Source organism: Pinus tabuliformis, chromosome 2_2, assembly GCF_031772625.1.
Source record: "Pinus tabuliformis cultivar Carrire ecotype Pingquan chromosome 2_2, CPIR1, whole genome shotgun sequence".
NCBI lineage: Eukaryota > Viridiplantae > Streptophyta > Pinopsida > Pinales > Pinaceae > Pinus > Pinus tabuliformis.
The window spans coordinates 379,550,098-379,694,276 of NC_142300.1; the positions used below are offsets into that span (position 1 = coordinate 379,550,098).

The window sequence follows — 144,179 nt, forward strand, 5'->3', positions numbered from 1 at the left end:
ATCCATCTTAATTATGGGTCTACCGTGCTCAGAGGGATAAATAGATTTCATCCCCCTAAGAGTGGTAGATGTGGAGTTAAGATGGATATAGGTTGGTTTTTTCTGATAATGAAGATATTAAATAGACTTAGGAAATTATGTTGTAAAAACATCTTAAGGTGAATGGTTAAAGCATAGACATGGGACAAGTATATTTGTATACTTCTGTTTTAAACTGAAACAAATCCAGAGCTAAAAGGAATGAATTGATTGCACTAGTCATCCTTCTATAACTTTCCAACATATGCTGGAGTGAACTGATTATAATTTGGGTAATTTTCCTAATTGCAAACAAGAGCATACTTGTGTATTGGCAGGGTGGTTACGAGGTCCCTAGAAGTGATGAATTTGAATTTTTATTGGTTTTATATATAGTATTAGGATTCTTCTCATGCTTTCTGTGAATGGCATGGGTGAATTTTATCCTACACCCACTAGGTTATCGATATGTAATTTCGGTAATTTTGACTTCAAAAGATATTTTAAATAAATGTAATGATTTCGTTTGTGTATTCAATAAACACAAGATTTTATAATTGAGTAAAATATTCGCCATCCCTAGTGAGAGATTCGCCAAAAAATTATATATACATATCATATTATTGATAAAATCGCCTTCCATTTTTCCTATATACCATGGAGATTCGCCCATTTATTATACATGTAAATTTGGGGGGGTTCTTAAAATTTTCCTTGTTCTAGAGTCCATGAAAATGCATCTTTCTTCAATAATGTTGTTAGAGGTGCTGCTATTTTCCAATAATTCTTAACGAACTTGCGATAATACCCTATCAACCTGAGAAATCCTCACAAATTCTTTATGGATGTGGGGATTTTCCATTCCCTAATGGCTTTAATTTTGCTAGGGTCTACCTTAACTCCTTCATGAGATACAATATGACCCAGATATTCCACCTCTTGTACTCCAAAGAAACATTTGGATCTTTTTGCATATAATTGTTTCTCCTCCAATAGTTGTAACACCCTCTCAACATGTTCAACATGATCCTTCCAAGACTTGTTGTAGATTAGGACATCATCAAAAAATACTAACACAAATTTTCTAAGGAAGGGTTTGAAAATGGAATTCATCAAACCTTGAAATGTAGATGGTGCATTGGTAAGGCCAAAAGGCATGACCAAAAATTCATAGTGACCCTCATGAGTTCTAAATGTTGTTTTCGAAATGTCTTCAGTCTTCATTCTGGTTTGATGATATCCTAAATGAAGATCCAACTTGGTGAAGTAAATTGATCCATGAAATTGATCCAATAATTCATCAATGATAGGAATGGGAAAATTATCTTTAATAGTGAGCTATTTGAGCTCCCTATAATCCGAACACATGCACCATGATCCATCCTTCTTGTGCACCAATACTACTAGAGCAGAGAAAGAACTTTGGCTAGGTTGAATTATACCAGCGTCTAGAATTTCTGCAACCATACGTTCAATTTCACTCTTTTGGGAATAGGGATATCTGTATGCCCTGATGTTTGGAGGAATACTTCCTGGAATCAAATGAATAGCATGATCGTGATTACGAATAGGAGGGAGACCTTTGGGAGTCTCAAATATCTTGGAATGATTGTCCAAGACATTTTTGGAGATCTAGAGAAATAGATGATTTCGATGTGGAAACATCTAGCAAACATAATTGTGCAATTACACCTTGTTGTTCCTTTTTTAGAAGCTTTGTCATACCGTTACAGTTGATTATCTTTCCCGGTTTCCTTGCAATGCCCCTTAATTCAATTTCCTTTCCTTCCGCATAAAATTTCATGAAAATTTCTTGAAAGTTAAAAGCTATTGTACCCAAGGATTGTATCCATTGAACTCCTAGTACAACATCAGCACCTCCCATTGGAATGGAAAGCATTGTGCTATTCAATACATATTCTCCCATGGATAGCTTGATATTATGGCACTTTCCAGAGAAATTTCTCATTCCTCCAATTGTAACCATCACTTGACACTCTGGTGATGGATATAGGAACAAATTCAATTCTTTTGCTATCTTACACTGAATAAAATTGTGGGTACTTCCTGAATCAATCAACACTATTACCTTTTTCTTCTTGATATGTTCTTCTATATTAATGATTTGAGGAGTGGTAATTCCAGCCAATGCATTACAAGATATGGTTGGATTCATTTCTTATTTATCTAGGATTTGTTCCTAGGGTATATCTTCTTCTTTTGACCTTTCTTGTTCCTTTTCTTCTTCCTCTTCACAATCTATGTAGAATATTTTCTTCTCATCACACTTATGACCTTTAGTGTATTTGCTATCACAACTGTAACAAAGCCCTTTTGCTCTTTTTTCTTCCAATTGTTGTGGTGTCAACCTTATAGGTTTTGGAAGTCTAGGGGCAACAACACTTCCATCTTTATAGTTGTGAGTGGTAGGCTTCCTGGTTACCATAATTTTTCTTTCCATTTTTCTTGCTAACTTGAATGCCTTCTCCAATGAATCAGGTTCCCAAAGGTGAACATCATGTTGGATATTCTCCTTTAAAGTCCCTATGAACACATCAATCCTATGGTCCTCTAGAATATTTTTTACCCTTATGTTCAATTTTTGGATCTCCTCAATGTGCTCCATCATTGGACCCCTTTGTTTGAGACTTATCAATTGGCTAAAAAAGGTGTTGCTTTTTGTATTTTCATAATGTGCTATCATTTATTCCGTAAAAATTGCCCAAGTGATAATTTGTTTATGAGAGCAAATCCTTTGATACCATACAAACTGATTTGGTTCCAAATATAAAGTTGCAATACATACCTTTTGTGTGTTTTGCACATTATTGAGATCGAAAAGTTGCTCCATCTGTAGTATCCATGTTGCGGGATCCTTGCCATCAAATTTCCTCATATCTATTTTTCGAATATGGTGGGTCTTTGATCCAACATTAGAGTCTATGAAATCATGATTAACATTTCTTTTGTTCTCATCATGAGTTTCCTTTACTACCCTTTCACCATTAATGACCATTTCTTGTAGCAACTTATTCAAATTTATCTTCAATTCTTCCATCTTATCATCCATGCCATCCATCTTAGTGTCCATGTCATTCATATTAGCTTCCATGCCATTGATCTTAGTTTCCACGCCATTCATCTTAGCTTCCAAACCCTTTATCTTCGATTCCATGCCATTTATCTTAGCTTCTGTTAGCTTTTGTGACAGTGACATTTGTTGCACTTGGTCTTGTAATTTTGATATATCATGTAGCATTTCTTCCTCTTCTTCACCAATCATGCTAGAGCTTTCAGGTTGTTTACTAGGTGTTTCCATTTTATTTCTTCGGGGCATCAATTATTGATAATAATTCTTCACTATTCCCTTTGAATTCCTTCAAACTAATTTTTCAAACCAAGCTTATGCAAATATTAAAAAAAATACACACCTTTTTTCACTTTGTAGGCACTCGATATTGAATATGATGTATCTCTGAAATTTCAGATCTTTCAATTCTAAAATTGTGACTTGCAGTAGCCCTTTATGTCCTCTTTCCAATTCCACCATTCTGATCGAATTTAGATTCTCCAAGAAAGAGTTATGCACAATCTCCCAAGATGACCTGATTATATACCTTTTCAGAAGAGCAACCTTGTATGAGGTTCCACATGTCACAGTTTTGACCTTTGGGTCTAAAAAATATATACAGGAAAATACATTCCATCCTCTTTCTATAACTTCTTATGAAATTGCAATCTGATGCTTAAAACAAAAGTTATGATGATTTTCCCAAGGTCACCTGTTTGGAATGTAATTCAGGAGTCTGTAAGAATACCAACTTCCTCAGATCATATCTCCACAAATATAGCACAAAAAGCTCTGAAATTTGGACCCAAGGTTCAACGCGATTTCCTATCAAATGGGTTTTATTGATTGTTTTTGAAATGTCACAGAAAAAGAGTTGTAGCGAAAATTCCACAATGACCTATTTGGAGCAGCGAAACCCTAGAATCCAAAGCTCTGATACCAAATGTTATGAAACCAGCTCAAAAAAAGATAGAAAAGACAGATCAACGCCTTAGAATTTAGCCTCTTTGAGGGGGCAACCTCCTTTACATTACATAAATGAAAAATTCTTGGATGATTCAAATGACAAAACCTCCTTTCTATATATAGGAGTCTAAGGAGTCACAATATAACCAAGCCGACCTAACAATAATAATAAAAAGGCACAAAAATAACAATAGAGGGATTCTATGGGGCACAGTAATAACAATATAGGGACAATAGGGGCACAATAATATTAATAAGGGATACAAATACAATAGTAATGGGGGCATCATTAGTATTATAGGGACCTAACATATTGGGTCATAGTAGAAGGAAGAGCCTCTGTAGCTGTGTGCGCAGAGGCCTAGTAGAGTCCGCAGCTGAGTGCGCGGACCCCTGCAGCTGAGTGCGCAGGGTGGTGTCGAGTCTGTAATCTTGATTGAAGAATAATAAAGAGAAGTTGATTCATATTTCTTTGTATCTACTTGTGCATTGCCTTCTTTACATTTATATTGTTTTATTTATCGCGCGCACTGATATGATTGCTGAATATGTTGTAATAATCATTAGTCTTACACAAATAAGTTAAGTAATTGGGTAATAATAGAATAAATAGCAAAGAACTTGGGTATTATATGGGTTGCACCCTGAGTAGGGCTACGTGGAAGCAACATCACAGGTTGCGAAGGAATAACAAGTGCGCACAGTGACGTGAGCGTAGGGTCAAAACGCGGACTGCCAAAATCTCATCAGACATCCCCAGGGTGCAGAAACCTAGTTCTAGCACCCTACCATACTACTTGAGGTGAGACCTCAGTCTGCGCTCAACAGACTGTTGCCAAAAGGGCTAGTAGTATCGGGATTTTCTTGGCTAAATCACCTTTGAACCTGGGTCAGGCCCATACAAGTCAACAAATGGTTCCATTGCCGGGACTAGGATATACATAATGGATGTCTAATGTCATGCCTCTAGAATCCAACAAAGAAAGAAATTGAAGAGTGGTTGGACAAGAATATTCACGAGTTTGCTGCATAGGAAAACAGAAATCCGCGAGTAGTTAAGGAACAGTGGTTGGAGTGCTATTTATATACGAAAATCCACGAAATTTTCTTTGCATCCTTTCCTTCTGAGCTCTATGAGTGGATTGCGAAGTTAGTAGACAACCAGGGAAGGTATAGGCTTGACAAACCAATAGTGTGGACTTCGGAATTAGTGCGCAGACTAGAAGCATCAGGAGATAAGATCGCACAAGCTGTGGACCATTGGCTTGACCGAATAATAAGAGGATTTACCACTAAGTTTGCGGTAGACACGACCGTCAGCTACAGTGAGGCAGAGAGACATTTCCTCAAGGGACCATGAGGTAAGTATATTAAATATTTGAACACTTGATTAAGATTCTATTGTGTGAAAAGCAAGTTATGCGAATAAATTAATGTTTGGAGCTATGCGAAGTGGGAAAATATATAGAAGAGGAGGTAGCGAAGAATTAGAAACCAGTCCCTTAATTTCACCTTCACGAGAGAGCGACGAAGAGCTCGCGAAGGTTTCTCTGAGAAGCGTGGTCAATTTGATAAGGCAACGAATTCTACGTTTACCACCTCCAACCACACCGCCACCTATCTCACCCTCCTCACCTCCATCTCCACCCACCCCACCTTCTCCACCACCATAGTTTAGTATGGCGAGTGCGATCAAACTATGATATTCAAAGGAGTGGAGAATGAAGATCCAGACCAATTTTGGTTCATGGTAAGAGCAATAGGGGAAGCACAAGGCGTCATGGATGACAATATTAAGAAGGCTACAATGGTGAGCATGCTGCAGGATCACACATTGACATGGTACATAAAGCATTCCAATGACCATCCAAACGAGGGAATCACAGAAATCCAGGTCGTGCTGAACAGGGAATTTAGCAGGCCAAAGTTAGAAACACAATCAATCTTTGGGTTTAAGGAGATCATGATGCTCCTGGGTGAAACACCTTGGGATCTAGACCAAAGGCTGAAAAGTACAATTCGCAAAGCCAATATGACTTTGACGGATGGACAACACCACGCATGGTTTGTAGCGTCACTTACACCGCACTTAAGGACGACACTGTCACAACAAAAGATTTATACCTAGGTCGCAGCTTTGGAGATGGAAATGATATCACATGAGACCCCTATACAAAATCCTAGGTTGGGAGTCCAACAAATCCATGTGCAACTATAGAATCTGTGTTTTGAAATGAAGAGTTTGAAACAGGACAAGACACCTCGGCTAGAGATGGACGAGGAGGTATGGTGCATAAAACGCAAAGGCCAAGGGCTTGGCAAGGACCACTGTCCAATGTCTGCAAATTACTTGGCAGGAGGAGGGCCGATGCTGTTAAGACCTGAGGTGCAGGCAGGACCAAGCACAACGCCTATATTGTGGTGCGCTATCTGTCAGATAGGAGGAAAACACACTATGGATAATTGTGATCTATTGCAGAAGTATACGCAGATGTCCTAGCAATTGTTTTGTAATTTCTGCGGGTCGGTAGGCCATGATGAAAACACCTACCAAAGCTAAAAACTAATAATGGATTGGACTCCTGCCTACAAGGTGCAGATTGAAACGCGAGCCCTCGACCCAAATGCAGGGATGGGGTGCACTGGATTTTAAGGGCGCGGTTGAGGTCGAGGCGGAATGGGACCAGGAAGGGGTTGCAGACAACTAATTTGTTACAACTGCAGAGGGCCAGGGCACTATGCCCGCAATTGTAGAAACCTGACAAGGAAATCATGTTTGTATTGTACTCAGTGTGGTCATCAGGCTGAAGCCCTTTGTTGATAGCGAGGATGTGCGAAAAAGGGGTACTCCAACCCCTTCCTACTCAGAATTTGTAGATGATGAGGTCTGAGCCACGCAAACAAGACCCAAATGTAAATATGATGCTCATGAGTGGTATGACCATGGGTGATGATAAAGGGAAGCAGCCAGAAGAAAGTGCGAGGGTTCGTAAGGCTCCTACAAAGGAACCCGAATTTTATTTAGAACATGTGAAGGAGACATTCATGGAAGCTAAGAAGAGCTTCACGGAGGCCTCCACTTCAGGTAGTAAGGATCAACTAGAACCAGGGATGTATCCTTTAATGCTCACCGTCTTTCTGGAGACATGCATGAAACTGTTGTGTGATAGAAAGGTAGTCAAAGGACTACATGAACTTATCACTAGGTGTGCAGGGTCAGGAGAACCGTGCGTGGTCTGGAAACTTGGAAAGCATGCATTGCGCATAGGAAGGGAAATGAGGTTGACTGTGCAAATCGGCGAGTATGAAATGGATCAGGTAATCTTGGATCTCGAATCGAACGTGAATGTACTACCAAAATAAACATGGGAATGCATGGGTATACGCACACTATAGTGGTCTCCTATCTAGTTACGAATGGTGAACCAACAGAATATTTTTCCCATGGGAAGATTGCAAGGGGTAATAGTAGATATTGAAGGTGCGAGCGCGCAAGCGGATTTTGAAGTGATAGAGATTTTCAATGACAGTAATCCCTATCCTGCACTACTAGGAATAGACTGAGCCATCGATATGAAAAAAATCATAAATCTGAAGAAGCGCAAAATTATCTTTAAGAAAAAGTCACTACGCGTAGTAGTACCGTTAGATCCAGCTGAAGGAGCGTGATACAATGAGCTGGTGCGCGATGATGATAGTGATGATGATCTTGATTGTATTTACAAGATAACTGCGCAGGAACAAGATTGGGTGAATCCGATTGTAGATGGAAGAATTTCGTGGGAATGCAAAAGCCCCTGCACTTCAAATTCAGACGAAGAAGTAGATTGATGGCAGAATCAGCTGCACGAAGTCACAATTCTTAATTGCAACATGATGGTTAGATCACTACGTTGCATGACAACCGAGGTAAGGGAGCTACTGACATATGATGGATTGACTGTAGTGGATGAATTTTTGAGCAAATTTGAAAGAGCAGTACCAAAACAGTAGTGATTTGATGCTCTGAAATGGGCACTTCATGCAACGCCCACACAATGGTGGGGTATGCATAAATAAAGTTTTGACGATTGACACAGATGCAGAAGGATGATGCGCCTACGCTTTGGGAATCCTCAGCCCAGAACGCAAGCCAGTCAACTAGGGTGGAACAAATTGCATGCCCACCTTTTCCGATGGGTATAAACGTATGTTGTACAGACCGCACAAGCACACACCACTCCCAGAATAGAGAATCGGAACAAACCACAGCCATAGGAAAGGCAACACGTGTTACCAATCATCCATGGAGAGTCATTCGATAGGGTGTGGGAAGTACTTGACAAGGTTCACCAGGCGAGGTGAATTGATTAGGACCTACGTGTACCAGCGGTTCGATGGGCCTATAAGACCTTGTGCAAACCCCTGAGCGCAGAAATGATTCCAAAGGTGCTGAACCGAGTAGAGACCGTAATTTCTGAAGAGAATACAAAAAGGAATCTGTAAGTAATGGCTCCTGCAGTTGTGATAGTGCGCGAAGACCAGGATGAAGAAATCACACAACTACATGAGGTCGAACATATAAGGATTCAGGAAGCCATTCGGCGAGGGAACCTTAAACTTCATGAAGTCAAAAAGGACTGGGTATGATTGAGGAGGAAAAACATTTTGATGGATGCTGAGATCAGGAGGTTGGAAAAGAGATCACGCAAGCATGTATCGTCGATAAACCAAGGATGACAAGGCTAGATACGGATGATCATACCACTGCATTAGAATATTGTCATCGAGAATTTATGACTCTGCTGCCCTGGCTACGACCGCACCTCACCAAACACAGTAACCAGGGGAGCACACAACATAAGGTAGAACGCGCGATGCCAGCTGTCGCAAGGGAAATTGAGGAGTTTCCACGGATTATAATGGAAGGTGAATTGAAGTCTCGCACAGGTGGTGTGACCACCTGACTTGCCATAGGGAGCACAGTCTCAGCACTCCAGGCAGTTGAAAGAGAGCACGAGACTATAAAAGAGTCTGTTTGGGAGCTGTAGGATAAGGGAGATGTGCACAGAATCAACATGTCACAAGGTTCGCACCTGTGCATGGGGGGCTGCACTGCCGCGAGGTAGGCTGGGAAGTGACCGTTAGTGACACTGTTCATGATGAGATGTCTGATTTAAGGCAAAAGGGAGTGGCCGGTGGACATTTAAGACATGAATTAAGGGCAAGATTTGGGAAAATTTGCCACCAAGAAAGCATTAATGGCCTAGAATTGGGGGAAATGTTAGAATTTGAATTCAAAAGGTGATATAAAACTCCAGGGGCTAGCCACAAGACAACACTTGTTCATTTGATATTTGAGCAGTTGATTAGAGCACAAAGTTTTGAGCGCCAAGCAAGATTTGAGCCCTGAAATTCGTGAATGACCACAGGTAGTTCAAACAGGATGGCGACTACCAGGAGAGGTGTGGGCTTCGTAGAAAGTATCACCGACGAAGCCGCACAGAACCCCATGGTGCAGAATGTTCCTGGAGATGCTGTGGATGCTCCAGAAATCCCGAAATCACCTCAGATTCCGAGGCCAAGAAGAGATAAGCAAGCAACGGGACCAGTCCACATGTCCCCGTGGAATCCACAATTCAGTAAGCTCTCAATGGAAGCAAAGCGCAAGGCTGTCACCATTGAGACCGATGAGGAGGAGGAGGACCTACAGGCTCTCGTCGATGAGATAGAGGAAGCAAAAGAAATGGAGGAGGACATCCAGCCTGTGCGCTTTGCAGTGAAATTTCCTGAGTACGTCCCTCCGCCGAAAGGGAAAACTAAGATACCAAAGGACCTAGAGGCCACTAAGAGTGCACTCCAGACCCCACTCCCCCCTAATGGAATTGTGTTTGAGGCTCACACCTGGGTCGCGTGCCCACAATGAAGTTTACAAATTGGGACCTTGCGAACATCGAGAAGTTCCCACATCTAGAAATGGAGAGCCTCATGAAGCAAAACATGGATGGGCCAGTCACAACATTACAACCATGAAAATGGTTGCGCGGTGTGGAGAAGGTCGGATTGCTTCATCTGCTATGGATTCCACACTTTCACCACGTGCTCATCACTATTTTCATCATCAGACATCTACTGTGCCTAGTGCATGATGGGTACCTATGGCTAGAGGAGCCTATTCCCATCATGGTGGATCTCATCCACCAAATTTCTTAGCTTCCCTGTAAGGGAAAGGACCCCGCGATGATAGCAGGAAAAAGTGGAAATTTAGCTCTCACGGAAGCGATGAAGAAGAAATACAAGCTCGAGAAGAAAAAGAGGGGTTACGTAATCAGTAGCATCAAAGATAAGGGGGCGCACATAGCCACCCAACTCCTAGCCAGGAAGGTAATGAGGAAATGCCACGGTGATGAAGTACCGGTGCTGATAGTTGCGCTGGTCAAAGAATGCACAGAGGGGGTCCAATTCAACTGGGCCTAGTTCCTCTACGAGGAATTCCTGACCAACTGCAAGGAAGCCCAAGAGCAAGGAAAGAATTTCCACTACGTGTGGTTGCTCTTGTCCATTTTTCTGGTAACAGGGGAACTACCCGAGGACAATCAGTTCCCTAGCATTGAACAAGACATACTAGAGGCCACAAAATATGTGTCACTATGGGCTGCCAAGGACGCAAAGTAGATTCTCAAGACAAAGATATTCTAGGTGCTCATGGAGGTGAGCGTCTGGATATGGATCAATAGGAGGCCGCACTTGTCCCCCACAATTTACAATAGTCTACGAAGCTTTGTAGAATTCAAGGTGGACATGCATAATGTTTACATCAAGGCATGTAAGGATCTAGCGTAGCAGTGGACCAAGCTCCCCTTCATCGCCATTGATGATGCGATTTTTTCAGTGTTAGGATCATGGCCTCCTGAGTGGTGCGCCTCGGATTTGGTGGAGCTAGATAGGACAACAACCCAGAGTAGAAAGAATGAGGTTGAAAAGAGGCATAATGAAAAAGTGGCACCAGAGGTAAGGGCAGTCCGCGAGGCAGCAAAGGAAACTGTAGAGCAGGCAAAGGTCATCGAAGTTGTAGTAGCAGCACAGACAACAGGGGCCACAACAATGCAGCAAGAGGAAGGCTAGGACTTGTCTACGGGACAGGAGGTAGAGGATGCAAACCTTGCAGAATAGGGTGCGGACCCTGACACAATGTCTACCCAACTAAAAAGGCCACGCGTCATAGAGAGATCGGGTCAACAGAAAAAGGTCAAGGCCTCCAAATTGACCTTTGACCTGATCACGTTAACATAAGGCAACCTATACGACATCGGTGACATGATTCGTGAGGTCACCGAGGAAGCGCTCTAGGAAGCCATGTCGGAGTAGTAGATTATATTGGGGGCCCTAAGGGCGCAACAGCAGGAACTTCAGGTGCGACCCCCACAGGAAGGAACAGCCACCTACGGTGCAACAGGTACATCAGCAGCAGAACAAATACTACATGCAAAGATGGCCAATACCATAGTGCTCTTGGAAAGAGTGCCAACAGTAGAGAAAGAGGATGACAAAGCCACGGTGGGCAGGATCAAGGGACTTGGCCTAAATTTGGCTTCCCTTCCACGAGACACACTGTACCAGCTACAGGATGGCATAACAACAAATCTCCATGTCAGGGAGGGCCATGCGATTCAGGTGATGAATGAGAAAAAGATCAACATCAAACAGCTAAGCCTACAACGTGAGGAACTGGTGTCACAAAAATAGTATATAGTACAGATAGTTGATGAAGCATGCGGGCGGTTCCCCTAGTTGTTCATCGCTGCAGACTTACCAACAAACATGCGGATCCACTATTTGGAAAGTGGAGTGCGAACCACATGCGAGGAAACAATGCAAGTGCAGCTGGAGCTGAATCTCTAGATTGATGAGCTGCAATTGAAAGCGCAACCTTCCACTCCTTCAGAAGTTAGAGAGCAATGCATTAGCACTATTCAAATAGGACTGGAAGAAATTGGACGGGCAGTGCAAGACTATACCGATATGTTGGACCAAGCCTTTGGCATCCTCACATCGTTGCAGGAGGATCCCAACATACATCGCCTAGAAACAGAGGAGCACGCGCTTCAGGAGCAGTATGATAATATAAGGGGAATTGCACAGACAGTCATCCTCACCCAACGGCTGGCAAAGATGTAGCAAGCAAGGGCACTAAAAGAGCAGGTGGATGCCGCAAGACAGAAAGAGGCACTTCTCAAAGTGTGCGTCCAACCATGGATTGATGAGGCCTTAACCATTACCGTAGATATCGAGGGAAAGCTCGCACAGATGCAGGGAATCTACGAGCTAAGGTAGGCAGCTGATCCTCACAAAGAAGCATTAGAAGAGCACATGCAACAGGTCCAACAAATTGTAGAACAGTGCGCTGCGGACCTCCGAGCAGTATGGGACCAGTTGGAGGGGCTCTGCGCCAAGATTGCCACACCAACAGAGTGACTCAAGATGAGTCACGATGATAGTGTTGGGGGCTTGTTGGGAATGGAATCCCTCCACAACATCTTTTAGGTCTCAAAGCCCAAATTTTGGTCAAATGTATTGTAAGACTCCGCGAATTGCGGGTGCGAAGCACAAAGTATAGGTTGAGTCATAGGGTTGTCCACGCTAAAGTATTGTAATGTAATGTAAAGTCATGTCAGCCTACCCATGGTCCACGGACGATGGGATTGTATAAATAGAGCGAGGCTCTAAGTTGTAAAGTGAGCGAATGGAAGAGAAGAAGATGAATGGTTGAAGCATAGAGCAAGAGTCTAAGTGTATTGGGTTGTAGTAGTAGGAAGAGGCTCTGTAGCTGTGTGCGCAGAGGTCTAGTGGAGTCTGCAACTGAGTGCGCAGGGCGGTGTTGAGTCTGTAATCATGATCGAATAATAATAAAGAGAAGTTGATTCCTATTTCTGTGTATCTGCTTGTGCATTGCCTTCTTTACATTTATATTGTTTTATTTATCGTGTGCACTGATATGATTGCTGAATATGCTGTAATAATCATTAGTCTTACACAAATAAGTTAAGTAATCGGGTAATAACAGATTAAATAGCAAGGAACTTGGGTATTATATGGGCTACGCCCCGAGTAGGGCTGTGTAGAAGCAGCATCACAGGTTGCAGAGGAATAACAAGTGTGCATAACGATGTGCATGCAGGCTCAAAACATGGACCACCAAAAGCTCATCATACATCCCCAGGGTGCGGAAACATGGTTCTAGCACCCTCCCATACTACTTTGGGTGAGACCTCAGTCCGCACTCCGGGTACTATTACCGAAAGGGCCAGTAGTATTGGGATTTGCTTGGCTAAATCACCTCTGAACCTGGGTTAGGCCCATACAAGCCAACAAACATCTATTTCAATTTTATTTCCTACTACAGTTATCGAACAATGATGGCAAGTCTAACTAATTTCTTTATCATCATGCTATACAAGGTTATATTTTAGCAAGATCTACCTTGCATGTACCAAGAAGAAAAGGCGATATTAGACATTGCAGATTAGTATGCCTCACCAGGTGGCACCTTCATTAGAGTGCTTACTGGAGATAATCCTATGCATGTCTTACCAAGGTATGTCGCTGACAAACTAATCATTCAAGAAGTATCATACCACCTCGCTATAGGGTTGTCAGCAACATTACATAGGAAGAAGAAAGAAGCGTGGCCCACTCTTCCTTTGAGGATCGTATTATATGAGATTAAGAACTTGAAAGATGCAGATGCCAATGCTAAGGACATAGTGAAATTTGAGTTCAACAGTAAGTACCTTAATCCCAATGATCCTCACAGTATTTGCATGGACCACTATACGAGAGTTTACTTTCTGTGGATCAGCGGGGCATTTCATTAACCAAAGGAGGATACTTGAAGGTATTTCTCTAATGCTTCTAGACTTAATGAGTAGGTTAGTACAGCAAGGACTTTGAAGGCTTCTCCACATACAATAGAAACTCTAGAAGCGACAACAACAACAGTAGAAGGCAACGATCTTATGTAGGACAAGGGAAGGACGAAGATTGCTAACAATCAAGAGGGAGAGAAAAGCCGAAAAATGAACGTAGATGCTATTATTATGAAGGAATCTTTGGTAGCAATAACAAAGAGAGAGAAAATGATGAAGAGAGAAGAGTAGAGGAAGAGAGAAAAGTATAGGTTGTAGGAGGAAAAACTAAAGCTACAGGAGATAGAGAAGAAGTTGAAGGATGAACAGGAGTTGAGGAGGAGAGAAAAATAAGAGAAGAATAAGAAGGAAGAAGAACAATGGAAAGGCACAATGATAGAGGAAACAACACTGATACAAGTTGAAGAACAATAACAACAAACAATAGAGAAGGAAGGTGAACAGATGCATGATCGAGAGCTTGCTCAATAGATTGAGAAATTGATTGAAGTGACAGAAATGGAGTTGGAACAAGAGTTGCAACATGAAGATGTCGACCTGATGCTGAGAGCACCAAAGGTCATCCCTCGGTCTCCACCACCTCCAACAACAGAGACAACCAAGAGAGAGAGTACATTTTGTTCTCCTTGACGATGATCCGATCATGGAAGTGTACAATCTATCATTCAATGAGCTATAGAAGAGGATTATACAAGAATTGGGGAGTCACTTTCTAGATGATCATGCATCTCCTCCATTCATCAAAGAAATGGTGATAGTGCCAGACACCAGGAAGCATCCAACTACCATTTTCAAAGTTATCTTGGTCTATGCACAAAAAAAAAGATCAAATGTTCAATATTTGATGGCCAAGAATGAGAAACGGGAAAATTACTTACAAGCTTCCAAGAAATAGGTAGAACAACTTTGAGTAACAACACCGAATGTAGTTTTTGAATTGGGGGAAATGAGAAAAACAATATTGGCTAAACTATCAGCACTTGGAGAAACTGTGCGAAAGGTCTATGACAAATTTGTCACCATGCATAAAGGAGTTGAATGTTTGAATGGCCAACAACAATGAAGCAAAGAGTTTGTTAAAGCTCTCAAAAACATACATGCCACCGTCGCCTATGTACAAGAGTGGAAAATGCGGTACAAAGGGGCCCCACTTGACTTAGTTAAGATGATGAAGCCACACTCAGAGCTAGAGAAAGTGAAGTTTTTAATGTTGATTCAAAAAAATGAGAAGATTGCCTCATTCATCAGTAGAACGCAGGCCTCATATGTGCGGTTGCACAATAGCTTTGGATGTCTTGGTGAGAACACACTAGATCCCATCAATTTATTCCCTCTTGCTAAACCCAAGAACCAAGTTCGGCACGAGATCAGTGTTATAGACATACTTGGGCAGTCCAACCCCAATCTTATATGTCAATAAACTAGGGCTCTTCAATCCATAAAAGTGTTGTTTCATACCCTAAAACATCATGGTAATCTGATTACATCATTCCCCAAAAGTTCCACCTAAAAAACCATCCCGAATTGGCCCAAACTGAACCATACTAACTGCTACACTAGCCAGGTGCGATGCATACTGAGTGGTACACTGCTCAGGTGAAATGCATATTGATTAAGCCTTTTTTAGGGTGCGATGGGCGAGGATGGACAAATGTCCGAGACAGTTTCCTAAGCGGATACTCATGGAATCTTCTAGAAACTTCTCTTATGACACTTGCCTCTCTGAATTCGCCTAGGGATGAGTAATAGATCCAAGAAATCTCCAAGTGGAACTAATTGTAAGACGTGGAATCAATTGTAACAAGTGGAATGACACTAATCAAAATCCTAGAGATGACTCACACCCTTGCACACATCCATAAATGGATCCCTCATCTAAGAGATCCAGAGGCTAGAATGTTGTGAATTGCAAGGAAGTGTTGATAGTTTGAGATAAGAGCATTGTATTGTTGGTGTGATCTTTCTATTTCATGAGGTGAAGAGGGATTTATGCTAGGAGAGTGATGCTGGATCAGACAACTGGGTTGTAATTCTCCCTTCTATTTTATAAAGTTATTCAAGTTTTCTTCCATATAATTGTGCACTTGTGAATGTTATTATTTGTGAATGCCATTGTATGTTCTTTATACATCTGATTCTGTAATTCTTATGATACAATAGATCAAGATGCTTTGATAGTTCTTTGCTACTGTGTTTTTACAAGTACTCTTCAAGCGGGATAAGTATGGAGAGGAGTTGCGAGCTCTGTTAAGGGGGAGAAATATCAAGAAAAGGATTAAGCGGAAGTTCCAAGCTGGTCCTCTCATCTTTCTCTTATCTATTGTGCATAGAAGAAATCATTGAATTACATTGAACTATTGTTTCTAGGGTAGCTTCCAAACCTAGAGGGCTAGTCAATCGAAAAGACAATAGTTTTCCCAAAAACAAAATGGCGACTCCACTGGGGATCGAATAGATGTTTGTTTGTTGTTGTTGTTTATTTTATAAACTATGGATAGAGCCTAAAGTCAATCAGGTAGCCTTTGAACTGATCTTGCTCTGCAATTACATAGTAGATGAATGTTGCTTCAGTCAATCTTTGGTTTAGTTTATGAATTAAGAATTTGACTTACAAGAATTCTAGATCCCATTTTGGTAGCCAAGTAACCTCTCAAGACATGCCTCTATATTTTTCTCTTTACTGTCCATCATAGCTCAACTTAACTCATTGAAAACAGCTGCAAATTTGTGCGAAAACCCACTTCAGTTGCTCTCCTTGGCCCATCGCACTGTCTATCACTATGAACCAGTATAAATCGCACTTTCTAAGTGTAGTAGGTGTGATGCATGACTGTTTCTGTGAAGCCCAGGTACGATGATTGACTGAACCTATTTCCATTCTAGAAATTTGGGGTTTTTGTCCTTGTTTTTAGTCTTGTTTAGTTGATTCACTTCTTATGAAGAGTGCCTCATTGCTGAAGCCCACTTGCATCACATAGATCAGTCTCCATTGATTAGGATTAGTAAATGGTTTTATGTATTTTTCCATCATTTACAATCCTTTGTCGAAAAGTTGCTTAAATTGATCTGTCGCTTTGGTAGAAAAGTGTCGTAACTGTCGTTTTGTGTCAAAAAGAGAAGTGTCGTTGAGCCTTCCTTCCATGAATAGTCGATTGAACTTTTCTTCAAGTATTTGGTTTGATTTTTCCTTATTCGAAGTGTCGAAAGAATTTTCTATTCGAAATTGAAAAGTGTCGTTTAGTCTTCCTATCTATTTTGAAAAGAAATTGTCAAAATGTCGCTTTGAGTAAAATATTTCAGATCTTTTCTACATTTGTTTTTCCTTTTTGGCATTTTTCAAATTAAGGGGAATGAAAAACAAATACATGAATTTGCATTTGCATTTAGTTTGTGTGTGAAAAATGATTTAGGAAAGTGCATTAATGTGTGATCTTTGCTCTTTGTTTGAAAGAATTGTAATCTTCTTTCCCTAGTAGTTAGGATTTTCATTGCTCAAAATAAACAATGATTTTTTATCATTGTGGATTGCATTTTAGGAATTTTAAATCAAAATCATGCGGTGAACCATTAAAAGGCAAACTTTAAACAAGATCAACTCTAAAATAAATCTCAGTGAACCTAACAATGCTTTGGAACCTAACGCAACACGTCTAGAAGTCTAGGCTAGAGACGTGTTCTGGCATCGTAAAAACTAGTAATTATCGTTTTCATTGAAGGTTGGGTGATTCCTCCTCCTTGATACGACAAGTGCTAGCACGGACTTGTGCTCCCCATACCGTCGAGCATATATTGGGAGACCATAATAGGCTTATATCCTTTATCCATAGGAAGCCGAGTCTGCCGCCCTATCGATCGCAATGCACTGAACATAGCATTCAGGAAGATTGACTGCCATACATAAGTCCTTGTAATTTCTCTTTAATTTATCACCAAGGTGTATATTACAGTTTTGCGATTGGTTTGGAAATCCCTCTCTTTAGATTTTCCAGAGTAGTCACTTTCATTCCTTTTCGACTCTTTAAAAGAAAAGGTCTATCTGAGCACTTGTCACTTCAATCTCATTAAAAATCAAAGGGGACTAGAGTCATCTTTAGCTTTTTATCGACTCTTAAAAAATGGAAAAGCAAAGTTGTGTCAAAGTGTCAATAAAATTAATTGAATTCAGAATAACATCATTTTCCCCTTAATTTTGAGTTGATCAAGTAATCTGCAATCGTGGAAGAAATTCAATCAAAACCCCGTCCTTCATGGAGACTAGAAAGTCAATTGTCTTTGACTCTAGAAACAAAGCCATTCTGGGCAAAATGGTCTCGTTTAACTGAGTCCAATGCATATGGCTTATTTGAAACTTTTGTTTCAACATCATCAAAGACTATAGTTACTTCGATCATTTCTGGTACATCTGCCTTTAGACAAGAAGTTCCGTAGTTACGAGAGGACATTAGAACTGATCCTAGTGTAACGGTAGACACTTCTATACCTAAAACAGCTCCATCTAGAGTTGATCTAGAGACTGAAGTTCACTTACCTGAACATCTGAAAGTTGAGTTCCAGAATTTAGAAGGTGTCACCCCTCCAATATCTGTCACTACAAAAGCTATACCTTCTTCGGCTCCAGAAATATTTTATGGACCTAACGGTCTACCTCTTGCACCTAGTCTAATTGCTATAGAGGAGATAGTAGAGGATCCTCCATCCAGTACCTCGTTACATTTTGGAACTAGGATTCATTTGTATCCTTCTGCTCCTGAGTTTGGTTCTTTTAATCATCCTTCATCGCAAGTCCCTGTCGAATTGCTAGGAAATCTTTTGGATAGACTAAACATGTCTGAGCAACCATCAACATCTAGGACTGTGTCATCTGATACAGCTATGGTAGAACTTCTTGCTGCCATTCCTACAATGTTTACTGGTATACCATCTGTTCCAACAGTTATCAAACACTAGCGGGAGTCCACTTAGAGGCCGCTTCGGCAACATGGTCTGCTCCTATTTATTCATCCAGAGTCACATCTGGTATTTATTATGTTGAAACCCAAAAAATTGATCTTGCATGTCAGTATCAATTTGGGCAAACTAGTCTTCAAAGACCAATATATCCTTTGAACACTGGACTACCGCCATATGGAGGGTAGTATGCTTTTTCATTGTTCCCTCCTGGGGAACAACCATATGAGAGTTTACAAAAAAATTCAGGTCAAACTGGAATTACATCCAGTGGTTGGGTACCAATACTACCACAACAACCAAGGGTTGTATATTCAATGCAATCGATCAAACCTGTGTCGAATATTCCCACTACACCTGCTATTGTGACTTTGTCGCAAGTAAAAGAAATGCCTATTGTGTCTCAACCTCAAGCCTCTCAGGTTGCAATACAACAGCCTCTTGTCTCTACGGCTCAATCACAACCTCAGGTTAGTATTTCCTTACCTAGAATGACTCAGGCTCAAACGGGTATTATCACCTCGCATCTTGGTCACTCTTCCAGTATTGGGCAACAGCAAATGGTCCAACAACCATGGCTGGTACAATAACAACAACCACAGTTCTAGCAAATAGAACCTCAGTTTGGGCTTGGTCAATACCAAACCTACCGAGGACCTCAGTAACAAGTCTTTATAAGTAATGGACAACCGCATTTTCAAAATGGTTATCAACAACCACACTATATTGGTTATGTCCAAAAACCTTATCAAAGTTACCAGCATCAGATACATTATGATGGTATGCAAAGACATACTGCTCAGGCGTTTCCATCTTATCCTAGGTATGCTTCACCTAACCTGAATCAACAGTTTCCTTTTGTAGCAACTCTAGAATTACTAGATTTGAACCGGCTGATGAATGATCCAATTGCAAACACCCCTTGGTGGCCAGTGATTCCTCATAAACTTCCCTTCGATATTCCTAAATTCAATGGAAATCTAGGAGAATATCCATCAAATCACGTAATGACTTTTCATTTGTGGTGCTCATCTAACACCCTGAATGATGATTTGATTAGACTTCGCCTTTTTTAGAGAATGCTAACTGGTCCGGCAGTGAAATGGTATATTGAATTGCCTAGATCTTCGTTTGACAATTTCAGCACCCTTGCCACTACTTTTCTAACCCACTTTCAATTACCCATTAGATATGAAATGGGAACGAAACTCCTTACCAACTTTAAATAGACCACGACCACTCACATATTTGATCATATTCATGAGTGGCCACATCATCGTCGAATGGTAAAGACGTATGTTCCTGATCAACTTTTAGCTGAGTGGTTTATTAAGTCCTTATTGCCATCTATCACTGAGGATGTGGCGAAAGGAGGAGTTGTCACTGAAGAGCAAGTCATTTCTTGTGCCGAATATTTAGACTTGATCTATACTCAGTCCGGCACACTCTACAACAAAATTCCTGATGCCCCAAGACCAAAATTTTCCATTCCACCTCCTCCTAAATCGAATAGGGACTCTCATGCCAGTGACGGCATGATCGGTGCCTCAAGCACACAAACTGCAAAGGCTTCATTTGGTAAAGCTCTTGCAGTTTCTAGTTAGAATGCAAATGAAAAACCTCTTGCCTCGGAGATTAATGCCATGGCATCTGACAAAGGCAAGAATCCAAAGCAACCAAGGGGCAAGAAGAAAGGGAAAAATAATAAGAAGAAACAGGAGAATCCAAATCCTGAAAAATATTCTGAGAACCCTATTGGGAAAAAGAAACCTCCTCCTCATTTTCCATGTTTGATATGTAACAAGGAGCATTATACAAGAGATTGTACACATTGAGCTGAGGTTAAGAAATTTTTAAAGACTTCAAATACCTCAGTGGTGTTGACTGATTCATTTCTGAACCCAGAAACTAATCTAGTTGCTATCGATCATGCTTCCACATCCAAAGTGCTTATGCTATCTGTCTCAAAACAACAAAATGATGCTATGATATCAACAAGGAATAAATATTATGGGAATCCATCATCATCAAACAGCCAGGCTATAGATCAACCTAGCAGTTTGATAATGACTTCACCAGAAGTTGTTCCATCCATTATTCCTGAATTAACTATAAAGTTGCCAAAAGGAGTAGTACATTAATCGACATTTAATCCTTGTGCTCGAGCTGCACAAAATTATAATATAGTGGAGGATCTGGCTCAATCGCCATCCGCTATGTCAACACTTGAAGTACTACAGAATTGCCCCTCCCAAAAGAAGGATTTGTTATCAGCAATAGGTGGGATTGATCTAGCAGATTCCAATCTTGTAGCCTTTAATCATAAAGGATATACACCTCAGTTACCGGCCCAACTCGCTTTCCTTATACAGTTAAAAGCCCTCAATAAAACTGTTCACCGAACAATCATTGATGAGGGGGAATCTACCTGTATTATGTCAATGAGTTGCTGGAAAACTCTAGGTTCACCACCCTTGTCACGATCATCAACGACATTAAAAGCATTCGACGGAAGAACATAAACGCCGTATGGGATTTTAAGTAACTTGCAAGTTGAACTGGGGGAAAAACAGTAGAAATTGAAGTCGAAGTTATGGATGGAAACCTTGATTACAATATCTTACTGGGAAGGCCTTGGATCTATACTATGGCTACCGTTGTGTCTACATATTTTAGAAAGATTGCATTTCCATTCTAAGGAGGAATCACAATCGTTGACCAGCTAACCTTTTTCCCAATAGTTCACAAGCTACTGGAATCATTCCATAGATCCATGGAAGTTCTCAATCACTTAAAAATATCGGAGTAGGTCTCTTGAAAGACCCATCCTTAATGGGTACTTTTGCCCCCCCGCCTCCATCTGGTCTTGTAGAAGTGGCCACAGTGGAAACCTGTCATATGATATCTTCTACCTCATCTAAGTTTAAGAAGAACTCCGAACATTCTGATAGTGCGGGTCACCACGAGGTATTGCCACCAAGCCCCATAGAATCTTTGTAGAAATCAATCTTCTAGGCCTGGGTGGCAAACCCGAATCAACATTCAACGAGTGTTTGGATAGATAGGTCTCTAGAGTATGGTACCTCTTCCAATCCTTGGTCTCGTATACATTCTATAGATGAAGGAATCATCTAGTCAATGATGATAGGAGAGACGCCGTGGGAAGATTGCCACCATCATTCCCACCTTCAAGATAACAATGAAGATTATTCAAGTGACCTTAATCATCCTTCAGTTTTTGATTTTTTATTAAATACTGTAAATACAGTGGATTCCAAGTGAAATCTGTCCAATATTGAAGAAACTATCACCATTAATATCTCGACCAAACCTAATGTTGTAGAGAATATTCATGTTGGAAAATCTTGTTCTCCATTAGAACTGGAAATTTACCGCGCTCTCTTTCGCGAATTCAGAGATGTCTTTGCATGGTCATATGAAGAAATGCTAGGCATTGACTTGATAATCATTGAACATGAAACCAAGATGTATCCAGATGTCAAACCAGTACGACAACGTCTTCGACCTGTCCATCCAAAGAAAGCCGCTGCCATTAAGGTAGAAGTTGAAAAAAATTTGCATGCTGGTTTCATTTACCCTGTTCCTCTCACTGATTGGGTATCGAATATTGTTCCTGTAATGAAAAAACAAGAAACAATAAGAGTGTGTGTCGATTATAGGGATGTAAATCAAGCGTGTCCAAAGGAAAACTATTCTACACCCTTCATCAACTAGATAATTGATGAATGTGCTGGATGCGAAATCTTTTCATTCATGGATGGATTTTCCGGATACAATCAAATCAATATCCACTCATAGGACCAGTCAAAGACTACATTTATATGTCCGTGGGGCACGTTCGCATATTGTAAATTACCTTTTGGTTTGAGGAACTCAGGGAAACTTTTTAGAGGACAATGAATTACGCCTCCCATGACATCAAACACATCGTTCAACCATATCTTGATGATCTACTGGCTCATTCATGAAGGTGTACTGATCATCCACATCATTTGAGAGCCATATTTCTACATTGCTGACACTACAAGATATGACTCAATCCGCACAAGTGTGTTTTTGTGTTGGTTCTAGTCGATTACTTGGTTTTGTAGTTTCTAAGGACAGAATTCGACTCGACCCTTTTAAGGTTCAGGCAATCCTCTACATGCCTCCACCTTCAAATTTGATTCAAATTCAGAAACTCCAAGGGAAAGCTAACTTTCTGAGGAGGTTCATTCCACATTATGTTGAACTCACTAAAGGTTATACGTGTCTTTTGAAAAATGAAGTACCCTTCCACTGGGATTAGGTTGTGCAAGCTTCCTTTGATGCTTTAAAAGATTCCCTGATAAAAGCATCATTAATGTACACTCTTGACTATCAAAAAGACTTTAACCTATATCTCGCCGCTGCAGATACAACCATCACCATGGTTTTAGTGCAAGGAGATAATGGAATTGAACATCCTATATATTATTTAAGTCGCAATATTAATGATATAGAAAGCAAGTACTCTTATGTTGAAAAGTTGGCTTTAGCATCCATTCAAGCGGTACAGATATTTCGGCACTATGTTCTCTTTTGCAAAACCACCATTGTGTTAGATTACAACCCTATGACCTACATTCTGTCGCGTCAATTACTAGGGGGGAAATATTCCAAATGGACAACCATTTCGCAAGAGTTTGATATGGAATTCACCAAATCCAAATCAAATAAATTTCTCATCTTTGTGGAGTTACTTTGTGACCTTCCCTCGTCATCCAACAATTTAACATATAAAGTATCAATCGTGGATGAGACTCTGTTTCTGATATTGTCAAGCGAATCCTGAAAGTTAAAGAGGCGCACCACGCCTTGACAATCCCGTCAGAAAGTAGATGTCCTCGACTATCAATGGAATAGATTTACCTCTGATCTGGAATACCTGGTCAATCAAGTCCCAAGCATCAAGAAAATACTGCAACAAACTAATCTGTTGCCTCATGCTGGATATACGGAAGAACTTCAACAAACCACAGTTTCTTAATGCAGTAATTGTGCCCTGGTCATGTAAAGAAATCATGTCCTCTTCTTCATGTTCGTGTTCACACCATGTGACAACCATCTTGATCCAACAAAAATCTAAAATGTAAACAAAAGATAAGTTAGGATCCAAATTTGAGCAAAAACAGGCAAAAATTTGATGAAAAATCACTGTGTAAAGATGCCCTTTTGTGCCCATCGCACCCTACCTTTGAGCAAGGTGGGATGCATACTGACTGGCCAGTTGGCAGCTCAATATGAATCGTACCTTTTGATACTAGCTAGGTGCGATGATTGGGGAACAAGATCTTCAAACCCCAAGGGCCCAGAAATGAGGAAAAACTTGCTCAGAATCAAGAAAAGATGGAATGAAAATGAAGAGCTCAGGGTTAGCTCCTACCTGGTCTTGACGAAATAGAGAATAGTCCATTGGATCTCCTGAAATCGTCTGGTGAAATTTGAGGGGGAAAACCACTCCAGAGCTCCAAAATCACAAATTTGAAAAGAAATGATGAAAGTGAAAGGTAAAATTACTTTTTATGTTTACTATTCATGTACTTCAAGTAAAATATTAGTTTTAATTCATTTTTCATACATATATATGTATTTCTAATCAATTTGATGGAGTGATTGAGCAAGTTGAACAACCAACAAAAAAACCTGATGTGCTAAATAGTGAATTGAACATCTTCGACCACTAATTCAAGCATAATTTTGTCATTTCAGGCTTGTGTAAAAATGCAATTGACATCGAGCATAGTTTCCCCATGATTCAAGATCGTTAAAAAATGAACCCACCTGGATTAATTAACCTTTGTGATTGCCACGCTATCAGCCTTTTGAGCCTTGGTTGTGTACCTCCCATCACCTCCATTATTTTGGTCGATCATACACTTCCACTTGGTTGTTTACCCTTTTTGAGTAATAGTTGCAATGAGTGGTCTTGTTAGCCAGCCTCTTCATAAAATTCACCATGTTTCGAGAAGTTCCAAGATTACCCGGACCAGTTGCTACCCCAGACACCACTCGTTCCTCAAAACGAGTCTCCTTTAAACCCTTTTCAGACTCGTTAAATATGAAAATATTATCGAGCAATTGGCCTTTCCATCTCGTTAAAGTATTTGGAAGTGCCATCCCTCTTGTACATTTTAATCTTTTTCAGACCCGAGGGATTATCTCATGAAAAAGTTTGAGTGCTTGTCTTTTTCAGCTCGTTAAAGTGATCAGAAAAGTCATCCCTTTTGTATTATTTTATCCTTTTTTAGACTTAAGGGATTATGCTACAAGAAATAACTGTTGGAGTTTCCTTTTCGTCCCTTTTCAAAGTCTCTAAACATGAAAAAGGACCGAGTTATCCTTGTCATTAAACTCGTTAAAACAATAGCGACAAACTTGTCCATTTTAGACAAGAGCGAGTTTCATTGTCGCTAAACTCATTAAAACATAGTGACAGGTTTTCTCGAAGGGAAAATTATAGAACAAGCATATGTTATCCTCCTCAAGCTCTCCAAAAATAAAGAGGTACTGGTCAGCACTGACTGAGGAAAAAGGGAAGCAAACTTGAAGAAATTTATGGTAGCAAGTTGCTCTTGAACATGACACTTTCACACCATCACCACGATTGAGTCGGGTTGGGTTATTTCGTTTACCAGTCATCTCACCATTGGTATTTAGCACCATCCATATTTTGGGGTTAACACTACCAATCCATCTTAGTGTTGCCAACATGTTCAAGAGAAGTCATTCAGTTGAGAAACCACAAACCCAGTTAATGCCTCATCCACTGCAATACCTTCAACCTTCATTTTTCATGATTGCCATTCCTGAACCTTGTGTCGTCAAATCCTTTTCATCTCCAGAAATCATTTTCTTCATTTCATGTCATAGAAGTGGGATAAATTAAGGCCCTCCTATGATGGGTCACTTCTTATCGACATCAACACATTATCCAAGAAGTTGACTTAGAAACAACCCTTTCAGTACTTTGAAGCTTGCATGCCTCAATGGCAAGTTTCTTACTTCCGGCGACAGGTTGACATCAATGGCCTTCAACCGAAAGATTTTGCATGGTGTTCGACATCGGATCATATATTCGCACCAAGTGAATTGTACTGTAGTACCTTGATGGTCATTATCATTATCAGTGATTCCTCTTGTGTCTGTTAACAACTCACATTATTGGCTGGTAATTAGGCAATGTCGTTCCATGTTCGACTTGAGAACATCTTTTCACATGGATCGACTGGTACAGCGGGCGAAGATTGAACGAGTTTTGAAGACCTTGGATCTAGTTTTATCCATCTGGGCTATGATATATTCAGGGATATACAGAATGATGACTCTACAACTAAAGAATCACCAGTCTGCATATGTAGACAAATATCTGTTCTATGTACATGAAATGAATTTATAAAGATGATCATGGGAATGCCCGCCTCAGCTAGATCATGAAAATTATGTATTGTATTGTATCTTATACAAGTCACCTTCCAGTTCGAAACCTCGGATCCTCATGATAAAGCATTTCACCCGACATCAAGATTTGCAACTTCATGCTTTAGGGGGCAACTGTTATAGACATATTTGGGCACTTCAAACCCAATCTTATATGTTGATAAACTAGGCTCTTCAACCCATAAAAGTGTTGTTTTATACCCTAAAAGATAATGGTCATCTGATTACATCATTCCCCAAAAGTTCCACTTGAAAAACCATCCAGAATTGGCCCAAACTGAACCATACTGACTGCTACACTGGCCAGGTGCGATGCATACTGAGTGGTACACTGCTCAGGTGCGATGCATACTGATTAGGCCTTCTATAGGGTGTGATGGGCGAGGATGGACAAATGTTAGAGACAATTTGCTAATGGATACTCATGGAATCTTCTAGAAACTTCTCTTATGACACTTGCCTCTCTAAATTTGCCCAAGGATGAGTAAGAGATCTAAGAAATCTCCAAGTGGAACCAATTGTAACAAGTGGAATCAATTGTAACAAGTGGAATGACACTAATCAAAACCCCAGCGATGACTCACACCCTTGCAAACATCTATAAATGGATCCCTCATCTAAGAGATACAAAGGCTAGAATGTTGTGAATTGCAAGGAAGTGTTGATAGGTTGAGATAAGAGCATTGTATTGTTGGTGTGATCTTGCTATTTCATGAGGTGAAGAGGGTTTGATGCTAGGAGAGTGATGCTGGATTAGACAACTGGGTTGTAATTCTCCCTTCTATTTAATAAAGTTCTTCAAGTTTTCTTCCATATAATTGTGCACTTGTGAATGTTATTATTTTTGAATGCCATTGTATGTTCATTATACATCTGATTCTATAATGCTTATGATACAATAGATCAATATGCTTTGATAGTTCTTTGATACTGTGTTTCTACAGGTACTCTTCAAGTAGGATAAGTACAGAGAGGAGTTGCGAGCTCTGTCAAGGGGGAGAAAGATCAAGCAAAGGATTAAGCATAAGTTCCAGGTTGGTCATCTCATCTTTCTCTTATCTATTGTGCATAGAAGAAATCGTTGAATTACTTTGAACTGTTGTTTCTAGGGTAGCTGTCAAACCTAGAGGGCTAGCAGATTGAAAAGATACTAGTTTTCCCAGAAACAATTGCTGAGTACTTGGAGAAGATAAGACAAGAAGCTACTAGAGAAGACTTGGAACTGGATGCACACAACATGCAGAAGTTCATTAAAGCTCCTATCAAGATCAACATAATGTTACTCATGCTTCAGAACAAGTTGGATATGAGTTCCAAGATGGTGTATCCAGATGCCATGGAGGTTAGGGTTCACTTCTAGAAAGACACTTTTAAGAAGTTTGGGGACACCATCACACAATACCAATTTTTGCACCGATATGTGACCGAGAAACAACAAGTGAAGGTTGTTAAGGTAGACTTTCCCCAAACTTCAGAATCATAGTGTTGTGTCTTGTTAAGATATCTCTACCCCATTTTTTCTTATATGGGTACATGTGGAAAATGTAATATTATTTGTAATTATGTTTTAAGTGAAATTCCAAGTGTCAATATTGGAATATGAAACTTCACCATGTAATGTAATGTTTCATTTAGTGAAGAAGTCAAGAGTGATGAGGGTAGTCCACAGGTCACAAAGCGGAGTTAAAGAGTCACCCCATCTTGTTATAAATAGAACCTCATAACTCATGTAACAAGATTTTGGCTAGGCTTAGGCTTAGAAAGAGCTTGGGAGTATTGTGAAGAGCCTTGGCTTTTCCATAGCATAGAGTGAGTATACTTCTTTTGAGGAGCAGGTCTTCTTGATTCTAATGTTCCACTATATGGGCTAGTGGTCGCCAATGGCATATGTATGGATGGAACTTTCACTTATAATAATAAAATCAGAGCCATCACACTTTCATGCATATGTTATTAATATTGTAGGATTATTCTTGTTGTAATTAAAATGTATGTTATTTAAATTACGCATATGCTTATGAACTATTTTGTATGCATTTCTATGAATCTTCTTGAATGTGTGTTGTTGGATTAACTCATCACTTTAAGTTATGGACTATTCCGCATCTTAGCTTGTGATTTCATTTCACTCTTGTGTTCCTTTCAAGTTGCATATTGTTATAGGCTTCCAAGGGGCACACTTCCTCTTCCCTTCGCGTGTTGGAACCTTCACGCATCACACTTTACTCTCCATAGGGTAACACAATTTCTCTTACCCAAAGTTATCATACTTTCCTCTTTGTGTTTCTGCAGCCAAAACATTACATTACCACCCACAGTTGGAAATCCTACTCCAAACGGTGTGAGGTCTAGTTGGGAGTTCATATCGGGGAGATCCCCTAAATGTTGGTGGGTCCACCACCGTCAAAACTACCTTAGCTACAATTGATGTTTCATCATTCACAACTGATGTTCCCTCAACCACAAATGTTATTTCCTCACACACAATTTTTGTTCCATCAGTCACAACTATTGTTTCCTGACTCACAGTTATTGTTCTGTTAGTCACAAATATTTTTTCCCAACTCACATTTATTGTTCCCTCAGTCACAAATATTGTTTCCTGACTCACATTTTTTCTTCCCTAAATCAAAGTTATTGTTTCCTGACTCACATTTTTTATTCCCTCAGTCACAACTATTGTTTCTTGACTCACAGTTGTTGTTCCCTCAGTCACAACTGATGTTTAATGACTCACAGTTGTTATTTCCTGACTCACAGTTGTTGTTCACTTAGTCACAATCGATGTTTCCTAACTGATAGTTGTTGTTCCCTTAATTACAATTGTTGTTACCTAAGTCATGGTCGCTTAGCCCATTTTCATGGTTTTGTTCATTTTATTGATTCGACACATGTAGGTATTTCTATTTTTTTTCTCCATGGTGAATGAGAAACACTTTTAGTGTTCTAGGTCCACTTCGTCATAATGATTTAATAGTCAATTTATCTTTGTTTATCTATAAACATGATATTATTTTTAAGGAATAACTATGCAAAGATGATTTCATCATGCCAACTTTCAACTTTCATAATTTGTCAAGTCCCTGATATTGAAAATTTTATGATGATTACCACAAAATTGTACTTAAATCTTTTCGTCACTCTCTTACGAACTGTTCCTCAACCCCAATACTAACAAATAAAATTATATTTATCAACATTCATTTTAAGGTTACTAGTTTTCTAGAAATAATATTAATCAAGTTAAAAATAGTTACTCCAAAACATTTTATGCCATCCCTAGCTCCTAAGGAGATGACCTACCACCTCATCTATTAAGTAATCTTTTGTTGATTAAAAATAAACATAGTTGAATTTTACACATAAATGATCAACTAGAGGATAGGAGGTACAATGACGAGCTAGCCTACTGTGATAATAGGTAATAATTAAGTGACATTACCAATACAAGTCACGAAGCGAGTGTATTGGCCTTCAGTTGTAAAACTAAAGGACAGGAGGTCTCATGACATGCCGGCTTATTCACTTTTTTTAGCTCCTATGAATGGAATTGTTATTAGTTGTTACCAAGCAAGAACAATGATCTTTAATAGACATCTAAGTAAATTGAAATTCTCTTGTAACTATGTTTTTATTTCTTATAGATGGGACACTGACATCTCAATGGGTTAAAAAGGAATCCATGTCGACACTATGGACGCCTGTTAGCAGAAGTTGCCATGCCTATGGTATATAAGTTAATTGAAAACTATGATCTACTTGGATACCTTTTTTTCTCAAAACTAATTGCCGATAAAGCCTATTGTTACATATATAAGGTTTGTTAGAACTCATGGTTCATGGGGTAATATTTAATCAGTTATTAGATGATGATGGTTATGGTTAATATCTATTAATTAGTTCTAAATATTCGCTCTACCTGTCAGGGATGAATCCTTAAGGATATTTGGTATTTGGCATTTTGTATCATATAATTTATCATTCCTTTATTCTACATGTTTAATATATTTTATCAAAGATATTTTCTTTTCCCAATCAATCATCATTTATTCATAGCTTAACAACACTACTATTATTTTGGGGTGGAATAAAGAGGCCTAATTCTTATTGTGAATGTTAAGTAATTGGTCAGATCTTGAGAAGAAAAGACTGAGATAACTAATTCATCCCATGTATCACCGTTTTTGTGCCCCTATCAACAAAAGCTAATGGGTATAGGGAATGCATCGTTTTTTCATCATTTTTACCCTATTTTATATTCCCTTTTTATCCATTATTATCCATGGCATTCATAATACGATTATGTCACTTTTATATATAACGAGGTAATTGAGGTGATGAATTACTGATTGAGGCTACTCATGAGATGTGTTATAGAAATCTTGGTGACAAAGCAACTAATCAGTTTTGGGGAAGGAAATCCTGCTACACTTTATGATTATTTTCTTTTAGCTTGCATGGATTCCACCTTCCATATCACTTTCAGCATCAACTCAACCTACATTAGCTTCAACACATATTAGTCCATCCATGTCATTTCATGCCTTCATGGAGGTAAACGTTGAGGTAAAATAGTATAAGTTTTTGATTTATTAAACATTTAGGAGAATGTCATGAAAAACTGTTGAGCATTATTCACTCATATTTTTCAATCATTATTTCCTCTTATTTACAACTTTTCATTTTTCAGAGACACAAAATATTTCAGTTTGAGGGAGTTTATTTCTCGTGACCATGTCATCAATCCTCTTTATCATCCATCAATATCCTTATGCATTCTCAAAACCTCCCATATTCCTTTTTGTTATACACCAAGCTAAAATTTCAATAGTGATTGTAGCAACCACCTTAGTTTGTTTTTTAGTGTAGCATGAGGACATGTTAATTCTCCAGTTTTGGGGAGGAGTTGCTATGCATGATGGATGTTTTCTCCTTTCTTCCTCATTTGAGGCATACAATTTCATTTTTATATAGTGCAAAAATTGATTTGCATATATCTTTAACACTATGAACTAGATTCTTGTGACTATTGGAAAGCAAAGAGGTATTATTAAAATATACAAACCTAGAAAATTTGAATCTAAACTAGTTTGTGAGACTCCATAAATAATGCATTGTTACCTATAGCCATTTTCCTTATATCTCAGGATCTCTGTATCAAATAGCTCTGATTTTCGAATTGGAGAAATGTGATTTTTTGGATTAGAGATAACTCTAGTTTTTTTATGTGTGCATTTTCCTACATGATTTCTTCTATTCATGCATTTCAATTTAATTAAGTTTTTGTTAAAAAAATAAATTCTAAACACCCATTCCGATTTATCAAATACAATAACATATTGATATATATGAAACATATTGCTACATTAATTTTTTTATGAGTTATATTATTGAAAGTTGGTATATTAATTTTCTTAATGATTATAAATAAATTTTTATTGGATGGTTTAAAATTGAAAATGTTAGTATATTTTAATTTTATGATGAATTTTTCATAAATAACTTCTTTGTTAATTACAATTTAGTAAAAGATAACATCAATTTTTGATCTAAATTCATATTTATAGTATATTTAGATTATCAAATTCTTTAAATATAATTTTAAATTTAATATATGATTTCTAAATGACAATTGATCAAAAGTGGAAAGATGAATGTGTGATGTTTTACTCTTGTACTCTTTGCATAGTAAAAAATATTTGAGACGTGGATCAAAGTATTTAAAACATTTTAAATAAAAGTTTAAAATTTAAATTCTAGTGTAATGTCTCTGTTTAAAAGGTTGGTCGTGAATCACTAGAACGAAGGAATTCATTTGCTTGGATTCATTCTTTCATTTCGGGCCGGTAAGTGAGATTGTGTATTTGGATTCAATTTTTCACTTCAAGCGAGAAACTGGTCATGATGTGATGGCCACTTCAAATATTATTTAGTGAAGTTCAAGGAAAATTTTATAGTAATATTAGGTTTTATTATAGATTTGATAGATTTTGTAATAGGTTTAGTGTTTATATTATGATTCATATCATTATCTTTCTTTGTAATAGGTTTAGTGTTTATATTATTATTCATATCATTACTTTTTTCAGAAGTTTTGTGTCCTCAATATTCTTGTTGTTAGAGCTCTTCGAAATATCTGACTCTGAGCACCTAGATGAAGAAAAGAGGCACTTGAATTCTAATTTTAGAAACTTAGGATACAAGGATCAAGATATTAAGAGGGCTATAAGAAGAGTAGAGGAAAGATGAGACCGCAACACCCTCACACTCATAGTGGTAAAGTCTATCAACCTTACATTCAGGGGTTACTAATAATATTGCTAGGGCTTTGGGTAAAAAGAATGTTTTCACTCATTTCTCAGCAAAGGGGACAACTATGCAAGGAATAAAAACTCTAAAGGATGAAATTGATCAACACCAGCTTAAGGGAGCCTACAAAATTGTTTGTTCTTGTGGATAAAGTTATAATGTAAAAACAAGATATTCATTGAAAAATATATTGAAAGAACAAAGAGATGACATTAAAAATGAAGGATCTCACACTTCAAAGCTTGTCAAACATGCCTCAAAAACTAAGCACCATATTTTCTTGGAGGATGCCAAAATCATTGCAAGGGAGGACCACTATCAAAAAAAAAATATCAGGGAGGAACTTCAAATAATGAAGCATTCACAAAATCTCAATAGGGATTGTGGCATTGAGATCAACAGGAGATGGCTTCCTCTAATAAGACGAGTTAGTTCTACCTACTCCTCTTAAATTCAACATTTCAGGTATAAGTCTCTAACCCTAACTTTATATTATTCTCTTATAATAATAATTAGTAATATTAAGATAAAATAATAATAATAATAATAATTTATAATAATAATTAATATTATAGTGATATGCGTTCTATTAATTAACTCGTTAATTTCAATATTCATTTCGTTAATTTAATATAAGATTAAAATTTTTAAAAAAGTTTTAGTAATATCACTTATAATTAAATATGTCTAATATTTAATATTAAAATTTAATAATATTAGTAATATTATTAAAATAAAATTTTAATAATATTAATTATATTATCATCTTAGGTTTATTTGTTTTTTATTCTATTCATATTAATAATAATTATATAACTAATACTAATATTATTAGGGTAAGATTGATATTTTAGGTTTTTAGCCAACCCTTGATGATTTTGTTTTCATTTTTTTTTTGTATATATTTATTCATATTCTCTGTGCTTCCACTTTTCTGTCAAGAATCGTCTTGATGATGGATCCACTTTGGGATTCAAAACATAGACAAACTATGAAAACTACAGTGGATAATCTGAATTCTTCTTCTATATTAAAGTAATTATAAACACTATTATTATAATATTATTAATATTGATAATATTAATATTAATTATTAGTAATACTAATAATATTAATGTTGATAAATATTTATCATTAACAAAAACATATTAATAAAGTGGTGCATATATGTAAAACCACGTCTTTTTCTACCTTTCATATGCCAATCAATATGTTGTAAAGAGGAAAATAACATGGATCGACATATTTTTTTTAGCAAAAAAAATATCTTCTTCATATTAAAAGAGAAGTTACATATTTCCAGGTTAGAGGATAAAGAGACCAACCAAAAGAAACCTATGAGAACAAAGCTAAAAGGACTTTGCAGAGAAAATACTAAGAGGCTACGCTTCATTCAACACAAGAAAATTTATCCTGCTGAAAGCCAAAACAATGAGAAAACAATAGAGGAATAGACATCGAGTAATCAGAGCTCAAAAGAGCCCTATTCTGAGATGGATCCATCAATCAGAAGAATGAAAAATATTCTCCCAGGAAAAAGGGAAACCCTTGTTTTAGAAAAAAAATACGCTTACACGTTCTTCTCTTGATAGACATGGAGAAATGAAATGTCATGGAAGGATGAACGAAGGATGGAAATATGATCCATCCAATGGAATAACAAAGGAACTTGGAGGTCGTTTTGCCCATATATCCACTCAATGATAGACAACGAATTACCAACCACGTTCAAGGAGTCAATAGCCAGCCATGCAACGCTCTGGAGTAACCTGCACAATGCCACTACCTCAGCCCGAAAACTTGAACCAAATTCACCATTAAAAAATAAATGATAATCCCCACTGGGGAAAATTTTAATGACTGCTCCACAACCATAGTCCCCAGCAGTAGAGGCTCCATAACAATAGCTAATTGGGAATAAAGACCCAAGGTCTTGAAACTGTACTAAGTGTCGAGAAGGTTTAGGGAACCAAGGGTCGATCTAAATAAAATAACTGACAACCTTGACGTTGGTGGAATGATAATCTGGAACCCGGTCTTCAAAGATGAAAGCATTCTTGGATCTCCATATTCCCCAAAATACATATAAGGGAAGAGAATGAAGAGGCAATGTCAGTAAGGCAAATACATTAAGCAGTCAAGAAAGGAGGACCAATCGCCTAAAAACCACATATTTAATAAATATTCCATGTGAAACCAAATGGCCTTCATAAAAGAGAATTCAATAAAAGTGTAGAATACATCTTCTGGAGTGAAGTGACAAAGATGGCACCAACCCGGACCTTGAAATCCCTTATTCATCAGATTCTCCCAAGTGAAAATCATGTTGTGAGAAGAACTTAATATTTAGAGACACATCCCATTTCCACATGGGAATAGTCAACTAATCAAAGTGTCCATGGGTGGAAGAAGCAACAATGTATATATAAAATTACTTGACAGTATTTTTTCCTCTAACTGTGTGTCCTCCCCAAACTAGGGCATCAAATATATCACTAAAATGAAAGTCATCCTCAACAAGTTAGGGCATGTATGTCTCCCACTAAGGATCAAATTCTATACTAAGTTCCAGTTCCCATGCATGAGGCCAAGAGAGAGAATCACATGCTTAAGGGAATTCATTTTTCATATCTGAAAACTGGTTGTAACCCAACTGGTGCAACGTTAAGATCATTTGAGGAGAAAGGATTTTCTCTCCACAAATATCATTGATAATATCTAATCCAATCATTATTTTTTTCCATTCCCAACTAGCCATCTTAGGTTACCACATAACCAACATTAAACCTTCATAAGGCTGCTCCAAGTCACTGATTTTCCACTCCAAGAGGGTGCACTGTAAGAAACCCATTCCTCCAAGCTCTGATAAAATAGGTATTTACCCTTCAGAATGGTACTCCATAAGCCTCAGACATTGAATACCCTACAAATATTATGAGAGAGGAGAGCCAAGTTAAAATGTTTAGTCTCTCTTATACCCCAGCCACCCAAATCAGTAGGACGAGAGAGGGGGGCCAACTTAGTGAGGTGGATTTTATTTCCTTTACTGTTTCTAGACCTGTTATATTGGTTGTAACACCATCCGAAATTTTGGATTGCACTTAAATTTCAGAGCCTTCCATGGTATTTCCATTTATGGTTGCAAATACTTCAAATCATTTCACAAGCTTTCTAAGAGTATTTTCATTCCTTTTGCTTGTTTGGTCAACTTTCCTCTTTTGGCATGTTTGACTATTTTACCATGCTTGCAGTTCTTTTCTGGTGATTTCGAGGGTTGGTCTTTGTGTATTCGATTTTTTATAGCAATTTAAACATATGTCGCACTCATACAAAAAGTTTTAATCACTATCACACAAGTTTCTTCATAGTCGTCCTAAGTCCATCCTAAGGGTTGCACTTGTCACTTTTGGTTCCAAGAAAATCTCATAAGGGGTAATGCTTTGCCTCATTGTTATGGTAGTCTATCTTTTCATGTTGTCAAAGTATGATAAATGTGCGATCACAAGTTCAAGTTGCTCACAAGTTCACTTTCCTCCCTACTTAGCCATTTCTCCAAAAATCCTTATGACTCGGAAAATCACTTTCATCAAACCCCAACTGAACTGTGAACTGTGTAGTCTCAGTGCTTAGTGATGCAACCTTACTACATGGAACTTTCCAATGCATAGTCATTGTCCCCCAGGCTAGTTGTACTTCACAATTCTAGAACTTAGCAACCTGCGTTCATCCCCAAAATTATGTAGTAACTTCTCCTAGCATGACCTAAACTTCACATTTTGTAAGACCAGTCATCAAGGTTATTCCATGCCTATTGGAACCACACAATGGATACTAGACCAAGTCTACCTTTCCTCCCAGAACTCGCAGAAGTGTCTTCCCAGTGTCCTCCCTTTGGCAGGACTCACTAATCTCAAGAAATATGCAAACCTGTCCTCCAAGGCCCCTCTTCTTCCTGGTTCTGTCTTGCCTTTGAAAACTATGTCGACCTGCCTCCTAGGGTCCCAAATCACATCAACCATTGACTATATCAACTTCTCAATCCTGTCTTTGAGTGGCTTCTATGAAATTCCTCCCGGCAGCGAGGACTGTGCTTAAGGTTCCTCAGCCAAACCTGAGCTGCACTCTAAACAGTCTCAGTGACCAACCCTCCCTATCATCTGGAACTATGCAATGTGCAGTTACTAGGCCCTCCTTCTTATCATGTCACATGTATCAGGCCCAATCCATGGATAGAAATGCTTCATCTTAGACTTGTGATTTTTCTGATTTGATATCATCCCGTCATGAGTGAATTGTAGGAACATGTACACCATTAGATCATGATTAGATGATGAAGAAGGATAAGAATTAGCAAACATGCTAGAAGACTCACTTATAATTGGGTGGACAAATAATCTTATCAAGAACAAGCAAAGGAAAAACATGCTTGCAACCACCTCTCGAAACCGAAGACCATTGAAGACCCCGCATCATCAAGCTATGTAGAGGAGAAGAGAAAGAACATCCAAGAAAACATCTATCGCTTAGCAACAACAACACCTTGACATTTCCACCTCATCAAGCTAATCCATGTCAGCAATGTCATGTGAAGTCGTGTCATGAGTTGTCAAAGGCCACATCATTATTATGAGCCATGTATATTGTAAATAAAATGTAATGTAAAGTGGAAGTACAATGGACACACATGAATATGAAGAGTCATGTTAGTTGAAAAGTGATAGGAAGTTGAATAGTCATGAGGGTAGTTAAAGAGTCTCAAGGTTCCAGCATCACCCCCTGGTTATATATACCCCATCATTGTATACAAAAAGGAATTTTCACCTTGACTCCTCCCACAAAGCATAGAGAGTTTCAATAATTTCTTTGAGGAGAAAGGAGTGGCTCCAATGTCCCACTATTGGGGTTAGTGATGGATGATGTAAATATGTGTCTTGGAATTTTTTCTTAATACATAAGCCTTTTTAGGCCAACACTTTTCCACTCACGATTTATGGATGCTTGTAAGACTATTCTGTGAGCATTTATATTTCCTGTTTGTTTCAAATGTACTAAGATAGTTGAATTATTTTAGTTTTTTTAGTGCTTATCTTGTTGGGAATGTGCTGTAATGGTTATCATAGTTATCTAATCCTTGTGGACTAATCTAGAGGATACTAGAAAAAGCTTTCCCCACTCATTGGTTATAACGACAATCACATCCATTGTTGACTATTTCGTTGGATGGTAAACAAATATTTCCATTTTATTTAGTTTTAATGACTTCCACATTCGTTGTGGAGTATTCCGCATGATATTGGATAGGTCTTCCCATTTCATGTGTGTCTCTTCCTCTATGGTACTATTACCTCTCACTTAGAGACTCACTTTTCTTCCCCCCTTTGCAGTAAGAGAACCTAGACACTTTTACATTGCACACTTACAAGGCACACTCACCTTTCTTTTCAAAGTTACCATTGCAACACTCGCTTATGCTAAAAGCTAGAGATGAGGTATTCTAAGTATTTGGCAACTGAGCCATCATACCGGATGAGACGCTTACACCAAATGGTGTGAGGTCTAATTGGGACCTCATATCGAGGTGATCCCTTGAATGTTGGTGGATCTAGCACCATCAACATTTATGGCACTAGAAGGAGGGCCGATAGTAGTTTATGGTTGATTGTCCCACCGACCCCATTCGTTATGCAAGTTAAAAAAGTCACCAAGGATGTGGTATCAGAAATTTGATAGATTTATATAGGGACTTGGCTTCACTATAAGCAAAGCATATCACTCTGTGTATTTTAAATTAATTGTTGACCATGTTATTTATCAGTCTTGTATGTGGATGATACGTTGTTGGTTGGAAATGATAAATAAATTATCCAGTATTTGAAGATCCAATAGTCCTCCAAATTCGACATGAAAGATCTTGGTGAGGGAAACTATATTTTGGCCATGGAAATTAAACAAGATCGGGGAAAGAGGAAGCTTTGGTTAAACCAGAGGAAGTATAACGAGACAATACTGTAGAGGTTTAATATGAAAAATATTAAACCGGTGAAGGTCCCTATTCCTCTAGGTGTAAAATTATCTGCTGAACAGTGTCCTAAGATACGAGAAGAGGAAGAGGACATGTACCATGTTCCATATGCAAGTGTAGTTGGTAGCCTGATGTATGCAATGGTCTATACTAGACCAGACATTGCACATGCAGTGGGAGTATTGAGCAGGTTTATGTTAAAATGAGAGAAGGATCATTCGACAAAATTGAAGTGGGTTTTTAGGTATTTTCGTGCCACTAGAGATTATGGTTTGTGCTACCAAGGAAGACTAGGATTGGAGAGAGTTTTGGACATCTGTGGCTTTGTTGATGTATAATGGGATGGAAATATGGATTAGAGAATATCTACAAGTGGGTATGTGTTTAACCTATTTGGACGTGTAGTCAGTTGGATGAGTAAGAGGCAGTCTGTAGTGGCACTTTCAACTACAGAGGTAGAATACATGGCAGCCACTCATGCAAGCAAGGAAACAGTTTGGTTACATAGATTGTGCTCAAGTATGGGTTTAGTACAACAAGCTATAAGGATATACTGTGACAGCCAAAGTGAAATTTTCTTGGCAAAGAACCCTACTTATCATTCAAATACAAAGAACATTGATGTTCAATATCACTTTGTGAGGGATATGGTTGAGGATAAAAAGGTGTTACTAGTAAAGGTTGACACTTCGAAGAATACTACAGATGCATTGACAATGTTTGTGAGCACTGAGAAGTTCTCTTGGTGTAGATAAAAAATGGACATTGCATGGCTAAATCAATTATTGAGCTCTCGTGTGGCCCCCTATGGAAAGAAAACAACAAGCGGGAGAAAGTTGGGTGTGGATTTCACACATGGTTTGGGCATGATGGTATTTTATCCATGGTATTTTGTAGATCGGATCAAGGGAACTATGGTTATGTTCTAATCTAGGGTTAATGGATTCTTTGACATGTATATATATATATATATATATATATATATATATATATATAACATTGGAAGGAATATAATGAAAAGTCAATCTGGTACTCCCAGTTTTGGTATCTAGGGGAAAATATTTAAATATATCTATTTATGTTTTATGCTCTTTCCATTGTTTATTTTCTAGTTTTTTAGAATTCGTATGCAGGTAATTTCTGTATGGGGTTAAAACCTACAATTTTCGCAGATTTTGTTGGCATAATTGTAAAAAATTTGGAATTCAGTTTGAGATTGTGGAAATTCATGGATTATTAAATATGGCATGTGTCAAGGGAGGGGTGGTAGAATGTTTTGTTGCATCACAAGCTTATTCACTACCTAATCATCATCCATGTGGAAGATCATGCCAACATGGCTTACTACAAAGATGTTCTGAAATATATATTTAGAAGCGGTCTACTATTTCTTATTTTTTTATTTCTAAAGGCATGGTACTATGACTAGGACACAAATCTTAGGGATTATAATGGTGTCTCGATGGGATAGTAGGATAAGAGATTAATTACTTTTTGTCTTTTTACTACTAAGAAAAGTTGAAGACATGTATAAAAAAACTTACTACTTTTATGATCTTTTTTATTTGTCTCATGGAGAATATATTTGTTGTATCTAGACATGAGAGTTTTGAAGATGTAAGGCTATATAATTCCAAGTGATACAAGTTAGAAAGGGTTGGATATTATGGTGAACTATTTCAGACATATTTTTGTTGTGATCTTTTATTAATGATAATGCTTAAATGTTGAAGTCATTCTAGATATCATTGTAGAGTACTTGTGGTATGATGCTTCAAATTTATTGCTTTCCTATGTATTTGTTATCCTTTTCATTTTCTTCTACAATTTTTTTATGGGTGTAATAAATGAGTCATATTAAAGTTCAACTTATATTACTCTAATTTGGCTGTGTTTAAATGTTTCAGTTGCAAATGAAATATGATACACCTTTTTTATTTGTGTGTTCCTCTTAATACTTGATCATGAATGTACAGTAACATATGTTGACCTCTTTTTGTCATAAGTGAATGAGTATCTCTTTATTTATCTCCCACTATACTACAATTTATTTTCTATTTCTAAGTATGTGCTGAAACATGCCTCTGTGCATGAGAATTATTGGTATATGAATAGGCATAACCAGATAGAAATTTTTTTATCACAAGTACCCATATCCCATAAACCTTCATCAATTTCCAACATATATTATAAACCCCTTCAGATATAGTCTCTTTGTGCTACACAGTCTAAGAATCTTTGGTTTTCTTGAGTGAGAGAGCCCCCTCCAGTTGGAAATGACCATTTTAAAGTCTAGAGTGGTTAGTGGTTACCTTTGTGGCCCTTTTCCTTTAGCCTAAAATGATTCATAGATTGTTAACACAGTCGCACCCTTGTCGAGGCCGAGAGTATAATTGTTTTCCTAGGAATTTGTTTCATTTTGAGAGTTATATCATAGGCTAAAATTTATATGGTCACCTTAACTGGTAGTGAAATTGGCTACATGCGAACCTGGATGAGAAAATTTGGCTTCTAGTAGGTATACTAGACAAAATCTTGATTCAAACCCCCTGTGGTTGTGAATGTTGGGTGTGGAGCCTGATTATCTTCTGTATTCAAAGGTATCGCCACATTGGACCACAGTTCAAAATGGGGTGCCAACGTCACCCGTAAAATATTCGTTGTACGGGGGCTATAGGGGGGGGGCGGCTACGACCTTTGGAGAGCCCCCCCCTAGCGGGGGGTTTCGGGGGTAGCGCCCCCAAAGGTAAGAATAGATGTAAACTTACCTTGTAAAAGTATAGTAATTTCTAGTCAATCTAGGCCATTCATTATGCAGATATTTGACGGTATAAGTTATGTTTAATTTAGGGTTTTTTTGCCCTAGAAGGCAACCCCTCACTATATATGAGGGAATTGTATTGCGTCTATGTAGATCTGTATTTTGAGTGAGAAAGAGAGAGGAGATTGAGAGAGAAGAGGGTGTTACAGTGGATCTGTTGTAGGTTGTATCTCTTCAGTTTGTTGGATAATATAAAAGGAAGGACTGGTTGTTTCTCTGTGGACGTAGCCCAAACTGGGTGAACCACGTATATCTGTGTCTCTCTTGTTTTATGCATTTTCTGTGTTTATATTTCTGCAATGTTTTATGTGTTCCATTGCTCCATAATATATAATTTACTAACAACTGGTATCAAAGCCGAAGGTCTTTTTTGGCTGACAAACTCACAGGAGAGAAGGATTCCTGGTTCGAGTGGGAGCAATGGTGGAAGATGGTAAGTTTAGGGTTGAGAAATTTAACGGCCAAAACTTCTCGCTGTGGAAGATGCAGATGGAAGATTATCTGTATCAGAAAGATCTGTACCTACCATTGGGCGGAAAAACAAAGATGCCAACAGGTATGAAAGATGAAGAATGGAACCTTCTCTATAGAAAGGCACTCGGAATAGTACGGTTGTGCCTCACAGTGTCAGTTTCCTTCAACATTTCGAAAGAAACAACGACAGAGGGTTTGATTAAGGCATTGGCGAAACAATATGAAAAAACGTCAGCCTCAAATAAGGTATTTCTTATGAATCGTTTATTTAATATGAAGATGTCGGAAGGTGGATCTGTTGTAGACCATTTAAATGATTTTAATACTGTTACAAGTCAGTTAAGTTCTGTAGGGGTAAACTTTGATGATGAAGTTAGAGCTCTATTATTCTTGTGCTCATTGCCAGAAAGTTGGAATGGTTTTGTAATGGCCATTAGTAACTTTGTTTCTGGATCTAGTACTTTAAAGTTTGATGATGTTGTCGGTGCTATCCTTAGTGAGGAAATGTGACGGAAAAGCTCCGGTGAGACATCAGGTAATGCTTTGAGTGCAGAGTCTAGGGGAAGAAAAATGGAAAGACGAAAGAGCTCAGGATATCACAGTAAATCAAGGAAAGGTAGATCCAAGTCTAGATCAGGGATAGTCTACTGGAAATGTGGAAAGAAAGGACACCTAAAGAAAGACTATATATATTGGAAGGGAAAAGAAGGAGACGCACAAGAAGAAAACAATCATGAAGCAAATGTGACAGGTGAGGTGTTACAAGATGCTTTGATTCTTTCTTTCGAAAATATTACTGATACCTGGGTGGTAGATTCAGGGGCCTCATTCCATGCCACACCTGATAAGAAATACTTTCGTGACTATGTTCAAGGAGATTTTGGACAAGTCTGTTTGGGTGATGATAAACCCTGTAAAATTGTTGGAATGGGTAAGGTTCTTGTAAAACAGTAGAATGGAAACCAATGGCTACTAAAGGAGGTAAGGCATGTTCTAGATCTGAAGAAAAAACTGATTTCAACAGGGCAGTTAGGCGGTGAAGGTTGTGTGACAACTTTCACAGATAAAGCTTGGAAGGTCACCAAAGGAGCCCTGGTAATAGAAAAAAGTGAAAAGGTTGGTACATTGTATTTATGAAATGGTATTTCTAACTCTGTTAATGTGTTAACTTCCAAAAGAGCAGGTGCAGCATTATGGCATCATAGGCTCGGACACATGAGTGAGAAGGGGATGAAGATCCTTCAATCAAGGAATTTGTTGCCAGGTTTGAAGAATGTTGATTTGGACTTCTGTGAGAATTTCATTTATGGAAAACAGAAGAGAGTCAGATTTCTCAGAGTTAGGAAAGAAAAGAAGAGTGAAAAATTAGAGCTTGTGCATACAGATGTATGGGGACCCGCTTAGGTATCATCTCTCAGTGGCTCTTGTTATTATGTTACTTTTATTGATGATGCAACTAGAAAAACTTGGATTTATTATATTAAGAATAAATCTGAGATACTTTCAAGAAATGGAAAGCTTTGGTTGAGATTGAGACATGAAAGAAATTGAAGTGTCTCAGATCAGACAATGGAGGTGAATATTGCAGCAACAAGTTTGATAGGTACTGTTCAGAGCATGAAATTCACAGAGAGAAGATAGTTCCAAGAAAACCACAAGAAAATGGTGTGTCAGAAAGGATGAATAGAACAATCATGGAGAGTGCAAGGTGCATGAGATTGCATGCAGGATTGCCTTTACAATTTTGGGCAGATGCTGTAGATATTGTTGTTTATCTAATAAATAAAGGGCATTCAAGTTCCTTGGATGGTGGTGTTCTAGAGGAAGCATGGACAAGTAAAAAGGTAAACTACTCTTTTTTAAAGCCTTTTGGTTGTGACGCCTTTGTCCATATTAATAAAGAAAATAGAACAAATCTTGAGGCAAAATCAAAGAAATGTATCTTTGTTGGATATGGTGTTAATGAATTTGGTTATCGCTTATATGATTATGAAAATCACAAAATCATCAGGAGAAGAGATGTAATACTCAATGAAAGGTCTTGTATAAGAATCAGTTGTAGGAAAAGAAACAGGAAAAAGAAAACAAGGAATACACAGTTCTTGATGAGATCACTAAAAAAGTAAAGGTGCCTGAAAATAATAATAATCAACAACCACAACAACAGCAACCACCACAACAACAACAGGCACCCTAAACACCTGAAAGTGGTGTTAGAAGATCTACCAGCATATGTAGACCCCCTGAACGATACTCTCCTTCATTATATTATTTATTGTTGACTGATTCTGGTGAACCCGAATGTTATGAAGAAGCAATGTAGGTTGAAAGTAGGAAGAAGTGGGAGCTAGCCATGGAAGAAGAGATGGACTCCTTAATGCATAACCAAACTTGAGACTTAGTTAGGTTGCCTACAGGTAAAACTACATTGCAGAATAAATGGGTTTACAGGCTGAAGGAAGAAGATGGAGGAAAACAGAGGTACAAAGCTAGACTTGTGGTGAAGGGGTTTGCACAGAAGAAAGGTATTGATTTTGATGAAATATTTTCTCTTATTGTTAAAATGACTTCAATAAGAACTATTCTAAGTCTAGTAGTAGTTGAAGATTCGTGTCTTGAGTAGTTAGATGTAAAGACAACCTTTCTCCATGGGGACTTGGAGGAAGAGATATATATGCAGCAGCCACAAGGATATGAGGTAAAAGGGAAGGAGAAACTAGTGTGCATGTTGAAGAAGAGCTTGTATGGCTTAAAACAGGCTCTAAGGCAGTGGTATCTAAAATTTGACAAGTTTATGTCTGAACAAGTTTATACTAGATGTCACTCTGATCATTTTGTTTATATAAAAAAGAAAAATGATGGCAGCCATATTATATTGTTATTGTATGTAGATGACATGCTTGTTGCAGGATCTAACATGTAGGAAATAAATGTGCTCAAAAGAAAACTGGCAAATTCATTTGCAATGAAGAATTTGGGAGCTGCAAAACAAATCCTTGGTATGAGAATAACTAGAGACAGGAAAACTCGCAAACTAACATTGTCTCAGAATGATTACATACAAAAAGTGTTGAAAAGATTCAATATGCACAATGCAAAACCAGTTAGTACACCTTTTGCTAGCCATTTTAAACTTAGTAAGGAAATGTGCCCAAAGACCCAAGAATACATGGATTATATGTCTAAAGTTCCATATGCATCAGTAGTTGGAAGCTTAATGTATGCAATGGTCTACACAAGGCCTGATATTGCACATGCAATGGGAGATGTAAGTAGGTACATGCACAATCCAGGAAAGGAACATTGGATGGCAGTGAAATAGATTCTCAGATATTTGAAAGGTACCAAAAATCAAGCACTATGCTTTGGTGGTTCAAAAATTTCTCTAAAGGGATATGCTGATGCAGATATGACAGGTGACAGAGATAATAGGATGATCATGATAGGATATGTATTTATTGTAGGTGGAACAACTGTCAGTTGGGTTTCAAAAATACAAAGTGTTGTTTCACTTTCAACAATAGAAGCAGAGTATGTTGCTGCTAAAGAGGCTAGTAAAGAAATGATTTGGTTACAAAGGTTTATGGGTGAATTGGGTAAGGAGCATGATATGGGCACATTATATAGTGATAGCCAAAGTTCCATTCATCTTACAAAGAACTCAACATTTCATTCTAGGACTAAACACATACATCTCAAGTACCATTTCATATTCAATCAGTGTTGGAAGATGGAGAGTTGAAGCTGGAAAAGATACACACTAGCCAGAATCCTACAGATATGCTAACAAAAGTTGTAACCAGGGAGAAACTGAGAATATGCTTAGTTTCAATTGGTCTTCAAGTATGATGAAGAAGATGAGAAACAACTAGGTCCAAAGAGGAGTCATTGTCCAGCAAATGAAGCAACAGTGGAGTTGCTATAATCAGCCTCCAAGTGGGAGATTGTTTGGTGTGGAGCCTGATTATCTTCTGTATTCAAAGGTATCACCACATTGGACCCCAGTTCGAAATGGGGCGGCAACGTCTCCTGTAAAATATTTGCTACAGGGGGGGTCCCGGGGGGGGGGGCTGCTATGACCTTTGGGGATCCCCCCCTAGCGGGGGGTCTCGGGGGCAGTGCCCCCAAAGCTAATAGATGTAAAATTGCCTTGTAAAAGTATAGTAATTTCTAGTCAATCTGGATCGTTCATTAGGCGGAGATGTGATGGTAGAAGTTATGTTTAATTTAGGGTTTTTTGCCCTAGAAGGAAACCCCTCACTATATATGAGGGAATTGTATCGCGTCTATGTAGATCTATATTCTGAGTGAGAAAGAGAGAGGAGATTGAGAGCGTAGAGGGTGCAACGGAACTGCTATAGGTTGTATCTCTTAAGTTTGTTGGATAATATAAAAGGAAGGACTGGTTGTTTCTCTATGGACGTAGCCCAAACTGGGTGAACCACGTATATCTATGTCTCTCTTGTTTTATGCATTTTCTGTGTTTATATTTCTACAATATTGTATGCATTTTCTGTGTTTATATTTCTACAATGAATGATCTTGAAAGACTACTTAGAGAGGAGAGATTTTTTTTGGAGAGTCAAGCAAGTAATATTCCTCTAAGGAGATCTTTGTCTTCACCATAAATTTCTTATGATCTTTCTTTATCCAGAACTAGATTTGAGTCTTGTATTCTTGAATATCTACTAGATCCATCTATTGTTAACACTTACATCTCAATTTCGGAAAAAGAGTTTAGTCAAAATATATTATATCACTTTAGTAAACTCAAAGGTCTAGTCAGTAAAGTGCAATGGGCTGATGAAAATATAGTCCTTTCTCAAAAAATAGTCCCTTCAGAAGCCATTTTAAATTTTAGTTCAGTTATTACATCATTTGTGGGGCCTACATCATCTGTTTCAGTGTCCATCCACCAAGTTATTCCATCATCTTTTGTTTCATATACACCATCAACAAGCCCCTCAACTACTCAGGAAGTAGTTATGGAAGCAAGATATGCTCCTCTGGTTCTACCTGCTCAATTGCATAATATACCTCTAAACTATGGTCAGAGACTTCCCCAATACAATGGTATAGGGGAGGTTACAAGTAAGAAATAGGTGGATAAGGTCAGTGATTCTATACATTTAGAGGAAGTGGACTATGAGGATTTTAAAGTCAGACTGTTTGCTCAAAGTTTTTCTAGTGATGTCAAAAAGAGGTTAAGGATTTTTCATCCCAGAGCTTTTTCCAACTATCAAGAGTTGGAGGGTTCTTTTCTTGCAAGGTGGGGCAAGAAAAATAATCTCTTACAATCTTGCTGATTATGATAATCTAAAAAGACATCCTAGTGAAACTGTCGAAGATTTTTCTATAAGATTCAATAAAGTATATAATTCCATTCTTGAATAAATAAAGTCTCCCCCTGGACTTACTTTAATTCATTATCCCGATGGTTTTGACCCTGAGATGGCCTATCATCTTAGGGAAAGAGATCGAGCAATGCTTGGAGATATGTAAAACAATGTAGTCAGTGTGAAACCCAATTTGTTGGCAAAGAAATCCAAGATGAGGACATAGAGAAGAGTCACCATAAAAGAGGAGCCTGTTTCTTCATCTGATGCGAAGTTGGACACTTTGGTAAAGACAATGGAAAATATGATGGAAAATATGGCGCTAACTGATTGAGCTAGTGTTAGAGAACCTTAGGTGGGTCCACAAATTCAAAATCGAAACTTTCAAATGTAGCCGCAAGTGCCAAACAAACCGAGATAGCAGAAGGGTCCAAATAAATCACAATAGCAAGTAAGACCACCTTTCAACAAAATTATGCTCAAGAACAAGATGAGGAGGGTGATGAATTACCGGGGGATAAAATTGTATTTTTTGATGATGGGGAACAAGATTTATATTTAACCAAATAATCTCAAGAACAAAAATAGTTCAAAAAGTTTGTAACAGAAGAGGAAGACTTTCTACTTGCACAATCCCAAAATGACATGTTGATGACCAAATCTGAGGAATACAGGAAAGGGTGCCAAAATTCCATTATGCAAGTTCAAACATAATATAATCTAAGAAACAAAAATGTGGGAAACAATGCAGGAATGAAGCAAGTAGTGATCAACAATACAGAAAAGAAAGTTGTGGCAACAAAGAAAGATGTGGCATTAAATAAAGATATGGTACTTAGTAAGGTTAATAAAGACATCCCAAGCACTAGTGGCCAAAAGAAAGAAGTTCCCATTACAATTTTGCAAAGGAGAGAGGATGTTGCTAAGGATAATATAGAAAAGAAGGATGTTGTTAATAAGGAAGCAGAGAAAACAACAAGTACTTTAAACCTCGAGGCTGAGCTTGCCAATCTAAATGTCTCCATTAGCCTTGGTGAATGGATAGAAACTAACCACTATAGAACTCAAATTATAAAGGTGATGAGGGTTGAAAAAACTGTTGATACTATCAACATAGTTGATGATCACCCATTTATTATTTTTGAGCCAAAAATTGATGATAAGGGGAAGGATGGGGATGTTTCGCCTTTCTATGTTAGCTTGAATATACATGATCAAATTTTACATAATGCTATGATGGATTCAAGGGCATCAAAAAATTTGATCCCAAAAGTGATTATGGAGATATTAGGGATTGACATAAATAGACCATACAAGGATTTGTACTCATTTAATTCCAACAGAGTAAAGTGCCTGGGATTGATCAAGGACATAGTAGTGTCATTGACTCATATTCCTTCCAAATTTATGTTAATGAAGATCGTGGTAGCAGATATACCTCCTAAGTTTGGAATTCTTCATTCTAGATTGTGGATGGTGAAGCTACATGGTGTGATGTAGACTGACATGTCTTACATCACTGTATGAGTTTTTGCTGGTCAGATAAGGAGGATTTACATAGAACCACTCATGCAATAAATGCTCAACATTAAAGAAAAGCTTTCAAATCATCCAATATATGTTGTTCATTCTGATTAGACTCTTTTGTTTTATTGAATTCAGGTTGTCCTCATCAAGAGGAGGAAAATTTAGAAATGGAGGAGGAGGAAAATTAAAAACACACTAGCAAATAGATTGAAGAAAAAGACAACAAAACATTGCATGAAAAATATAAAAATTGAGGGCTGAAATAAGTGAAAGAAATGAGAGAAAGTAGCGAATTTGGAACATGCATTTTGACGGGGAAACAAGAAGAGATGGTGCTGGTGCAAGTGTACGAATAGTCAGTGCAGAAGTTAGAAATACCAAGCTCTATTCATATAAATTAGTTTTTGATTGTACCAACAATGTTATGGTGTATGAAGTTCTCCTTTTGGGTTTGAGAACTTTTAAGAAATCAGGAGCTAGATGAATAAATGTCTATGGGGATTAAGAGTTGGTTGTCAAGCAAGTTAAAGGTGAGTATCAAATGAAACATCATCGTATGCAAGATTATCTAAATGGTGTCCTAGATTACTTGTAGAATTTTTCTAAATATGTTTTTCCTATTGTTCCTACAAGAGAGAGTGCAATTGTAGATGCATTGGCTTCATTGGCCTCAGATTTTGATATTTTTAGCAGTGTGAGAGGCAAGTACAAAGTGGAAGTGAAATACAAATCCATTGTCCTAGATAACATGCAGTATTGAGTGATTAGAGACTTCCACAGTGATTCATATCATTATAGATTTCTAGAAGGGCACTATGTGATATAAGTGTTCCGTCCAACCTTTCGGATGGGAAATCCATCCACCATCAGGGACCAAAGAGAACCTTGAGAGTAAGCGAGTGCTGGACCAAAGAGAACCTTGTTTAATCTCAAGGTTCTCTTTGGTGCCTGATGATGGATGGAGTTCCCATCCGAAACATTGGATGAATCAATTATATCACACAGTGCCCTTCCAGAAATCTATAACAACATGAAGTATTGGAAAGTTTTTGAAAATGACAAGTAGATGGAGATTTTCTTGTTAATGAAGGAGAAATTTTCTAATATGAGGTTAGAAAAGGGTGAAGGATGGGAAGATGTTGATCAGGAATACTTTATTAATCAGATAAAAGAAGATTTGGACAAGCAAGGGTTTAAATTGAAAGTGTTGCATCTTAATGATATTGTTATTCCAAGAGGGCTAGTACCTTTGGAAGAGTTGTTTGATCAAAATGATGTGGCCAAGAGGAAAAATTTGGTGCCTACTAGGGATGGAGTGGAAGAATGAAACATAGGCACAACAGATAACCCAAAGATGATAAAATTTTCCAAGACTTTGAGTCCGAAAATGAAGTATAAATATTTGGACCCATTGAGCAATTCTCAGATGTGTTTTCCTAGGGATATCAGGGCCTAAAAGTGTATGATAAAGACATCATCCAACACACAATATCGATCAAAGAGAATAAAAGGCCATTCAAACAAAATCCACAGAGAACAAACTCGGTTCTGCTGCTTTTGATTGAGAAGGAGGTAAGAAATTTGTTTGCTGCTGGAATTATAGTACCTCTCAAATTTTCGAACTTGTTACTAGTCAGAAAAAGGACAGGAGAAATCATACTATGCATGGATTTTAGAAAATTGAATAGGGTATCACTCAAGGATAACTGTCCACTATCAAAAATGGATCACATACTTCATAAAGTAGTGTGGGAAATGAGAATGTCATTACTGGATGGTTTTTCGAGGTATAACTAGATTTTGGTTCACCAGGGAGCCCAAGATAAGACTGCATTTACTACACCATGGGGGACTTTCAAATATGCCAAGATGTCATTTGGTCTGATGAATGTGGGGGCAACATTTCAATGAGCTATGAACATAGCTTTTGTGGAGGATAAGGATAAATTTTTAGTCATATATCTTGATGATATTACTGTCTATTCATAGTTAGATGAGGACCATTTGCAACACTTGAGGGCAATTTTCGAGAAGTGCAAAAAATATGGCATTTCATTATATCCCTGAAATCTTTGTTTGGACTGGAGGAAGGTAAGTTGTTAGGAAATATAATTTCAAAATACAACATTAAGATTGATCTAAGCAGAATATCAGGTATTCAAAAAATGGATATTCCTAGAAGTAAGAAGGAGATTCCATCTTTTATTGGGAGGATACATTTTTTAAGGAAGTTTATTCCCAATTTCACAGAAATGTTAAGGGAAATTATAGACATGTTAATTAAAGATAACGAAGTGAAATGGAATGAAGAAAGGAGAAAATATTTTGATGAAGCTAAATCTGCATTGCCCTGTGCTCCTACAATTGTCAGCTTGGATTATACACGTGAGTTTATCATATTTTCCTTTGCTTTAGAGCACAATATTATTGTTGTTTTAATGCAGAAAAATAAGCAAGGAGTGGAACAACCAATTTCATTTTTTAGCAAAACTCTCAGAGATGCTACACTTAAATATGATATTATGGAAAAACATGCTTTTGGTCTTGTGAAAGCTTTGAAATATTTTTAAATTTATGTTATGCATTCACATAGTGTTGCTTACGTACCAAGTGCCACAGTCAAAGATATTTTGACTCAGAATGATCTTTATGGAAGGAGGGGTAAGTGGATTTACTCCATACTTGAATATGAAATCGGAATTAAACCCACAAGGCTGATTAGAGGACAAGGGTTGGCTAGAATGATGGCTAAATCGAATTTACGTTCATTGCAAATTAATTTCTTGGTTGTCTTGGTGGATGAAGATGACTTGAGTACAACACAACAAGTTCCGAAGAATTTTGTTGCCTCCAAATGGTATGATGATATTCTCTATGTGTTACAGCATCTATAAGAACCTCTAGGTTTGCCTAAAACCAAAGCTCATTTTCGTAAGTTGAAAGTAGTAAAATTTTTCATTATAGATCAATTTTTATATTGCAAAGATTCTGGTGGAATATTGTTAAATTGTCTATTGGAAGATGAAGCTCAAAGGACAATGGAGTTTCACAAAGGGGATTGTGGTGGGAATTTGTTTAGGAATAACACAACAAATAAAATCCTAAGGGTTGGATTTTATTGGCCGAACCTGTTTGGTGATATGTATAAAAGGGTCACTGCCTATCGGGAATGTCAAATATTTGAAGGAAGAAAGAAATCTCTCCTGCTACCCTTGAAAGCCATATCAGTTGAATCACCATTTCAACGATGGGGACTTGATTTCATTCGTGAAATTTATCCCATTTCATCAGGAAAATTTAAATGGATATTGACGAGGAAAAATTATTTCACCAAGTGGACTAAGTTAGTTCCCAGTAGACAAGCTACAGACACAGTGATTATTTAGTTCTTGGAAGGTAATATTTTGTCCATATTTGGTTGCTTGCAAAAAATTATTACAGATAATTCCATTGCATTGACATCAAAGAAAATGATATATTTTTGTCATACATACAACATTATTTAAGGCCATGCCATAACCTATTACTCTTAGGGGAATGGCTTAGTTGAATCATCCAATAAAAGTATGATCGACATGATTAAGAAAATGTTGCAAGAGAACAAGAGAAGCTGGCATAAGAAATTGATACATGCACTGTGGGCAGATCGAGTGAGTACCAAAAAGTCAATAGGTATGTCACCATTTGAGTTATTTTATGGAACAGTTACATTTTTTCTTTCCTCACTGGGAGTTCCTGTCATGAAATTATTGCAGGAAGTTAGGGTAGAGCCTAATGATTTGCAGCGAAGAATTAGTAAAATGATTCAACTTCAGCAGTCAAGAGAAGAGGTGTTCGAGAATACACAACTGATACAAGACTAGATTAAAAGAATTTATGACAGAAGGACTAAAGAAGCTGATTTTCAAATGGGAGATTTAGTATTGAAGTGGGATGCTAGGAATGAAGATAAGGGAAAGCATGGGAAATTCAAAAATATGTGTAAATGTCATTTTAATATTGCCGCATTTTGGGGAAAAAATATATATCTGCCAGAATATTTGTTTGATGAGCCAGTTGTTGCAGGGTCTGTGAATGGCAGGTTGTTGAGACATTTTCTCGTCTGTTGTTAGAGTTTTTTCACCATCTCATTGTATATATCATTTAGTTTTGAATACTACAAGTGTGGGTAGTCGAGGTTGGTATTTGAAGCCCGAGGTGAAGGCCATAAGGTCTCAACATTTATGCTACCATATATAAGTCGGTTAGTTGAGTAGGTTCAATAAGTCAATAGTCATTTTTCAGTCTGTTAATCATATTTGCAGTTTTTTTTTAGTTTATTAGTTGACTCCATTTCCCAATGGTTTGGTTAGGTTGCTATTCTGTGTTTTTGTTCTTGGCACCTCACAGGGATGATGCCATCCCCATTGGAGACAATGTTAGGGTCTTAAGATTTTTGATGTCAAATGTATTTTCCTTATTCAATCATTTTTAGTTTTTGAGGAGTAGTTTAGTCTATGACCACTGCTATTTTCATAGTCCCAAAGGTCATTGTCTGACATTGTTGAGTTTATTTCGTCAAGTTTTCACTAAAATCATGAAAGACTCTCAGTCAATGGGAGTCACGGTCATTCTGTCAAGTTGAAAGGGGTTTTTTGTTAGTATCAATTGATCAGAACTCTCCAAAATGAATTTTTTTCAGTCAAGGTTGTTAGGTCCCTATACTACTAGTGCAATCCCTTAATGTTATTAGTGCAACCCCCTTATTGTATTATTGTGCCCATATAGTCCCCATGTTATTATTATTATGCCCCATAGAAGCCCACTATTGTTATTGTTTTTCCCCTACAATATTATTGTTATGTAGGCTCTGATTGTATTGGGACCCCTTAGACTCCTATATATAGAAAGGAGGTCTTGTCATTTGTATCATCCAATAATTGTTCATTTGTATAATGTAAATGAGGTTTCCCTCGAAGAGGCTGATTTCTAAGGCATTGATCTTTCTTCTCTATCTTTTTGTGAGCTGGTTTCATAACATTTGGTATGAGAGCTTTTGATTCTAGGGTTTCATTGCTCCAAATAGATCATCATGGAATTTTCACTCTAACGTTTTCGCTACAAAGTTTAAGAAGTTAAAAACAAAACTCATTTGAGCTGAAAGCATTCTAAACCTCGGGTCCAAACTTAAGATCCTGTCTCGCTATATGTTCGGGGATATCATCTGAGGAAGTTAGGGTTTTTGAAAGGTCCAAAATTCCATCTCAAACGGGTCATCGTGGAATTTTCAGTATAAATTGTTTTCTACGAAGGTTCAGACTTTGAAATTAAAACACATTTTAGTAGAAATGTTGTTGAAGCTTGGGTCCGAATATCAAATCTTTTATCGCTATTTTTTTGGTGATATGATCCAAGGAAGTTTAGGTTTTTGCATGCTCCTTAAGTACATCTGAAACAGGTGACCTTTGGAAACGCATCATAAATTTCTCTCTGTGTATCAAATTGCAATTTCATAAGAAGTTACAGAAAGAGGACAAACTGTAGTTTTTTGTGCATTGTTTTCAGGTCTGAAGGTTGAAACTGTGACACGTGGCACTTCATACAAGTTACCTCTACTGAAAAAGTGTATATAAAGGCATCTTGGGAGATTGGGCATAACATTTTGTTGGAAAATCCAATTTCAATCAGAGTGGTGGCGTTAGAAAGAGGACTCATGGAGCTACCACATGATGCAATTTCAGAACTTGGAGATCTGAAATTACAAAGTTACAATCATTTCAAGTTCGAGCTCCTAAAATCAAGAAAAAGTGATATGAGGAAGTTTGATGGCAAGGATCTGGTAAATTGGATACTACAGATGGAGCAATATTTTGATCTACATGATGTACAATTGTTACAAAAGGTACATATTGCATCTTTAAATTTAGAACCGAATCAATTTTTATGGTATAAAGGGCTTTGTTCTCGTAAACCACTTCTCACTTGGTCAATTTTCACAGAGCAAATGATAGCACATTATGAGGATACAAAGAGAACGCCTTCTTTAGCCAATTGGTAAATCTAAAAAAATGGTTTCAATGGAAGAGCACATTGAGGACTTCCAAAAATTGAATATAAGCGTAAATGATATTCCAGAGAAGCAAAGGATTGATGTCTTCATAGGGACTTTAAAGGATAACATTCAACATGAGGTTCGTCTTTGGGAACCTGATTCATTGGAGAAGGTATTCAGGTTGGCAAGAAAAATTGAAAGTGGATTATGGAAATAAGGAATCCTACCACTCACAACTATAAATATGGAAGTGTTTTTTCTCCTAGCCTGCCACAACCTACAAGGTTTACACCATAACAATTGGAAGAAAAAATAGAAAAAGGGCTTAGTTACATTTGTTATAGGAAATACACTAAATGTCATAAGTGTGCTAAGAAGAAATTATTTTACATAGGTTGTGAAGATGAGGAAGAAAAGGATCAAGAAACATCAAAAGAAGAGGATCTGCACTAGGAACCAACCCCAGAGAAAGAAGAAATGAATCTTACCATATCTTGTAAAGCATTGGAAAGAATTACCACTCCTAAAACACTCAAGATAGAAGGACATATCAAGAAGAAAAAGGTTCAAGAAGTGAAAGATCACATCAAGCATCAAGAAATGGATCAGACCATATCTTGTAATGCATTGGTAGGAATTACCACTCCTTAAACTCTCAATATAGAAGGACATGTCAAGAAGAAAAAGGTTCAAGCAGTGAAAAATCACATCGAGCATCAACAACAAGTTCTCCAACTTTTAAAGGATAACCCCACTTTGGAGAAGAATAGATTGAAACAACAAGCACATCAACATCACAGCGAAAGAAGTTTTGATGTAGGTGACTGGGTATTTCTACAACTACAACCGTACGAACAAATGTACCTTAAGCAAACTAAGAAGGATAGTAAAGTAGCACAAAATTATTATGGTCTGTACAAGGTGTTACAAAATATTGGTACTATGGAATACAAATTGGATCTTCTCGCATCTTCCCGAGTGCATCCAGTTTTCCATGTTTCATGCTTAAAGAAGGATATAGGTGAGAAGATCACAGTTCAAACAATATTGCCAAAACTTGACGAGCAAGGAAAAATAATATTGGAACCGAAAGCAGTCAAAAAAACAAGAAATCGACCGCTACGGAATCAATCAATTTTAGAGTATCTCATCAAGTGGAAGAACTTACCCACTGAAGATTCAACATGGGAGGATGATAATTTTATATAGAAGCATCCATAACTACTCAAAAGTTGAAGACAACACTTTTTTAAGGAGAGAGGCATGTTAGGTCCATATACTACTAGTGTAACCCCTTGTTATTATTAGTGCAACCCCCTTATTGTATTATTGTGCCCATAAAGTCCCCATGTTGTTATTATTATGCCCCATAGAAGCCCACTATTGTTATTGTTGTGCCCCTACAATATTATTTTAATGTAGGCTCTGATTGTATTGGGACCCCTTAGACTCCCATATACAGAAATCAGGACTTGTCATTTGTATCATGCAAGAATTGTTCATTTTTGTAATGTAAAGGAGGTTTCCCCCTCGAAGAGGCTAAGTTCTAAGGTGTTGATCTTTCTTTTCTATCTTTTTGTGAGCTGGTTTCAGAACAAAGGTTCTGTTGGTGATGAGGTTTTCTCATTAGAATGTTCCACCACCTATGATCTATATTTTTATCCCTTATTTCTGTCTACCCCATGATTCCCTATCCCATACCCTATTTCCCCATAACCCTTATTCTCATGCCATTGTACACTCATGCAAAATCTCCCTAATCTGAGCATAAAGAATCCCTACAGGATACCATAGATCAATTCTTAGCTGGAAGTTGATGAGAAATTGAGTTCATCCTCACTGTGGAAAATCTATTGCGCACAAGTGCTACCAAACCTAGTCGCTACACAACCGTTATGCAAGTTGGTATCAACCCCCAATGTTGCAAAAATACTCTGTTTTAGCCATCATTTTTCAGAGCCATTTTCGATCATATGGAGGTGAATTTTTGGAAAATGAAAGTGTTATTTCTTAAGGATGGAAAAAATAACAATAACCTCTTCCAACTTTTTCATAGGTGTCATGGATTAGGAGATTCAAATGCATCTTCAAAGCATATTTTTCGAACTCTGCAATTTTCCTATTTTAGTCATTGTATTGTATAGGATTGTCAAAGGATATGGGGAAGAATTTGAAGAACATGAGAGAGGTTTATCTCTAGGATAAGTGCATCTATAATAACCTCCTTCATTATTTACCCAAGTTCTACCATTTGGGAGATACAAGTGTCTTGTTGAGGCCTATTTTCACAGTTTTTGTTGGCACAATTATAAAAGAAAAAATGAATTCGGTTTGAGATTGTGGAAATTCATGGATTATTAAGATTTTCACATGTTAAGGGAGGGGTGGTAGAATTTTTTTCTGCATCACAAGCTTATTTACACCCTAATCATCAGCTAGGTGTAAGATCATGCCCACATGGCATACTGCAAAGATGTACAATACATATTTGGAAGCAGTCGGTTGTTTCGTATATTTTATTTCTAAAGGAATGGCTTTAATACTAGGACAAGAATCTTAGGGATTAGAATGTTGTCTCGATAGTGTCAGGCGGAAAGAGTCGATAGTGCGGACACAACCAACCTCCCTAGGAGCCTAAGACTCTCTAGTGACAAACAAGACAAATAAGAGCAATCCTTCTCTAAACATGCATTTACTATATAAGAAATCAAGTGTTTAGATCCTACCTGTAGTCCAACGCTGTTGTAGCAGTCCAGCTCCACTGATCCGGATGAGCTCCTCCTTCACTTTGAAACCTGCATCCACTAACAATCAAACGATTAAATAGCACTTGATAATCTCATAGAATAAAACATATTTAACACATAGACCAAGGAGTACATGAAACAACTCATAAATAACAAGTTATTGAGAAGAATGGACTCATTTGCATTAATAGGAAACAAAAGGAACAATTACAACCTAAGCCTTGGTGTTGTGCAAGTCCCTCCCAGGGTCCATCAAGAGTTCTCCTTTACTTTGACAAAGCTCACCCACTTCCAAATAGAATAAGCAAAGATGGCAATCTCTCCTCACAAGCTTCTAAATGGGAGTCCTAATTCCAGCAGCATCTACCCTTAGAAATGTTTAGCTTCCAACCTCCCCTCCTTCTGGCCCAATGCCTGTATTTATAGTGCTCAAGAGGAAGTTAATCAGGTCCACCATCAATGGGATAATCCCCTCTTTGGATGGGATAGCTCCCTTATTGATGGGATAAGTTCCTCTTTGGTAGGGGTACATGAACCATCTGGAGGCGCTCAATACACGTCGAACAACCTTCTAGAATGCTCTAGAAATGACCACAAGTAACTTTTTAAAGATGAAACTTGCGCATTTTGACCTTTACAGGGGGACACACCTGCCCCTTTACATACAGAGCGTCCAAGGACGCAGCTTTTGTGAACATTGGGTGCATACCCGCAGGTAAGGTTGAGAGAACCTGCGTACCCAAAGATAAATACATTTATAAAGACTTTCTCTCTTTTTGGAGTTTGACATGGACAGCAGAGGCATAAGACTTGCCTAAGAGGATAGCATGACTGTTGATAGAGCCATACTAACTGTAAATAGTCATGGTGACATTTTTTAGTGTAACAGATAGCATAGTAGGATAAGAGCTTAGTTAGTTTTTGTCTTTTTACTACTAAGAAAAGCTGAAGATATGTATAAAAAACATGCTACTTTTATGATCTTTTTTATCTATCTCATGGAGAATTTATTCATTGTATCTAGACATGGGATTTTTGAATACATGAGGCTATATACTGTTGAGTGGTACAAGTTAAAAATGGTTGAATATTACGGTGAACTATTTGAAACATATTTGTTCTATGATGATTTATTAATGATAATGCTTAAATGCTTAAGTTATTGCAGTTATCATTCCAAAGATACTTGTGGTATGATACTTCGAATTTTTTCCTTTCGTATTTATTTCTCATCCTTTTCATTTTCTTCTGCAGTCTTTTTATGGGTGTAATAAATCAGTCATATTAGAATTCAAATTACATTGCTCTAATTTGGTTTTGTTTAAATGTTTCAGTTGAAAATTAAATATGTTACACCTTTATTCTTTGTGTGTTCCTCTTAATACTTTATCATAAATGTACAATAATAGCTCTTGACTTGTTTCTATCACAATCGAATGAGCATCTCTTTGTTTATCTCCAACTATACTACACTTTATTGTCTATTTTGAAGTATGTGCCGAAACAGGCCTCTATGCATGAGATTGGTTGATATATGCATAGGCATCACAAGCTAGTAATTTTCCGATCACAAGTACACATATCCCATAAACCTTCATAAATTTCCAATAGATATTATAAACCCCTTCAGATCTGGTCTCTATGTGCTTCATAGTCTAAAAATATTTGGTTTTCCTGAGTGAGGTAACCCCCTTCAGTTGGAAAGGGCTAGCTTCCAGCCCATTGTAGTCAGTGGCTACCTTTGTGGCCCTTTTTATTAAGCCTAAAAGGATTCATAGAGTGCTAACATAATGGAAGCTTCTTCACTCTTAGATGTAGTGGTGCATAAAGAAATATTTTACGGTTTTCAAGAGAATCAAAAACTGTTTTTCGTCATTAACTAGATTCTACCTTATTCTCAAAGATATCTTAACAAAATTCATCTTGAACTATATTGTGCACTTAAGGGCTATATATTGAACAATCAATTAAAGAAATTATGTCTTTCGGTAGTTGAGGAATTATTTTACAAGAACACTTTACAATGTTGTCCCACTATCTTAAACAAAAGTAATGAATGCATCTTTCTCTAAGAGGGAGGTAGCTTTTGTATGTCTTGAATAACTGATTTTTCTACTACTTTCTCTATTTTGGAATAGATAGAATCATTTATTTTGAACATGCAGAGAATCCCCAAGCTTCCTCTACAAGGAATAAGCTAGTTTTGTGAACACAAGGATATGGGTTTGATAAGAATCTAACGGTATCAAAATCATCGCTTCCTTAAATTAGTTTATGGCTAAGAATTCGAAGAGGATTAGCGTTGTTTCTAGCTCAACCCCAGAAATTGGAAAGGAGTTCCAAAAACAATAGATGAGGTATAGGAAAAGGTAGTAAACTGGGTCATCAATCAATATTGTAAGGCATATTGAGCATGATGATGTACTGGACAACACACTTGTATCTCATAAAAAGATTGTACATGAAAGTGATTTGGTCATCAATTCCTCTTTAGATTTTTCTATTGTTAAATGTGACATTGACATGAAAAGGGTTAAATTTGGTGAGGAGAGTGCTTTTTTTGCTAATGATAATATTTTCTTGGGTCAAACAATAAAAAATCACATGAATTGTTTTCCTTTGATGAAAAAAATATTGGGATATCTAATGTTTCAAGTGACAGGGATCAACTATGCCTGGTGTAAGTAATGGTTAATAACAAAAGCTTGCTAGTAGATTAGGCGGGTGTTTTGTTTACATGTATTCATTTGAAAAGTATGGTCTAACATTTGTGAATTGGGTAAATAAAAAGGTGAACTCCTCCTCTTATAGATCCTAATTTGAATTTATTTATATTTATATCTAATTGACGCACCATATAGACACTCTTGCTTTGAGAGTTGGAAAGCATAAACATGAAGATCCTAAATTTTCTACACATTTAGGGTGTACATATATTAGGAGCAGGTTCTAAAGTAAGTGATATTGCATTTTCCACCACAAAATGTTACAAGAGTGTTACATATTTGACATGGTGTTACCTCTTTTAATGAGTATACTATCATTAGGTGGCGTAGAAAGAGAGGTTAAAATCCTCTTTATGTTCCTATAATGTAACATGTTGGAATAAGGTGGTAGTGAAAAGAAACTAACTTGTGAAAGAGGATTCACAAGGCATGATCTCAAATATGAGTAGTTTATGGATTTGGGGTTAGAAATCCATTGGATGGAGAAATAATTATTCAAATTTTGATGATAGACCTGGAATTCCTTTTTAATGGATCCCTAAATTATTTATGGGTGTAGAAAGAACTATATCTCATTTTCTACCCCAATATCATATAATAACTATAATATATCATATATGAATTATTTTATGGCAAGGATGATTATACATTCCCCTTGATCTATATCTCAATCAAAAATATTATGGGAATAGTTCAAATTAGGTAGGGGTTTGTTGAATGAAAGATGATGTTTCAAAGTCACAGGATAAGGGGGTCTCACTGCCATCCATCCTAGGTTGCACTTCACATCTACATTTCATCGCTATTTCATAGACTTGGACAATGACACATGCAATTTGAGTTATTAGTCTAAATATGTGTGATGTGATGCACCATAACCTCCCGTTACTGCATCAAAAATCAGTTTCCTTGTTTATTTCTTTCCCTTATGCCATTGCATAATCCACTTCCCTAGAATACTCACCATCACTGCGTTGCACTAAGAACCATCATTGTGCTACACTAATCACTATCATTGCACTATACTACTCAACGTATACCTCTATTCTTAGTTGAAGTCTCATAGCTTAAAGAAAGCAACAAAGCCTCTCACTAGCATGAAATATATATTTATGATGTGCTTGCTAAAGTGCATGGAAAAACACCATTCCCCATACAAGAAACATTATGGCCAATTTGTGAAGACACCATCTTCAAGTGCAAGGTCCGTTAACTATGCAACAAGCTTGAAAAATTGTTGTTACAGGCATAGCCAATAATTCCATTAATACTTTTATCATGGATGCCCAACAAGAAGGCATTATAAGAGATTTTTGCACACTATTGATTGACGTACTAATATGAAAAGTGGATCCATTAATTGTAGGCATAACATTACGTTCATAAGCTCTCATAGAATTTTATAGTTTGAAATATGCTTTAGTAGATATTGTTAGTGAGGTTCTCCTATGAGTAACAAGCGCTTATGAAGAGAAATTGATGAAAAATATTGCCCACATGAAAATGGCATTTGATTAAAGTGGGGATAGAGTTATTGCAAAATAGAGTTGCTAATTAGAACTTGCATTGATGAGTAAATATCATAGATATGATAAAACATTTGTTGAAATATATGGACTCAAATTGTAAGCTCTGACATTACTAATTTACTGGATAATTTAGAGAGGTTCCATTTGGATAGGGAGCCAACTATTAGAGATTCCTTTGGTAACAGAAGATGGTAGCATCTATAATGTGCAAAAACTAATACAATTTGAGAATGAAGGTTTAAATATTTCACTAAAAGATAATCATCTTGAGTTTCTGAGTCATATTTATCAACTGATAAAGGTCTCTAGAGCTTGCAATTTGACACAAAAAAAGAAAAAGTCAACTTGTTATCTCATTTTTTTTATTATAATGTTGACATTACTCCAAATTTTATTATTTTTTGGATAAATATTGGTAGTATAGACATTCCCACAATGAAAAAAAATATATTCTATCTAATAAATTCTTTCCTTGACACATTTAGTTCAGAAAATGATGTTGATGGGTCTCCTCTAAAGGCTCTCCATATTACAACATTGATGAAATGGATAACACAAATTTGTGTAAGGAATTATCATTCCATCCATATCTCACTAATATGGAGGTTCTGGGACACCATATTCAACTTAGATCACTTTTATGTTATTCAATCCCTCACTACCATCATTTAGAATGATTATGTTGCCAATCATACAAGATGGGTAGGACATAAGCTTAAAACGGTCACACATGTGTAGAGTTATTAAAGTGCTACCTGAATCTATAATCATTATCATTAAAGGGTTTTATGTTAAGTGATTGTACTTCTAAAGGGATTTCAATATTTAAAGCTTGATCATTTTTCCACAACTCTAGTTACTATACCATTTTTGAGGTGTCTCGTTAATTGTGGAAATGAACCATCATTGAAAATACATATCTTACAAGATATGACACAATTAAAAGAAGCTAAAGTTGAGATATTTTTATTTTCTTTAATCATTAGAAAATGCAAGTTCCTTTGGTACCTTGATATATCAAATAAGTATGGTTTAGATCTAGAAAACTAATTTGAAATATATTTCAATCCTTGTGGAGAGGGGATCACATGATTACAGTCAGAAATGGCACAACTTCATTTAGTTGTTGAATTTCCAATGGAGAGAGTGAGAGTGAGTTTATTCTCTATGGATTTGATGACAATGATGATAGTGGAGAGTTACGGATAAGCCTTCGATCATTTTAGCTTTCCTTTGATAGTATTTATAGTAGAAATACTAGTAGTAATGATGATCATATCAACAATAATTCTTCAAATCTAGCATATTGGGAATTTCAAACATGAGCTATCAAGGTCTTTGTAATGATGATTATCACATAAATTAGTAGTATCTATCAATCAAAGGGGATTTTAAATGAAGGACTGGAACCCCCTTACCCAATTGTGATGAAATTCAAGTTGTGACAATGATACTTGCCCTTGCATATGAACCAATGGCCTTTTATTATCAAACTTAAAATAAGATTGCATGATTTTGGGGAGTAGTTAAAAAATTTGACTGTTAAAACTATGTCTCGAGATGTGAACAATGGTCATCCTAATATTGAGGTATTGAATGACATAGTCAAATTATTGGATTCTTTATATTATAGTTGTTAGTGAGGGTATTAATCACATTAAGAAGGGAAAATTAGAGAAGGATATCACGTGAGATACAAATAGTATTTCAGGGGCTTGGAGCAATTTGAGTTCTCTTTGACACTCTCTACAAGCTACTTATTGTAAAAATGGTTGTTTCTGGATTGTTAAATTGTTGTTTTATGTAATGTTTAGGGAGATAAATAACGTCAATATTCAAAATTTGCAAAAACAAATTGGACATTTAGGAAGCTCCAAAAATCAAATCCAAATCCTTCCGAGGAGCAAAGTTCAAACGAAATTTCTTCATATGTTCTACTATTTTTAAGACTTTTTAAATCAAAGTATAATTATATAAGATGTGGATTTATTAGAATTATGATTAAAGTCTGCTTGATTTTCATGCTTTAACCCTTATTTTTCTTCTTGGAATGTTTCTTCATTGATTCATAAATTTTCCTTCTCTATCCTTAGATCATATGTTGAAATTGTTCCATGAAGTACACCAATTTTTCTTTTATCCATATCTGATAGTTGTTCAAGGGTTGATACTTTGGGATGTAATCTTTAAAAAATAGATCTCAATATTTTTCAAATAATAACGTAATCCTTCATTTCTTTACTGAGACCCGCAATAGATTTAACACTCATTGATACTTGAAAATATGAAGCAATATCCTCATGTTCTTCTATTTTCGAAACATTCAAATTAATCCCTATAAGGTTGTAGCTTTGCTTCTTTTACCTTATTATCCCCTTCATGACAAGTTTCAAACTTATTCCATATATCATGGGCTAATTTGTAATGCATTACTTTTAAAAATGTTGTATTTGACAAACAACTCAAAATAACATGCTTAGATACTATGTTGGATGTATAAAGAGCCTTACTAGTTGTGTCTATTAGAGGTGTATCAACAACTTTATAATCGGTCTGAACACTTGTCTAAGCATCAACACCTAAGGAAGTGCGATATGTCTCCATTATTACCTTCCATAAAGCATATCTAGATCCATAAAACGAAGGAGGCTTGATCGATGATATGATAATGTACATTTTTCTTGAAATGAAACTTCCAAAAAATTAACTATTCCTGAAGGAGCCCACTTTGATCACACTTGTTAGACCAAATATCACAATAAGAGGGGGGTGAATTAGTGTAATGGATAACTTTTCATTTCAAAACATTTAATCAATAAATAACTGTGTATCATTGTACCATAACAATTTTCATCATAAAAATAAATGAAACAATGCATCAAGTAGCCATCATCACATCAACACAAGAGGACACAAGCTTTTACATGGAAAACTTTGCTAGATAACACCAATAATAGTTTTCCTTTTTCTTCTTCAATTCACTTACACATATTTGTAAGCATCGACCTACTTGATTTACCGACCCCCAAAATGTGCAAGAAAATACTTGCAATAGGCTACAACTTGATCGAGGCACAAAAATACAAAAATGCGCAAGCACCCATTTGCAATAGGATACAATCTAATTGATGAACTGGCCTAAAAAATGGGTAATCTTCAACCTATCATAGGCTCCAACCTAATTAAGCCACAAAAATTAGTGGAGGAACGCACTTCTCTCCAACTTTGTGGGATAAATTTTCATAATATTTCAAACTATATCCACACGCCCTTCAAAAGATACAAGCCTTAAAAATTGATCATGTTACTATTGTAACAATGTATCATCAACTAGTGATATCCGATTCATACCTTGTTACAACATGTTCATCAATATGGTCATATAAAACTCTTCCTAAGATATGTTTTGTTCATATACACAACACTCAATGCAACTCTGTCACATGCCCCCAAAAGGCTTACAACTGATTCTAGACATCAAAAATATATCGTCATGGCTTTTAATGCCTCTAAATTTTTTCAAAAATTAATCTTGATCATCACACCTTTTCTAGAATCAAGTTTAGTTTCATAATGACACCAAAAACTATATAAAACCAAAAATACATTAAAGTTTCAACAAAATAGTATAAACAAACATGCCTTCTACAAATTGGTTAAATTTTGTGAGGAATTCTATGGAATGACCATCGTCTATTGATTAAATGTTTGAAATTTTGGCTTCCCTTAGCTCAAATAAAAAAATACAAAAATAATTTTGTCGTCAAGATTGAACCCTCAATCTCATGGGGGATAGGCTATCATCAAAAAAATTGCACCACTATATTCCCCGATTGAGTATCAGAGCACTAAAACTTAAAAAACCATTGACCAATCACATAAGCTCCAAGCCATCTCATATAGAGCTACAACCAATGGCAGAGGTTCTAAGCCATGTTCAACTATCCATGTCTAGCAGAGAAATGACTAGTAATGTAGGTTCCAAGTCACATCAAATAGATCTATGACCAAACACTAAGGTTCCAAGCCATGTCAAACCATCCACATCAAACTACGATGCGATCAAACACACGGGTTCCAAAAAATGTAAAAACATCCATGTCAAGCATAGCTACAGCCAATCACAAGGGTTCCAAGCCACATAAAACCATCCATGTCAAATTGAGTTATAATAAATAAAAACATAGTTCAAAGCATTTTATACCATCCATGTCAAATAGAGCAACGAACAATCACATAGGTTCCAAGCAAGATCAAACCATCCATGTAAACCAAAGCCACAACCAAGCACAGAGGTTCCAAGCCATGTCAAAATGTCCAAATCGAATAGAGCTACAATAAATCAAAAAAATTTCAAGCTAAGTCAAATTATCTACATCAAGTAGAGCTACAAATAATCACAGAGGTTCCAAGCCATGTCACTGTAAAGATACAACTAGTCACATAGGTTTCAAGCTAATTAAAAGCATTCATCTCTATAGAGATATGAATAACCTTCCACACAATGCTGCCAAAATCTAGCCACTAAGGCCGCACATTCTTATTGTTAACCACAATAGACTCACTTCAAAAAATCCATGCTTTAGCATGAGGTCTTGGTCACATATATATATATATATATATATATATATATATATATATAGATATATGTATGTTTATGTGTGGACCCAAATATGTGAGAGATGACCCATGGGTAGACATTCATGTTTGTTTTCATGAGGTTTTTGACCCATACAACCAATCAATGTGACCAATGTCCTCAATGAAACAAAAGAAAAATTCTTTTAGCCCATTTTACCCATGTGACAATGCCATTAAATTATGTGCTAAGGGTCATTGGTCATCCACCTGTTGACATCATCATGACATCATACTTTCCATGTGGCTTAGTTTAAGTGGACCACATGTAATTAGGATTCATGCTCATTAGCCAACCAAAAGTGCCATGTTGGCATGCCACATGGAATCATGAATGAAAGCTAACTCACCATCATCATCTCCATGTGTGATCTGAAAGTGGGGCTCTTAGGCTTCTTGTCTAATTTAAAAGAACCTCTCCCACTTCCAAAGCTTGAATATCCCCAAGTCTTAATGATTAACTAATGCGGAATTGAGAATATGTTTGACAATATAGTGGATGCTTATTTTTTTTTTTTTAAATTGATTATATGCTTTAAAAAACTATTGTTTTAGCTGATATGTAAATGTGCTTAAACATATATATATAAATTCATATAACAATGAATAATGCAGTAGTAAAAATAAACACATAAGACAACAGTTTAATTAGAAGTTCACCCACAACTCTTGGGCTACATCTCCGTGAGCTCTAGTCAACTCAACTAGGCTCTTTGGGATTATGGTCTAAGTCTTTTTTACAAGCTCTTGGCTTAACTCCTACTTTTTTACACAAAAAAAGTGGTTTCGAACACCATGTTATTCCTTGGCTCTTCAAGCCCTTGCTCTTGGCTCTTGGCTCTGCCTCTTGGCTCTTCGTTCTGGCTCTTGGCTCCGACTCTGGATCTTTGGTTCTTGGTTCTGGCTCTTTAGCTCTGGCTCTGGCTCTCTGGATCTTCAACTCTGGCATATTTCTACCATCTGTCTGTGCACAACCCTCTTGGCTTTTCACTTGGCTTCCAAGTGACTCCTTTGGCTGCTCTTTCTCTTATGAACTGCCTCTTTGGCTTCTGCGATGCTTCTTTTGCCTTAGCTTCCTACTTTAGCTTTACTTTCAGCAACAAAACCCAACAACAACAACCAACAACAACTCAACTGCCATCAACAACCTGCCTCTATCATTCTGTGGCTTTTTAAGCCAAATCGGCACTGTCTGCTTGTTTTCCCTCTCCGGCTCTCTGTCTTCCTGCCATAGTCTACTCAAATCCCTTCTCTAAGCATTAGCAATCATTGTTAAACGCCCTTAGGGATGAATGCCACCTATTCTGTAATGGAAGGGTGCATTGGCACTTGAAATCCTTCAAAAACAGTTGTTCTGTGTTTACACAGAGAATGCTGTAAAACATGGGAAAATCCGCAGAGAACACTGTTCACCCGGACCTCAAATTTTCATAACCTCGCTTCATAACACTATCGGGTCTGCCCTTAGTCACTATTGCAAGTTGCAATTGGCCTGTTCCTTTGTATTTTAAAAATCCTTTTAACTGTGAAAACACTGCAGAATGGCTCATGATGGATTTCAAATATCATGTATTTTCATTTCGGAACCCTTTCGAGTCTGGCTTTCATCGCATCACGCTTCCCCTTTGTATTTCATTTAATAACGAAATATACAAAAATACACTAAAAAATGCCTTTCGACAGATTTCAAAATATATTAAACCCAGTTCATATTGCCATCGAGTCCGGCCATCGCATTGCATATATACCATATAACATATCTATGCTCCTCTGCAATGCGTCAATGCGATATTGTGATGCAACAAGTCGCAATCGCAAATCGCACAAGCCCAAGGTCTTTCCCATATGATAGGGTCTATGTCAATGCCGATTTCGATCCGCCGATTTCGGTGATTGCACCATCGCATTGGCCTGGGACCTTTGCCTTGGGTATACCCTGCCTACCTCCGATCCCACCCGCCAATCCGATCATCAGAGTTTGCTGATTAGGGGTGCCTTCCACCTTACTTTAAGCCTTGGCCTCATGTGAGGCAATTTTCCATTATAAGGGTCTTTTTCCTATTTTTAAAGGATTTTTGCCTCTTTCCTAAAGAACAAAAGGGGAACTTCTTTTTATGATAACTCCTTCATCTGAAGTCCATTTTTGTCCATTCAAGTTGCGTTGGATTTAGAATGAGGAGATCTCTGCAATGAGGCTATTTCTGAGAGCAGCCTATAATTTTCATTTTCCTCTGATTTACAAAGGATTTGTGCCATTTGGCATCTTTTACCTCTTATATGAAGTCTTTTAGACTTAGAGGTTTATCTATGATCCATTTTGGATCATGCCTTCTCACTAAAAGAACTTTTGGTCTCCAAAAGACTGATATTCTGATCTGAACAGTAAATGAGAGTGACTCACCCTCTTCTTTTAGCCTCCCTACACTTTCCTTGCATAGTGCTTATGAACCAAAGTTTTTGACCACTTCCCTTCTTTGATGGGTTGGTCTTCCTGGGAATAACTATCTTCCTCCTTGCCTTTCTGTAGAACTTCTGCTAAACTAGTCATAGAAGGTGGTTTGAATTTCTTTGCCTTGATCATTGATCCAAGGTGGCTCAAACAAATGTGAATTACATTTGCTCCACAAATTTTCATTTGTACTTGTTTGGCAAGCTGTCAACAACAACCGTTAACAACGACAAAAATATAGACAACAACAATTGGATGGCCTAAACTCCTGCTCCAACAAAGGAACAAATTTCACATCTTTTGAACACTTCCATGTCTTACATCTGCATACAAATGATGGACTAGACAACAAGCCCGCAAAACATGCCTTTAAAACAAATGACCCTTCAAGTCAAGCATGTAGGAAAAGACCATTTGTATTCTTTTTTAAGAGATGAAACTTTTCATCATCATCTCCATCTAGGAGATCAAGTTGACTTCTTCCAAGTCAACATTACATCACATGCATGTCAAAGCAATCAACCCTACAAGTTAATTACACATACATGTTCAAGAACAAGGAAATCATCAACATCCCTGTGTTCATGCATCTCATGCTCATGCATGCATTTCATCCTTCAACTTTCACTTAAGCACACTGTACTTTCGAAGCTGTAATGAAATATAATGTAGATGCATCAATAGACATGCCATCTTAATTGGATAAGAACTCTAACCATTTCTTACCACTCCCTTCAAAGGTACTACATTTGTCTACATATCAGCAACAACATGTGAATCATTTTGAGACACATTACTCATGGAATATTCCTTTCCATTTCTGCCATCTTCTCTTTCCACTTTCTTCAGCTTTGGTGGAAGCATTGTTGGATTCAGTGTCCAACATTTTGCAACAAGATGTCCTTACTTATGGCAGTAAATGCACTACATGTGCATCTTCTTGACAATATGATTTTCCTTGTCTAATGAACCTTTAGCTACTTGCTTCTTTTCCTTCAAAAGTTTCCTGTATGTGGCCATTCTCTTCCAACATCTAGAAACATCATGGTTATCCAAACCACAAAAGGAACATGCAACTCTTTTCCCATGGTTATGTGGAAATTTATCATGCTTTGAAAAATCGAAAGGAATGTGTTTAGAACCAGATTTATACCTTTCTCTTTCACCTTTATTTCCTTCATGAGGAGGTGAATTGAATGAAGAAGTAGCTCCCTTTGGAACACTCTCAATCTCTTCAAGGTCATCAAATTTTCCACAACTCTCTGGTTCAAGTGTGTGTTTCTGAACACCTGCATCCTGCAAATGATGTTTCAGGCCATTGTATTCCTCTTGAATACAACCTTCACACTTCTGAGGTAGAGGACATGAACTAAAACTCCTTCTTGGGACTGTTTCAACGACATTCATGGCAGCTTTGGAATTCTCTACACAAGACTGTCCATAGCCAAGACCCAAATACTTAGGCCTTTCCTCAACGATTATTGGTTCAACAATACCTTGTGCATGCTTTCCCAAGCCTTTTCCTTCATAGCCCATCTTGGACATTAGCTTGAAACCTATGTCTCTAGTATGTCTTTCAAAAGAACCAATACAAGCATTCTCAGAAGAATTTGAAGACAAACTTCAATGGTTTACCTTTTCTTCAAGCTAATACTTGACTAAGGCTTCTTGGGCAACAAAGAGCTATGAATCCAACTAATGCATCCTCTTTAGGTTCATATTTTCAATATGACGTTGCCTCTCCATTGCCTGCAATTTGTCAGCAAGCAACTGCTTCTCTTCCTTTATGGAATTCAGCTACTTTCTAAGTCTGCTACTCTTCCTTCCATCCTCATACATTTCTCTCACCATATCCATCATGATGAGCAATTCTTGCTTCATGTCTTCATCAAAGACTTTTGAGAAGAAAGGATAATTTGAGGACTCACTTGAACAAGTTGTCATTATGCCAATGACCAAAAAAAATTCAAACAAGAATAACAAAGATATTATTCAAGCAACCCTTTGCAACAAACCTCTTGTGCTCTGAGGACTACATTGAGGTCCTTTGGGATAGAAGACTTCCTTCAACCCTTCTTCCTTCTTGTCCTTCTTAGACTGAGTTATCAATAGCTTTCCCTTCACCTCTGCAAACTCAGAAAATAGTCAGCTTGCAAACAAGCATACAATCAATTATACATTCAATCCTTAATTTCCCAAACACCTTTTAGACAAGCAATCTCTACTCTGTCAATCAAGATTTCTGATATAACCTTCTTAAAGGAGTGGTTAATCAATCTTAAGCTCTGATATCACCTGATCTAAAAGTGGGGCTCTTAGGCTTCTTTTCTAACTTACAAGAACCTCTCCCACTTCCAACGCTTGAACATCCCCAAGTCTTAATGATTAACCAATGTGGAATTAAGGATATTCTTGACAATATGGTGGACGCTTATGCTTGTTTTAAACTTATCATATGCTTTAAAAATCTGTTTTTTTTAGCTGATATGTAAATGTGCTTAAGCATATATATAAATGCATATAATAATGAATAATGCAGCAGTAAAAACAAACACATAAGACAACAATTTAATTCGGAGTTCACCCACAACTCTTGGGCTACATCTCTATGAGCTCTAGTCAACTCAACTAGGCTCTTTGGGATTATGGTCTAAGTATTTTTTATAAGCTCTTGGCTTAACACTTGCTGTTTTACACAAAAACGGTGGGTTCAGAAACCATGTTATTCCCCCGCTCTTGAAGCTCTGGCTCTTGGCTCTTGGTTTTGGCTTTTGGCTCTAACTTTGGCTCTTTGGCTCTTAGTTCTGGCTCTTAGCTCTGACTCTGGCTCTTTGGCTCTAGCTCTGGTTCTCTAGCTCTTCAGCTTTTGCTTCTTTCTACCCTCTATTAGTTCACAGCCCTCTTGGCTTTTCACTTGGCTTCCAAGTGACTCCTTTGGCTACTGTTTTTCTTTTGCACTACCTCTTTGGCTTCTGTGCTGCCTCTTTTGCCTTAGCTTCCTGCTTTGGCTTTACTTTTAGCAACAAAACCCAACAACATCAACCAACAACAACTTAGCCACCATCAACAACCTGCCTTTGTCGTTCTGTGGCTTTTTAAGCCAAATCGGCGCTTTCTGGTTTTTTTCCCTCTCAAGCTCTCTGTATTCCTACCACAATCCACTCAAATCCCTTCTCTAAGCATTAGCAATTATTTCTAAACACCCTCAGGGATGAATGCCACCTATTCTATAATGGAAGGGTGCATTGGTGCTTGAAATCCTTGAGAAACAGTCGTTTTGTGTTTACATAGAGAACACTATAAAACACAGGAAAATCCACAGAGAACACTATTCACCAGGACCTCAAATTTTCGTAACCCCACTTCATAACACTATCGGGTCCACCCTTAGTCGCTATCGTAACTCACAATTGGCCTATTCCTTTGCATTTTAAAAATACGTTAACTGTGAAAACATCGTAAAATTGCTCATGACAGATTTCAAATATCATGTATTTTCATTTCAGAACCCTTTTGGGTCCAGCTTTCATTGCATCATGCTTCCCCTTCGTATTTCGTTTAATAACGAAATATGCGAAAATGCACTAAAAAATGCCTTTTGGTAGATTTCAAAATATATTAAACCTGGTTCATATTGCCGTCAGGTCCAGCCATCGCATCACATATATACCATATAACATATCTCTACTCCTCTGCAATGCGTTGATGCGATATTGTGATTCCACAAGTCATAATCGTAGATCGCACAAGCCCAAGGTATTTCCCATATGATAGGGTCTATGTCAATGCTGATTGTGATCCGCCGATTTCGGCGATCGCACCATCGCATCGGCTCGGGACCTTTACCTTAGGTATACCATGCCTGCCTCCGATCCAACTCGTTGATCCAATCATCAGAGGTCGCTGATCGAGGGTGCCTTCCACTTGACTTTAAGCCTTGTCCTCATGCGATTTGATTTTCCCTTATAAGGGTCTTTTGCCCATGTTTAAAGGATTTTTGCCTCTTTCCCAAAGAACAAAAGGGGAACTTCTTTTTATGATAACTCCTTCATCTGAAGTCCATTTTCGCCCATTCAAGGTGCGTTGGATTCAGAATGAGGAGATCTCAGTAACGAGACTATTTCCGAGAGCAACCTGTGATTCTCATTTTCCTTTTATTTACAAAAGATTTGTTCCATTTAGCACCTTTTACCTCTTATATGAAGTCTTTTAGACTTAGAGGTTTTTCTAGGATCCATTTTTGGATCAATGTAGGCCTGTCATGACTCAACGTGTGTCCTTGAAATTTTACTTCGATCTACCAGTTGTTCAACCACTCAATGCCTACCGTGCATCTTCATTTCATTAGAATAACAGGGGAGATTAAATAACCTGCATATCCACATACCATCCACCTTACATGCTTTTTCCTATCATCAAATATGCTAAAATTTGCATGTTTTTTAATTACATTAAAGAATGTGCATTCTTACATGATATTCTCCATAACTTCAACCACAGAACCATTGATCCACTGAAAAGATGATTGCTATTGGTGTTTTTAGCCCTCATTAAAAGTGCCAACTTTGAACAATCATAACTTCTCATCATGGAATATTTTTTTTCCAGGTGTGATATACCATTAGAAATTTCTTGAAGGGAACTATCTAACCATACCTTCAATTGAATCATTAGGATATCATAATTGTGATAAACGCTCAATGAAATTCAAAGCTGTTCGACTTCAATATATGAGGGCTTGAAAGATATTAGGATAACATAATTCTTTTATTGATTCATGAATAATACTGCTACTTCCGTAGGTATCCCCTTTTACATCAATGACACTTATCGTCATCAATCACAACACTATGTGCTACACAAACTTTCCATTGGATTTTCTAGCTCAATCCCTTTATTGATGAGTGTCTTGTATCTTCGTTGTTTCTTGATCAATATCACCAACTAGTTATATTAGCTCATTATATTATTCATCCTCTATTTCCCTAGGTAGTTCCTGATAATGACATGCTTTTAGGACTTCCTAGAATCATCAACCTTTACAAAAGTGGAAATTCAACTATAAGTGGTGTGGACATGACATGGTGTGCCATATATTGTTAAAAGAATACCATGAGTCCATGCACATCAAAAAGAATCCCTAGCTTGTGTCTTCCATGAGGAGATATATGGTGTAACCTATCTAACTATGTCATAATATCTGTGTGTAGTACAACATATCAAAAATTCTAAAAAGTTTATAAAATACTAAATTAAAAAATCTATAGTCCCTTGAGGCCTCGTTCACTCTTGTTAATTTCTTTAAAATTATGGGGTTTTCGATGTAAATTTTACTAATATTACTTTAGGGATGCTTTAATTTTTCTAATTTGAGGTGATCTTCACTTTTCTTAGTTTTCATTTTTATTGCTTCATCGCTTTCGTCCTGCTGCCAGCTTTCCAATGATTCAAATTTTGCTTGATTATCTTACACTGTTTGAATGATATCATTAGTCAAGTATTGGTCAATTTCATCCCCTAAGCATTAATATCTGTAAATATGCATTTTATAATGTTTCATAAAATTGTAGAAATTGAATTAATTTAAATATATATAAATAAAATTTATTTATTGTTTAATTTTTTTTAATTTATCTATTTAGCTTAATTTTTAATTTAATTGATTTGTAAATATAAATTTTAATTAATTTTGTTAATTTTATTTAATTATTTAATTAATTAGAATTCCTTAACATAAATGTAATTAATTATATTTTAAATATATTTTAAAAATATATCAACTATTAAAATAAAATAAATGTAATTAATTATATTATATTATAAATAATAATTAAAAAATCACTAAATTATAACACTGTTGAAATCACCCATGGAGAAATGTCCCAGGTATTTCATGTGGAGCACTAATGAAAACTCCTGGGGCACTGAGGTGACGTGGGCTCACTCATGTCACATATACATGGGGGCAACACATGAATACATAATAAAGTCATGCAAGTTGGTTTTAATATTAAAATGATGAGCGGGGAGAGGGGCCCACCCTCCACTCTCATCATCTCCCTCTCTCCCACTCCACAAAAAATCCTATTATGACCCTATTTTCCACTCGATTATAGTGAGAGAAAGAAAACTTACCCCAATTGCTTGTTATAATGCATCCCCTTTCACCTTTAATTTTGAATTATGTGAGATTTATTCCATGTTAAAATATGGAATTACATGATTGAGTAATTTCTCATAATTATTTTTTCAAAATTTTATAATTATGAAGTAATAATAATTCATAATTGAGACAAAGTTTGAGAAAAATATCATAATTGTGAAAAATATTTCTAGAGTCTTCCATTCCCAAGGAGATCAAATTGACCGACTTTGTGTATGAGTTGGCTAAGGATCCATTATTGTAGAATATTCCTAACTTCTCAAGGTCTTAGATGCCTAGATATATTCTCCCAAAGGATAGCATCAAATTACATAATCTGACCAAGAGGAAAGAGAGGAATAGTTTGTATCCATATCATAATATGAGATTTGTATTGTATTGGGAGGAGAAGACCATGCCACAGGCTTAAGGAGATGATCTGAATTGTGATGATATAACATTTTTTGTATCTATTTCATTTAATGTTTAATAGAAGTTGTTGGCTTTATGGGTCCTGACCCAAGTTTAGAGTTAGTTGTGCCAAACAAAACCCTACATTATTGGCCCTTTCAGTATTAACCCGCGTAGCAGGGACTGAAGTCTTACCCAAAGTACTCTAGCGGGATGCTAGAACCAAGTTTACGCATCCAAAGATCAGTGTGATGTCATTCCATGCCCTAGATCTTCCTTCACGCAGATCTGTAAGCCCTTAAGGCTTAGTATCGTAACTTCCTTCTAATAGTGTCTAGACCTCCATGAAGTCTACAATCATCTTTTGCGGACCATGAACATGAGAATTAGATACTTACGTGCACCATACATTGTCCTTAGATCAGTATTGACATAATTATACCTAAGTACATGGCAACCATAACATAACGTCTTATTATCTTCGTGTAATCACTTATCCTTAATTTCATTCAGTTAATTGACTGTATCCAATAAATTCGCACATCAATATCACATTATTTCATAAAGACATCATTCATCATAGCATATATTGCAATCATAAATAACATAAGTAAAGAGATAAAACATAGGAATTTTTGTAACAATCTTCTTTATTGATCTTCAGTATAAGCTTACATACTCAAAAGTTCCCTGCGCACTTAGCTACAGGGGTCCACGCACTCAGTTGCGGACACTACTCTAGGCCTTTGCACACTCAGCTACAAGGTTCCATGCACTCAGTCACGGACATTACTCTGGGTCTCTACACACTCAACTGTAGAGCCTTTTCCTGCTCTAAGACTTACTCCTCTACGCTTGACTCCTTTCACCATACCCATAGACAAGACATAGATCTGCCTTAAACTCTCCAAGGCACTCCTATTTATACAATCCCATGGTCCGCGGACCATGGGTAGATCTCAAAAATTGACTAAAGTTTACATACACAAGAGTAAAAACCCTTTTTGACTCTTGACTAGATATGTGCTCCGCGTACACAATTCGCAGAGGCTTTACATCTATTTACATCAACATTTGGGCTGTTCCCCAAAAATAACCCAGGGGACCCCATCCCAACATGCCCCCAACACAAAGGTCGTGACTCACCCTCGAGTCACTCAGACAGCATGGTGATCTTGCTGCGAAGATCCCCCGGCTCCACCTGCAGAATTGCTACTTCAGCTGCGCTCTGTGTGGCTTCTTGCTTCACTTGTTCAACTAGCTGCTTTGTGGCTGGTCCTTCGTGTTGGCATTATGATTCATGTGTTGTACTTGATGGCAACCAAATCGTAGAAGATCAACTCAGTTATATATATCTAGATGAATCTTCGGAAGAGATATCCGATGTGACAGAGTGCATGGGATGCCGGACAACTCAAAGGAATCAGATGACAGTTCTCAGGTTAGCTTTGCAATCAAGTCCAAAGGGGGAGATTGTTGGCATTATGGCTCAAGTGTTGTCCTTGATGGCAACTCATGCAGGTGATAGATCACAGTACAATAGGTCAGTAGTAGGGATTGATGATCAGCCCACAAAGAATGAAGAAAATAAGAAGTTCGCAGGTGCGTCGTTCAATAGGTGCGGTCATAGGCTGGATCCGTAGGTACTCTGTTTAGAAGGTGTGGTCATGCTCGCAGGTTCACAGAACAAAAGGTGCGGTCCTAAAGTTCACACACTTTCATGCAGAGAAAAGCGCACGTGTGGGAATCTTATGGTTGGCCCTTGGTATTTAGCCCGTCGTTCTTGATCCTATGGTTTTGGCCCGTGGTATAGGATCTAAATTATTGAACCCCGGTTTGGATCCCTTGTATTGGTTTTCGATGGTTTTGTCCCATGGTTTGAATAAGGGCTTGCCTATAAAAAGGAAAGGAGATCACTTGGCTAAGTCACTTGTGAAAGTTGAATATCTTAAGAAAAGCTAGATCTGAATTTCTTGTGATCGGTTGGTGAGTGATAGCTGAATCTAAATCAAGGAGAAACATGAGGATTACAAGTCGGATCTACTGATGGGTTGAGATCTCCTTGACGCACGATCAGATCTGTAGATCTGATAGTCTAAGGTATCCCTGAGGTCTGGAAATTGTCTATACCCGCAGGACCGCAAGTGCAGACAAGGAACAAGTGCGGAGGTACGCAGTCTCATAAGCACCACAGGTGCGGAGGTCCGCAGACACAGAAGCGCAGCTGGTGCGGAGGCGCGTAGGAAAGCCACAGGCGCAGTGCGAAGTTGCGCAGTTGAGCCACAGGAGCAGGTGTGGATACCCGCAGATCAGGAGACTCAGAGGTTGCGGATACCCACAGATCAACAGCGCGTATAGGTGCAGATACCCGCAGATAAATAATGCATTCAGGTACGGATACTCGCAGATCTGCAGAAAGAACAGACGCGGATACCCGCAGCTTTCTGTTGGTTAAGTTGCGTACCTGTCATTAAATATGCTTTTGCAGTGTTCTGGGTTTGAAGTGATGTCTGGTTACTGGTATTGAGTTCTGATAACAACATGATTATGTTTAGCTTCAGTATTGATGGTTGAATGGATCAAGTTCTTAATGACTTACCTTTATGAGATCTGATGGACTAGATCTGGTTGATAACTCACATATTATCCTTGTATATGTATTGATCTGGTGTTTGGGTGATTCAGAAGATTGATTGATTATGTGCTTCAATGATATTAATGGGTCTAGTATGAAAATTGGATGAAACGTGGCCTTTTAGATTATGTGTTGTGCTTCAGGAGTATCCAGTATGAAAATGTATGAAACGTGGTACCTGGAGGAGAGAAGATTGTAGGTCGGCGCCTACGTACTAGTATCTTAGCTAGTACAAGAGCTAAGGGGGTGGTAGCTCCCTTCCAGTAGCAGTTGAAAACTTTGGAGCATTGTAACAGGTAGCAGCCGATGTACTAGTAAATGGATCGGCTAGTACAAGAACTATGGGGGTTGTAGCTCTCTGCAGGTAGAAGCCTGCGTATTGGTATAAGACTGCACCAGTACAGAAATATTGTAAAAGGATTTTCTTATTATGAAGAAGATTGAGATGACTTGCAGCAGGTGGTTTTCTCCCACATTGGGTTTCCACCTTATATCATGGTGTTCATGTGTGTGGCTTATGTGTGATGATCTGTTCTATTTTACTGCACCTGTTTACTGTTAATATGGTTGTTAATGTTCTAATGCACTCAATAAGGATCAACTAACTGAATCATAAGAAGTTGTGAAAGTAGCATATATGAATCTGAATATGGAAATGAAAAAGTTTTATTAATGTGATAATACTGATTCACCCCCCCTCTCATTATTATTTCCAACAATTAGTATCAGAGCAGGTCCTTTGGTAGAGGCTTGATCGCTTGAAGGATATCCGTGGAACAATGGGAAAGAAGCTTAAGAAGAAAGCACATAAGCAGAAGAAGACATCTCAGAAGAACTATGACAGTGGGAGAATCGATTGGGGATTAGGTGTAAGAAGATCTTCAGATTCAGAATCAGATTCAGAATCATTTCAAAATGAAGATGAACTATCAGGTATGAACTTTCTATCCTCTGATGTTCCAGCTATCTATCCATTTGGAAAAGATGAAAGTGATAGTGAAACAACTGAATTTGCTCTTATGGGTGAACAAGAAAGATATGAAATAGAGGCAGAATTTAAAAGGCTTTCAGACAAAATCAGAGATCAACAAGATCTATTGAACAAAAGGGAATGTGACTTCAAAGAAGAAGCTACCAAACTAAAAGCCCAACTAGAGGAAGGAAACAATGTAAGGAAATTACTCAAGGACAAATATCAAAAGTTGCAGGATGAAGTAACATCACTAAGAGATGAAGTCAATGAAAGAAGCACAACCATCAAGAAACTCAGAGATAGATCTAGTTACTATGAAAGTCTTGAAGCCATGATCCACTCGCTAAAAGAAGATCTTGAAGAATCAAAGAAGAAGAATAAAGAACTACTCCAAGCTCATGAAAATGAAGTTCTTGAACTAAGACGTCAGTTGGAAGAAGAAAGAAATGCTGAAGAAAACATGAAGAAGCAGTATCTTGAAAAGGAAGAGCAACATCAAGTTGAGGTAAATATTCTAAAAGATAAATTAGAAGAAAAAGATAAGCTCTTACGATTTCAAGATAGTACGAAAATATTGGATGATATTCTTAGTAGTCAAAGATCTCCTGCTATCAAAACTGGTCTTGGTTTTCATGAATCTATTGAAGGTGAATCTAGTTCAGAAAATAAGACAAGGAACTCTAATGCAATGCTCAACAAGGAGATGAAAGGTCACCCCCATCAACATCCAAGGAAAGAAATTCTTCAAAGAAAATCCTTTTCTCCTCCAATGAATAATATTGAATGTTATAAATGTCATAATCTTGGACATGTTGCAGCTAGATGCAGAAGAAGAATGGTTCAAGATCATCACACAGAAAGATCACCACATTCCAGGTACTTTAATGGACATTGCTTTGCTTGCAATATGTTTGGTCACAGAGCTGTTGATTGCTATAGAAGAAATATCAGACATGTAAAATGTTACACATGTAACAAGCTTGGACATATAGCTAAGAAATGCAGGAACAAAGTATGGGCACCATACCAAAAGGAGAAAACATCATCATCACACTTGAAGATGTGGAAGAAGAAAGAAGTACAGTCAGAAAGAGGCGACACATCACAACATTCAGACATAACAGAATCAGAGGGAGCTAGAAGTGTAAAACTTCAGTGTCCTAAATCTCATACGCAAGTTTCTTAAAGAGAAGTCACATATATACGCAAGTTGGTTATGGCATAGTCGTGTATATGATTGTTTGAGGAAAGGCAGTAGGTATAGGTTCAGGAAAAGGATTAGTTATGATTCGGTTTATTATTTGCGCTGTTTGATAATGGTTACAATTTGCTGATGATGTGTGGAAATGACTTGATGGTTAGAAGTGTTTTGTTTCTAACTTGATGATGTCTTGATACTTCTTGCTGATATGCATGATGAGATCTGACAGTAACCAAGATGGCACAGGTTTAGGGGGAGTATATGCTTTTAATGCATTGTTGGCATTATGGTTAATAGTCCTTGGTGATGATGCTTATATGGATAAATGATTCATCTTGCTATGATATGGTTATGAGTTGTTCAGAAGATTCTTGGGGTTACATAGTTGATATTGAGATCAGATTTGTGGTTGATTCTCTAATGGTGCTTACATGATGATCTTCATAAGGATAAGGAGAAGTACATAGCTTGAATTCACATCTTCTTTACTTGATGATGAGTCACTCATATGTTGTTCTCGTCATATGCATCATGATGTAGGATTCCTATTGTTCTTGGCACATATATGGATGAGGATTGTTGGCTGGATACATGGATGATTATTCAAAGTTGCATTGTTGGAGACATGATGATGATGAGTTCTTACCTATATGATGATAGCTTGTCTCGTACATATGTTGATTGATGCAGATATTCCCAATTGATGATACTTGGTTCATGCAGATCTGGATGACTGTGGTGTTTCTCACATATGATAGAATGTGAATGATTCTGTATATACAGAATTCTGTTCAAAAGGATGAGTTGATACGGACATACCTTGATGATTCATGCGCTAATTCAAGTTGCTATTCTAGTTGTTGTTGACAGATGCTATGGAGCAGATCATACAATGTTGTTGCTGATGTTATCATGATCTTATTTAGGTGTTTGGTCTCTGTTATAAATGTTGTGTATATCATTTGATGTAAAGGTCATGTAATGGCCTATGTTGGTTTCCCCACTATGCCTGGGATGAATGATGTTATTCTCTTATGTTATCATATGTATATCACCACTGTGATGGGAGATAGATGTATGTATGAGTCTTTGGTGATAGGAAGGTCATTTATGTTGTATAGAGTCATGTTCTTCTTGTAGAACATCTTTTTTCAGACCTTGCTTACAGTCAGGGGAGCATGAACAACATATTTTAGCAGAGCAGAGATTTCAGCATGTTCTCAAAAAGAGCATGGAAAGATTGGTGCACCATGGCATATACAAAGGGGGAGCTCATTCAGAGATTTCAGCAGGTACTTAGGGGGAGTATGAACAGCAAAGGAAGAGAATTTGCCCTTTGCCCTTGATGTCAAAGGGGGAGAGTGATTTGGTATTGTTGCCATCAAGTCCAAAGGGGGAGATTATTGGCATTATGATGCATGTGTTGTACTTGATGGCAACCAACTCGTAGAAGATCAACTCACTTATATATATCTAGATGAATCTTCAGAAGAGATATCAGATGTGACAGAGTGCATGGGACGCCGGACAACTCAAAGGAATCAGATGACAGTTCTCAGGTTAGCTTTGCCATCAAGTCCAAAGGGGGAGATTGTTGGCATTATGGCTCAAGTGTTGTCCTTGACGGCAACTCATTCAAGTGATAGATCACAGAACAACAGGTCAGTAGCAGGGATTGATGATCAGCCCACAAAGAATGAAGAAAATAAGAAGTTCGCAGGTGTGCCATTCAATAGGTGCGGTCATAGGTTGGATCCGCAGGTACTCTGTTTAGAAGGTGCGGTCATGCTCGCAGGTTCACAGAACAAAAGGTGCGGTCCTAAAGTTCACACACTTTCATGCAGAGAAAAGCGCACGTGTGGGAATCTTATGGTTGGCCCTTGGTATTTAGCCCGTCGTTCTTGATCCTATGGTTTTGGCCCATGGTATAGGATCTAAATTATTGAACCCCGGTTTGGATCCCTTGTATTGGTTTTCGATGGTTTTGTCCCATGGTTTGAATAAGGGCTTGCCTATAAAAAGGAAAGGAGATCACTTGGCTAAGTCACTTGTGAAAGTTGAATATCTTAAGAAAAGCTATATCTGAATTTCTTGTGATCGGTTGGTGAGTGATAACTGAATCTAAATCAAGGAGAAACATGAGGATTACAAGTCAGATCTACTGATGGGTTGAGATCTCCTTGACGCACGATCAGATCTGTAGATCTGATAGTCTAAGGTATCCCTGAGGTCTGGAAATTATCTATACCCGCAGGACCGCAAGTGCAGAGAAGGAAAAAGTGCGGAGGTACGTAGTCTCATAAGCACCACAGGTGCGGAGGCCTGCAAACACAGAAGCGTGGCTGGTGCGGAGGCATGCAGGAAAGCTGTAGGCGCAGTGTGAAGTTGCGCAGTTGAGATACAGGAGCAGGTGCGGATACCCGCAGATCAGGAGACTCAGAGGTTGCGGATACCCACAGATCAACAGCGTGTACAGGTGTGGATACCCGTAGATAAATAGCGCGTTCAGGTGCGGATACCCGCAGATCTGCAGAAAGAACAGACGCAGATACTCGCAGCTTTCTATTGGTTAAGTTGCGTACCTGTCATTAAATATGCTTTTGCAGTGTTCTAGGTTTGAAGTGATGTCTGGTTACTGGTATTGAGTTATAATAACAACATGATTATGTTTAGCTTCAGTATTGATGGTTGAATGGATCAAGTTCTTAATGACTTACCTTTATGAGTTCTGATGGACTAGATCTGGTTGATAACTCACATATTATCCTTGTATATGTATTGATCTGGTGTTTGGGTGATTCAGAAGATTGATTGATTATGTGCTTCAATGATATTAATGGGTCTAGTATGAAAATTGGATGAAACGTGGCCTTTTAGATTATGTGTTGTGCTTCAGGAGTATCCAGTATGAAAATGTATGAAACATGGTACCTGGAGGAGAGAAGATTGTACGCCGGCGCCTACGTACTAGTATCTTAGCTAGTACAAGAGCTAAGGGGGTGGTAGCTCCCTTCCAGTAGTAGTTGAAAACTTTGGAGCATTGTAGTAGGTAGCAACCTGCATACTAGTAAATGGATCGGCTAGTACAAGAACTATGGGGGTTGTAGCTCTCTGCAGGTAGAAGCCTGCGTACTGGTATAAGACTGCACCAGTACAGAAATATTGTAAAAGGATTTTCTTATTATGAAGAAGATTGAGATGACTTGCAGCAGGTGGTTTTCTCCCACATTGGGTTTCCACCTTATATCATGGTGTTCATGTGTGTGGCTTATGTGTGATGATATGTTCTATTTTACTGCACCTGTTTACTGTTAATATGGTTTATAATGTTCTAATGCACTCAATAAGGATCAACTAACTGAATCATAAGAAGTTGTGAAAGTAGCATATATGAATCTGAATATGGAAATGAAAAAGTTTTATTAATGTGATAACACTGATTCACCCCCCCTCTCATTATTATTTCCAACACTTCGTTGTCCTTCTTGATCTTCTCTATGTGAGATGCAAGTACATCAACTTTTCTTGTATGTTGGTGGAGATTTGATAGGCTTCTTCCAACCAAGGATCCAACCTAGCCTTAAGAACCACTTCCTTTTTTATGCGCTGCTTTCACCTGTGTGAGGAGTTTCTTCCCATCTTGCAACTTGGCAAGGTTCTGCAATATAGAAATTGAGCGTGTGTTTGCGCTAACCTCGTCATAATGTTTTTGGAGATCGTGGACCTTTGTATTCGATCATTGTAGGTTGGGGTGTTCTTGTAGGGTTGTCACCAACTCCATGGCATTTTCAAACAACATTGTGAAGTTCACGACTGTGGCATCCACAGTAGCCATCGCTTCCTTGATGGAAACACCATGTTGTTCCCTAACCTCAGGCGGAGTTGAAGGTTGTGACTTGAGTTCTAGCTCTGTGATTTTCATATTGATTTCAAATTGAACTCTTTCCACCTCTGCCTTTGCATTATAGATGCCCATAGCTAGCTTCCGTATATTGAACTTGAGTAGTGCCTCCTCAGGTATGTGCAACTCCAGCACTATCCTACAAGCCTCTACAACCATGGCCACTAGCTGGGTGCTCTGCGCCTGGATCGTACCTTTTTCCTTCAGGGCCTCCATCTTCTAATAAAAAATTTTCTCATTATTCAACTGATACTCACTTATTAAGTTGAGAGTGCACTGCTCCCGCACTCTCAATTTCACTATTATTCTTGTTTGCAGTGCATGAAGATACTCGTTAGGGAGCACTACAATATTGAGGTTGATGTTCTTCAAGGTTCTAATGATGATCTTATCATCAATGATCTCCACACTCGGGGACCCTTCTGGTAGAGCGTCTGCCTTGAGATCCACTGTCTTGACCAGTTTTGCGTCCTGGCTTGTCCCTAGTGCCAGGCTTGTCTATGCGGCGCCCACCTATCCTGCACCCACCTATATCCTACTGGTCTAGATCTATAGTTCATGCACATATTTCTGAATAAGTCCCAAAGACTTCGTATACTGTTTCTCGAATTGCTGCAACAGTTCAGAGGTAGTGTCATGCACTTTGTCCCTGATCTCATCGAGATCACCCTCCGTTAGCGTAATGGGATCCAACGGTGGTTTAGTTTCCTTTTTATTTTTCTAGGAACCTTGTTACTACTATTCTTTGTACCACTTTATCTGGAATGGGTGCTCTACCCCTCATCACTTCCACCGTCCTACACTGGCCGCTCTTCCTCCTCAGTTTCAAGTGAAGGGGATTTACCGCTTTTCTTGGTGTCATGTTGCTACTATTCAACCTGCTTCTTCGCAACGCACTTCTTTCCTATTTGGGTATTCTCCTCAGCCTCCTCCTTTCGCTGTGTGGCCAACCTTTGGGCCGCATGTTTCACTGCATCCTTCCTCTTTTTCTCTACTCAAATCCCTGCTCCTTTGCTCATACCCATGACCAAGTTGGACGGAAGGTGCCAATCTATTGGGCAGTGCTTAATTACTTCCTGAAGCACATCATCCATGGTGAGATATGGCAGATCGAACCACTTCTTTTGTGGGTCCTTCCACCCTCAAATATAAACATGGTAGAACTCTACCTGGAATTCCGCATACTCTAACAACAATTCATACACGATTAGGGACAACTGTGGGTGCTAGTTGATGGCCATGCGAATGCTTGCCTCCATCAAAACCCATAAAATTTTTGTTTCTGTGATGTACGTGGGGTCCTTCATGGACCAAAAGGAGGTAAACTATGCAAACTCTGGCAATCCTTTCTCCAATGGAGGAAACTAACTATCCTTCGGTAGTTCCCAAGCAACCAGCATAATGGAGAGTAGAAACCATGCGTAGTGGAAGACCTTTATCTCATCTTTAGCCTCAGGAATATTCCCAAGGAACTCGCTGCATAGCTAGCGTGACCAGTTAAACTGCATTCCCTCCACGCATTGTGCACCTAATGAGATCACGGGCACCGAAACCTCGTCCATGCGACACTTCCTCATGACCTTGCTGACTATTATCTTGGTGGAAATTTTTACCATGAGGTCATTGATGGATGTTATGGAGTACCCATGCAGCTTCTTAAGAAGCTCAAATTTCTTCTTCATTTTCTTTACCATGTCTCGCTTGTTTGTCTTTCCGCCAAACTTGGCTGGATTCAAGCCTTCATGCAGTAGGAGTGTGATCCTGTGGACGAGCATGTCTATGATGGGGATAGCTGCACCAAGCCACAAAAACCCATCATGCACCAGAGTCAATAACTACCGTATAAATGTGGTATTAATTTTGGAGGAGTGGTAGTGGGGCACCCACAGCAAGTTCAATAACTCGGATTGCTCTACTCTGTAGATCCACTCAACTGGCTCCAACGTAGTGACACCGAAGTCCTTGTAATACACTCGGTTCATATAATTATCTGTCTCGAGGCGGGGGAACCTCTCATGGTCAGGTAGGTCCCAGTCTTCCATCTTTAACAAAGTGATACACGCCAAGCATGGACCTTCGAAGGTTATCCTTTCTGGAAACAAGGGCATGTGAATGAAAAAATTCTCTGAGTCTGAGTCCTTGGTGACCTTCATCTTCCCTTTCCACAGAGGGATATAGTCTAGAAACTTGGTGATGGAATCCATGCCCTCAGCATCTATATCCTTCGTGCCCTCTTCAGACTGCAAATCTACTACCTTCTGAGGTTGCTTTTCCTTCTTTTGGGTAGTAGAATGCTTTCTAGGCGACTCATGTAATGGCACTGACCTTTTCTTCTTTTCTTTCTTCGACTTTTGAGTCTTGCGTACTAGTGTAGGCTTCAACCTAGGTGACCTCAACTCTGTAGGAACAAGAGCTGGAGCCTCCATGCTTACAACCTCTGGAGCGACTCCTTCAGAGGCAATAATTCCTCTGGTACATGCAGTCTCACCTAATCTGGACATAGTGTTGCAAATGAATTTTCAGGTTCCCTTGTGTAGACTATCAAACACAAATCTTGAGACCAAATCCTCAAAGAAATTATGATTCATAGGCGACAGAAAACACAACTCAAAAATTCTAATGGTGCAAAGTGTTCTCTACTAGACCGACACGCGTAGTTTATAGGAGACTTTGAATTCAAATCAGACGATTCCCCCCAAAATTCGTTCATTAATGCGGATTTGGTGACATATCTCCAAAGATTTCAGCCTTAAATATCAACCAATCACTCCTATTAACCGTCTCCAGGCTATCAAATCATGAACAATGACTTTAACAATCAATTTCTCACCATGCTACGTGGTATCACCCTCCACAGTGCAACTCCATTCACATGGTTTCTGGTACTGTGACATCACACTTTCTTGTGTAGCCCCTCTGTCGCATAGTCCCCATAACCAAGCAGTGTATTTTATAGTCTTGTGCTCCCTTACAATTGCCTAGAGCACCAAGACTATCCTACCATCATGTAGTCATCGAGTCAGATCTCCTGTAAATGGCTTCAACCGGCTTCCATTCACCTTTCTTGGGAAATATTCTACAATTATCTTCATGAGCTGAACCGCGCCCCCATCTGTGATCTCTTTAATGACATACAGCCCCAACCAGTGCATCTGGAACTTTTGTGGAAACTTAGCAAACTTACTATCATATAATAACACCAAATCATTTACCTTGAAGGTGCGTAACTTCATGTGGTTATCGTGCCAAGCCTTTTCACGTTCCTTCTAGATATGCTGATGGAATCCAACCAAGAATCTATCTTCTTCGAGCTCTTCCAGCTGCACGAGTCATTCTTCCAAGGCTCCACGGTCCCCCATTCCTGTGATAACCGCTATGCGTAGAATAGGCACGATATATTACATGGGCTTCACAACTTCTACACCATATACCAACCAAAAAGGTGTCTGACCTGTTAGCTTTTTCCAGGTTGTCGTATATGACCATAGCACTACTGGAATGTGCACATCCCAATCATTCCACTGCATGTTGCAAATCCTCGTCAACACGGTCTCCAAAATCTTGTTGAAGTCCTTAACTATTCCATTAGCTTTAGGATGATATGACATACTCTTCCGATGATACACCTAGAACACTTTTGTGAGCACATTGATCGTTTCATTAAGGAAGTGTGTACCACAATCACTCATCAAGATTTTTGGGCAGCCAAACCTGGTTAGCACTTATTCAAACAAGAAATTTTCTACCGTGGCCCTTGTACAATCATTCACCAGCTGTGCCTATGCCCATTTGGTAAGATATTATTTCGCGATGATGATATAACACACAACTGTTTTCTTGCCTGGGGGTTGGATCAGTCCTACAAAGTTGATTGCCATTTCTCAAATGGTTGCAATGACACATGTGTATTCAGTGGCAGCTCATCCCTCCATGATGGTTTTATAGTTCTTTGACATGCATCATATGCGTTACAATATGCTTTAGTATCCTTATGTAATGTAGGCCACCACAACCTTGTGCCCAAGCCTCTTTCCTTGCATAATTCCCTCTTGCAGCTCCGCAATGAACTTCAGCAAGGATGTTATTTCATTCAAAATCGAGCACATGTTGTCATAGTACCTCGTCCGATCCCATCTTATATAAATGTCCTGCAAATGTTGAGAAATCTACCATGCGCACTACCAACTCTTTCTTTTGCTGACTGGTGTATCCTTCTAGAGACATCCTAGTAGTCAAGAAGTGGATAATATTCACAAAATGGTTATCTTCCATGCACACTACAAAGAGCTGCACATCAGGCAGCCCTTCCTCTAGATTAGTAGGCTCCTACCCTATCTCAATGCACGATAAATGGTCAGGTCTTGCGTTCAACCTTCTTGGCTTCACAATTACCTTGAAGTCATATTCTTGAAATAACAACAACCATCTTCATATTTTCCCCACCAACACAGGCTTATTAACTATATACTTCAATAAAAATGGTCTGTGTACATCTTAAAGTGTCCGCCCAACAGATAATGTCTGAAATTTTGGAGCACGTACACTATGGCCAATTCTTGGTGTTCTGTTGTTGAGTAATTCATCTCAGCCTTTGATAATTTCCTTCTTGCAAATGCTATAGGGTGATCCATCTCTCCCTCACCAGCTTGTGTTAGTACTACTCCCAACGCGATACATGAGGCATCAACGTGCACATGAAATTCCTTCTTCCAATCCAGGAAGACCAAGATCAGTGCGGTAACCATTTTTTCTTTCAATACATCCAAAACTATGTTGACACTCCTCATCCCAACAGAATGTAGCATCCTTCTTCAAAAATGTTTCCATAGGCATGGTAATCTGAGCGTAAGCCTTAATGAATTTTCGGTAATATCCAGTATGGCCAGAGTTGCGCACAACTACTTGAGACTCCGTAGGGCCTCCAAATTGACTATGACCACAACCTTGGCAAGGTCCACCATTTGTCCTTTCTTGCACACCACATGACCTAGCAAAATCCCAAAGGGGACACAAAACAAACACTTTTTTGGGTTCAACGCGATCTGATACCTTCAACATGTATCCAACATTAAGCATAGAGTGGATACATGGCACTTTATTAACCCAAACACTATCGAGTCATCAAAATATACTTCCAAGAACTTGTGAATAAATTCTTTGAACATCACGACGAATATGCGTGAGAATATCTTGGGCACAATTTTGAGTCTGAATGGCAATACTGTATATTGAAAAAACCCCATTCTGTCGTGAAGGTTATTTCACTCCTATCCTCTGGGGTGATTTTAATATGAGAGTATCTAGAGAACCCATGAGGGAATGGATAGGCCTCCTTCCCTCTAACATTATCTAGTACTTCATCAGTAAATTGTGTCGGAAAAGGATAATGGATACATGCATCATTAAGCTTCCTAAGGTCTACACAAATCCATATTTCCCCCTTCTGTTTCTTTTCCTAGACCACCATCGGGCTCACCCAATCAGATTCTTGCATTGGTTTGATGATGCGTGCCTCAAGCATCTTGTCCAACTCCAAGCAGACCTTTTCCTTATATTTGGGATTAAGGCAATATGGCCTCTTCTTAATAGGCTTTGCATCCAACTTCAACGTTATTCTCATCACACCCAAATCACCTATAATGCCTTTCAAGCCTATAAACTTTGTAGGAAACAAATCTTGGTATTTGCAGAGCAACTTAGCAACTTTATCTACCATGGCATCATCCCAGTAATCCCCGATCTTCACAAATTTTGGCTTTGCTTCAGTACCAATATTTATTTGCCTAGTTTTCAATGGCGCGATGATATCTAGATTTTCTATCTGCGAACCTTCTACCTCGCTGTGGCCTTCTACCTTTGGGATGTTAATATTCCTTAGATCCTCATCCTCCCTTCCAGCAGTCATATTATAACATTCCAGCGCATGGCATAGTTGGGTGCTCCAATCTGATTGAACCAATTCCAAATCATCCTATGTAATTCCGAAGATCGCCACCTTAACCTCCTGCAGAGCTTCACTAATGCTTTCAAACTGATCTTCAAAACTGAAGGTCATCAACAACCCTTTTCTTAATATATCCCACTCCGCAGTACTATGGCAAAGCTCCATTTTTAGGTACCAATTCATAGGGATTATATCGAGAGTATCACAGAATAAGTGCACCCACTCTGGCTGCAGCTTCGGTCCATAAGCCTCAGTCCATTTTGCTAAATGATCACGTGGGTCATTTCTCCCATCATATTTTTTCGTTAATTGCGTGTTATTGCAACCTCATCATCTTTTTATACTCACACCATTCATCAAAGTTGTCCTTCTGCGTACCCCACCACTATGTGGGTGTAGCACACAGCGCCAAATCTAGTGCTTGAAAGTAATGATACTCTGGGACTTCTCTTTCAAAAGAATCTAAAATTTTTTTGACATGAGTTAAACCATCATAATAAGGTAAATTCCTTACCTCCGAGGACACACATCACAATGATTTAGTCTTCATGCTACAGCGCAGTGTAGATACTTCATGCAAACTATTCTCCCAATGTTCCAACTTTTCATTTGAATCCAATGTACAGGAGCTTTCGCGGTCCCAAGCAATCTGTCCGTCAACCATTGGATTAACCCAATCTTGGTCTCGCGCTGTTACTTTGTAGATTTGATCCAAATCATCATCACATTCTTCATAGTCGTGGACTGGTTCAGTACAACACGATCCTTCTGCAGGGTCCAATGGTACTACAATGCAGAGTGATTTCCTTTCAAACGACATCATCTGCTTCTTCAGATTGATCACCCCATTCATGTCAATAGCCTAGTCGATTCCAAGGAGCGTAGGGTATGAATTGTTTTCATCAACAATCTCTATCACTTCAAAATCAGCTAGCACACTCGCACCTTCTATATCTACAGTGACTCCATGCAATCTTCCCATAGGGATAATATTCTATTGGTTCACCATCCTTAATTGATTTGGAGACCACTGTAGTGTAGGTCTCCCCATTCTCTCCCATGTATTCTTAGTCAAAACGTTCGAATTGGACCCCAAAGCCAAAATAACTTGGTCCATTTCATAGTATCCTATTTGTGCGGTGAGCCTCATCTTGTTCCCTATTCTTGTCTTATGTTTGCTAATAATTCTAACTGCGTGGTTTCCTTCAGGAGAATTTTCCTTGCCAATGCACTTATTTATCAACTCTTGTAGCACTTTAACAGCATTGCTATCGTGCAACATTTTCATAAAGTTCTCCAAGAATGTGGCAAGCAATGAGGGGTCAACCTTTGTAGGTGCGCCATTTTTTGGTAGACTATTTTGAGTTCTTGAGGTAGAGGCCTCAGCAAAGCTTTTCTTTGCTTCCATAAATGTTTCCTTTGCACACTCCAGATCAAAACCAGTATCCTTTTTTGGGGTACTACTGACCCATGGATCCTCTTCAGGTTGTTTTCCCTTATCTTCACCAGTCATGATTCTACTTCGTAGCACAACATTCACATTCGGATCCTCCTTGCGAGGCTCAACCCGCATCATTTGAAAGTTTTGTGTAGGGTGCTGAGGCTGTGCCTTCTTCTCCTACATCTTGGCTATCATCATAGGACATTCTTCTATTGTGTGGTGAAACTAAGTGTAGTATTGACATCACGGACGTGTTTTATTTGTACACTCACTCGCATAGTGTCCTACCACCACGAAATTGTAGAAAATGACCTATCCACGGCCTCTACCCAACCCTCCTCCTCCTCGGCCTCATCCGTGCCCTTGATATCCTCCGCACACTCCCCCAGCACTATGATCTGAAGGGTGAGTTTCTACTTGCATTCAATATTTAGGTGTCCTTTCCATCATCAATTCGTATTTACGATAGTTGGGATCATCATCACCCACCGATTTATAGAAATTATAGAATAACTGTTGTGGCATTTGCACAAACTTTTGTAGAAAATGACAATTATTCATCACATGTTTCCGAGCCACCTGACAAATAGTGCACCATAGCACTGGCCCCATACTTGGTCCTACTGGAGCTTCCTACATCAGGGGCATTGGTCCCCCCCTGTGATATAATACATGAATATCGGGCAATGATCTTTGTCATGCCGCTGGCACTTACACTTGAGGCACCAAACTTCCTCGCACACCTCCGATCAAGCCTATTTTTCTCTTTTCAATCTCTGCCATTCCAAGCAGAGGTTTTGCAACTCTATGTGAATTTGTTGGACTCCTTGAGACGCATCTTGAATAGGGGTTTCATGCAATCTCATCGCGATTTCTAGAGCTTCCACCTGAGTCCCTATTTTCTATTGCGATAAAGCGATCCTTAGGTGGGGCAGGAATGAATCTATAAACCATTCGCGGTGCTGACTATCTGTGAGGTTCATATTAGCTTCGCGGATCCCACACTTCAATCTTTGATTTAACTCCCAGGGCATTTCATCGGCCCTCAATGTGATTTCCTTAAATCCAATTACTAATTGTGAGTCAGACTTAGGCTTACCAAATTCTCTGTTCAAAGCGGCTTGAGTGTCTGCTAGTGATGCCAATGGGTTATTGGTGCAGTACGTGATGTACCATGTTAGCACGCAATCCTACAGAGTGGTAACAAACTGCACCTTATTTATGTTATCATCTGTAATCTGTTGTTATGTCCACACAGCCTTCACAAGAAACCAAAACTGATATGGATCCTCACTTCCTAAACCCTTGAAAACATATAAATTCATTGTATTCGATATGTTGAATGGCGGTAGTGGAGGTGGTGGTGTGGGCGAGGGTGTGTGATGTGGAGGTGAAGATGGAGGTGGGGTGGATGGATTATGTTTCTGCAAGAAACCCTACCTTATCAATTGGACAATGCTCCGTGGCTAGGCCTGTACCGCTCCCTTGTCATCACTTGAAGGAGATCCAATCAGCGGGCTATATTTAGGCCCTGTTTTATCTTTCTTTTGAAAGCTTCCTCCACTTTGTGTAGATCCAAACATCAAGGTAATGGCATAACCCACTTTTCACACAAGAGCATCTTAATCCAGCTATTCAAATATCTTAAATACTTACCTCGTGGTCCCTTGAATAAGAATTGATTTGCTTCACTGTAACTGACCGAGGTATCAACCGCAAACTCTGTCACAAATCCTCCTATGATACAATTGAGCCAGTGGTCAACATCGCATGTGATATTATCCTCAGAGGCTTCCAGCCTTCCCACTAATTCTGGAGTCCACACTATCAAACCGTCAAGCTTCCACCTTCCTTGGTCATCTACCAATTTAGCTATCCACTCATATAGATCGATCGGGAAGGTGCAAAAGAAAATTTTGTTTATCTCAGTGTACAAATGCCTATCCAACCACGTTTCTTTTGATAGGAGTGGATTCCTATTCTCTTGCACCATGAATTCATGGAGCTTCTTATCCAACCACTCCTCAATTTCCTTCTTGGTCAGATTCCAGTGATGCACCATCACACATCTTCTTAGTGTATCTTGACCCTGGTTCAAAGTTAGTTGTGCCAAACAAAACCCTACATTACTTGCCCTTTTGGCATCAACCTACATAGTACGGACTGAAGTCTCACCTGAAGCAGTATGGGGGGATGCTGGAACCAAGTTTTCGCATCCAGAGATTAGTGTGATGTCCTTTTCTGCCCTAGATCTTCCTTCCTTTAGGTCTTTATGCCCTTAAGGCTTGGTATCGTATCTTCCTTCTAGTGGCCTCTAGACCTCTAGGAAGGTCTAAGATCTTCTTTTGCAAACCCTAAACAGGCGAATTAGCTACTTACGTGCACCATATATTTTCCTCAAATCAATATTTACTTAATTCTATCTAAGTACTTGGTAACCATAACAGAAAGTCTTATTATCTTCACGTAATCACTTATCCTTAATTGTGTTCAGTTAATTAACTGTATCCAGTAAATTTGGGCATCAATATAGAATTATTTCATAAAAACATCAGTCATCATATCATATATCCAATCATATATAACAGAAGTAAAGAGATAAAACATAGAAATGTATGTAACAACCTTCTTTATCGATCTTTAGTATAATCATACAAACTCAATCTTCCCTGTGCACTCACCTATAGGGGTCCACGCACTCAGCTGCAGACACTACTCTAAGCCCCTGTGCACTCAGTTGTAGAGCCTTTTCTGTCTCTAAGACTTACTCCTCTGTGCTAGACTCCTTTCGTCTTGTATTCAACCTTCTTGGCTTCAAATTTACCTCAAAGTCATATTCTTGAAATAACAACCATCAATATATTTTCCCCACAACACAGGTTTATTGACTAGATACTTCAATGAAGAATGGTCTTTGTACATCTTAAAGTGTTTGACCAACAGATAATATCTGAACTTTTGGAGCGCGTACACGATGACCAATCCTTGGCACTCTATTGTTCAGTAATTCATCTCAGCCTTTGATAATTTCCTGCTTGCAAATTCTATAGGGTGATCCATCTCTCCCTCACTAGCCAGTGTCAGTACTGCTCCCAACGTGATACGAGAGGCATCAACATGCACATGAAATTCCCTCTTCCAATCTAGGAAGACCAAGGTCGGTGCGGTAACCATTTCTTCTTTCAATACATTCAAACTATGCTGACACTCCTCATCCCCACAGAATGTAGCGTCCTTCTTCAACAACGTTTCCATAGGCGCGGTAATCTAAGCGTAAGCCTTAATGAACTTTTGGTAATATCCAGTATGGCTCAAAGTTGTGCGCAGCTACTTGACACTCCGCAGGCCCTCCAAATTGACTATGACCATGATCTTAGCAGGGTCCACCATTAGTCCTTTCTTGCACACCACGCGACCTAGCAAAATACCAAAGGGGACACAAAACAAACATTGTTTTAGGTTCAGCATGATTTGATACCTTCGACACGTATCCAACATTAAGCGTAGACTGGATACATGGTGATTTACTAACCCAAACACTGTACAATCATCAAAATATACTTCCAATAACTTGTGAATAAATTATTTGAACCTCGCGATGACACGCACGAGAATATATCTGGCACAATTTTGAGTTCAAATGGCATTACCGTATACTGAGAAAAACCCCATTCTGTTACGAATGTTATTTCGCTCTTGTCGTCTGGCATGATTTTGATATGATGGTATCTAAATAACCCATCAGTCAATGAATAGGCCTCCTTCCCTCCAACATTATCCAATACTTCATTAGTAAATGGTGTTGGAAAAGGATCATGGACGCAGGCATCATTAAGATTCCTAAGGCCTACACGAATCCATATTTCCCCCTTCTGTTTCTTTTCCCGGATCACAATCGGGCTCATTCAGTTAGATTATTCCATTGGTTCGATGGTTCCTGCCTCAAGCATCTTGTCCAACTCCATGCAGACCTTTCTCTTACATTTGGGATTAAGGTGATATGGCCTCTTCTTAATAGGCTTCGCATCCAACTTCAAAGTTATTCTCATCACACCCAAATCACCTATAATGCCTTTCAGGTCCAAAAACTTTGTAGGAAACAAATCTTGATATTCGCAAAATAACTCAGCAACTATATCTTCCATGGCATCATCCTAGTAATCCCTGATCTTTGTAAATTTTGGCTTTGCTTTAGTACCAATATTTACTTGCCTAGTTTTCAATAGCACGATGATATCTGGATTTTCTATCTATGAACCTTCTACCTCGCAGTGGAATTCTACCTCTAGGGTCTTAATATTCCTTGGATCCTCATCCTCCCCTTCAACATTCATATTATAGCGTTCCAGCGCATGGCGCAGCTGGGTTCTCCAATCCGGCTGAACCAATTCCACAACCTCCTATGTAATTCAGAAGAACGCCGCCTTAACCTCCTGCAGAGCTTCACTAATGCTTTAGAATCCATCTTCAAAACTAAAGGTCATCAACAATCCTTCTCTTAAGATATCCCACTCCGTGGTACCATGGTGGAGCTCCATTTCCAGGTACCAATTCATAGGGATTATATCCAGAGTATGACAAAATAAGTGAACCCACTTTGGCTCTGGCTTCGTCACATAAGCTTTAGTCCATTTTGCTAAATGATCGCGTGGATAATTTCTACCAACATATTTTTCAGTTAACTGTATGTTAGGTCGAAGAAATCACAACCTCATCATCCTCCTATACTCACGACATTTATCAAAGTTGTCCTTGTGTGTACCCCACAATTGTGCAGGTCTAGCACGCAGCGCCAAATCCAGCATTTGAAAGTGATGATCCTCCTGGAATTATCTTTCAAAAGAATCTAAAAATTTATTGACATGAATTAAACCATCATAATAAGGTAAATTCCTTACCTCTAAGGACACACAGCACAATGATTTAGTCATCATGTTGCAGCGCAGTGTAGATAATTCATGCAACCTGTTTTGCCAATGTTCCAACTCTCCATATGATTACGATGTACTGGAGATTTCATGGTCCCAAGAAATCCATTCATTAGCTGTTGGATTAACCTAATCTTGGTCTCACGCTATTACTTTGTATATTTGATCCAAATGACCATCACATTCTTGATAGTCGTAGACTGGTTTAGTATAGCGCGATCCTTCTGCAGGGACCAATGGTACTACAACACGGAGCGATTTCCTTTCAAACGACATCATCCAGTTCTTTAGATTGATCACCCCATTCATGTTAATATCCTAGTTAGTTCCAGGGAGCGTAGGGTATGGATTGTTTTCATCAACAATCTCTATCACTTCAAAATTAGTTAGCGCACTCGCACCTTCTATACCTATAGTGACTCCATGCAATCTTCCCATAGGGATAATATTTTGTTGGTTCGCCATCCTTAATTGAATTGGAGACCACTATAGCATAGGTCAGCCCATTCTCTCCGATGTCTTCTTAGGCAAAACATTCGCATCAGAACCCAAATCTAGAATAACTCTTTCCATTTCATAGTCTCCTATTTGTGCAGTGAGCCGAATCTCACACCCTATTCTTGTCTTATGTTTGTCAATAATTTTGACTACGTAGTTTCCTTCAGGAGAATTTTCCTTACTAGCGCACTTATTTATCAACTCCTATGGCCCTTTAACAGCCTTGATATTGCGCAACAGTTTCATAAATCTCTCCAAGAATGTGGCAAGCACAGAGGGGTCAACCTCTCTAAGTGCGCTAGTTTCTGGCAAACTATTTTGACTTCTTGAAGTAGAGGCCTTAAAAAAGATTTTCTTTGCTTCCATAAATGTTTCCTTCGCACACTCCAGATCAAAACCATTATCCTTTTTTGGGGCCTTGCAGACCCATGCATCCTCTTCAAGTTGTTTTCCCTTATCATCACTAGTCATGATTCTGCTTAGCAGTGAAAAATTCACATTTGGATCCTCCTCGTGAGGTTCAGCCCACATCATTTGTAAGTTTTGTGTAGGGTGCTGAGGTTGTGCCTTCTTCTCCTGCATCTTGGCTATCAACACATGACATTCTTCTATTTTGTGGTGAAACTAAGTGCAGTATTGACATGAAGGGCATGTTTGATTTGTACAGTCACGCACATAATGTCCTAGCATCCCACAATTGCAAAAAATGACGCGTCCACGACCTCTACCTAGCCCTCCTCCTCTTCAGCCTCATCTGTGCCCTTGATATCCTCCACACACTCCCCTAGTGACCTGATCTGGAGTCCAAGTTTCTTCTTCCATTCAATACGTAGGTCTCCTTTCCATCATCAATTCGTAGCTATGATAGTTGTGCTCATCATGGCCCACCGATTTACAAAAATTGCAGAATAACTGTTGTGGCGTAAGCATAAAATTTTGCAGCAAATGAAAATTATCTGTTACATGTTACCTAGCCACCTGACAAATAGTGCACCATAGTGTGGGCCCCATACTTGGTCCTGCTGGAGCTTCCTACCTCAGGGGCATTGGTCCCCTCGTGATATAATTGGCGAAGACTAGGCAATGATCTTTGTCATGCCCCTGGCTCTTACACTTGAGGCACCAAACTTCATCGCGCACCTCCGGTGAAGCCGCTTTTTCTCTTTTCAAGCTCTACAATTCCAAGTAGAGGTTTTACAACTCTGAGTGAATTTGTTGGACTCCTAGTGACACATCCTGAATACGGGTTTCATGCTATGTCATCACAATTTCCAGAGCTTCTGCATAAGTCCCTATTTTCAGTTACGATAAAGCGATCCTTAGGTGGGCCAGGAATGAAGCTATAAACCATTCATTGTGCTGACTATCTGTGACGTTCATATTAGCTTCACAGATCCCACACTTCAATATTTGATCTAAATCCTAGGGAATTTCACCAACCCTCATTATGATTTCCTTGAATCTAATTACTAATTGCGAGTTAGACTTATGCTTACCAAATTCTCTGTTCGAAGTGGCCAGAGTGTCTACTAGTGATGCCAATGGGTTATTGGTAAAGTACTTGATGTACCATGTCAACGCGCAATACTACAGAGTGGTAACCAGTTGCAACTTCTTTATATTATCATCCGTAACCTATTCTGATGTCCACACAACCTTCGTAACAAACCAAAACTGATATGGATCCTCAGTTCCTAGACCCTTGAAAACATCTAACTTCATTGTATTTGACATGTTGAGTGGCAGTAGTGGAGGTGGTTGTGTGGGCGAGGGTGTGTGCTGTGGAGGTGAAGGTGAAGGTGGGGTGTGTGGAGTACTAAAAAGGTATGTTTTTAATGATCATTTTAGTGGCTTTTCAGTAGGACTTATGAATCTTTTACATAATGAATGAGGAAAACAATAGTGAATTGTGGTAGAATACGTGGAATTAGTATGCAACGACTTATTCGCTGATAATTGTCATTTTCCTGTGCAGGAAAGGGTAGAAACGAGGAGCTGCTGTTCGAAAGAAGATAAGAACAGGGTAACTATTGTCCCTTTGACGAAGGACCAAGTGCAGACGAGGCAAAGCAAGCTGAAGCAAACCGGTCCAGAAAAGGAGGAAAGGGACCAGCTCGGCGGAAGAGAAAGAAGTGATTAGGGGTTAACAGTTTTTCAAATCCCTCAGGATCTTCGATCCTGAGGGAGTTGCTGCTTTATTTATCTTATCACTTAGACATCTCCACCGTTATCCTTATATAAAGGGATGGCACTGTTAGTCTAAGGAGAGACTTTTTATGTAACTTTTTGTTAAGACTTAACTTTGATCATCGAGTCTCGTTGAACTTGGCTCATTGTATTTTCTGTTTTATGCATTAATATAAACCTGGTGATTATCTTATCTTCGCATCTGGATTAGCTTAAAGCGGTGTACCCTTGAGGCTAAGGGCCCGGCCCCAGAGGACACTTGCTTCTGTATCACTACGATTTGATTTCTGCGTGGTTTGCTTATCGTCACTAGTTGGTAATCTGATATGATTTATAAGTTACATTACATGCTCTACTAAGATTCATTCATTTATGTTCTTTCCATTGACTCTGCGTTATATTATCAATACTTTCGGAGTGGATGAAATCTTATTAGATTCAACAGTATTATCCTTGTGTTATGAAGCTTCTATGCTGAGTATGTGTGTTAAGGTAATTATCTGAAAGATGTGTTCTTTATGATTCAGAATCCATGCTGTTCCATTTGGAAACACAGTTATAATTCCTGTTGATGATTGAGATTAAATTCAGATTACTTTCTTAGAATATTATGTGTATGACTTTTACATGCTGTTCCATAATTGAGAGTTATTACTGTTCCTTTAGTGGATTGTGTGATTTGCTTGGAAAATGAAATATTGGAGTTTTGATTACAGCTTTTGAGTTGATATCATAAAGTTTGATTGTTACTCGCGAGGTTTAGTTATAGTGATTGCTGTTCCATTTCAGAATTGCTGTTCCATTTTAAGAATTGTTGTTCCTTTCTAGATTTACTGTTTAATTTCCTATTTGTCGTTCCATTTCTATCTGCTGTTTCATTTACTCGCATTTGGTGTGAGAGACGATATGTGGCTGTCGTGAGCCTCTGCATTTACTGCCTTGCTCCCAGACCCGTGATCTATGCTCTAGTTTCCTTTTCCATTAGTTTCCAAAGGGATGGACTACTGCTGTCGGACCCTTGACTGATATTTTGAGAGTGTGAGCTTTAGTCATGTGAAGAAACTTAGTTATAGACAAGCATCAGTTTACCCTTGTATTTTGTAGGACACTGTACTACTTGCATTACTCTGACAAATAGCCTCGGATTGAGTCACTCTTTGAAATAACCAAACGTTCCCGGATTGACATATTAATATGAGTAATTAGAGGTGAAAGAGACCGTTTTATAGCTCTACATTTTTGCGCCGTTGCCGGGGAAAGAGTGTAGCCATTTGTTTCTTCAGAGTGGTGTACGAACCTACTGGGAAAGAGTTGGATTTTAAAAACGAAATGTAAGAACCTGCGTACGGAGCATGTAAAAGCCTTGCTCCATTGTCCGCTTTCCTAACAGATTTTCTTTTGCTTTGATTGAATAGAACTTAGCAGTTTATTTGAGTGCATGACTAAGCAGAAAAAACCAGAAAAGAATATCAAGCCTCCATCCAAACCTGAAAAAGCCAAGGGGCCGGTGACCCTTGGTCGAACAACTTTCATAGATGAAATCTATAAGAAAACAGAATCTCAGCCATTAGTAGGTTTCAGGAAAACCATTTCTAAGCATCCTACTAGTTCCCTTCAGGCCACAGGATCACCATATGTAGCCTTTGCTGAGGTGCATAGTCAAACTGAAGAGCAGGACTTTCAGGAAATTGAAAATTCTACTCCAGAACTATTGCAGGAAGGGAATTTCAGTAACTTTTGTGAAGGAGAAGGAGAGACAGGGGAAACAGAAGAACCAAAATCTCTCATTGGAATAGATCAGCCAGTAAATAGCCCAGATAAGGGGAGTGCTGCAAAAATCATTATTGAAGGAATTCAATCTCCTCAAATATCAGGTATTCCTCTTATCCCAGATAGAGGAAGTGCCGTTAAAACTATCCTTGCTAAAATCATTCCCTCTCAACCTAGGAATACCCTCCTAGATATCCCAGAAGGTTATTGGCACATATTTGATCCTATGGCTCAGAATCAACCCAATACTCAAACCTCTACATTACAATATCCTATAGTGGATTCTGCAGCAAATGCACCCATGAAAGCTATCCCTCTTCAACATATCCCAACCGTTCACGGTCTTACATCAGAAGATCCGGATGCATTTTTATTCGAATTCGATGTGTTGTGTAAGGGATATGACTACACCACTGATCCCCATAAATTGAAATTATTCTCATCAATATTAAAAGGGGCTGATCTAAGATGGTTTATGGGACTAGGTGGTGGGGTCATCAACAATTGGGATCAGATGAAAGAATCCTTCTTAAAAAAATATCAGGATTATTGTAGGTCTAGAGAATTGAAAGATGAGATATTTCAAATGACAGCCAAACCAAACGAAACATTAGAAGAATATGTGGAACGTTTTCAATATAATTTACAAAGATCTCCTTATGCATCATTACCTTTACCTAATAATGTGTTAAAAACTGCATTGATAAGGGGCATGAAAGAACAGTGGCTCGAAACATTAAACATTATGGGAAAAGGGGATATTTATCAAGAGAATTTTGCTGACATTATTGATCTATGTACCAGGAGTTTGAGATGCAGCACAAGAATAAAACCGGCAGAATATGATCGGTTTGCAAAAGACAATATGATAGCAACAGAAGGAGTAACGCGTGTGGAGATTGGAAATTTATTAGAAAATTTTAAAACTGATATTCTAGGGACACTAACTACACAACTTGATATTTTGCAGGCCAAGCAGAAGCAGATGGAGGCATAACAGAATTTGGCAATCTTCTGCCCCCGATGCAGAAAAAAACATAGCCACAAGGAGTGTCCACTGGATACAGTCCAAACATGTGCCATCTGTACAAACGATCATCTTACGGAAAGCTGCCCCTCACTTCCTGGATTAAAGGCAGTATATAAGGAAGCAGAGGAAGAACCAGAATTAGTTTACTTGATCAACCAGCGCCGCCAATGGCAGTAAAGACAGTCAGGTATGTTTTCAGACCCAACCTCTTCTTTTCAGCCTCCACAATATAGTGCTCAACAATATAATATGTGGAAAAATCAGCCTCCACCCCCATTCCCAAATTGGTCACCACCACCGTTTCCTTCTTCAAACCCGTGGCTGAATCATCCAAGTCAATCTAGTTGGCCGAATTTCCCTTGTAATTCACCATATTGGCAAAATAGCCCATATCCTCCGCAATGGACTCCCCCTACTTCACAAGGTTCATCCTGGCAGACAAACTGGCAAAGACCGATGCAACAGCCAGTAGGAACTATTCCACTCCCTCAACCTACTCTGCCAGCTCTACAACAAAATCCCCAGTCTAATTTGAGACCGCAACTCCCAGCCCAACCCAACCCTAATCCAAATAACAGACTAGTCCAATCTCTTCAAATCATTGAATCACCAGAAATGGGACCTGATCTGTGGGAGTGTAATGATCTTCAATTACGATCTGGACATATCATTCAAAATGAGGGGGATAAAACAGTTCATAATGAAGATCAGTTAGTAAGAGAACATCAATTGCAACGAGAGGATGCAAATAATCAGCAGTCTCATAATCAAGCAACCACATCCTCTCCCCCATTCCCAGAACGATTAGTCATACCTCGACCTTTACAGTACCTTGACTTTGACATTTTGGGGGAATTACAAAATTTGTACATAAAAATCCTGTTCCTCCAAGCCATTCAAGATATTCCTATATATGCAAAAACTATTAAAGAATTGTGCATAAAGAAACCAAGGAGGAATATAACAACTAATCCAAGAGTCCATGTAGTCAGCTCTTTATCTGATCTCTTATCCGGGAAAGAAACACCCATCAAATATGAAGACCCAGGAAATCCAATTGTAACTGTTCAAATTTACGGTCAGACCTTCTCTAATGCCTTAGTCGATCTAGGAACTGCAATCAATATTTTAACAACCACCACCTGTCAAAAGCTCGGCATTACATCTGTGGAACCTACCTCTACTTTGTTAGAATTAGCTGACCGATCTGTGATTAGACCGGAAGGTACTCTACACGATGTCATGGTCTCTGTAGACTCCTGGGAATATCCGACCGATTTCCTGATAATTAATCCAAAAACCCGACTTGATGGACACCCACTAATCCTAGGGAGGCCTTGGCTTGCCACCGCCGATGCTTACATTGGTTGCTGGCAAGGAAATATGACAATAACTAAAGGACCCGATATTAAGAATTTGGTTCTATACCCTCCAGCGTAGTCAAGTCTCAAAATAATCAAAACTAACAAGTATCCTGTATCATACCTCACTGACAACATTAGATCTCCATTGACGTTGCAAGAGGCACTTGATTTTAAAGATCAAATAGAAGATGATGCCATTAATAATTTCATCAGTCAAACTGAAGTTGAATCCTGCACAAAATGTCACATGATAGAAGCAGCATTTGATAATGAATTAGAGGAAGATCCTTTGAAAGACACACATGATTAAACAATACCTGTTACTTCTGTCACAAATAGTAAAATTGCGGAAATTGAAGCAGGAAAAACTTTAAATATCAATGCCAACCTCACACTTGAACAAGAAACTAAGCTCATCCATGTATTAAGAAAATATCAATAGGAATTTGCATGGGATTACCCTGATATGAAAGGAATCGACCCACATTTGTGTACACACCACATTTATATAGAAAAAGATGCTAGACCTATCCGTCAACCGCAGAGAAGACTCAATCCTCATTTAAAATATGTGGTTAAAGCGGAGCTTCAGAAACTGTTAGATGTTAATTTTATTTATCCTATTTCTGATAGTAAATGGGTCTCTCCACTTGTGGTCGTACCAAAAAAGAATGGGAAATGGAGAATTTGTGTGGATTACAGGGAGTACTCGATTTTCCTGGATTGGGGGCTATTTGTTTCATACAGGAGCAGGCATGCATATTAGGAGATGTGTTCGAGAAGATGAAATCTTTGACATCCTAAAAGCCTGTCACGACGGACCATGTGGGGGACACTTCGCTGAGCGTAGAATAGGACACAAAGTATTACAGACAGGATATTACTGGCCCACGATTTTCAGAGATGCAAAGAAATTTGTCCAAGCCTGTGATAGCTGCCAGCGAGCAGGACGTCCTGGTCAAGCTGATGAGATGCCCCTTAAACCTTAGTTAGTCATCAAACCATTTGAGCGATGGGCTCTTGATTTCGTTGGACCCATCAACCCCTCATCAAATCAGAGGACATATATCTTGGTGGCAACAGAATATGTCACCAAGTGGGTTGAAGCAGAAGCATTGCCTAGGGCAACAGAAGACTCTGTTATATAGTTCCTCTTCCATCTATTTGTATGTTATGGCCTTCCAAGGGAAATAATCACAGACGGAGGACCAAAATTTGCTGGCCATAGATTAGCAGCGACACTTAATAATTATCATGTCCAACACAAAATCACTACTCCATATCACCCACAGGCCAACGGACAAGTAGAAAGCAGCAATAAGATAATAGAATCGATCCTAACAAAAACCACTGCCTCACATAGGCGTGACTAGGCTGCCCGACTACCTGAAGCACTTTGGGCCTATAAAACAACATGGAGAAGCACCACTGGTTACTCACCTTATCAACTAGTGTTTGGAAAACAACCCATTTTCCCTATAGAATTTGAAATCCAAACATTACGAACAACACAGGAAGTTGGCTTAGATTTAACTGAGGCACAGATTAATCGACTACAATAGATCAATGAATTGGACGAAATCAGGCTCTCCGCACTACAAAATACAGCATTGATTCAACAGCAGCGAGCTAAATGGCATGATGCCCTTATCAAAAACAAAGTCTTTCATGAAGGAGATTTGGCCCTATTATATGACTCTCGGTTTCAAGATTTCCCTGGGAAACTCCAGACTCATTGGTTATGACCATACGAAATCCAGAAGGTACATGACAATGGGACCATCACTTTAACCACCATTGACGGGTCTGGATACACCTTCAAAGTGAATGGCCACCGGGTTCGTCTCTATCGCAAACCACTCACTCGGGAATCCTTCTGCCAACAGCTACGCAGAGACACTGATATGGAGATTTTAGGGGAGGAAGAGAAATCTTCCTCACCCGTAATTCATTAAGGAATTTATTTATTTTCACAATTTGTACATAATCTCTGTTTTTTTTCAAACTTGTTGTGCATACATAGACTTCAAATTTCTGTTGTTCCTTTTCAAAAGGAACAACACTTTTTTATTATCTGTTGTTCCTTTTCAAAAGGAACAGCACTTGTTGATTTTCTACTATTCCTTTTCAAAAGGAACATCACTTGTTGATTTTCTGTTGTTCCTTTTCAAAAGGAACAACACTTGTTGATTTTCTGCTGTTCCTTTTCAAAAGGAACAACACTTGTTGATTTTCTGCTGTTCCTTTTCAAAAGGAACAACACTTGTTGATTTTCTGCTGTTCCTTTTCAAAAGGAACAACACTTGTTGATTTTCTGCTGTTCCTTTTCAAAAGGAACAACACTTATTGATTTTCTGCTGTTCCTTTTCAAAAGGAACAACACATTTGGATTTTTTGTTGTTCCTTTTCAAAAGGAATAGCACATTTTGATTTTTGTTGTTCCTTTTTTAAAAGGAACGGCATTGTTGTGTTCTATTGTTTCTTTTTCAAAAGGAACGACATTTGCACTTTTTGAACTCATACTCCTTTATTCATCTAGTATACTTCTTCTCTCTTTGTGACACAACTAACCTCTTGCTAGTCCAAGTAAGGATGCTTCTTGCCCCTATTCTTTCAAAGTCTTTTAGAGACAAGCAATGCACTTATGCAATGAATCCAAATCACAACACACTGAAATCAGGCAATTATAAATCGCTATCTTTATAAGGCTATGTAGTGGTAAGAGGACAAAAGCAATGATGTACTTATCTTTTGCTATCATTGTCTTACTAATCTTGCCCTGATTGGTTATCTTTTATCATTCCATTCTTTTCTTTGATTTTGTTCAGGAATAAGAGCAAACGGTTTATATCCCCCTATTGAGATGATAAGACTTCTTCTGCCATTCCTACTCTTAAGGAGTGTTGAACCACCCTTTGTGGATATATAAGGAATAATGCTTTATCAAAAAGAGAAAGAAAAAGAAAATGAATTATAAATTGTCAAATGCAGGATAGGGGGTCTCATAAAGAGCCAGCCTACCATGATCATGAGGATGGAAGCGAAGTGGCATTCCCACTATGGCCACCACACCAGGGATATGGTCCAAAAGGTATAGTAAAAAGAAAAAAAACCTTGGAACAGGAGGTCTTATCACGAGCCGGTCTGCCCACTTTTCGCCCCCTCCTCGTGAATGGCATTTTGTCTACTTGGTTACCAAGCCAGCATAATGACCTACACTTTGACATCGCATTCCTTAATATGTACACAAAAGATCATGGTTCCGTGGGTGAAATAAACAACTGTGCCAAGGTTATGGACACCTGTCGGCTGCAGAGCACTGTTAATGGTATCGAGGTCACATTAATTACCCCAATAGGCAGGATACTAATACTCTTTTGTTTCTTATATCCTAGGCACTAATCATACATTATCTCCTGATTTATATACCGCATGGACATTTATTACACCAATCATGGCAAAGGAGGTGACAATGACCACTTGAGATTTGGCAAGTATGATAGACGTCCTATCCCTGGCCTCGCATCATATCATAGTAGCCTCTTACGTAATATGCGATCCAACTTTACGCCTCGATTTCGGAAAACCGTTGTTTTTCTAAACATGGCATATTTTCATACACTGTCCCTTTATGACTTGGTTATAGATCGGGGTGCCGATCCTTTCTTTGACGGCTGGGGCAGCCTATCGCATTGCGGGGGGGAGGTTCACCTCATGATTCCCCGGGTTATGTGTCAGCCCATTATTCGGGAAAGATAGCATACCAGGAAATGGCACGGTTTAGCGGCATGACATTTCTATTTTTTTCTATACAAGTTGTTGTTCATAACTCATTTCTGTTGCATAATCTATGTTTTTTCCAAATCCGACGATCACTACTCTGTGTGTGTTTCAAACAGCACAAGCAGCTGCTATTCCATTGTGAATCCACAGTGAAACCATGGGAGGCAGGGCAGTTCGAAGCGAACCACAAAAGCTGACAGTCTCCACTGCTGCTCAGGAGATCCTGGAAAGAACAAGGTGGCTGACTTATTTCAGACGCCTGAAGGAGTCGAATGAAACAGTAGCAATGGAATTTCTGCAGAATCTGCAGGAGGATCACTCCATGGTGCGGGGGAAGTAAATAGCAGTCGCCGATGACATAATTTCCAAAGTCTTAGGACTACTAGCCACCGGACCTGTATGGACATTGAAGAAGGAAAGACTCCAGAAAATCATGGAAATTTTCCAGGACGAAGGCCAGAGCTTAATAGTTAAAGGGAAGGGAGTCTTTCCAGCAACGTTAGGAGAACCCTGGGCAGAATTAGTGAGAACAGTGCAAAGCTACATCACCTGCGAGGGGAGAAAAGACGTGGTAAGGCCACGACACCTTAAACTCTTAACTGTTTTAAAACAGAAATGCTCTGTAAGCCTTCCTGCACTTTTGAATTCTTTACTCCATGACGCTGCACAAAGCCTGAAAAAGGCACAGCATGTAGAATCAGTTGTCAGCCACCATGGATTAATCCGATTAATAGTTAGTCATAGTCTTACCCAGCAGCAAAGCAGCTGGAAAGAATTAATTGCAATAATTGAGGGGAGAGCAACAACACCTTCCTCAAAACGTAAACATACTCTAAGCGCACCAGAACATCCAGAAAAACGCAGAGAATTAAGAAAATAGAAACCTGTTGCAAGCACATTCGAACGACCAGAAACCCGCCAGGAATCAGCAAAACGGAAGCATGACACTGAGACACCGGAACAGCCAGAGAAACGCAGAAAATCAGTCCGGTTAGCCCGAATAAGAGGAAGGCTGGAAAGACTCCAGGAAAGCACTAGCCAGCTAGTGGTAATTGAGGATGAACAACCCACACGACCAGAGATAGAAGAAGAACAAGTTGAAGGAGAAAAGGAAGGGGAGGCCGAGAAGGCTAAGCGATCCAAAGAAGAAAACGATGAAGTAGCCAAACCCCCTGAGACAGAAGTTGAACACCCTGAGACAGAAGCCGAGCCCCCTGAGACAGAAGTTGAACACCCTGAGATAGAAGCCGAGAACCCTGAAATGGAAATTGAGCATCCTGAGGTAGAAGATGGACAATCCAGGCAGGAGGAGGAAATGGGACAGCAGGTAGGTAGCCCACCATAGGACCCAGTAGGAGAAGAGGAATTGGCCACAATCTTGGCCAATATGGGTGAGTATGGCCAACCTTCCACTCCACCATACCTCCGCGACAAACCCCAGGAAGAAGATGCACCTGAAAAACCACATGCATAAGAGGCAGAGGAAGGAAATCTACCCGTTCATGATGAAAAAGAGATAGGAGATACTGAGAGGGAACAATCTGTTCCCACGGCACCAAAAGAAATTCCAGAAGAAGTGAGAATAGAAAGTGAAGCCATGGAATCAGCTAGGGTTCTTACCCCGGAACAGCCAACACAACATAGTGAAGAAGTACCCCAGGAGAAAGATCAAGGGACTAGTCACGGTCCAGAACGCAGCAAAAAGCCTGCTGTTCCTTCTAACAAAATATTGGAAATTAGAGAATTACGAAAGGAACAGCGGAGGTTATTGAGCATAATAGCCCAGCTCCACCAGCAGATTAGGATTCTGAAAGCAAGGCAGAGGACAAGGAAGACCTCTAGTAAGAAAAAGATGACCAATGCAGTAAGAAACCGCAGGATAAAACTGCGGAAGACTAAAAATCGCTCTGTTGATCAAAACCCTATCCAAAATCCAACTGTTGTTCCAATTGAAGATGAAGGCCCAGCTGCTGTTCCAAATCAAGCCGAAGGCCCAGCTGACATTCCAAATCAAGCGGAAAGTTCAGCTGCTGTTCCAAATAAAGCTAAGGGACAGACTACTGTTCCATTTGAAAAGGAACAGCTGCCAGCCGATATTCGTGTTAAAAAAGAAAAAGACAACAAGGAGATTCAAACAGAGGCACCACCCTCAGGGGTGATAAGGGTTCTGAACTCAAAGAAACGAAATAAGAAAGTTCAGGTAAAACTCCCGGCCTCCACTGATGCATGGAAGAGAGATCCAAAGACAAGGACCCTGCACAAAGGATTGAAAGAGGCTCAGCAAGAGATGGAGAGGCTTAGAGCGCAGACAGTCCCTCGTGAGAAGTATGAAGAACTCCAACAGCAACTACGGAATGTTAATCAATCTGAAAGCCAGGCCTTTGAAGGGTGTCAAAAGGAATAGGAGAAAGTTGCAAAGGTAACCCGTAGGTTAGATACTATTATCAAACAGATGGATACCTTGTGTTCTTTATACAATGACGTTTTAGCATGTAGGGACCCTGCCAAAAACTATGCTTTGTTTTTATTGGAGTGATACTTGCAATTAAAGATAAAGGCTGTTAAAGCAGGTGCCCTAATACAAATTAATACTGTCAATGACTTTATAAATTGTTGTAAACATTATGGAGTGAAGGTCCAGAGATTGCTATGTGAATTCTATTTACATAACCTCGTGCTAGATCAGGAAACTGAGTTGAACCCTGGCCCTTTTGTTAGGGACATTCAATTGCAAGCATTCATCTCATTCGGGGTCAATCAGATTAAATGGCTCAAAGCCTATAACACTTTTGAGAGACAGGAAAATGGCCTAGACCTGTGGGTAAGGGCTGAGCCTAGGGACCCAGCACAGCTACGGAGAGCACATAGAAACCTTATGAGAACTCCGGGTGTCATTGAAACATTAGGACCCATGCACGAGGCACTCATTCGACAAAGTTTAGAATATTTTCTTTCTATCAAAAACCTCGCCATTGATGCAGCCAAATTCCGGTACCGAACCTCTAATCCAAACATCCAGCTGAGGGAGCCATTTAAGTATGAGAATTTTCAGTTAGCCGCCAATCGTTTGAACCTCTATGGCGAAAGCATCTTGAGGGCAGGGCCATCCTGGTTAGGATATCGATTCCGCAGTCCAATTATCTGGCATCCTGCACCCGGATATCAAGCCCTATATGAGATGCCTGAGGGTCAAACAGGCCAGTTCTTTGACTACCTAGTCACTCACCATGGCTGTAGGCCTCCACATGAGATTCCTTCTCCAGCCTACTCTCTCACTGCTTTACATGTCAACTACAACGTTTTCATGAGGGCATGAAACAGGGTAAGCAGGAGGGTGTGTGGAGTACTAAAAAGGTATGTTTTTAATGATCATTTTAGTGGCTTTTCAGTAGGACTTATGAATCTTTTACTTTATGAATGAGGAAAACAATAGTGAATTGTGGTAGAATACGTGGAATTAGTATGCAAAGACTTATCCACTGATAATTGTCATTTTCCTGTGTAGGAAAGGGTAGAAACGAGGAGCTGTTGTTCCAAAGAAGAAGATAAGAACAGGGTAACTGTTGTCCCTTTGACGAAGGACTGAGTGCAGATGAGGCAAAGCAAGCTGAAGAAAACCGGTCCGGAAAAGGAGGAAAAGGCACCAACTCGGTGGTAGAGAAAGAAGTGATTAGGGGTTAACAGTTTTGCAAATCCCTCAGGATCTTCGATCCTGAGGGATCGCTTCTTTATTTATCTTATCACTTAGACATCTCCGCCGTTATCCTTATATAAAGGGACGACACTATTAGTCTAAGGAGAGACTTTTTATGTAACTTTTTGTTAAGACTTAACTTTGATCATCGAGTCTCGTTGAACTTGGCTCATTGTATTTTCTGTTTTATGCATTAATATAAACCTGGTGATTATCTCATCTTCGTGTCTGGATTAGCTTAAAGCGGTGTACCCTTGAGGCTAAGGGCCCGGCCCCGGAGGACACTTGCTTCTGTATCACTATGATTTGATTTATACGTGGTTTGCTTATCGTCACTAGTTGGTAATCTGATATGCTTTATAAGTTACATTACATGCTCTGCTAAGATTCATTCATTTATGTTCTTTCCATTGACTCTGCGTTATATTATCAATACTTTCAGAGTGGATGAAATCTTATTAGATTCAACAGTATTATCCTTGTGTTATGAAGCTTCTATGCTGAGTATGTGTGTTAAGGTAATTATCTGAAAGATGTGTTCTTTATGATTCAGAATCCATGCTGTTCCATTTGGAAACACAATTATAATTCCTGTTGATGATTGAGATTAAATTCAGATTACTTTCTTAGAATATTATGTGTATGACTTTCACATGCTGTTCCATAATTGAGAGTTATTACTGTTCCTTTAGTGGATTGTGTGATTTTCTTGGAAAATGAAAGATTGGAGTTTTGATTACAGCTTTTGAGTTGATAGCGTAAAGTTTGATTGTTACTCGCGAGGTTTAGTTATAGTGATTGCTGTTCCATTTCAGAATTTCTGTTCCATTTTAAGCATTGCTGTTCCTTTCTAGATTTACTTTTTAATTTCCTATTTGCCGTTCCATTTCTATCTGCTGTTTCATTTAATCGCATTTGGTGTGAGAGACGATCTGTGGCTATCGTGAGCCTCTGCATTTACTGCCTTGCTCCCAGACCCGTGATCTATGCTCTAGTTTCCTTTTCCATCAGTTTCCAAAGGGATGGACTACTGCTGTCGGACCCTTGACTGATATTTTGAGAGTGTGAGCTTTAGTCATGTGAAGAAACTTAGCTATAGACAAGCATCAGTTTACTCTTGTATTTTGTAGGACGCTATACTACTTGCATTACTCTGTCAAATAGCGTTGGATTGAGTCACTCTTTGAAATAACCAAACGTTCCCGGATTGACATATTAATGTGAGATAATTAGAGGTGAAAGAGACCCTTTTTATAGCTCTACAGGGTGGATGGATTATGTGTCCACGAGCAACCCTACCTTATTAATTAGACAATGCTTCATGGTGAGGCATGTACCGCTCCTTCATCATAACTAGAAGGAGGTCCAATGAATGGGCTATATTCAAGCCCTATTTTCTCTTTGTTTCGAAAGCTTAGTCCACTTTCTGTAGATCCAAACATCAAGGTAAGGAGATAACCCACTTTTCACACAAGAGAATCTTAATCCAAGTATTCAAATATCTTAAATACTTACCTCATGGTCCCTTGATGAAGCTTCACTCTGCTTCACTGTAACTGACCGAGTTATCAACCGCAAACTCTATCACAAATCCTCTTATGATGCAATCGAGCCAGTGGTCAACAACCCGCGTGATCTTTTCCTACGAAGCTTCCAGCCTTCTTGCTAATTTTGGAGTCCACATTATCGGGCCATCAAGCTTCCACCTTCCTTGGCCGTCTTCCAATTTAGCTATCCACTCATATATCTCGATCGGGAAGGTGCAAAAGAAAATTTCATAATCTCAGTGTACAAATACCTATCCAACCACTTTTATTTTGACCAGAGTGGATTCATGTTCTCTTGCACCACGAATTCATGGATCTTCTTATCTAACCACTCTTCAATTTCCTTCTTGGTTGGATTCCAATGATGCGACATCACACATCTTCTTAAGTAGATCTCAGTCCCACCAACAGAACCATTTGTTGTCTTAGTGGGTCCTGACCTAGGTTCAGAGTTAGTTGCACCAAAAAAACCCCTACATTACTGGCCCTTTCGAGATCAACCAACATAGTTCAGACTGAAGTCTCACCCAAAGCAGTATGGGAGGATGCTGGAACCAATTTTTCACATCCAGAGATCAGTGTGATGTCCTTTTGTGCCCTAGATCATCCTTCTTGCAGGTCTCTAAGCACTTAAGGCTTAGTATCATATCTTCCTTCTATTGGCCTCTAGACCTCTACAAAGGTCTAAAATCCTCTTTTATAGACCCTGAATAGGAGAATTAGCTATTTACGTGCACCATAGACTGTCCTTAGATCAGTATTTACTTAATTCTACCTAAGTACTTAGTAACCATAACATAAAGTCTTATTATCTTCGCGTAATCACGTATCCTTAATTTCGTTCATTTAATTGACTGTATCTAGTAAATTCACACATCAATATAACATTATTTCATAAAGACATCATTCATCATAGAATATATTGAATCAGACATAACAGAAGTAGAGAGATAAAAAACAGGAATTTATGTAATAGTATTCTTTATCAATCTTTAGTATAATCTTGCAGACTCAATCTTCCTTGTGCACTCAGATATAGGGGTCTACGCACTCAACCGCAGACACTACTCTAGGCCTATGCAAACTCAGTTGCAGAGCCTTCTCCACCTCTAAGACTTACTCCTCTGTGCTAGACTCCTTTTGTCATACGCATATACAAGACATAGATCTACCTTAGACCTTCTAAGACACACCTATTTATACAATCCAATGGTCACGGACCATCGGTAGATCTTAAAAACCAACTCAAGTTGACATACACAAGGGTAAAAACCCTTTTTGACTCTTGACTAGCTACGCATTCTGTGTACAGAATTCGAGGAGACTTTACATATTTTTACATCAAAATTTGGGCTTTTTCCCCAAAACTAACCTAGGGGACCCCATCGCAACAGAAGTGAAGGTTCCTTTCCATAAAATATGTGTTTACGAATAGTTATTCATATTCATGTTTATTTGCTTGAGCTAATAGTCCTCCATGGAGGGCCATTTGTGTGCATGGTTTAAAGGTGCTTGTGTCTAGGATTAAAATCTATTATAGAAGACAAGGTCTCTTGGCTGGAGCATGGATTCTTTACATCATATTCAATACAAACCATCAACCAGCGAGGATTTTAGGTACCAAGCTAAAACCTTAGATAAGGAATTCTATGCACGAACAATTGATTTGTTTGTTGATTTGAAAATGGGGCGCTATAGGCTTCTTGTCAAGCTTACAAGAACCTCTCCCAGTTCCAAAGCTTAAACATTCCCAAGATCTAATGATTAACCAATTGCGGAATTAAAAAGTGCTTGAAATAGGTGTATGCTTGTGTTTGGTTTTAAACTGTTTATGCGCTTTAAGTTTGTTTGCTTGAACTGATATAAAACACATAAAAACAAATAAAGCAACAAATATAATGCAACAACAAGCAATCACACACACAACAATATAATATGGAGTTCACCCAAAACTTTTGGGCTACATCTCCTTTAGCTCTAGTCAACTCAACTAGGCTCTCTGGGATTATGGCAAAGTCCTTTTACAAGCTCCATGCTCAACTCCACTAGTTTACAGAGAACATAATGGGCTTAGAACACCATCTTACCCTAGCTTTGAAGCTCTTCGTCTTTCTGGCTCTGGATCTCACTCTGGCTCTTGTCTCTCAACTTTGGCTCTCACGAGATTCTAGATCCACCTGATCTCTAAACAACCCTCTGTCAGCTCCGCTCTCTGTTTTATCTCTCGACCTATGCTCACATTCTCAACCCACCTCAGCATTTGTTCTCTCTATGATTTTGTGGAATCCTCTGACTCTATGGATCCCCCAGCCATTCCTCAGTCTCTCATCATGAGGAATCATTCCCTTGCGTCTCTTCAGCTCTTCGACTAGCCCTCTGGCTCACTGGCTCGGTGGCTCCACGTCTGGCCATCTGGCTCTGTGGCTCTACAACTCTTTGCATATAACAAATTCCTTTCTTGGGCTTTCTATCCATTCGTCTCCCTTTCAAGCATTAAACAATCATTGTAAAATGCTGAAGGTATGGTGGCCACCTGTTTGTAATGGAAAGAACCACTAGTGTGCGTGAAATCCCAAAAAGTCGCTTCTCTATCTACACAGAGAAATACATATAAAACACTGAAAAATCTGACAAAATGCTTTCTATCGAACTTCAAATAATATTGCATCCACCCTATAATCCTATCAGATCTGCTTTTGGTCGCTATTGCAAGCCCACCGTTGATCTGCATGGTCTCCGATCGAACAGTTGATATCTATTTCGAGTGGCTTATGTGCACGGAGATTACCCGCCTGAAAAGGCGGTTTTCTCTCTCCCATGCCAAGCCACATCTCGGCCAGTGTATGGGATCGGGCAGAGCCCGTCCAATTCTAATTACCCACTGAGGCCCACCCGAATTCCCGCTTATTAAGGAACTCAAATAATATAAAGTTGCATCTATAATTCCTTTCGGGTCCGGCTTTATCGCTTTCGGGCATTTTCTTTTGTATTTTGGTTTTTATACGGAAATGCACTAATACACAGAAAAATCCCGAAAACACTTTTATATCAAAACTCAAAATTTATAGAATCACATCCATAATCCCATCAGGTCCAGGTCCTGATCGCTAATTGCAATCACAATGGCCTGGGGGTTCTTTCCATATACCATGGAATATTGCGATGCGATCTCATATCACTGACACTGATCCATCAATCTGATCATTGCAATTGCAAGTTAGCACGGTCGTGTATCGGTGCCATCGCTAATCACATATCGGCATATCACAGTGCTACGGTCCTTCCCTTTTGGGTGTGCCTATCACCGATCCATCGATCGCCTGATCACCTGAACGCCGATATCTCCGATCATCGCCATTGGCTCTAATCGCTAATTGCAATCGGCATATCGCAGTGCCTGGGGTCCCAATATCATATGTGGGCCTATCTCCAAAGTGATAAGTCAAAGATAACTAATCGGGGGTCCTTCCACCTTCACTTTAAGTCCTCCTTTTAACATATCCAATGTGATTTTCCTTTATAAGGCCTTAAGCCCATTTTTAGAAGAAATGCCTCATTTTTCAAAGGACAAAGGCAGTCTTCATTTTGCGATAACTTCATCATCCGAAGTCCATTATAGTCCATTAAAATTGCATCAAATCTAGAATGAAAATATCTATGCAATGGGACTATTTCTAGGAGCAGCCCTTGACTTTCATTTTCCTCTATGAGGAACACTTTAGACTTAGAAGTCTATCCAAGATCCATTTTGGATCACGCCTTCCCACTAAAGAGCTTTTGGTCTCCAAAAGACTGACATACTGATCTAAATTGTAAATGAGAGTACCTCACCCTCTTCTTTCAACCTCCATACACTTTCCTCTGCATAGTGCCTCTGAACCAAAGCCTTGGACCACTCTCCTTCCTGGATGTGCTAGTCCTCTTGGGAAGAACTGTTTTCCTCCTTGACTTCATGCAGAACTCCTGCTGAGATGGTCACAGAAGGTAGTTTGAACTTCTCTGCCTTGATCATTGATCCATGGAAACAAATGCGAAGTTACATCTGCTTCACAAATTTTCATTTGTACCTATTTGACAAGCCGTCAAAAACAATTGTTAACAACAACTGAAATACAGACAACAACTGGATGGCCTAAAACTACTGCTTCAACAAAAGAAATAGATTTCAGATCTTGTGAACACCTCCATGTCTTTACATCTACATACAAATGATGGACTAGATAACAAGCCCACAAAACATGCCTTTAAAACAACTGACCCTTCAAGTCAAGCATATGGGAAAAAATATCAAGGATTCTTTTCAAAAGATGAAACACTTCATCATTATCTCAATCTTGGAGACCAAGTTAACTTCTCCCAAGTCAACATTGCATCACATGCATGTCGAAGCAATCAACCCTTCAAGTTAATCACACACACATGTTCAAAAATAAGGAATTCATCAACATCTCTATGTTCATGCATATCATTCTCATGCATGCATTTCATCCTTCAACTTTCACTTAATCACACTATACTTTCGAAGCTGAATTGAAGTATAATGTTGCAACCAGAAATTGAATCTCCTACTCTACTTTTCCCATTCACCTTCTTGGTAAAATCCTGCAAGTTGCATCCCATTAACAAAGAAATGCAAATAGATGCATCAATAGGCATGCAATCTTAATTGGATAAGAACTCTAACCATTTCTTACCAATCCATTTCAAAGGTCTTTCCTTTGTCTGAACATTAGCATCAACATGTGAATCATCCTAAGACACATCATTTATGGAATCTTCCTTTCCATTTTTACCATTTTCTCCTTCCACCTTCTTCAAGTTTCATGGGAGCATTGTTGGATTCAAAGTCCAAAATTTTGCAGCAAGATGTCCTTGCTTATGGCAGTAAGTGCACTGCATGTGCATCCTCTTGACGACATGACTTGCCTTGTCCAATGGACCTTTGGCTTCTTGCTTCCTTTCCTTCAAAAGTTTCCTGTATGTGGCCATTCTCTTGTAACATCTAGAAACATTATGGTTATCCAAACCACAAAATGAATATGCAATTCTTTTGCAATGCTTACATGTGAATTTATCATGCTGAACATAATTAAAAGGAAAATGTTTAGAACCAGATTTATACCTTTCTCTTTCACCTTTATTGCCTTCATGAGGAGTCAAATCAAATGAAGAAGTGGCTCCCTTTGGAACACCATCAGTCTCTTCAAGGTTGTCAGAGTTTCCACAACTCTCTAGTTCAAGTGCATGCTTATGAACACCTGCATCCTGAAAATGATGTTTCAAGCTATTCCATTCCTCCTAAATACAATCTTCACACTCTTGAGGTAGAAGGCATGCAATGCAACTCCTTGTTGGAGCTATTTCAATGGCCTTCATGGCAACTTTGGAACTCTCTCCATAAGACTATCCATAGCCAAGACCCAAATACTTAGGTCTTTCCTCAACTATTATTGGCTCAAAAATACCTTGTGCATGTTTACCCAAGCCTTTTCCTTCATAGCCCATCTTGGACATTAGCTTGGAACCTATGCCTCTGGTATGTTTCTCAAAAGAACCAATATAAGAATTCTTATAGGAACTTGAAGAAAAACAGGAATGGTTTACCTCTTCTTCAAGCTGATAATTGAATGAGGCATCTTTGGCAACAAAGAGTTGTGACTCCAACTCATGCATCCTTCTGAGGTTCATATTTGCAATATGAAGTTGCCTCTCCATTTCCTGCATTTTGTCACAAAGCAACTACTTCTCTTCCTCCACAGAAACAACTTCTCTCTAAGTATGTTTCTCTTCCTTCCATACTCATACATTTCCCTCACCTTGTCCATCATGATGAACAAGTCTTCCTTCATGTCTTCATCAAATAATCTTGTGAAGAAAGAAGATTTTGAGGGCTCACTTGTAGAAGTTGTCATTATGCTAATGAACAAAAGAGCTTCAAACAAGATTAATAAAGAGCTTATTTAGCAATCTTTTGCAACAAACCTCTTGTGCTTCAAGGACTACCTTAAGGTCCTTTGGGATAAGAAGAATGCCTTCAACCCTTCTTCCTTCTTATCCTCTCCTGGACTTAGCTATCAATAGCTTTCCCTTCACCTCTGCAAATTCAAACCATATTCAGTCTGCAAATAAGCATAAAATCAACCTCTGACTATTTAAACACCTTTCATACAAGCAATCTGATCTGATATCACTTGCTCTGGTATAACCACCTTTGGTATCACGTTCCTAAAGGTGGGGTTAATCAATCTCAAGCTTCGATACCACCTGATCTAAAAATGGGGCGCTATAGGCTTCTTGTCAAGATTACACGTACCTCTCCCACTTCCAAAGATTAAACATTCCCAAGATCTAGTGATTAACCAATTGTGGAATTAAAAAGTGCTTGAAATAGGTGTATGCTAGTGTCTGGTTTTAAATTGTTTATGTGCTTTAAATTTATTTCCTTGAACTGATATAAAACACATAACAGCAAATAAAGTAGCAAATACAATGCAACAACAAGCAATCACACACACAACAATATAATATGGAGTTCACCCAAAACTCTTGGGCTACGTCTCCTTGAGCTCTAGTCAACTCAACTAGGCTCTCTAGGATTATGGCAATGTCCTTTTACAAGCTCCACACTCAACTCCACTGGCTTACACAGAACACAATGGGCTTAGAACACCATCTTATCCCTGGCTCTGAAGCTCTCCGGCTTTCTGGCTCTAACTCTGGCTCTGGCTCTTGGCTCTCGGCTCTAGCTCTCATGAGCTTCTAGGTCCACTCGACCTCCAAACGACCCTCTGTCAGCTCCGCTATCTGTGTTATCTCTCGGCCTCTGCTCACATTCTCAGTTCACCTCAGAATTTGTGCTCCCTATGTTTTTGTGGAATCCTCCAACTCTGCAGATCCCCCTACCATTCCTTTGTCTCTCATCATGAGGAATCACTCCCTTTCGACTCTTCAACTCTTCTGCTGGCCCTCTGGCTCACCTACTCTGTGGCTCTGCATCTGGCCATCTGGCTCTGTGGCTCTATGGCTCTATGCATATAACACATTCCTTTCTCAAGTTTTCTTTCCATTGATCTCCCTTTCAAGCATTAAATAATTATTGTAAAATGCTAAAGGTATGGTGGCCACCTGTTTGTAACGTAAAGGACCACTGGCACGGGTGAAATCCCAAAAAGTCGTTTCTATGTCTACACAGAGAAATACATAGAAAACACTGAAAAATCTGATAAAACACTTTCTATCGGACTTCAAATAATATTGCATCCGCCCTATAATCCCACTGCCTTTGGTTGCTATCACAAGCCCACCATTGATCTACATGGTCTCCGATCCAACAGTTAATATCTATTTCGGGTGGCTTATGTGCATGGAGATTACCCACCCGAAAAGGCAGTTTTCTCTCTCCCGCACCAAGTGACGTGTCAGCTAGTGTATGGGATCGGGTGGAGCCCATTAAATACCACTTATCACCTGAGGCCCACTCGAAATCCTTCTTATTACGAAACTAAAATAATATAAAGCCACGTCTATAATTCCTTTCAAGTCCTGCTTTATCACTTTGGGGCATTTTCTTTTATATTCCGATTTTTATATGGAAATGCACTAATACACAGAAAAAACCTAAAAACTCTTCTATATCGGAACTCAAAATTTATAGAATTGTGTCCATAATCAAATTGGGTCCAGGTCTTGATTGCTAATCGCAATCGCAATGGCCCGAGGATTCTTTCCATATACCATGGAATAATGCAATGCAATCTTATATCACCGACGTCCATCCGTCGATCTGATCATCGCAATCGCAAGTCGGCACTGTCGCATATCGGCTCCATCGCTAATCGCATATCAGCATATCACAGTGCTACAGTCCTTCCCTTTTGGGTGTGCCAATCGCCGATCTGCCGATCCGCTGATTGCCCGATCGCCAATATATCTGATCATTGTTATCGGCTCCAATCGCTAATCGTAATTGGCATATCATAGTGCCTGGGTTCCCGATATCACATGCGAGCCTATCTCCAATGCGATAAGTTAGAGATCGCTAATAAGGGATCCTTCCACCTTTGCTTTAAGTCCTCCTTTTAACATCTCCAATGTGATTTTCCTTTATAAGGCCTTAAGCCCATTTTTAGAAGAAATGCCTCCTTTTTCAAAGGTCTTCCTTTTGTAATAACTTCCTCATCCAAAGTCCATTTTAGTCCATTCAAATTGCATCAAATTTGAAATGAAAAGATCTATCCAATGAGACTATTTCTAGGAGCAGCCCTTGACTTTCATTTTCCTCTGTGAGGAACACTTTAGTCTTAGAAGTCTATCCAAGATCCATTTTGGATCACTTGTGTAGTTTGGGAACTTGTTTGCTTCACTTCTTCCCATATATTCCTTGATTTGGTAGTCTTGTCAGGGACAAGACTATGGAGAAGGAAATCCTAGTGGCTATGTGTAAATTTCCATAATAGACATAGCTACTCCACTCAGGAGTCAACCCTACATGTATTAGATCTCCTCTTCTTCTTTGCAGTTTTTGCCTTCTCTTGCTTCAATTAGGTTCTCTATGGTTGTATGGATTCATTTGGACCTCCATGAGTTTATTTTCTTTAGATATGAGGAAATCTTGGATCTAATTTTTTTTCATTTTATTTTTTATATGAGAGAATAATATATCATGGGCTAAAAATCAAATAATGGAATTTTCTGTACATAAATTTTTAGATTAACCATGGATATGAATTCCTTAGAGAATTTTTCCGAAGAAAAAAAACATTGAAAATGGTGTCTGGATGAGGAATTTATTGCCGATTGAAGATAAGTTAGTTGTATTTCCTCCAAAGTCGCTGACACAAAAGGGGTTATAGACTGGCTCTTCCTTAGAACCTCTTGGTTGACCATTAAATCCCTACAACTGTAATTGCATTATCGAGGTTTCCTTCCTTAAGTCTATGCTTGGAATCATAAACACTTCTAAGAGATCGTAAAGGACTTTGTTCTTAAGAGTAACTTTATTCTTTAGCCTCTTCCTTGAGTTCAAATCTGCTACAGATCTAATCCATCCCTATCTTTTGGATTACATTTGATTCCTTGTCTTATTAAGGTTCCTTAACTAACTTATTTGGTTTGCATTTCAACTCCTTCCTCTCCAAAATGCTCTTAAACTTTTGGAGTCGTGTGCTACTGTTGTTTTCAACTATGAAACATATCAAATATGATATTTCCTTGTTTTTGTAGTTGATCCATATATTTCACAAGTTTTAACGGTTTCGTTGAGGCCTTTCTTGTGCTTGATTTTTGGGGCTCTTTTCCTAAAGAATTGGATCTCTTTTTTTGATCTACATTCACTTCCTTGTCTACAATAATAATCTAGTTTGAGATTTACATTTGAATGGTGCATTTTGTTTTATTTTGGTTGGTCACTCATTGAGCTTTTCCATCTAAATGAAGTCATTTATTTTCTTTCCTTTTCTTGCATTTGATGGTTTTCTGTTTTCGATTGGTTGTGGCACGCAAATCATTGATAGAAAGGAGTTTTTGAGTGAATTTGACTTGTTCTTATCATCAAAGTTGAATATATTTTTTTACACTCTTCCCTTGCTAGTTGATCCTTGATTTAGGGTTGAGCATTTTGACCTGGGTATATCATTGTTTTCTTATACATCGAGCTACAACCCTGCTTGATTCACATTGTATTTTTTCTATTAATTTTCATTTTTGCTTGTCTTTGAGCTCTTTAGTTTGTAAATCCCCAAGTCTCGAGTTGTTGAGTGTGTTGTGTTCTTGCTTGGGGGTTTGTTTTTTACTCTTTCCAGTGAATTTATTTGGATTATTTTTGGGTTTGCGTTATTACCAACTTAGTGAATTTCATGAAAAGTTATTAAGAGTGTTAATAGAAGTTATTTTCAATGGAAAATAGAAAATACTCTTTATCTTGTTGTAGTTGTCTTTCATGGAATTGAAAGGATAATTGTGCATTGACGTATACCTACATTAGGGTTTTACTAACAAGAGTCTATTCATGCCACTCAAGTTTCACGCCATTTCCATTTTAAGTAAATAACAACCATTTAAAATTAATGCTTTAATAAATTTTACTAGACTCATCTTTTAGTTTTGCTTGTAGTACAGCAACATTAGATTAGGATAGGGGTTTGGAGCTAGGTGTGTGAGTAAACTACCCCAAGACTATATATTGCATCCCAAGCTACAGTTCCTAACTTGGTTACATTCATATTTACCTTGGGAAATGCAATGGGAGGACCATCCATTGCATCTAGTAAGCTTGGGGCCAACCTCTTTTATGGTAGTACATCTCAACTATGGTCGAGTTATATCTTTGGAGGGACACTTTTCTCTGGAACTTCTGCCTTCTTTAGAGGGGCTAGCATACCTTGGGAAATGATCCCAACTATCAATTCTATCACTATGATTTCTAATGCGTATACTATTGCTTTTGAAGAAGGAGTTCCATTTCCTAGTGTTGGGTATAACCCTATGGGAATTCAAACCTATGGGGTCCTTTTTTATCTAAGGGAGATTTTCTTAGGGGCCATAATCCTTAGACCTCATTTAGTAGCTCAGGATATCAAAATATTAGGATGACCTAGTCCTAATATTGTCACCCTTCATTAGGGGATGGGAGGACCTTATGGTGGTGTTATCCCTGCGACAAACACCCTCCGAAATGTTTCACGTACTTGAATTTTGGAGCTTACTACAGATCTTGTCATATTCACTTCTTGTGCAGCGATTGCATTTTGAGCTCCCTCTTAGATTAGAAGTGTTGAAGTCACTTGCACACACATGCTTAGTCTGCAATAAGTTCATGAGAGCATTATTCTACACAAGCTTGAACAAGCATAGCACATTCCATCAATATTGTGCATGCATTATGTCCAATCCCTGTCAACAATCAATGTGCACTAACAACGACAATTTCTCATATTCTAGCTGTGTTTGTACTTCCATTTCAGTGAGTTTTGAAAATTGTTGCTTTCGCGTGCTTTTTTTTTTGCAAGTGTCATTTTCACATTTTTGGTTGTCGCTTTCACTTGCCTTTACTCTAATTAGTGTAATTTTCATTTTACCTTTTCTTTGGCATGTGTTTCTTTCACTACTATCCATATATCGCAAGAGTCATTCACACTTTGGCAATTAGCATCTTTTCATATGTCAGCGATTGCACAATGTATGCACGCTTGTTCTAGTCATTTCAAGTGGTAATCTTTGTGTGAATGAGTTAGTCTAATCATGCAAACTTTATTCGAACTCATTCCCAACGTTTTAAGCATTGTTGTATAAGTGTCGTCACAATCATCACAAAGTGTACCTTTAGTGTCGCACTTGTTGTAAAGTGAAAGAAAGGTTTTCGTATTGAGGGAAATATGTTGTCAACGTTTCCAAATAATCTATGTTGTTGTCTCATCAAAGTGTTTCAAGTGTGTGATCCAATTCGAGTGATATCGCTATTCACAACAATCTCTTGGGTCGCACACTTAGTCATTGCTAAAAAGACTTCCCGACCAAGAAACCTAGCTTCACTCGACCTCCTTGAACTATGAATTGTGTAGTTTTAGTCCTATAGAGGTGACCTTGCCTCTTGGTACTACGTAATGCACAATATTTGCCTCCAAGAACTGTGCACTTCGTAATTTTAGTCCTAAGGACTGACCTTACCTCCTAGAACTATGCAATTCATCTTCCCAATATGGCCTCAACTACACACTGCATAATCTCTAGCCTCAAGCCCATCTCTTGAGATTCTTAGTTGCAAAACTACATAATGTCCTAACCTCCTCTTCCTCCTATAACTTTGCAGTTTTCCCAAGTAGTGCAAAACCGTACAGCTGAGCTTAGTATGTCTAGAAACTATGTAGTTTGTTCCCCTAGTCTTGTCTGAAATATGCACTATGTGGTATAAAGGCTCACGCTGCAGCCTCAAGCTCTTGAACTACAAAATTTCACAATCACCTAGGCTCATCTTCCCTCCAGAACTGCACAATTGGCTGAATTAGTATAAAATCCCTTAGAATGTCACCCTAGGCTCTAAAACTGCTCTATTGTCTCCCTTAGTCCATCCTGAAATGAGTATTGCATAGTTTGAGAGCCAAAGCTCCACCCCTAACTTCCTAAGGTGCAAAATTGTGTAGCTATTGATCCTATCCATTACCCTACCACCCAGTTCCGACTCAGTGATTGGATCATCATGCACCATCTTAGTCTAGGAGTTTATCATACTAATGTCATCGTTTCATGAGTGAATTGCAGATGTAGTAACATTATCATGCTAAGAAAAGATGATGAAGAAGGTGATTGAGATGGTGGACATGCTAGAAGAAACATATGTTTCAGAAGAGAGTATATGATCAACATGTGATAGGAGAAAGGAAAGTCGAACACAAATAGAAGATGAAAGTCAAGATCACACAAAAGACTCCTCATACTCAAATGAAAAGAAGGAGGAAGAAGAAGAACATGTACCATCTATTCAAGAAGACATAAGGAAATAAGTAGCAAGAAGGAAAAATTGGCACTGTCACATCATCATGCAGTCTATGTCATCAGTGTCATGTCATGTCCTATCACAAGTCATCATATGCGACATCATTGTTCTAGATCATGTAAATTGTATTCAAGTGTATTGTAAAGTGGAAGTCCAAGGACAAACATGGAATATGAAGAGTCATGTAAGTTTAAAAGTCATAGGAAGTCAAACAATCATGAGGGTAGTCAAAGAGTCACAAGGAAGGTGAAGCATCACCCCTTAGTTATATATACACCCTCATTGTATGAACAAATAAATTTTCACCTTGGCTCCTCTCGCAAGGCACTAGAGAGACATATCAGTTATTTTGAGTAGCAAGGAGTAGATCTAACACTCTACCATTGAAGTTAGTGATGTTAATTGTCTACATGTGTATGGGAACTATTACTTAATAACAAAATCCTTCAAGGCCAACACATCCTTTAGGCATGGATTATGCATATTTGTAAGATTATTCTTTGAATGTTTGTAATTCATGTTTGCTTTCATCTATGCTAAAGTACTTGAACTATTTTTGTTATTTTGGTACTTATCATTGTGAGAATGCATCGTAATTTTTATTATCATTGTCACATCTTGATGGGTTATTCTATTAGATATTAGACAAATATTCCTCGTCATATTGGTTTCAATGAACATCACATCTCTGTGGATTATTCTACTTGATGTTGCATGGACCCTTCTTGTTCATGGTTGTATTTACTAGGGTGGTACTACTACCTCTCTCTTATAGGCTCACTTCTCCTCCACTCTATAGTGAATGAACTTTGGCACACATATGATCGACCACTCTCTATGAACACACCCTTTATTTTTGAAGGTGCATGTGCACTCCTCTCTTTCTGATAGTTAGAGCCAAGGAATATCTATAATAATACATGGAAACTAGGCAGATATTATGGATGAGGCTCCTACTCCAAATAGTGTGAGGTCTTATTGGGAATTAACATCAGGGAGACCCCTTGGTTGATAGATTTACATCACCATCAATAGTTGCACTAGAATGAGGGCCAAATGACAAGTTGATCCTGTTAAATTTGGTTTGAACCTCTTACCTAAAATGGCTCATACTCAAATCTTATTCCCAGGGTGTTTTTCTAATTTTTTTTCCTTTAACAGTTTTCAATCCTCAATGAGCCTCTCTATCACTTATCCCAGTTAAATTTTGATGGTGAGTATGGAACATCCATAACTGAGCACATATATGATCTTCTTAAATTTTGTGAATCTTACGAAATCAATGATGAAGAGTTTTCTTGTGTGCCTTTCTTCCTCACCCTTGAAGGTAGTGCTAATCGATGCTGCCATACCATGCCACTTGCTTCCATCCATTCCCTTCATGATTTCCTCATGGAGATTCATCAGGACTTTGAGAGGTATAATTACCAATATGTTTGTAAAAGAATCAATCTCTTGAGAATGAAGCCTAATGAATCAGCTGGGGATTTTTTTGGTTGATTCCTCCATCTTTTTTCTGAATTTTTTGAAGAAGGCATGAATAAAAATTTATTGAAACAAGAGTTTGAGCACCTGGTTCTTATTTATTTACACGGTGAACTGGAACCCCCTTATTTTCCTACTTCCACAACTCTTGTGAACCATGAGACACCTCTAATTTTAGAGGAGGAATTTTCTGCTCCTTTTGTTCTTTGTCCTCCTTGCTTTCTAGTTCTGATGAAGGCGCCTCTCTACGATGGTAATAAAGTTGAAAAATCCGTGAATCAAAATCCTATCTCTCATGACTTAGATTCAATGGAGGAAATCCCAAAATATCTCATGAAGCCAATCAGGGAGACTGACTTCCCCATTCTGCAACATGATGTTAAGCTATCACCTCAAATATGATCTAGATTTCTCTGATCCTCTATCATATTCATGCCATGACTCTTTGTACTATGATCTATTCAATCAATCTTCTCCACCATCTAGTCTTTCACACTCTCTTGATTTTCACATTGTTGGTTTAACTAGCAATCAAGTAGAAGGAAGTCACTTTACGTAAATAGAGGAGTAGGAAGTTGAAGATGCTTTCAATATTTTTTTTTTTTTTCAAGAGTTCCAATGTCAAGATGACATGCTTCCATTCTTGGATGATTTTAAATCTACTAATCTCGATAGTGAATCAAATGAAATCAACTATTTTTATCAATCTGTAGCGTTGGCAAAAAATAGTTTTGATGATGGTGACTCTATTCATGCATGTGATTGTTAATTCCAAGGTACATCATCTGATTTTTCAGGTCCTCTAGAATACGTTTCTATGATGAAATTAGATCTAGAATATGATCTAGACAAAGAAAATGTTTATATCGAAACTTCCTCTTCATATCACAATCCCTTGTGCTCTACCATTTGTGATGCATCTACCTACAATGTTGATACTCCATGCTCTTCAAATTCTTCATGTAATGAGTTAACTTCTTAATTGACACAAGGTGGTGAGATTAGCCATCATGAAATTGAATACAATCAAATCGTCATGTACTCTTTCCATACCTCATCATCTCTTCTCTTGCATGGAGACAACTCTCCAAACTAGGTTTCTCATGAAATTTTCCCATTTCATACATCTTCATATTTGCAATCAGATGCATCTTGTTGTTAAAGTTGAAAAAATTGATCAAATTAGTGATAGATATGGTTGCCACCAAATTAATAGTGATCTCATCAAGGTCAGTGAAAGCGATTATCCTCACATTGTGCATGATATGGTTCAATCTTTAGGATGCGATTTTATAATTTGTGAAAGTTTCAGGTCTTTCTAGGGAATCGGGGCACTTCAACTTCCATTGATGGTTATGTCGGGAACTCAGAAATCTGGTAAGACCCCTCAACTATGTCAAGTTTGGTTGTCTTCATAAAACTCTTCCATTTGCATGGTTTCACTCGATGTAATATTTTTCTTAAGATATATTTGGGATTGTGGATATAATCTCTCGAACATTCAAGATCCAATTTCTTATCAGATTCAAGAATATTTATCTCCATGCAAGTTTCTTGTATCAAAGTCGGGTTTGGAATGTGTGTCTCTCTTAGAATCATCAAATTTCCAAGTTAATTACTCTAAATATTATCTTTGGCCAAAGGAGTCATAACTATCCCACTCTTTGAAAGAAATCATCCCTTGATACTTCTTATGAATATTCAGATGCTAATCCTTTTCTTCATTGCACCTGGAATCCTCTTTAGTGTTAATGAATGCATGGATTATTTGATGAATCGAATTATTCTTCAAAATTATTTTACAAAAACTAGTTCCATGTGTTTATTATACTAGCATTCATTTTTTCTTTCAATGATGATGAAACTGGTATAATGTGTAACTATTCACAAGGAAATCATTTGTTGCACTCATCAAATGAGAAAGATAATTCTATTATTCAAAGCATTTGTGAAATTGTTCAAATTGATTTATCTTTGATTTTTACTAAGTGGGAACCTAATTTTTTAATCAACCCATCTGATAATTATTATTTCCTTGATGGTTGTTATTCATTTTATCATTTACCCACCAGTATATCGAATGAAAATTATTTTACATCCTTCAATATTCATGATCTAACTTCTTACAATTCAATTTTTTGTCGAGTAGTTGAGCTACTTCAAGCTTTTCTAATGGTTATGCCAGGTGTTCTCTGTCTTTACATGACTATTGAATATGACTAGATCTATTTTCCCTCACAAGATTCCCATTGTAATCCTCTGTGTATAATTGAAAATTCATATTTTCAAAGACTTCGGGCTTTCAAGAGGATTGTCACGAATCATATGATTCGATCACTGAATGATTCGAACAATCTTCCCTGGCAAGATCCATCACAAATAAAAAGTTTCAATCTTTCCTCACACTTGCTAAGAATGCTGGTGTAGATGGAGACACATCCACGAGAAGCTTCCAAGGTTGTTGAAAGATGGTGTTCATCGAAAAGGTAAGAATCTGAATTGGATGAAAGTAGTGGTTGTCAAGTAGATTTCTGCCCATATGAAAGACCTTCAAAACTTTGTACAATTTATTCAAGATTTTGTCTTTTCTGTTACATGTTACTTTATATCTATTTTAATCGATTGTATCTTTCTGATTGCAATTCGAGAATTACTATGATGGTTACATTATAAATTCAATTATATATGACGTCAGCCTCCTAGATGGTATGATTAGGAGTAGGATTGGTTGCATTGTAATTTACCTGCACATCCATCCTACATTCATTACTTGTATTATGTCTTGTGTTTTCTAGTTTTGATTTCACATCATGTTTTGCTTTAGCTATTTTCTATTCTTTGCTTTAGTTTTTCTTTCCTATTGTATTGTGTCTTTTTTTTTCTGTTCTATTGGTAAGGCCTTACATGAATATGAAATGTTGGCCCAAAAAGGAATGTAGAGAGATAGAAAATGACTTTATGACACTGTAGCATTTAGCTAACTCTTTGTCCTTCTTCCTTGTCTGGGTTACATATTTTCTTCAATGATGTTCCAAAGGAAAATACGATCCTTATGTTGAACCATGACCTCATTGTCTATTATGGAAACCTCACACCTACTTTGGGTTTTATGTTTTGGTGTTTTCAAGATGATGCAATAAAGTAGAGAAGGGAAAGGGGAAAACCTCAACGAGAAAATCAATTTCATATGTATTATATATGCTTCTCTTAAGGGCCACCTCTCCTACTATGAATAAGTGAGGATCCCTCTTTTGCCCATAAATAAATTAGTGTCGATGAAAAATATTCTTTAAACAAAGAAATAAAGGTGAAAGAAGAGAAAGGTTTCCTACGCAAAGAGGTTAAGCAAGCAACTCTGTTGCAGTACTGTTCAAGATCACTGGAAGCAGAGAAACGTTTATGCTCCTGAAGAGACTCCGTTAGGGTACTATCAAGGCTTGCTAGAAGTGGAGCAACACCAGAGATGAAAAAAATTACTCTGAAAATCTAGAGCTCGCGAACTTCATTACCTTAGATTGATTTCAAACATTGTGTGATTGTTGATCTTATGTTTGTGTACAATCAATTAAAGGGATGAAGGGGACTATGTTTATGCATAGGGTAAGTGGTGAATCCATGGTAATCTAAATGATGAATCAATACTTCCTGAATAACTAGACCTTGCACTACAAGAATTGACCAAGGCAGAGAAGCTGGAGCTATACCAGTGTGCTTCCAATGTTGTTGCTGTGACAAAAGCCCACCAAAATTTTTCTCATACTCGAATATTGGAGCCTACCATGCAACTTTTGATCAGTCATTCCACAGTCACTTCTTTGTCAACTAATTCCTTTTGAGCTCCATCTTGGATTGAAGGTGTTAAAGTCGCTTTCATGCACATGCTCAGTCTATAATAAGTTCAGGAGAGAATTATTCTATGCAAGCTTGGATAAGCATAACAAATTCCATCAAGACTATGTCTATGTGATGTCCAACCCATGTTGACAGTTAGTGTGCACTAACAATGACAATTTATCGCATTCTAGTTGCTTTTGTATGTCCATTTCGGCGATTTTTGCAAATTGTCACATTCACGCACCTTTATTTTTGTGAGTGTCACTTTCATGTTTTTGGTTGTTGCTTTCTCTTGCCTTTACTCTAATTAGTGTCGTTATCATGTTACCTTTTCTTTGGCATGTGTTACTTTTACCTTCATCCACTTTACTCTAATTAGAGTCGTTCAGACTTTAGAAGTCAGCATCTTTCACATGTTAGTTGTCGCACAATGTATGCATGATTTTTATGGTTGTTTCAAGGTGTTATATTTGTGTGAATGAGTTATTACAACCATTTTAAAATAAGTCACACTCATTCCGAAAGTTTTAATCACTGTAACATAAGCTTAGTCACGGTCGCACAAAGTGTACCTTTAGTGTCACACTTATCGTAAAGTCATCGCAAGGTTGTCACATTGATCGAAATATGTTCAATGTTTCAAGATGATCTACGTTGTTTTGTCATCAAACTGTTTCAATTTTGTGATCACATTCGAGTCATATCATTGTTCACATTAGTCTCTTTGGTCCCACACTTAGCCATTGCTAAAAAGACTTCCTAGTGAAGCAACCTAGTGTTACCAGAACTCCTTGAACCGCACCCTGTGAAATTTTATTCCTCTAGTTGTGATCATGGCTCTTGGCACTATGCAATGCACAATATCTACCACCCAGATCTACACACTTCATAATTTTAATGCTAAATCTCAACCTTTCCTACCAAAACTATGCAATTCATCTTACTATACTAGCCTCAACTGTGTACTATGAAATCTCTAGCTTCAAGCCCATCCCTTGAGAACCTGAGCTGCATAAATTTGTAATGGCCCAACCTCCTCTTCCTCCAAGAATTACATAGTTTTCCTAAGAAGTGAAAAACTGCACAGCTAAGCTCACTAGTTCAATAAACTATGTAGTTTGTCCCCCTAGTCCTATTTAAATTGCATACTACACTGTCTAAAGGCCCAATATTTAGGATTGAGCTCTTGATCTTCACAATTGCACAATCACCTTGGCTCATCTTCCCTCTATAATTGCAAAATTTGCTGAAGCAATGAAAAATCCCTTACCTTGTCACCCTGAGCTCTAAAATTGTGCAATCTTCTTCCTTAGTCTAGCCTGAACTACACATTGCACAGTCTCAGAGCCCAAGCTCCATCCTTGACTACCTGAGTTGCATAATTACATAGTCATTGAGCCTCTCCCTTTTCCTACCACCCGGTTCTGGCTCAGTCATCATGCACCATCTTAGATTAGGGGTTTATCAGACTCATGTTGTCTTATCATGAGTGAATTGTAGATTTAGGAGCCTTATCATGCTATGAAAAGATGATGAAGAAGGAGATAGAGAAGGAGGACATGTTAGAAGACACATATCGAGCTAAAGAGATAATATGATCAGTAGGTGAGAATATAAAGGAACATTGAACTCAACCATAATATTAAAATCAAGATCAAACTGAAGACTCCTCATATTCAAGTCATAAGGAGGAGAAAGAAGAAGAACATGTACCATTTGTTCAATAAGACACGAGGAAAGAAGTAGCAAGATGGAAAACTTGGCACTGTCACATCATCATGCAGTCCATGTCATCAGTGTCATGTCATGTCTTGTCACAAGTCATCATATGCAACATCATTATTATGGATCATGTAAATTGTATTCAAATGTATTGTAAAGTGGAAGTTGAAAGGACACACATGGAATATGAAGAGTCATGTAAGCTGAAAAGTCATAGAAGGTCAAAAAGTTATGAGGGTAGTTGAAGAGTCATATGGAGGGAAAAACATTACCCCTTGGTTATAGATGCACCCTCATTGTATGAGCAAAGGAATTTTCACCTTGGCTCCTCTCGCAGGGCACTAGAGAGACAAGTCAGTTCTTTTGAGGAGCAAGGAGTGGCTCCAATGCTCTACTATTGGAGCTAGTGATGTTCAATGAATACATGTGTCTTGGAAAATTAAATTAATAAGAAAAGACTTCAAGGCCAACACATTATTCCAGATATTTATAAGGCTATTCTATGAATGTTTGTAATTCATGTTTTCTTTTATCTCTACTAAGGTAGTTGAACTATTTCGGTTATTTTAGAATTTATCATATTGAGAATGTGGTGTAATTGCTATTATCGATGTCCCATCCTCATGGACTATTATTTTGGATACTAGACATATATTCCTTGTCATATTGGTTTCAATGACCGTCGCATCTCTATGGACTATTCTTCTTGATGTTGCAAAAACCCTTTGTTCATGTGTGTCTCTAATAGGGTGGTATTACTACCTATCTCTTAGAGTCTCAGTTTTCCTCCCCTTGTCAGTGAAATCACTTTGACACACATATGATTGTACACTCACTAGGAACACCCTATCTCTATTCGAAGGCACATGTGCACTCCTCTCGCTTGCTGATAGTTAGAGGCAAGGAATATCTATAAGAATACATGGAAACTAGGTTGATATTCTAGATGTGGCTCCTACACCAAATGGTGTGAGGTCTAATTGGGACTTGACATCAGGGAGACCCCTTCGTTGATGGATTTCAGGCACTTTCAACAGGTCCATTGGGGGTTTATGGCCCTTTTAATCCATATGGTTAGTTACAAATTTATTTTCTCACTCCTCTTGATTTACCTAATCTAGATAAATGAACCAATGATCCCATATGTCATGATCCTAGGTGGCCACCTATGCCTTGGAAGTTACTATCTAACATTCCTAAGTTTGAAGGGAAACCTTAGAAAAATCTTTCAACACATATCACCACCTTTAATCTATGGTGCCCATCTAATTCCTTAGTGGATGGTCCTATCAAATTGAGACTTTTACAACGTACCCTAATAGGCGATGCCCCCAAATGGTACAAAAAACTTGATCACATATCCTACTGCGACCTTGCTTCCTTGGCTAGGACTTTCTTGAATCATTTTCAACTACCTACATGATAGGATCTTGGGACGAAACATTTTTCCAACTTTAAACAATATGACTACACCCAAATTTCTGATCATATTCATGTTTGGAACTAAAAAAGGAGGTTATTATGAACCAGAAACCTTGATGATGTTCTTAGATAGTCATTCACCTAATCAATTTAACCTCAAATTTCCTAGGATGTCGCAAGGATTATGGAAACAACAGAGGACCATGCCATTTTATGTGCACAACATCTTGATTTGATTTATTCTCAATCGGGCACATTATATAAAATTATTTTCAATGCCCATTGCCTTCAATAGACTCATAGTGACCCAAACCTAGACCACACTATGATGGAATGATCATTTCTCTTTCTTCTGATACCATGAGCCAGTTAGTTACTCAGCTAGGGAAAAAGATGGTTAGCTCTAAATCCCCAACAAGTTCTCCTGGCTCTAAACAAGAACCCACTTCTTTTAAGAAGTCTGTCGATGTTCTTACCGTGAAGTCCATGTCACCTAAGAATGCTTAATAACCTAGCAAGAAACATAAAAAAATAAGAAAAATAACAAACCGGGGAAGGAGAATGAACAATACTAACCTACTCAGGGTGGGGACATGAGTGAATGACATCACCATATTAATTTCCCTTGTAATATTTGTCAAGGTGAAATTTTTTCTCATGAGCGCTAGTGTATGGATGAACTCCACCAATTCATTGCATCACTAAATTCTTCCCAGTAACCACCTGTATCGAATCATCCATTCGAAACCTAGCCACAACAATGAATGGTTTCATAGCCTCCTCAATTGTAACACCCTCCTCCCACATTTACCCAAGTTACCATCCTATCGAGGCAAACATGTGACGAAGAGTTACTATGATATGATTAAACCTCCTAGATCACCTTAAGGAACTGGAATCAACAAACCAAAACTCTTAACGACTTCCTTATTAGGTTCTATAGGACCCTCAAGTGATAAACTACACTTTCAGGTGCCTAGACCATGAATTAAACCTCTTTTTTCAGTGGCCTCATCTCCCAAATCCTGACACAACACTTCCTCATTTCGAATCAAACCCTCTAGTCACATGCATGATGCCTACGAGGGAGGGAATCCAGTCTGTTTCATCGATTTTTGTGCCTACGACCACAAGACTTAAGCCACTTTTTCAGGCTAGGATCCAGGACTCTACCCAAAACTAATTGAAACTTTCTAAAACCATGAACGACAGGAGGACAAATTCTTCCATACAAATCTTATATAATAACTTGACCTTACAAGGCCTAGCCATTATAGACATTTTGTCAAACATATCATGAACATGAAACATGTAGATAATAAATACACATGTGGAGATAGGGGTCTGATGCTTATCTGAAAATCACCAAGAAGGCCTAGTGCCTTCTCACAATAGGTACAATAACATATATTAGGTCATACATTCAACATTCATTCATTCATTAATCATAACATGGTAATATCCATGACTAAGATCTGTCATAAAACTATGCTTATAACCAACATATGACTAGTAGAGTAGCAATAATAGAAGAACCATTAAAGTCTCATAATAACAAGTACATGTATACTTAAATCATAAGAGTAAAATAGATCTTATTAACATATGAAAATCCAATCGAGTCGGGGACTTCCACGTACCACATGACCATAGATTGGACCTAACCAAAAATTTCTTTTAGCCATTAACCCCCATATCATATTCCAAGCATGAATGTGGGACTCATAACAAAACCAACCAAGCTTCCTGAGGGTTTACTACAATCCCCACTAGATCAATAGGCCCTAAACAATCATGGATTCCTCCAGATCTATGCACCTAAAACGTGAGGCATTTGTCTATCTCGTATTCTTTAGGTTTTACCATATATCCCACCATTCACGGGTCAAGGATTCTTGGGACTAATTAAGACTCCACCCTCTAGGATTTACTGTATGTCCCACCATTCACTATTCAAGGATTCATTAAGCCTCATCGAGGGCACACACGTCTAGGCTTTACCATATATATTGCTATTAACAGGTCGAGGATTCCTAAGCCCACTGAGGTACACAAAATCTAGCTTTACCGCAATCCCATCTTCTTCAGTCCATGGATTCCTAGTCCATTTATTCTTCTTCAGAGACCACCTCACTTAGTTTCAAAATCATCCAGAAATCTAGATTTACCAAATAAAAGAGAACCCATCTTACCATGGCTATCCAAAAATGGAGAGGCAATGATGAAAGCTACTTTCATAATAGGAAAAACCCATACCTGTGACAACAAGAGAACTAAATACACACCTGCATGTACCATCCATGCAAAATATAGTAATGAAATCAAAAGTGCAAATTGATACCTACAATTAATATTTTTGTAGCCACTTGATAGTGCTCTTCCCTGCTTGATATTTTCTTCCCTTTTCCTTCTTTGTTCTTCCTTTTCTTTTCTTGATCTAATGTTAGAATGCTCCAAGAATTTTCTAAGTTTCCAAGAGTATGGTATAGAGAGTAGAGAGAGAGAGCTCCAAAACTCAACCGATAAAAGTCCATAAAGTGATCCTCATAAGCCTTTTTATTAATGAGGCCTCTATTTTCATCAATTTCCATTTATTTTCTTTCATTTTCCTCCTCAGATGCAACCTATGACATTTCACCTTCATTTCCTCCTAATTTCCATTATTTCCATAAATAAAATGCCTCTTACCTTTCCAAAGCCTTTGCCATTTCCTTTTCTAATTTCCTTAGCCATAATTAATAGAAATGAACTCCCACTAGGATGTTTTTCCCAACATTCAGCTTGGAGTATGTGTCCCATCACCATGGTATTATTTTACCTTTATTAACCTTATTACCTGGATTTTTGAGTAGGATTATTACAAAACACTCCTGTTTGGGGGAACATCATCGTCGGTGTTCAATGACACCTATGACTGGCAAACTATTGAAAACCAAAACATACTGCCCATGGAGCTTTATAACACAACACGTTGCAGTATTTACAATTAAGAGAGTTGAAAACATGACAATGGTACCATTTACTGGAGCTTTATAACAAATCTCATTATGGTATTTATAATAACAATCGCATATAATGTCATGCACATTTGCTTCAACCAACAAATACTCTTATCGTTTATGGATCTTTATAAATCTAACTCGATACAGTATTGACAATAATATACACATACACATATGCACATTTGTTGAACTATAGAATAAAACGATATGATGCTTGCATCTGCAACAAGGGAATCCAGAGGCTCACTCTTCCACTCTCAAGAGTAGTACCAAGATTCACCTCCTTCCCAAGAATTCTACAATCCACTTCTAAAGTCAAAATTGCATCTAGTCTAGTGCTACAAACCCATGCCACTTGCCTTCTGAGTGAACAGTTACCAACTCATTATTCTAGGGCACATTCCCTATGTGAATCTAATTCCATATGAAAATGCTAATGACCAAAACAAATGTGCTCACTAGCCTTTCCTTCTTTGCTACACAATCTATTAGACTATCTGGTCATCCCCTTTTGTGCAATCACTCACCTTCCAATTTTCCTGGCATCCCTTATCTCAGCTAATCCATCCCTTGGCAGGGTTTCCTTGCATCAGAAGGTCAAAAAAAAAGTACTACACCTGCCTCAAACCATCATACTGGTCATAGCATGCTCATGGAAATCAATGCACAATATTAGATACAAAGGAAATTTTAGGGGCTAGTATTTTCAAGTGGGCTAATTTTTCATGCTCTTTCCAAAAATAAGATTCACCAATTTTCCATTTTTTCTTAAAATGATTCACCCAAATTTATAGTAAAAACTTATTTTACCTCAAAAATCACCAAAATTTTATATAGACTAAAATAAAATCATTAGAGACCTAAATATTTTTACAAACATTTTACCAAACATTTTATAATTTGCATATTATGTACAAGAAATATTCGCTAAGGTTTCTAAACTTTAATATAAAATTCCATCCTTAAAATTTTCTCTGATTGGGTACAAGTATCCCACAATGGCCCACCTCCTAAAGTGCTTTATCAGCATGCTAGTACTGTCTCCAATTCATTTCATTGAGGCTGCTAATTATTTTAGTTGGTTTCAACCACCCAGTTTAGGAATTTCCATGCTTTCATGTACGAAAAACATATTTCCCATTAGATTCAAAACAAATTGAAATAAATCCAAATCATACCTCATTGGTGGCTTGTAAATAAGGTGCATTTTCACTTTTGTTTACTTCCTATCATGAAGTTTGATCACATCATCATGTATAAGTATCTAACATCTGGTTAGCTCAAAACAAAACCATCATAATCAAAATCATAGATCACAATTATCCATCATAAACCAGAATTGTAGATCACATGTAATTATCATAGACCAGATTCACAGATCACATATAATAATAATAAATCAAAATCATAGACCACATGCATAATAGAACTAAAATAATATACTAATACTTATCCTTTAATTGTTTTTTAGCTTCTACCTTTTTTCTTTTCGTATGCACACTAGATCGATTTCAGTACTCGACAAACACATAGTGCCTTATCTTCAACCATGCACACATATACATAGCATGTTTCACACACATACAACCACACGCAGTATACGACATCTTACAATACATGTACCTACTCTTGAAATACAACACATACACCTACATCCAATGTATGTCACAATATAATACATACATGTACACTAGGTGTACAACACAACACATACATCTACACATAGTATACAACAAAATACATACACATACTTAGAGTATAACACAATGAATGCACATGTCAAAATACAACAAATACACAATACACATAATAAAGTATAGAACACAACATGTACACAATACCACATGCACAACAGTTCCACAGGTACATGCACACAGTACTACCTATACACAACACCACCTACACAAAATGTAGAGAACACCACCTGCAAAACTTGTACACAAAACCACATATACACAAAACCACCTGCACAAGATGTACACAAAACCACCTGCACAACATTTACACATCACCACACGCACAACATGTACATAGAACCACCTACACACAACACCCCATGTATAACATCTACACGACATCACATGCACACAACACCACATGTACAATCATACACACAACACCACATGTATATAACACCATATGTGCAACATGCAGACCATGCCATATTTACACATCATAGCATATGAAACATGCACAAAGTACCTTATGTACACAACAATGCATATCCAACATGCACACAACGCCATATGTACACAACACTGCATATCCAACATGCCCATAACACCATATGTACACAACACTGCATATCCAAGATGTGGATAAAACCATCTGTAAACAACACTACATAGACAACATGTACACAACATCATCTATATGTAGCATTGCATACACATGTACACAACATCATATATGCAATAGGCACACAACATCATATGTAAACAATACTACATATGCTACATGTACGCAACACTAGTACTGCACATCCTGAGACCACTCTATTCTTACCAAATGACCTTGCTTCTAGTGTCTTATCCAACATACACAACACCACATATCCAAGGTGCGCACAAAACCATCTATACACAACACTACATAGACAACATGTACAGAACATCATCTATACATAACATTGCATAAACAACATGTACACAACACCATAGATACAACAAGCACACAATACTACATATGCTACATGTACACAACACCAATACTGCACATCCTAAGACCACACTTTTCTTACCAAATGACCTTGCTTCTAGTGTCTTATCCAATGTACACAATTCCACATATCCAAGATGCACACAAAACTATTTGTACACAACACTACATAGACAACATATACACAACATCATCTATACATATCATTACATAAGAACATGTAGAAAACACCATATATACAACATGGACACAAAATCATATGTACACAAGACTACATATGCTACATGTACACAACACCGGTACTGCACATCCTAAGATCACACTGTTCTTACCAAATGAACTTGCTTCACTTTGTTGATGTCCTTCAACATAGTCTGTCCATAACATAAACATAATATAATCACATAATATAAATTCATAAGCACATGATATTGACCTTGTAGATTTTTCAGGAGTACTCTTCCCACTTGATTCCCCATAAGACCAGGAATCTCTTTCATACCATTAACCCACATAGGAAATCATTCCTCCACAAGCATGACTCCTGATGACCATGTTAGACAATGAAATAAATAAATACATACATATATAAATGTAAACATCAACATAAAATAATCACAATCCCTGATGACGTTGTTAGACAACTATATATATATATATATATATATATATATATATATATATATATATATATATATATATATATATATATATATACATATATACATGTGAAGGCTAGCATAAAACAATCCTAAAGACCCCGTTAGTCAACGACATACATCCATACATACATATATGGATATATAAACATTAACATAATCATAGTCACAACAAAATTACCAGAGATCATAAGGTCAAGGTTAAGAGAACTCCCTTTATCTGTGCATAACATGTACAACATTGAGAACAACAGTTCCTAACATAGCCAAGGGATATGATCCTTGATATACATTTACTTTACATTTTCTATTACCTTCCTCATGATTTTCCTACCACCTTCCATTATCCCCATGGACCTAACCAATCAACTGACTATCATACTCTTTCCTTCAACTGCCCTTATAAATGCATTGAGATTCTTCTAGGTCTTACATTACGTGTTGGACTTCTTTCAGCTCTCCCAAAATCCATTCACTTTCCTCTTTCACGAACCCATTCCCAATACCCTCAAACATAAAAGGAAAGATAAAGAACAAACAAGAAGAAAATCATGAAAACCTGTAATATGACACCACAATAGAGTGGTAGGGCCATGGACTAGATACAATCAAGACAAAAAATAAAGTGCAAAAAATCACAAAATACCAAAAGCATAATAATAGCAAAAATCACCATGACTTAATCCACATGGCTCCCTAATGCCTCCAAGGGAAATTCCAACTCGATCCTTCTCCAAGATTTCATGGAAGTCTCCTTTTCCATGTAATCCTCTGCATCATACCAACATAAACATATAATTGTCAATGTATAAACAAATATAAAGATATACTAGTTATCTTACCTTGTTGTTCCAAACACACTGCCTTGTAATTGAAAACATCCATGCCATCTCTCAAGGGACTCGAATTCCCTTTAATGAATCCAACTATAACTAAAAACCAGTTGTTATACCTGTGAAATGCATATTTAGCAATATAGCACATATACATATAATGTCAAACAAAATCAAGGTTAAGAAGACTTCATGTATTCATGCAAAGCACCCATTCATTTGGAATCTCATTTTCAAAACATATCCAAACAAATTCTCGCCCAATTCCTTTCTTTTACCTTTTTAGCTTGTTGCAATTGAGTCTTACTATGTACTGTCACGTCACCCAACTCTTAGTTATATAAACACATCAGCTATTACCTTGTCATACTAATACCAAGCATGTTTCCTTGCCACTGTTCACACATGTCAGTCACATGTTCCAAAAATCAAGGCATCATGTCTATGACTTTGAAATCTTCCTTTACTAAGACTAACAACAATGTCATAATCAATAACCAACTTATAATATATAGTCATAATTCTACAACTATACCCATTTACGCTCAAGTACATATCAATTGTCTCATAACATATTGTGTTAGTACAAGTATCTTAAAACTAGATCATTCCTTCATGAAATATTACAGACACTTACTCATATCATGCAACTAATCAGACATTCAAAAAAATACTAGATGACATAATAGACAAAAAACACTCAAACACCAAATATACAACATAATCAACCATTCAAGAACCAAGTATATGACATAAGCAAACTCATACCTTAACGTATATTAGGGAGGCTACCTTTTTTGCAAAATTAATCTAGATTAGAATGATATACCTTCACAACATATCAAAAAAAATGTAAATAATGTCATGATATCCATAACAATAAGTATGTAACATGTTCATATTCATAAACTCATAAATAATTGGAATTCATGCATAAAAATCATGTATGCAAAGTCAATGTAGATTAGTTGTAGTATACCTGGGGGGATAGTATGGGGTACAGACGGAGGTACCCAAGGGAATAATGTAATAATGGGATGGGCCATAGTAATAAATAAGGTGGTTAACCCGTATCATGTAAGGGACCACAAGTAGTTAGCAATAATGTAATAAGCCCATGGTATTAGATAGATGGTATTGAGGGAACCATGGTAATGACCCATGGTATTATATGTATGATGCCTATATAGAGGATAGAGACTCCCCATTGAGAGATGTCAAGGATTATTGTATGAATAGGAATATGGCTTGTGGAGTGTTCTCCTTCCTTAAGGAGTGAATGTATGGTGTTGCCCTACCTTAAGGGTTTGATCAATAAAGAAGCATTTATATCTATTTCTATCTTATTATTTCTGGGTATATTTGTATTATCATATATTTTCATATCAGATCTATAACAAGTGGTATCAGAGCTATAACAAGTGGGATCAAAGCTATAACAAGTGGCACCAGAGCTATAACAAGTGGTATCAAAGCACTTTCTTAGGCAAAGTGATTTTTTTTTAATATTTGTGCAGGAATTTTTTGGGGTGGCGAGTTTGTAGATTAGATCTGTACATTTTGGTGCAATATTTGCAGAATCTGATTGCAAATATATTTTTTTTTGTGAAAAAATACCCAATTTAAAAAAAAAAAATCGGCTTAATTGGAGTCTAGACGAAGGAGATATCGCTGATTTAAAAATCAGCTGTGCTGTAGACATTTTTCGGGGCATTGAGTTTGCAGATAAGATCTATACATTTTGGGGAAACATTTGCAGAATGTAATTATAGATCTAGGTTATTTGCAAAAAAATACCCAATTTGAAAAAAAAATCAGTCGAATCAGAGTCCGGATGAGGGAGATATTGCTGATTTAAAAATCAGCTGTGTTGCAGACATTTTTCGGGGCGACGAGTTTGTAGATTAGATCTACATGTTCAGGGAAAATATTTGCAGAATCTAATTGTAGATCTGAGTTTTTTGTGAAAAAATACCCAATTTCAAAAAAAAATCGGTCGAATCAAAGTACGGATGAGGGAGATATCACTGATTTCAAATAAACTATTTTTCAGAAATTTTTGTGAAGGAGGGACAACGACAGTGTCAATCTAAAATTCTAGTGCCTAGAATGGAATTCGATGAAGATGTACAAATTTGATGGCTCTAATCTAGAAATATGGCTAGAACAAGTGGAACAATATTTCACTCTGAATCATATCGTAGATGATGAAACTAAACTACGTGTGACATACCTTTACTTGGACCAAGAAAGATGGCAATGGTGGCAGGGGCGTTCTAAATGCTATCCAAGGACAATTACTTGGCAGATGTTGTAAAATCCATATGTGACCACTTTGACAATAAATCTAATCTTTTGGGTCCTCTTGCTAAGCTCAGATAGACAGGCACACAACCTAGCAAAGATTTTATTTTTACAGGAAAGAAGGATACCAAGAAACCTAAAGGGTTATTTTTTGTTGGTATCTCTTTATTGCAGGTTCATGGATTGATTCAGAAGGAGAAGATCATTCTTTCTATAAATCCTAGTTGCAAGCATAATTTTATCAATGTTAATTTGGAAAAAAAAATTGCAAGTTCCAACAAAACAAATGGAGCACACACAGGCTAATAATGAGGAGGTGCAAGTTTATAAAGATTTGAAGCTTTCTATGGATAAGTATGTGTTGCATTGTGATTTTTATATTTCAGATATGGATAACATGGATTTTTTTTTGGGATATCTTTGGATGGAATATGTGGGTATTGTCAATATTAATGTGCAGAAAAAATTCATGAAACTCTGGTATAAAAAGAAGAAAATAACGTTGCAGTATATTTCTATTAAGACCTAAGAAGAGACTATGGAGGGAGAAGCACAAAGCTCTAATGACACTAAAACATCAGATGATGAGCCTTTAATGGTCGACAACCAAACACAAACATCAAACTAGGTACCAGAAAAACATGGAGAATCCAAGGAGGCTGAAGTAGAAGATGTTCCAGGGACTGACACATCAGAGGATGAGCCCTTTGTGATCGACAACCAAACACAAAAATCAAACCAAGTACCAAAAAAATAAGTAGAGTCCAAGGAGGCTGAAGCAGAAAATGTCACAGGTACAGATACATTAGATGAGGAATCTATGGTTGAAGTAATATTGGAAGATAATAAACAACAATAGGCAGCACAACATGTACCCGATACAAATCAGGTTCCATTAGGTGGTGAATTAAAGAAAAATACACCATTGTTTAAAACTTCAGCATATCACCACCCACATCACCTTGCAAGAAAACAACCAACAAGATGGCAATGAATTAGCCACAAGGACAACAACCCATGCATGACAGATAGAGAGGGATGACAATCCACCTACTACAAATCAACACAGAAGAGCTGCCAGGGTCAACTTCCATCTCAAGCGAGCGAGGCACCAGCTAGATCGAGGGTTCACCTTTCTTTGGGATGGCTAGATGCATGTGCATGGTACCCATGGACTACACTTTTGAGTAGATCTTATTATTTGTGTTCTTCTTATGTTTCGGGGATGAAACATGTTTAAGGGGGGTGGAATGTAGTATACCTAGGGGGGATAGTATGGGGTACAGAGGGAGGTACCCAAGGGAATAATGTAATAATGGGATGGGCC

At 38.2% G+C, this 144,179-nt stretch overlaps 1 pseudogene; it reads left to right on the forward strand.

Annotated features, from left to right (window-relative positions):
* The first annotated feature begins 11,524 nt into the window (after positions 1 to 11,524).
* LOC149192829 (uncharacterized) lies at positions 11,525 to 63,232 on the forward strand (annotated as a pseudogene).
* Positions 63,233 to 144,179: the final 80,947 nt, after the last annotated feature.